The sequence below is a fragment of the Cyprinodon tularosa genome, unplaced genomic scaffold, assembly GCF_016077235.1.
Source record: "Cyprinodon tularosa strain WSP-4 unplaced genomic scaffold, ASM1607723v1 ctg486, whole genome shotgun sequence".
Classification (NCBI taxonomy): Eukaryota; Metazoa; Chordata; class Actinopteri; order Cyprinodontiformes; family Cyprinodontidae; genus Cyprinodon; species Cyprinodon tularosa.
In genome coordinates, this window is record NW_024039214.1 from 553,205 (window position 1) to 694,497 (window position 141,293).

At 41.9% G+C, this 141,293-nt stretch overlaps 7 protein-coding genes across 16 annotated transcripts in view; 4 read left to right on the forward strand and 3 right to left on the reverse strand.

Moving 5' to 3' along the window:
* Window positions 1-3,018: 3,018 nt before the first annotated feature.
* Window positions 3,019-15,053, reverse strand: rpgrb (retinitis pigmentosa GTPase regulator b). Its single transcript, XM_038302316.1, has 14 exons — window positions 14,926-15,053; window positions 14,011-14,136; window positions 12,435-12,527; window positions 12,293-12,355; window positions 12,056-12,214; window positions 10,739-10,888; window positions 9,996-10,154; window positions 8,732-8,887; window positions 8,536-8,660; window positions 8,280-8,468; window positions 8,049-8,199; window positions 5,642-5,736; window positions 5,505-5,564; window positions 3,019-5,288 (listed from the first exon to the last, which is right to left on the reverse strand). The coding sequence occupies exons 1-14, from the start codon at window positions 15,038-15,040 to the stop codon at window positions 3,105-3,107; spliced, it is 3,825 nt and encodes a 1,274-aa protein (XP_038158244.1). The 5' UTR covers window positions 15,041-15,053; the 3' UTR covers window positions 3,019-3,104.
* Window positions 15,054-22,901: 7,848 nt separating this feature from the next.
* Window positions 22,902-27,976, reverse strand: LOC119794674 (tyrosyl-DNA phosphodiesterase 2-like). The gene is made up of 6 exons (XM_038302322.1): window positions 27,710-27,976; window positions 25,530-25,649; window positions 25,365-25,459; window positions 24,692-24,810; window positions 23,344-23,514; window positions 22,902-23,275 (listed from the first exon to the last, which is right to left on the reverse strand). Exons 1-6 carry the CDS (start codon window positions 27,763-27,765, stop codon window positions 22,979-22,981), a joined length of 858 nt encoding a protein of 285 aa, XP_038158250.1. The 5' UTR covers window positions 27,766-27,976; the 3' UTR covers window positions 22,902-22,978.
* Window positions 27,977-28,690: 714 nt separating this feature from the next.
* Window positions 28,691-71,236, forward strand: nhej1 (nonhomologous end-joining factor 1). Of its 3 annotated transcripts, none has more exons than XM_038302319.1 (8): window positions 28,691-28,855; window positions 29,561-29,749; window positions 29,822-30,040; window positions 30,121-30,259; window positions 31,009-31,067; window positions 68,649-68,826; window positions 70,509-70,624; window positions 70,978-71,236. In XM_038302319.1, the coding sequence occupies exons 2-8, from the start codon at window positions 29,561-29,563 to the stop codon at window positions 71,053-71,055; spliced, it is 978 nt and encodes a 325-aa protein (XP_038158247.1). In that variant the 5' UTR covers window positions 28,691-28,855; the 3' UTR covers window positions 71,056-71,236. The 3 variants fall into 3 exon arrangements, with proteins under 3 accessions (XP_038158247.1, XP_038158248.1, XP_038158249.1); XM_038302320.1 differs by having other exon boundaries at window positions 70,512-70,624; XM_038302321.1 differs by lacking the exon at window positions 70,978-71,236 and having other exon boundaries at window positions 68,649-68,855; window positions 70,512-70,624.
* Window positions 71,237-73,581: 2,345 nt separating this feature from the next.
* LOC119794672 (indian hedgehog B protein-like) lies at window positions 73,582-94,153 on the forward strand. The gene is made up of 3 exons (XM_038302318.1): window positions 73,582-74,266; window positions 87,871-88,132; window positions 93,213-94,153. Exons 1-3 carry the CDS (start codon window positions 73,967-73,969, stop codon window positions 93,881-93,883), a joined length of 1,233 nt encoding a protein of 410 aa, XP_038158246.1. The 5' UTR covers window positions 73,582-73,966; the 3' UTR covers window positions 93,884-94,153.
* Window positions 94,154-97,805: 3,652 nt separating this feature from the next.
* Window positions 97,806-125,042, forward strand: bin1b (bridging integrator 1b). Of its 6 annotated transcripts, XM_038302301.1 has the most exons (16): window positions 97,900-98,241; window positions 110,385-110,465; window positions 110,548-110,602; window positions 110,704-110,798; window positions 113,373-113,468; window positions 115,218-115,325; window positions 115,646-115,738; window positions 118,631-118,716; window positions 118,794-118,869; window positions 118,954-119,009; window positions 119,092-119,136; window positions 119,509-119,551; window positions 119,739-119,876; window positions 122,814-122,867; window positions 122,968-123,069; window positions 124,694-125,042. In XM_038302301.1, exons 1-16 carry the CDS (start codon window positions 98,161-98,163, stop codon window positions 124,793-124,795), a joined length of 1,311 nt encoding a protein of 436 aa, XP_038158229.1. In that variant the 5' UTR covers window positions 97,900-98,160; the 3' UTR covers window positions 124,796-125,042. The 6 variants fall into 6 exon arrangements, with proteins under 6 accessions (XP_038158230.1, XP_038158228.1, XP_038158231.1 ...); XM_038302300.1 differs by lacking the exons at window positions 122,814-122,867; window positions 122,968-123,069; window positions 124,694-125,042 and adding exons at window positions 122,121-122,144; window positions 122,377-122,667 and having other exon boundaries at window positions 97,813-98,241; XM_038302305.1 differs by lacking the exon at window positions 119,739-119,876 and having other exon boundaries at window positions 97,903-98,241.
* Window positions 125,043-135,324: 10,282 nt separating this feature from the next.
* On the forward strand, window positions 135,325-138,571 carry LOC119794642 (tubulin alpha chain-like). The gene is made up of 4 exons (XM_038302274.1): window positions 135,325-135,467; window positions 136,781-137,003; window positions 137,102-137,250; window positions 137,524-138,571. The coding sequence occupies exons 1-4, from the start codon at window positions 135,465-135,467 to the stop codon at window positions 138,496-138,498; spliced, it is 1,350 nt and encodes a 449-aa protein (XP_038158202.1). The 5' UTR covers window positions 135,325-135,464; the 3' UTR covers window positions 138,499-138,571.
* Window positions 138,572-138,702: 131 nt separating this feature from the next.
* The window catches only part of LOC119794641 (receptor-type tyrosine-protein phosphatase-like N), a 24,270-nt gene continuing 21,679 nt past the window's right edge, over window positions 138,703-141,293 (reverse strand). For 2 of the 3 annotated variants that reach the window (XM_038302271.1, XM_038302272.1), the window contains one exon: window positions 138,939-139,010. In XM_038302271.1, coding sequence (XP_038158199.1) covers window positions 138,939-139,010 — 72 coding nt within the window. Of the gene's footprint in view, window positions 139,011-141,293 lie in introns of all 3 variants that reach the window. The other variant, XM_038302270.1, reaches the window with a different exon arrangement.

A 141,293-nucleotide genomic window follows, 5' to 3' on the forward strand; every position in this document is an offset into this window, starting at 1 on the left:
ACCACAATTAGACCTTTAGACCACAATTAGATCTTTAGAACACGATTGGGCCTTTAGAACACGATTAGGCCTTTAGAACACGATTAGGCTTTTAGAACACGATTAGACCTTTAGAACACGATTAGGCCTTTAGAACACGGTTAGACCTTTAGAACACCTTTGGACATTTAAAACATGATCAGAAAAAGGCTGAACTACCTGTGTTTCCACAAAAGAATTATCAATCAGCTCATCTAGTACAAAATTCATATTAAAATAACTTTAAATAGGAAAAATATAGTTTCTTGAAAACTTATCTAAATGATGAAATCCATAAACACCACATTTAGATGTAAACAACCAAGACTTTGCTAAGGAAGGAAGGAAGGAAGGAAGGAAGGAAGGAAGGAAGGAAGGAAGGAAGGAAGGAAGGAAGGAAGGAAGGAAGGAAGGAAGGAAGGAAGGAAGGAAGGAAGGAAGGAAGGAAGGAAGGAAGGAAGGAAGGAAGGGTTCGGTGATGGTTGCTTGGATGATGGTTGCTTGAGTGACGGTTGGTTGGGTGTCAATCATTGGATGGATCAGATCAGAGTTTGTTCGATGACGGTCGGATGGATGACGGTTGGATGGATGGTGGTCGGATGGATGAGGGTTGGATGGATGGTGGTCGGGTGGATGATGGTTGGATGGATGGTGGTCGGATGGATGAGGGTTGGATGGATGGTGGTCGGATGGATGATGGTTGGATGGATGGTGGTCGGATGGATGACGGTTGGATGGATGACGGTCGGATGGATGACGGTTGGATGGATGGTGGTCGGATGGATGAGGGTTGGATGGATGGTGGTCGGATGGGTGATGGTTGGATGGATGGTGGTCGGATGGATGAGGGTTGGATGGATGGTGGTCGGGTGGATGATGGTTGCTTGAGTGACGGTTGGTTGGGTGTCAATCATTGGATGGATCAGATCAGAGTTTGTTCGATGACGGTCGGATGGATGACGGTTGGATGGATGGTGGTTGGGTGGATGACGGTTTGATGGATGACGGTTGGATGGATGACGGTTGGGTGGATGACGGTTGGATGGATGGTGGTTGGGTGGATGACGGTTGGATGGATGGTGGTTGGGTGGATGACGGTCGGATGGATGACGGTTGGATGGATGGTGGTTGGGTGGATGACGGTTGGATGGATGACGGTTGGATGGATGACGGTTGGGTGGATGACGGTTGGATGGATGGTGGTTGGGTGGATGACGGTTGGGTGGATGACGGTTGGGTGGATGACGGTTGGATGGATGGTGGTTGGGTGGATGACGGTCGGATGGATGACGGTTGGATGGATGGTGGTTGGGTGGATGACGGTTTGATGGATGACGGTTGGATGGATGACGGTTGGGTGGATGACGGTTGGATGGATGGTGGTTGGGTGGATGACGGTTGGATGGATGGTGGTTGGGTGGATGACGGTTGGATGGATGGTGGTTGGGTGGATGACGGTCGGATGGATGACGGTTGGATGGATGACGGTTGGGTGGATGACGGTTGGATGGATGACGGTTGGGTGGATGACGGTTGGATGGATGGTGGTTGGGTGGATGACGGTTGGATGGATGACGGTTGGATGGATGGTGGTTGGGTGGATGACGGTTGGATGGATGACGGTTGGGTGGATGACGGTTGGATGGATGACGGTTGGATGGATGACGGTTGGGTGGATGACGGTTGGATGGATGACGGTTGGATGGATGACGGTTGGGTGGATGACGGTTGGGTGGATGACGGTTGGATGGATGACGGTTGGGTGGATGATGGTTGGATGGATGACGGTTGGATGGATGACAGTTGGATGGATGACGGTTGGGTGGATGAAGGTTGGGTGGATGACGGTTGGGTGGATGACGGTTGCTTGAGTGACGGTTGGTTGGGTGTCAATCATTGGATGGATCAGATCAGAGTTTGTTCGATGACGGTCGGATGGATGACGGTTGGATGGATGCTGGTTGGGTGGATGACGGTTTGATGGATGACGGTTGGATGGATGACGGTTGGATGGATGGTGGTTGGGTGGATGACGGTTTGATGGATGACGGTTGGGTGGATGACGGTTTGATGGATGACGGTTGGATGGATGACGGTTGGGTGGATGACGGTTGGATGGATGGTGGTTGGGTGGATGACGGTTGGATGGATGGTGGTTGGGTGGATGACGGTTGGATGGATGGTGGTTGGGTGGATGACGGTCGGATGGATGACGGTTGGATGGATGGTGGTTGGGTGGATGACGGTTGGATGGATGACGGTTGGATGGATGACGGTTGGGTGGATGACGGTTGGATGGATGGTGGTTGGGTGGATGACGGTTGGGTGGATGACGGTTGGGTGGATGACGGTTTGATGGATGACGGTTGGGTGGATGACGGTTTGATGGATGACGGTTGGATGGATGGTGGTTGGGTGGATGACGGTTTGATGGATGACGGTTGGATGGATGACGGTTGGGTGGATGACGGTTGGGTGGATGGTGGTTGGGTGGATGACGGTTGGATGGATGGTGGTTGGGTGGATGACGGTCGGATGGATGACGGTTGGATGGATGACGGTTGGGTGGATGACGGTTGGATGGATGGTGGTTGGGTGGATGACGGTTGGATGGATGACGGTTGGATGGATGGTGGTTGGGTGGATGACGGTTGGATGGATGACGGTTGGGTGGATGACGGTTGGATGGATGACGGTTGGATGGATGACGGTTGGGTGGATGACGGTTGGATGGATGACGGTTGGATGGATGACGGTTGGGTGGATGACGGTTGGGTGGATGACGGTTGGATGGATGACGGTTGGGTGGATGATGGTTGGATGGATGACGGTTGGATGGATGACAGTTGGATGGATGAAGGTTGGGTGGATGACGGTTGGGTGGATGACGGTTGGGTGACAGTTGCTTGGGTGCTGGTTGCCTGGGTGTCGGTTCATTGGATGGACCAGATCAGAGTTTGTTGGATGATGGTTTGTTCGATGACGGTTGGATGGATGATGGTTGGATGGATGAAGGTTGGATGGATGATGGTTGGATGGATGACGGTTGGATGGATGACGGTCGGATGGATGACGGTCGGATGGCGTTATCTAAGGCTCAGGTATTCAGGAAGGACGTCCTCCCAGAACTCCTCTTCCTCACCAGCTGATGGTCCTCCTCTTCCTCGTCTCTGCTTTGCTTCAGCTGCTGGTTTGCTGCTTTGATGTTTCCCCACTGAAGGTTTCTTCATCTTCACAACCTCCTCTTCCTCCTCATCTTCATCTTCACTCTCATTCTCGTCTTCATCACCATCTTCAGTATCACTATTCCCCTCCTCCTCACTCTCCTCTTCCTCCTCCTCTTCTTCCTCCTCTTCTTCACTTCCTTCCTCCTCTTCTTCACCTTCTTCCTCCTCTTCTTCACTTCCTTCCTCCTCTTCTTCACCTTCTTCCTCCTCTTCTTCACTTCCTTCCTCCTCTTCACTTCCTTCCTCCTCTTCACTTTCTTCCTTCTCTTCATCTTTTTCTTCCTCCTCACCCTCGTTTTCTTCACCTTCTTCCTCCTCCCCCTTACTTTCACTCTCTTCTTCACCTTCCTCCTCCTCTTCCTCTTTTTCTTCCTCCTCTTGGCTTTCAGCCTCTTCCTCCTCCTCTTCCTCCCGCTCTTGGCTTTCAGTCTCTTCCTCCTCTTCCTCTTCCTCCTCTTCCTGTTCTGTTTCATCCTCCTCCTCCATTTTGTCACTCTGCTTTTCTCCACTGCTCTCTGCCTCCTCCTCTTCCTCTCCTTCTAGATCCCTCTTCCTTTCTTCCTCCTCTTCCTCACTCCCTTCCGTTTCCTCTGATGACTTCAGAGTGTCGCTTTCATCTTCCTCTTCCTCACTTTTTGAACTTCCTTCCTCCTCTTCATCACTCTCTGCTCCTTTACTCTGCGTCTCCTGACTTGATCCTTCCTCCTCCTCATCTTCCTCCATATCTCCTCCTTTGCTTCCTTTCTCTTCAGTCTCGTTTCCGCTCTCTGTTGTCCTTTCCTCTTCCTCATCTTCTTCCTCCTCCTCTTCCTCCTCCAGATCTTCTGGTTGAAGAGTGTCGCTGTCTCTCTCCTCCTCTGTTTTCTCCTCACTAACCGTCCTCTCCTCCTTCTGGCTCCCATCAGGGCTGCTTCTCCATCCTTCCTCCTCCTGCTCCTCCTCCTGCTCCTCCTCCTCCTGTCCAGCTGCAGCAGATCCGACCTCCTCCTCCGTTTCCTCCTGACTCTGTCTTGGACTCTCAGAAGCAGGAATGACGTTGATGCTGACGGCTGACTGGTGGCTGACATCCTCAGCAGAGCGGGATTCTGATTCCTCCGGTTCGGTTCTGCTCCGCTCTGACCCGGACCGGGTTCTGGTCGGGCTCCTCTCTGACCCAGACGGGGTTCTGGTCGGGCTCCGCTCTGACCCAGACGGGGTTCTGGTCGGGCTCCTCTCTGACCCAGACCGGGTTCTGGTCGGGCTCCTCTCTGACCCAGACGGGGTTCTGGTCGGGCTCCGCTCTGACCCAGACGGGGTTCTGGTCGGGCTCCTCTCTGACCCAGACGGGGTTCTGGTCGGGCTCCTCTCTGACCCAGACGGGGTTCTGGTCGGGCTCCTCTCTGACCCAGACGGGGTTCTGGTCGGGCTGTCGGAGGCCATCTGTTGGACTAACACGGCGCCCCCTGCTGTCAGGGCGGCGGCTCCGGCGATCAGACCCAGACCCGACGCCTCCTTCCTTCCTGGTTCCTTCTTGCTCGCTGCTTCTTTCCTGTTCCTCTCGTTTTTGGACCTTTTGGCAGAATCCGGGTCGGGTCTGGTTCTGGGTCCCTTGTTCTGTGCAGCGATTGGCTGAGAGCTCTCTGTGGTCAGACTGAGGTCCGTCAAAGAACCAGCCGACGGTTTCCCTTTAACTCTAATGGATCTGGACTCTTTTCCCGCTCTAACGGGTCCGGAACCTTTCTTCCCGGTTTCTGGACGTCGTTTCCAGTCCGCCGCTGGTTTCTGGCGTTTGGACGTCGCTTTAGCGGCTTCACGCCCCCTCTGAGCATCCCTGTTATCGGTTCTCCTGCTCTGCTCCACACCCAGCAGGAGATTCTCTTTGTTCGGACCCGTTTTCTCCTTCCGGCCGGACGAGGAGCGAGCGTCTCCGCCCTCAGGGAGCCCGGCGGGTCCTTCCCGGCGAGCCGACCCGGCGCCTCTCTGATGAGACGGAGGCTTGGCGGAGGAGCCCCTCCCCTCAGAGAGCTTTTTCCGACTCTGCTCTCTGATTGGCCGAGGCTTCCTCTGTCCGGCACAGAAGGCAGCAGAGGACGGAAAAAAAGGAGGAGTTAGAGGAGAGAAGAAGAGGCAGGAAAGAAGAAAAGAGGCTGCAGGTTGTTTCTGGTCCTTTCAAAATAAAATACACTTTTTATAAAGACAGGAGGAAACCAGAAACAAGCTCAGCCTGATGAAGGACAGAAAGGTTCCCAGAACAGCCGTAGGATCCTGAGGCGGACCTACCTTCTCCAGAGGAGACAGAGTGAGGCTTTGATCAGCAGGATCCATCTTCATCACATGCGTCTGTCAAACAAAGCGAGAGTCTGATGAGCGGGAAGCTTCGGCCGCTCTTCAGCAGGAGCAGCTCACACGCTTCTCACCATGTTCAGGAAGTCGCAGGTTTCTCCCAAACCTCTAACGCTGTCTGTGTCCGTCAGGCTCTCCGCCACGCTGCCGGCCCGGCACGCCGTCTGCTCTGAGGAACACCGCACAACTCACCAAAACGCACCGCAACCGTCATCATTTAGCTTTAATCGCTTATTAGCTGCGAGACAGAAAAACTGATCCAAATAGACTCAGATTTATTTGTTAAAATTAGCTATACTTCTAATAAAAAATAACTAAAATATAAATTAATCACTGAATAATGGTGAAAATATAAATAACTTTGAATCTAAAATATTTCAGAGGTACCCGATTTAACATTTTATGGAAAGATTAAAATTTAGTAAATAACAAAACAGTTGTTTTATATTCATCCAAATACAAAAAAAATAAATAAAACCAAAATATGTGTATGAATAAAAAAAAAACTAAAGAAGTGTATTTCATTCACCAAAGATAAGATCTCTTAATTACAAGATCGTATCTTGAAATTACGAGATCTTTGCTCAAAAACTTTGAGCAAAGATCTCGTAATTTCAAGATATGATCTCTTAATTATGAGACTTTTTATTTTAATTATGAGATCTTTTCTCGTAATTAAGAGATAATTATCTCTTAATTACGAGATAAGCTGTATGATGTTTTTTCTTTGGTGAATGCAACATGCTTCTATAAAAAACAGTGGGCTGAATAAAAAGTTGACCAATTCCTTAAATTATTACATTACCATTTATATTATTCATATTTTTAAAAATAAATGTTTATATTAATATGATGCCATTTAAATGAATGTGAAAACAAAAAAATGTATTATATTAATTTAAAAAATTAATGTGTGGTTCTGTAAGTACAGAAGCATGTTGCATTGACCAAAGAAAAATAATCAGACAGTTTATCTCATAACTAGGAGATCGGTATCTAGCATTTATAGTATCTTTCATCTTTAGGAGACCAGGAAGGACAATCGTTGCTGAGCTATGCAACATGAGAAGTGAACAATGAGTGGGTTGTCGGATTTTATCTGCTTTTATTTGCTTTTAGTTATGTGACCAAGGAGGGATTTACCATAAGGAAAAACTAGGCACTAACCGTAGCCTCGTGAGACCATCCTGATCTCGCGAACTTTCAAGGTTTCCCTCGCAGATCAGTCTGGAGACTCTCCGTTGAAGAAAATTTGGAGCCGTTCACCAAACGAACGTCCAATCAGCGTTGGCTTTGAGGCGGGTTGAGGTGTGACGCAACGAGAAGCGCGACAGTTCAGTCTAAAGAACATGGCGGCTTCAGACGATGAAACTAGCGTTAGCGTGGCTATCGAGCAAGTTTTATCGGAATTACAGAATATTTCTTCACTGACAGAAGAGCAAAACACTGCTCTGGAGGCTTTTCTCAGAGGAAAAGATGTTTTTGCTCTTCTCCCGACTGGTTTCGGCAAGAGTTTGATCTATTAATTGGCTCCTCTTCGTCGTCGCTCTGTTAGTACGTCATATGCTTCGTTGATCTGATTGGTTTATTTGGCCCGTCTATCACCAACATAGGCCAATCAGCTAACCAGTATTTTCGCCCCTTCCCAAAATTACTTCAACGGAAGGTTTCCAGATGGATATGCGGAGCAAATCCATCTGGCGGAGTCAGGTTACAATAACCTAGGGTCCCAAGTTGCTGGGGACCCCAATTATGTTTTTAACTAAAATGCCATCAGAACACTGATAATATTAAGTTCAGTGTCCACCATATTGGATCAGTCCATTTGCTGCACATGTTCAGAAAGGTCCAAACAGACAGCAGCAAACCATTTGAAAACAAACCATGCAAAGAGCAGTGTTGCCAACTTAGCGCTTTAGTCGCTATATTTAGCCACTTTTCAGACCCCTCTAGCACTTTGATTTCTAAAAAGCTCCTAGCGCCAAATCTAGAGACTTTTTTCTGCTACTGGAGACTTTGGAGACAACATCTAAAAGCAGCGAACTCTGCTCTCCAGAGCGAGTAGATTGGTAACCCCGCCTCCTGCTCTAATTATGAGATAAGCTGTCTGATTTATTATTTTTTTTCCTTTGGTAAATGCAACACGCTTCAGTATATAAGCAAAAAATACTAATATAAAATAAAATACAGCTAGAAATATAATCCTATTCTTCATTAATATTTCAGCTATATTTGTATTTTAATTTTGTATAAAAAAAGCATTTTTAATATCAAAAATCCTAACTGAAAAACCAAAAGTTCAGAACTAATAAATAATCTATTTTTAATCTACTTTTAGATCAGGAGGATAAAACTAGATAAAATCTGTAGAACAGATTTAATCTCTAATCTGATCTTTAGTTTCTTTCTAATCCAGATGAGGCGGGTCGATAGTGACCCATTGGTTCTAACGCAGCAGGAGGTGTGGGAGGGGCTAGGTACCCTGAGGGGCGGAGCCTGAGCTGGGCTGTCGGTTGGACCCTTTCAGAACCTTCCTGTGGCTCAGCTCGGGTGGAGGCAGCCTGGGCGGGACGGGCAGGAAGCCGGCAGGCAGCGTGCCAATCGTGGTTCCAAACTGGTCCGGAGATCGTTCCTGAAGGCCAGAAAAACAGATTCCATCAGCCGGTTCTGGTTCTGGTTCTGACCCGATCAGCTTCAGGCCTCAGAACCCACCCTCTCTCTGCGGCGAACCCGGGCCGACAGGCTCCGCTGCAGAGACGGGACGGCGGCGTCCCCCAGCAGCTCCACGTAGGGCCTCTCCAGGACGTCCTCCGTGACATCATCGTCCTCCAGAAGGACGTCGGGGGCAGACGGGTCTCTGGGCCGGGCCAGAACCACCATGTGGCAGCCTCCGCACACCGCCTGGACAGGAACACGGGTCAGCGGCGCCGCCTCGGCGAAGAACAGCCGCACCGGAAGCAGAACTCACCGCCTGGACGTGGTACTTCAGGAAGCGAGGACACAGAGTGGGTTTGAACTGGTTGGTGAAGTTCTCCTCCCCCAGGCCCAGTTTGCCATGACGACCGTCTCCGAAGGTGTACAGCAGCCCCCCCTCTGAGGAAAGAGTCGGGTTTAAGAGCTGGGACACCGACCGCTCGGTTCTGATCGGGTGGGGCGGCGCTCACCTGTCACCACGGCCGTGTGGTTCTCGCCGCAGGACACCCGGAGCGCCCGGCCCTTCTGGAAGTGCTCCACGGGGCGGGGCAGCCGCGACTCGAAGATGAACGTCCCATGACCCAGCTGCCCGAACTGGCCCAGTCCGAACGAGTAGACGTCGTCCTCTGAAAGGCGGGAGAGCATCGGCTAACGGGTCATCAAATAAAAAACACCACTTCCTGTTTCTGCTCGAAAAACATTTCAGTCATGGTTCAGCAAATATCTGGAATTATTAAAGAACTTAGTGGGAAAGGAAATAAATCTAAAATTAACTTATTAATGTTTCATTTAGGTAAAAATTTATGAATTAAAAGGAGGAGAGGAGAAAAGAGAGGAATAGAGAGACAGCGACACTCCTCTACCAGGAGATCTGGAGGAGGAGGAAAGAACAAAAGTAAGGGGAAAGGAAGCAAAGGAGGAGATAGGGAGGAAGAAGAGGAGGAAGGATCAAGTCAGGAGACGCAGAGTAAAGGAGCAAAGAGTGATGAAGAAGGAGGGAGGTCAAAAAATGAGGAAGAAGAAGATGAAAGCAACACTCTGAAGTCATCAGAGGAAACGGAAGGGAGTGAGGAAGAGGAGGAAGAAAGGAAGAGAAATGTGGGAGAGGAAGAGGAGAGAGAGAGAGGAGTGGAGAGAAGCAGAGTGATAACAAGGAGGAGGAAACAGAAAAGGAGGAGAAGGAGTAGGAAGAGGAGGAGGCTGAAAGCCAAGAGGAGGACAAAAAAGAGGAAGAGGAGGAAAAGGGTAAAGAAGAGAGTGAAAGTAAGGAGGAGGGGGGCGAAGGTGAAGAAAACGAAGATATGGAGGAAGAAAAAGATGAAGAGCAGGAAGAAAGTAAGGAGGAGGGGGGCGAAGGTGAAGAAAACGAAGATATGGAGGAAGAAAAAGATGAAGAGCAGGAAGAAAGTAAGGAGGAGGGGGGCGAAGGTGAAGAAAACGAAGATATGGAGGAAGAAAAAGATGAAGAGCAGGAAGAAAGTAAGGAGGAGGAGAGGAGTGAGACTGAAGATGGTGATGAAGACCAGAATGAGAGAAGATGAAGAAGAGGAGGAGGCCCAGAGCAGTAGAGAAAAGCAGAGTAACAAAATGGAGGAGAACTAATCTTATTTAGTTAAAATGAATAAATTAATGCGTAATCAATTTAATCTAAATGTAAAGAAATCTAAACTAAACGAGGAAAAGATGAAACCAGGGAACCAAACATGTAGTTCCTCTCTAAGGTCCGGTCCGTACCGGTCAGAGCCACAGTGTGTCCCCCGCCGCACGCCACCTGCTTCACCGCCTCCTTGATGCTCTTCACCCTCTGAGGAACTCTGTGTCCGGGCAGCTGCTCCGTCCCCAGGCCCAGCTTGCCGCTGTCCCGCTCCCCGAACGTGTACAGAGCTCCGTCGGCTGCAGAGAGAAGGACCACGAGTCAAAGCTCTGCTGCGTTTCCATCCATCAGCGGGATCTAAGCTTCAAGGCCGCCGTTAAAACGAGAGATAGAAATATACTGATTAGAGATGCTCCGCGTATGAACGACTGGTTTTATTACGGGGGGGTTCAATTCTATTCAGTTTATTTCTATAGAACCAATTCACATCATGTCATCTCAGGTCACTTTCCAGTTCAACCAGATCATCCAGTCAGATTGATTCAAAGTTTTCTATCTAAGGAAAACCAGCTGATTGCATCGACTCATTGACTCTTCAGCAATCCCTCACACTAAGCATGCTTGTAGCGACAGTGGAGAGGAAAAACTCCCTTTGAGGAGGCTGAGATCATGGGGTTAAGCCTGTAACAAAAGTAAAAAGGTATTTTCTTGTCCTCCAAATCATTCTTAGCTTAAAAATTAGATTTTCAAAGTATTTCAATGAGAGCCCTATAAAGGGTTAATTGATAAACACCATAAAAAAAAAACAGTTTTTGGTTCTAATCAGCATTATTTATCCATAGGTTCATAACAAGAGTCAGAAGTTGTGTTGTTCTGGTCTCACCCGTCACCAGAGCAGAGTGGTAGTATCCACAGGACACCCAGCTGATTGGACGACCCACGCTGACTTCCTGCGGCGTGGACGCCTGGCTGGCCTTCCCCAGACCGATCTGACCCTCCGTGTTCTCGCCCCACATGAACAGCTTCCCGCTCGCTGCAAACATCAAACCCACTCAAATGTTTCTGAGGAGACTCCTGCAGCAGAGCGGACCATGTTTTTCTTCTTCTATGGTGTTGGTTGTTTCAAACAGCTTTGATCTATTAACCGACCAATCAGAGCACCAGCTTTATGCTACACTCTGAGTCCAACAGAGTGTAGCATAAAAAATCAGAAGCAAAAAAATGAACTGCAAGGAATCACTTGCAAAAAAAAAAAATCAGCAACAAAAAAAAATCCCCTGCAAAAAATTTACCTGCAAAAAAAAATCAGCTACAAAAAAAAAATCACCTGCAAAAAAAATCAGCTACAAAAAAAAAAAACACCTGCAAAAAATTTACCTGCAAAAAATCAGCTACAAAAAAATTCACCTGCAAAAAATTAATTTGAAAAAAAAAATAGCTACAAAAAAAAAATCAGCTACAAAAAAAATTCACCTGCAAAAAATTAATTTGAAAAAAAAATTAGCTACAAAAAAAAATCAGCTACAAAAAACATCACCTTCAAAAAATTTACCTGCAAAAAAAAAAAAATCTGGTACGAAAAAAAAAAACCCCTGCAAAAAAATCAGGTACAAAAAAAAAAGAAAAATCCCTGCAAAGAAAATCACATGCAAAAAAATTCAAGAGCAAAAAAAATATCTGCAAAAAATTCACATGTAAAGACTTCAGCTGAAATTTGATGCACTTGAATTTTTTGCAGGGAATTTTATTTTTTTGTAGCTGAATTTTCACCAGATAAAAATTCCATAAATAAATGTACTTCCATAAACCTTCTTTTTCTGAAAAACAAACTAAAAATTGGTGCCTTTTTATCCTCTTCACAGTAATTTACAATATTTAAAACTAAAATATTGTTAAAAGTTACTTTTGGGGAAAAAAAATTAATGGGAATATATCAAATTGCTTTCCTGAATAAAACAAGACATTCTTTCAGTTTAAGGCTGAGTCAGAACCTAAGGGGAACAAAAATACTTTAAAAAGAATTTATTAAAAATTTTCCTAAATAAAGATAAGCTGCTTTTTGAAAAGTTTCAGTTGATGTTTCTAGTTGGTAAAATAAAAAAAGGTTTAAATGTTTCATCTTTTTCTCTGATTAAAAGGTATCAGGAATAAGTAAATAAATTCAAAGCGGCGTAGCTCTGAGCAAACGGCCGCCTCTCACCTGTGAGAGCGGCCGAGGTGTTTGAACCCGCAGCGAGCATCCTGATTGGTCCCAGAGAGTCGAAGAACTTCACCCTCTGGAAGGTGGTCCGCTCCTCGCAGTCGCCCAGCCCCAGCTGCCCCTCGCCGTTCCCCCCGCAGGCGTACACGTGGCCCCGCTCTGCTGACAGACACCCAGCATGAAGGAGTGGAAATTCAAATCAAGGACAAACCGTGGTTCTGGAAACAGGAAACAGACCGGTGCTGATCAGAGTGTGGTTCCGTCCGCACGCCACCTGCTGGACTTTTTCAGACTTTAAGGCTGAAAAACAAAACAACATCAGCATCGTCACCGTTCTACGTATAACTGCCTCCATCCTCAGTCTGACGGCTCAGGCTACCTTTGACACAGGTGGGTTTATGCACCGTCTGCTTGGAGCCCAGACCCAGCTGGCCCCAGTTGTTACTGCCAAACATGAACAGCTTCTTGTTTTCTGAGGAAACAAACAGAGAAACTCAGTAAAACTCTGCTTCTTCTTCAGGAGAATTCCCCAAAAAAGGAAAAAAAAAACAATCCACTGATCTTTGTTTCCAAGTTTGAAGACGTTTCTCTTCCATCCAGGAAGATTTTTCAATCAAAATGTCAGAAATAGCGTTTAGTTCCAGGTTTTATCCAGCAGCCCAACAAAGCCTGGTTTTAGTTTAGAAAACAAGCAAATAGAAACGGATGAACGGGTCCCCCCCTTTGGAATGGGGGTCGTTTGGCTTCTTTGTTAGCCTGCAATGCCCCATACCTGTCTATATCCCTGAAAGGGGGGGGGGGGGGGGGGGGGGGGGGGGGGGGGGGTTGTTAGAGGGAATAGTTGGCCTGGCTGAATAGGTGAGGTCTTCTGTTCTCCTCTGTTTAAGTTACCCTTTCTGATCCCTTGCATACTCCTTACAATTGAGCCCCCCCCCAGTGAGGTCTAGAGGCACAAGATCTATGTTATATATCTGGCCATTCAGCAAAGATCCTGTTACATGGCATCGTACATCTTATATTTTTGCATTTAACCAAATAGCTGAGCCATTGAATGATAGATTATGATATATAAATTAAGTTGGGGGGGGCAAAAAAAGGTTAAAAAACTAATTAAAAAGTTAAAATGTCAAGTTCAAAAGGTAAAAAGTTTATTAAATGTTAAAAATTCAAGAGAAAAAATGAAAAAATTGACAAAATTCAACACTATAGGCTTGAAATTTTGATTTTTAAAGGATTTCACTTAGCGCCTTTTGAAAGGTTAAGATTGTTTTTTCTTTCCTAACATAGATGGCTTCTTCTTTGTCCAAAATGTGAACATTCTGGTCCTCCAAAGAATGTCCTTTGTCCATCAGGTGTAGATGTACTGCTTGTCCAGAGCAGGGCGCTCTTCTGTGTTGGGCCATGCGTCTGTGGAGAGGTTGTTTGGTTTCTCCAATAGAAAGATCAGAGCATTGACCTGCAGACACTCTGCTCAGATTAGGTCTGGGGGTTTTATCTTTAAGATGAACTAGTCTCTGTTTAAGGATCTTGTTTGGTTTGAAATATTCTGGGATTTTGTGTTTGGAGAAAATCCTCTTGAGTTTTTCAGAGACTCCAGCAACATGATGGGATGGAGATGTTTTTTTGTTTAATCTTCTCAATTTTCTTTGCTGGTTTGACAAACACCCAGTTTGTGTCTCCACAGGTTTAAAAAGCATCTTTGATGTGTTTCTGTTCTTTGTTCTTCCCTTCTGTTTTAGTTCGGCTACTCTATAAAACCTGGAACTCAACGATATTTCTGACATTTTGAATTGAAAAAGCTTCCTGGATGGAAGAGAAACGTCTTCAAACTTGGAAACAAAGTCCACTGGATTGTTTTTTAACTTTTTTTGGAATGACTCTGACCTGGATGACTGAGAATCTACACCAGCGGACTTCATGAGGAGTTTAAATTTAAATAAAAACACAGTTTTTACCTGTGATTAAGGCGGTGTGTTCATCTCCACAGGCGATCCTGTAAGGTACGTCGTTCTTCAGCCAGAACTTACTGGGGATGTTATCTGCAAACTTGCTCTTTCCAAATGTGAAAACTGCTCCTGATTCTGCAGGAAGATGAGCGTAAAAAAACAAAAACAAACTATTTACCATTAGGCAATACCGGGTAGGTGCCTAGGGCCCCAAGTTCCTGGGGGCCCCCATCAAACTCTGTTTACATGCATGGTTGATACAGCAATTCCTTATTTTTGCACATTAATTATGTTTTTAACTAAAATTCCATCAGAACGATGATAATATTAAGTGTGTCTCAGCCCAATCAAAGACAGCATGAAAAGTCAGCTGAGTACAAAACATAGAGAGAAAAACAAGAAGAAAAGGGACAAGAAGAGAGGGACACAACCTAGAACAGATAATGGATGTCTATTCTATTAACATTTATCTATCTGTAGAATGGGGCTGTTCTATGTGTTGTCTTCTCCATTCAGAGGGTCCCCTGCCTGTCTTTGCTAGGGCCCCAGATTTCCCTAAATCCGCCCCTGATCATCCTTAAACATCTTTAAATTAAAACAGTCAGATAAAAAAACAGGTTTTCTCTTTAGAACCTTTTAAATCTATTTTAAACTGAAGCTAAATGTGATCTGGAGGTGAAAATCATCTGAGGTGTAAATTTAATGAACCCTTAAAAACAACAAACGGAGCACATAAAGTTAATGTTTAAGAAAATATGAACTAATATGTTCTTTATTCGTTAGCCTGTGGGCTAATGCAGGAGCTAACGTGAGGGTCTAAGGTAGCTAATTACCCGGACGTTGCTAGGTTACGCACTTTCTACGTTAATATCACAAAATTCTCCTTTAAAGCTCCGACATTGATCTAAATCATCTTTATTTCACCTGGTATCTCGTCTTCGTTCTCCTCTGCCATCTCTAACGGGACTTTAATCCGCTTTGCTCGCTGTTTTGGGCGTGTTGTCGCTCTAGCTAGCGGCAACCCGGAAGTAAACAACATGTCTCCTAGGAAACCAAGCGCTGGCTTTGACCTCTTAAAGGAACAGCACAGATTTAGGAAAACTGCTGTCCTACTTTGGTAAAACTCACAGAATTATTCATTAGGATTTAATTTATTTATTTAAATGAACACAAACCCAGCAGTAGGAGTTGAACATATGTGTTGGAGCTATTTATTCCTTATATACACTTTGAATTGTGTAAATAAATATAAATAAATAATAAAATTATTTACAGAGTTTATTGTAGGTTAATAATTGTTGATTCTATTTATCTTGTATATCTTTTCTTGTATTGTTCTGAAGTGAGACAGAAAATGATGTGGATTAGTCCACTTTCTATAAGTTTAGGGGCCAGGAGGCATTTTGGGTTTGGGGCCCATGGTTTTTAGCAGAACAGGAGAGGTAGTAGAAAGAATAAATGAAAGTTTGAACTCTGTAATCTCTGGCTGAAATAGGAAAATATATCATCGAGAACCATCATGAAGTTTGGACGTTGAACATTCTTTTGCCCAATTATAGAAACCTGACCCCAGTGCCTTAATGACGGTTTAATGGAACCTTTTTTTAAAGGATGTTTGGCTTGGCAAACAATCGCCACAATACGGAAGAGGATTAGGGACACTGAAAAAAAAAAAGTTAACTGATTTTTACATTTTATTTCAGTTTAATAATGGATAAAGGTCAGAATTCTGAGAAAAAAGTCAGAATTTTGAAAAAAAAAAAAAAACAGTCAGAATCCTGAGATTACAGTCAGAATTCTGAAACAAAAGTCAGAATTCTGAGAAAAAAGTCAGAATTCTAAAAAAAAAAGTCAGAATTCTGAGATTAAAGGCATTTTATACATCTCCAGTCTGCCACATCACCACATCATTACATCACACACGTTAGCAGATGAGGAGACATGAGTAGACACAATATTACACTTTGTTCTTAGCTGAAGGACGCCGCTCTCATTTCATTCCCCAATATTTGCCACATACAGAATGAAGATTATTAGGATTATAACTGTAAATCTGGACATAGGAACTGTCTTAATTACATAAACTATTAGGGAAAACATCAGTTCAGACACACAACAGGCAGCTAATACCAAGGTGTAATAAACTGACACATAATCAATGATAATTATCTCAAAAAAATAAAAGAACTCTGCACAGGTATAGAAATTATACATAGTTTTAAACTGAACTTCTTTCATCTTTGGTAATACAGAAAATAATTGAAAATCTGGTTCTGATCTCAATAACTTCCATTTCAGAAAACATGTTTAACCCTTTATAGAGCAAGTTAACATTTTTGATCACTTATACCCCTTAAAAATGGAGCCCCCCCGTCCCTCAGTGAGGTCTAGAAGCACAAGATCTATATCCAGCCATTCAGCAAAGATGCTGCTACATGTCTATACATCTTATTTTGGAATTTGACCAATTAGATGAGCCCTTAAATGATAGATTATCTACTGGAAATTAAGTTAGGAAAAAAAGTTAACAAGTCAAGAAAAAAAAGGTAAAATGCTTATTGAAAAGTTAATAAGTTAATAAGCCTAGTTAACAATTATATTTAGGTTTATAAACTAAAAAATGTAAATTTGTTTCTTTCACTCTCAGAGTGCTTTTTACGAATTTCTTAAAGAACAACTTTTGTTATTTTTATTTATATATTCGGGAAAGTTGGTGTTTTTTTAACATTGACATTAATTTTTGCCATCAAAATATCCATATCTTCTGAATGTTACAAAGGTAATACGGTCTTGTTCTGGATTCCAATAGCACTATTGATATTTTAACTATATTGGTATTTCACTAGGTGGCCTATAAAGGGTTAAAGATAAATTCCTCTTCATTGGGAGAGGGAAAAAGTCCTTATTTATATTTACACTTATCATTTTGTTGTTGAATCTGAGATGCGTAAAATCGTATCTTTCTATAAGAAGAGTGGGAAAGATAGGAATTATCTCTGCAGGCAATCTAAGTTATATTTTCTTTTAAATTCTGTGTAATATAGAATATCACCTTTTGTGTGATGAACAATGGCCCAAATACCTTTTTCCTTCCAGTCCTTGTAGTACAGAATTTTTTTCTCTCATATGCTAATTGCAATAATTTAGAGAACAAAACAAAAAAAACACAATTCCTTTAAAATGTTTTTGTTCCCATTAAGTTCTGACTCAGCTTTATTACTTCTCCACCCGTTTTCCTATGATTTTTATTTTCCAGTCACATTCAGTTACAAAAATCTGAATGCACCAGTGACTCAAACAACAGAATGCACCTCCTACTCACAAGATGCCTGCATAGGGCGTTTCTGTCCCATTGTAACTTCTTCTGTGGTGAAAGCAGGCATGAATCAGGTAAAGGATTCCTAAGTAAAACCTTGATCCAATGTTTTTCTATCAACCGACTCACCAAATGTAATTATTGCCCAGCCCTCCAAACCGACTTCTTTTGGAACCTGTTCTATTCAGAAATGGCAGCACTTCTAGGAATTCTACCCACTGCTGAGTAATGAGGCCACTCATTCATTCCCTCCCAACTTGTGTTAAAGGCATGCAACACTCCTAATGCACATACAACACTCCCAATGTGTATGCAGCTCTCCAAATGCGCATGCAACACTCCCAGTGTTCATGCAGCATTCCAAATGTGTATGCAGCTCTCCTAATGCGCATGCAGAACTCCTAATGCGCATGCAACACTCCTAATGCGCATGCAGAACTCCTAATGCGCATGCAACACTCCTAATGCGCATGCAGAACTCCAAATGCGCATGCAACACTCCCAATGCGCATGCAGCACTCCCAGTGTTCATGCAGCTCTTCAAATGTGTATGCAGCTCTCCTAATGCACATGCAGCACTCCCAGTGTTCATGCAACACTCCCAATGCGCATGCAGCTCTCCTAATGCGCATGCAGCACTCCCAGTGTTCATGCAACACTCCCAATGCGCATGCAGCTCTCCTAATGCACATGCAGCACTCCCAGTGTTCATGCAACACTCCCAATGCGCATGCAGCTCTCCTAATGCACATGCACCACTCCCAGTGTTCATGCAACACTCTCAATGCGCATGCAGCACTCCTAATGCACATGCAGCACTCCCAGTGTTCATGCAGCTCTCCAAATGTGTATGCAGCTCTCCTAATGCGCATGCAGAACTCCTAATGCACATGCAGCTCTCCAAATGTGTATGCAGCTCTCCTAATGAGCATGCAGCTCTCCAAATGCGCATGCAACACTCCCAATGCGCATGCAGCACTCCTAATGCGCATGCAGCACTCCCAGTGTGTATGCAGCTCTCCAAATGTGTATGCAGCTCTCCTAATGCGCATGCAGAACTCCTAATGCGCATGCAACACTCCTAATGCGCATGCAGAACTCCTAATGCACATGCAACACTCCCAATGCGCATGCAGCACTCCTAATGCGCATGCAGAACTCCTAATGCACATGGATCACTCCTAATGCGCATGCAGAACTCCTAATGCGCATGCAGAACTCCTAATGCACATGCAACACTCCTAATGCGCATGCAGAACTCCTAATGCGCATGCAGAACTCCTAATGCGCATGCAGCACTCCCAATGCGCATGCAACACTCCCAATGCGCATGCAGCACTCCCAATGTGCATGCAACACTCCCAATGCGCATGCAGCAATCCTAATGCGCTTGCAGCACTCCTAATGCGCATGCAGCACTCCCAATGCGCATGCAGCACTCCTAATGCGCATACAGCACTCCTAATGCGCATGCAGCACTCCCAATGCGCATGCAGCACTCCCAATGTGCATGCAACACTCCCAATGCGCATGCAGCAATCCTAATGCGCTTGCAGCACTCCTAATGCGCATGCAGCAATCCTAATGCGCTTGCAGCACTCCTAATGCGCATGCAGCAATCCTAATGCGCTTGCAGCACTCCCAATGCGCATGCAGCAATCCTAATGCGCTTGCAGCACTCCTAATGCGCATGCAGCACTCCCAATGCGCATGCTACACCCCTAATGCGCATGCAGCAATCCTAATGCGCTTGCAGCACTCCCAATGCGCATGCAGCAATCCTAATGCGCTTGCAGCACTCCTAATGCGCTTGCAGCACTCCTAATGCGCATGCAGCAATCCTAATGCGCTTGCAGCACTCCCAATGCGCATGCAGCACTCCTAATGCGCTTGCAGCACTCCTAATGCGCATGCAGCACTCCCAATGCGCATGCAGCACACCTAATGCGCTTGCAACACTCCCAATGCACATGCTACACCCCTAATGCACATGCAGCAAACCCAATGCGCGTTTCCTTGCGGGTGAAAATAAATACTCCTTGACAGGGCCACTGGAAGTATTTTTGATTTTAGGGTCCTCTGAATTTTATTTTTTTCTAAGCCTATAGGTCTATTTAAAATACAAGTAAAAAGAAAATCAATAAATAGAAATATATTACTTTATTGTCATATACACTTACTGTATACACGTAGGTTTGATCAGCCGGCAGGAGCCTGAGTCACTGTGTTTATGTCACACAGGATTCTATTAATTCCAAAATTCTTTTACAAAAAAAACACAAGTAAATTATAATATTATACTATCTAAACGTAATTGAACAGTTCTCAACGTCCATTACACAAAGAACACAAGATCAAAGTAACACTCTAACATACCATGGTTACGTCAAACTGCACAAATAGATTTGAAAGTGTGCAGCAGCAACATGCTCTTACTTTGAGCTACAGACGGGTTGCCATGGTTACAGGTGTTCAAATGTTGAAGTGCGCTCTGAGGTCGTGGAGATAAAAGTCCCTCATGAGCGGATGAATCTGGAATGTGTCTTTAAGCCATATTTCCTCCTCGTTTCTGATATTAGACTATTTAAATTTACTAGTCTGATTCAGTGATTATATGAGCTTGTGTTGATTAGGCCATCAAAATAATTTAAATTCCAAGTACACGTAATAGTAAACATTTTAAAAAAGTCAAAATAATTTCCCAAAATGTTCATAAGAAACGTATAAATTGTGCAAAGTATTTTTAATACATTTTTTTTAAGCACCCCCACTTACTGTGGCCATGCTTGTAAATACAGTTGACAGACTCTGCCATTGTAAACCACAAGAAGAAAAATAACAGTTGGCCTCGAGACTGGTTCTGCTGGAGGTTTCTTCCTGTTCAAAGGGAGTTTTTCCTCTCCACTGTCGCTACAAGCATGCTTAGTGTGAGGGATTGCTGAAGAGTCAATGAGTCGATGCAATCAGCTGGTTTTCCTTGGATAGAAAACTTTGAATGAATCTGACTGGATGATCTGGTGAACTGGAAAGTGACCTGAGATCACATCATGTGAATTGGTGCTATAGAAACAAAATGAATAGAATTGAACACACAAGATGTTGTAAGCTAGTGATATTAGACTATCAGTTATGAGCTTAAATCCAAGAACAGAAAATTATTAGCTGAAACCCGTCTGGAAAATCGACGAACAAGGAGTGAATGGATGAAAATAAATCCAGATTTTCCAAAAAATATATTCTCTAAAAACAGCAACACTTCAATAAATTGATCAAATCATTTTGTCACCCAGCCCTATTATGGAAACTCAGGCGGAGGAGCCAACTAACATTAAAAAAAAGAAACTAAACAAAATGATTAATGATTTAAAAAGATAGATAAATTATAAAAGAGAAGATAAAGAATCCTAACCATTAACCCAAACACCTAAAAAACAGAACTATAGCAGCCAGCATTGAGCTGGAAATCCAAGATGGCTGCCTTGTCTATGTAGAGCAGCTTTGTCTTTTTTTTTTCCTTTTTCCCTTTCTTTCCATTTTTTTGATAACTGAAAAACAAATATTTCAGCAAACACTGATGGAGCCATTTCCCCGTAAAATTTCACTGAAACTACATGAGCACCCGCATTTGATTTAGAAAGGACTTTAAATAAATATTCAGCTCCAAACTGAATATTTAGTTTGCCAATTAAATATTTAGTTTGTTAAATAAATATTTACCTACAAACTAAAACACCAAGCTAGCTAAATTTTTAGCCAATATGCAAACTCCCTTGCCAAAAAGCCGAAGTGAACTACCAAAGTAAAACCTGGGAATCTCAATACTATTTATATTAAATATTTAGTTTGTTAATTACATATTTAATTTGGAGCTAAATATTTATCTAAAAAAAATGAAATATTTAATTTGGAGCTAAATTTTTATCTAAAAAATATATATATTTTAATTTGCAAACTAAATATTTAGTTTGGAGCTAAATATTTATTTAACCAAAATAAACATTACCGCCGCCATAAATCTGACGCTCATTTCAAGGTTTTCCATCAATTCAGGACGTAATTCTTCTGCTTTCTATTCTCCTACAGCAACAAAAGCCAAACAAGTATAAAATTTGGAATTTAAAATGTAAATGTAGAAAAGATATTTCTTTTATTATTTGTTCCTGAAGCTGAATCGTACGACGGCGTATTAGGGCCAGGCTAGAGATTTTTTCTTCTTCTTCTATTTCGAGAATAAAGTCGTAAAATTACGAGAATAAAGTTGTAATATTACGAGAATAAAGTCGTAAAATTACAAGAATAAAGTCGTAAAATTACGAGAATAAAGTTGTACCATTACTAGAATAAAGTCGTAAAATTACGAGAATAAAGTTGTAATATTACGAGAATAAAGTCGTAAAATTACGAGAATAAAGTCGTAAAATTACGAGAATAAAGTTGTACCATTACTAGAATAAAGTCGTAAAATTACGAGAATAAAGTTGTACCATTACTAGAATAAAGTCGTAAAATTACGAGAATAAAGTTGTAATATTAAGAGAATAAAGTCGTAAAATTACGAGAATAAAGTCGTAAAATTACGAGAATAAAGTTGTACCATTACTAGAATAAAGTCGTAAAATTACGAGAATAAAGTTGTACCATTACTAGAATAAAGTCGTAAAATTACGAGAATAAAGTTGTAATATTAAGAGAATAAAGTCGTAAAATTACAAGAATAAAGTCGTAAAATTACGAGAATAAAGTTGTAGCATTACTAGAATAAAGTCGTAAAATTACAAGAATAAAGTCGTAAAATTACAAGAACAAAGTCGTAAAATTATGAGAATAAAGTCAGAACATTACGAGAATAAAGTCGTAAAATTACGAGAATAAAGTCAGAACATTACGAGAATAAAGTCGTAAAATTACGAGAATAAAGTCATAACATTACGAGAATAAAGTCGTAAAATTACGAGAATAAAGTCATAACATTATGAGAATAAAGTCGTAAAATTACGAGAATAAAGTCATAACATTACGAGAATAAAGTTGTAACATTACGAGAATAGTCGTAAAATTACGAGAATAAAGTCGTAACATTACGAGAATAAAGTTGTAACATTACGAGAATAAAGTCGTAAAATTATGAGAATAAAGTCAAAACATTACGAGAATAAAGTCAAAACATTACAAGAATAATATGGTAAAATTACGAGAATGAAGTCGTAACATTACGAGAATAAAGTGGTAAAATTACGAGAATAAAGTCCTAACATTAAGAGAATAAAACCGTAAAATTACAAGAACAAAGTCCTAATGTTAAGAAAATAAAGTCCTAGAATTACGAGAAACAAGTTATGACAACTCTTCCACTTTCTTCCCTAAAGTGAGGAATGTGGAGCATCATGTGAAGTTCTACTTTAGCATCGGTTTGACCAATCAGGAAATCTTTTAGCAGCAGCATCAAACTGGGCAGGATGTCAAAGTGGACTCTGGTTGCTGATTGGTGGAGCTGATCGTCCGTCATCTGCTGGGCGGAGCTCCAAGCTTTCTTTCTGAAATGGTTGATGTTTGATGACTTCATTCTTGTAATTTAACATCTTTATTCTCGCAATGGAAGAAAAAAAAATGTCCAGCCTCGCCCTAATAGTCGGTCATAGAAATTTTTCCTTTGGAGAGAAGTCAGTCGGTTTCTTTCGGCTTGATGGAGAAGGTGCTGTAGATTCCCCAGTGGTCGCTGGTGAACATGCCACACCTGAGCTTCTCCAGCCCGATCAGAGCCATGCTGTGGGGGTCCATCTGGGGGACTCCGTCCTGGGCGGCCCTTCGCAGGTACACCCGGTCGAAGCGGAAGCGGCACTTGAATTCAATCTCCTTGTTGGTGTTTGCCCCCGTGTCCCACGTGTAGCGGCACTTCTCCGGCTCTCCCAGCTGCTCCCACAGGTCACAGACATTAGGGAGAAGCCCCACAGCAGCCACCTGGGTGAGAACATCAGGATCAGAGCTGAAGACAGAGCAGTAAGAGGAGACCTGGGGAAGAATGGAACCTCATAGTCTCTCAGGTTGGTGTCTCCTCCAAACAGAACCGTCACGTCATCTGGAGCCTGGCTCATCTTCCTCATCACCAGCCTCAGCTGCCTCATCCTCTCCTCGCTGTTGGCCTTACAGCTCTCAAAGTGGGACGTCATCAGCTGCAGCTTCTGGCCTCTGAACACCACCTGCATCACAGAATTTTCAAAATAAAAGCCCCTCTCAGGAATTGATTAATTAATTGGTTTTATTGATCTCAGAGTGGAGAAATTTACTCGTTACATCAGCTCAAATAGTTAAAGGAGAAGAAGAAGAAGGTGCCAGAGGAATAAAAAGCTGCATGGGATAGATGTACATATATACATGCTGTGTTTGAATTCATGGGCTGCGTCCTCCGAAGGCCAGATTCGAAGGACGATCACGTCATAGCGCAGCCTACAAATGCGTCCTCCTTTTTGTCCGATTTGAAGGACGGGTCCGGTTTATCCTCTCTATCCTTGGATATCCCAGGATTCATTGCGAGACCAAGCAAGCCGGCTGCTCCGTGATCAGAGGAAAAAGGTAACTGGCGCCAAACAGTGGTGAATATTGGAAGTGCAGTTTAACATAATACAAGTATTTAAATAGTTGCGTCTGAAATGAATTACAGAAATTGTTTAAATGGTTATTGAGTCAGATATGTGGCGGTAATGTTTGGTTTATCTAAAGGTTTTTATCTGTTACTGTATAAATGGGTTTGGCTGTAATTTAAGGACAGATTCTAATATATCTGCAGTGTGGGGACTATAAATCTGATCTGCAGGGTGATGCTCTTGCTTTCAGAGGCGTAAGTAACCTTCCTCGATTTAAAAGACCATCAAGTTCCTCTGCTGTAGCATCAGACTGATCTAAAATTCTTCCGAGAACGGACCCCTGGTGAGACGGACCCCGCAGAGTCGAGGCCGAATTTTCATTGCTATTTTACGACGAGTATTAGGGCCAGGCTAGAGAGGCTATTTGAAAATAGCAGCAACATCAGAGATGTGCAAAATGACAGCAGCGGGTTATTTAACTGACTAAGGTTTCTATCATTACACATTTTGGTTGGAACCTTTATTCCACTCTGGATTCTCATGAGTTTAGTCTTTGTTTACTTTACAATTAAAAAAGAAAAAATGAAAACAAAACGGTTTTGAAAATTTCAGTATTCATTCTTTCCATGCTTTGCGTGTCAACCGTCATGGTTGCCAAGCAACAGAGCGTACGGCGGTAGAAGACCTTCTAAGGATCCAGTGTAAGTAGAGGGCGTCCTTGGAGGAAGCAGCCCATGGATTGGAACGCAGCCATGGAAAGGTTTTTCTAAAGGACATTTAAAGGTGCAGGAACCTGAGCAACCAGCAGGTTTCTCATCATGCGGGACTTTGGAAAGCGGAGAACCTGACTGTCCAGCAGTGTGAGGCGTGACTTCTTCAGCAGAATCATGGTGAAATAACCCTCCTTTGCACCTGCAGGAGACACAGCGTTCAATTCTATTCAGTTTATTTCTATAGCTCCAATTCACATCATGTCATCTCAGGTCACTTTCCAGTTCAACCAGATCATCCAGTCAGATTGATTCAAAGTTTTCTATCTAAGGAAAACCAGCTGATTGCATCGACTCATTGACTCTTCAGCAATCCCTCACACTACACTAGAAAAAAATCTAAATCTAGAGAAGTCATTTTTTTTCTTAAAATAAGTGCATTTATTCTTGGGTTGAGGAGGTAAAGGAGACATTTTGCCAATGGAACAAGATAATTTAGATGTAGATCTAATTATCTTATGTTAAGAGTAAAATACTCATTCCATTGGGAAACTATCTAATTTAACTGCTCAGATTAAGAGTAAATCTACTTGATTTAAGACATTTTTACTTATTTCTGGATTGTTTTTCCAGTGTAAGCATGTTTGTAGCGACAGTGGGGAGGAAAAACTCTATTTTAACAGGAAGAAACCTCCAGCAGACCCTCATCCCAGATGGCTAAAATCAATCACAGAAAGCCTTTATGGGCCAGAGGACCTTCTATGAAGATGTAGGTGTCCGCCAGACGTTTGTACATGAAGCGCATGTAGGCCTGGACCATTTCCTGAAGAAGCACCACGTCAGCAGAGTATCTGTGGAGAGAGATCAGTTCAAACGGGTCCGGAATCAGCAAAAAAATCAAACCGAGGAGGTTCATCTTACGACAGGAGGTATGAGCAGAGGCTTCTGGCTCTTTCCGGCTGCTCCTCTTCATCCAGCCCATCGATGTTCCAGGTGATCAGGGACAGTTTCTCATCCTCTCGGCTCCTGGTTGGCTCCTCGCTGCAGAGAGCATCTTTCTCAGTCAGATCAGAGTTTAGACGTTATGAAATGTTCAGCAGCTATTGGACGCAGCAATCTCCCAGCAAAGGACGGATATCACGCATTTAAAAAGAACATTTAGGCCAAAGGTCACAGAATCCCAATCTGATTTAAAACATTTATAAATTGAATTAAAATGATATTATATTAATTATAAAAACAGCAGTGACTAATTTCACTTGCTCCTCCTCTCCTGTTAATACGGTAAAGCCCTGTGGCGCGTCCGGCTCCAGGCTGCACGTGATCCAAATGAGCTAACGTGAGTATGCTAGCACAATATCTGGCGGGCCAATCAAATTGTCAGGGCGGGCTTTATACGATGATGGACAGGTGATCAACAGTAACGTAATCAACCACGTGACCAATGCGCGCTTGGGTGACAACAACAATGGCTGCCGCAGGAGAGTTGAGGTGAGTAGATTCTGCTATTAGGTCTGTTCTAGAAGATATCGACAGCAAATTAATTTTAAAAGAGGAACAGAGAAACGCGATCAAGGCTCATCTTCTTATTCTAGGCGTGCAACTGCACGCTTTGATTTTTGTGGACAACAACTATGTGTCGCTTAAAGGAATAGTACAGTTCTTGCTGTCTGCTGACATTCAAATAATGGAGGTCTATGGCGCCCGAGGCAGAAAGGTCCATAAAAGTCCACAAAAAAAGTGTCAATATTCCTCCATACTGCTCGTCCAATGTATTTCAAGTGTCCTGAGTGGGTAGCGTCCATAATTTACTCGAAACGAAGTCATTTAGAATGTTTTTAGAGCATAAACAGTAGTGTATAGGATTTCCTGAAAGCGCGTTCACGAGTCTACGGAAACCGCGGCAGACCAAACCAGACGAAAGTGCGCATTCAGCTCGGCAAAGAACTCATGCTCTTCCTCAACACTGAAGTCCTCAGACATTTTTCTTTCGTTGTTTCTTTCTTTGCACAGGTAAACAGCACATTTCTTCTTCTACGCTTGCATTATTGGCAGAGCAGACGCTGAATGCGCACTTTCATCTGATTTGGTCTGCCGGCTTCCGTAGCGTCCAGAACGCGCTTTTAGGAAATCCTATACACTACTGTTTATGCTCTAAAAACATTCTAAATGACTTCGTTTCGAGTAAATTATGGACGCTACCCACTCAGGACACTTGGAATACATTGGACGAGCAGTATGGAGGAATATTGACACGTTTTTTGTGGACTTTTATGGACCTTTCTGCCTCGGGCGCCATAGACCTCCATTATTTGAATGTCAGCAGACAGCAAGAAGCCTCCCAGATCTCCAGATGCATTTGAGATATCAAAAAAGTACTCCAGAGTGTTGTTCAGCATGGGGGTGAGTAGAAAATGAAGGCTAATCATGTTTTGGGTGTACTATTCCTTTAACATACGTCACGCACTCCGTTGCTCTTATTGGTTGTAGGTCTATCCAATTGAGTGCAGAGGCTTTTTTTTTCCTGGTCCGTTCAAAACACGCCCCATAATCACAGCTCTATAGAGCTAGAGCAGCATCAGACTCATTCTGACTAGAATTGAGTCGGACTACGTCAGGCTACCATCTGGCCCCCCATGAAACATTTCTGGAGGAGCCACTGTTACCAGTTATAAACGCTTAATTAACCAACCTAACGACAACAACGATGTCTCTGGTGCATTTTTTTTTAAAGTCTCTAAATGTAGGCTACCTGCCGCATCAGAGACCTAAAGATGACCTCAGAGGGAACGCTTTGGAGCCAAATGATTCATAATGGAGATCTTTGCACAGAAATTGACACAGATTGAAATAATTGTTACCGCATCAATAGTCACAGCAGATATTGATAAACATTAAAACTCGAGTAATTATTTACAGCAATACCCATCTAAACACCCATCGTGTTTGTAACTTTGGAGCCTTTAAAGCTCCTTAGATGCCTGAGAAAAAATGTCAATCCCTACTGAGAATAACCCTAGGAGGACATTAAAGTTTAAACATGTTAATTTTTAAATCAGTACAGGAGCAGCAGAGCTTCAGGCAATGAGTGCGTGAATTACCTGCTTTCTGGTCTACCTGCTGCACAGCCAGCAGCTGTTCTCTGTTCTCCTTCCATCACAGCCTGCAGACTGAATGAAGCAGCTGCCTACCTGCGAGTCAACAGGGAGCAGCCTGAGTTTCTGTTTCTCCAGAATACGTCACATGACTTTTAGCACGCGCCCATAACGTTTATAGTCCCCAATCAAAGCCTGGGACTACGGAAACCGAGAGCGATCGTGTCCATAAAGTTTATATAAAAGTCGTGGAGCAGGAATTATGGGCGCCATCTTGGGGAGGTCGTCCCGCTCATAGATATCCATAGTAAAGGCCTCTATTATGGATATCTATGGTCCCGCTCCCCTAAGCAGGTTGATGCTTCAGCACTGCAGAGTGTTTCTGTTTAAATCAACAGACTGATGACGTCAGAGCTGGAGGGAGAACTTCTGAGCTTTGGAAGATAAACAACAGATATACACCACATAGAATAGAAAAAAAAATAGAATAAGTGAAAGAGTTAAAAACAAAAAATATCCAATCCAATTTTATTTGTCAAGCAAAAAATAAATAAGTAAAACATTTGTCTGTGTAAATAAGAAAAACAGCTCAAATATGGGTAAAAATAACATTTACATAATATATATATATATATATATATATATATATATATATATATATATATATATATATATATATATATATATATATATATATATATATATATATATATATATATATATATATAAATATTAAAATAAATAAATAAATAAATAAAATACTGTACTGTACAGTGTGTACATGTAAATACTGTGCATCTGAAAAATAGATAAGCCTATACAGCGGGGGATGTTTTTACAGTATCTAACGATATATATATATATATATAAATATGGAGACAGAGATGGATGGATGTTACAGATATTTTTTTGCAATCCACATTTCAAACCAGCAGGTGGCGGTAAAGCCTCAATGTTATTAAAAGCGGAACCATTATTTCGGGTTTTTGTGTTTCATACCGGTGAAGGAAATTGTCCGGGACAACCTGCTACAGAGTTGAGGCTGTTTTAGAAACTTTTGTCATTTATTTTTATATTTTATAGCCTTGTTTTAACGAGTTTATTAATCTACATTAAGACGTAATTAACTGTTTTAGCAGATGATCTTTTAAGGTACGTTTGGTTACTTTTTCAAGCAAATAACAGCTAACATTAGCTTCCGGTCAATTTAAAAAGGCAGGTCATTTTTTGGTGTTTTGAACCTGAAATGTGGATCGTTTTTCCATAAAAGGCATTAATAATGATAGGGAAACTGATGCCGATTTATAGATATGCATTCATTTAATTTAATTTTATTCAGTAAAAATTCTACGTAAATTATATTTGCAGATAAAAGAGTAAATATTAAAATTCTGAGATTTTTAAATGAAGCATGGTTGGTGATTCGTTTTTCCAGGACTTTTCCCATTCCCTTAGGTTTCTCTTTTTATAAAGGAAAAAAAAAACAGTCTATTTTTATTTTCTAAATGATGAATAAATCCTTTATAACACAACCTGTGTTTATAACGAGAAATATTTAATTTGCTTGTTTGAAATCCGGAGGATCTAAAGCAAACTTCCAGGATTGGCTTGAGATCTCCAGGATTTCCAGGATCAAAGTTAAACTGGCTTTAAACAGGAAGATTTCACCCTTTTTAACTCTAATATAACAATATTTTTAATGAAAATTACAATTTTATGAGTAACATGTCATGTACTAAAATAATCACACTATAATAACATTTGGATGTTTTCCCCAGCAAGTTTCCACAATAGATGAGCATCTGTAGCATCTGGATTTGTTCCCATGGTGATGGTAACTAGTCTTCCTCCTCTCAGATGAATCCCCAAGCTGATCCTGCTGAGGACGCACTCCTCCAACATCCCTGGCTTCCTGTCACCATCGACGGCGTCCAGCTCCTGTCTAAGCCCTGGTTCGGAGAGACGGCGTACCGTATCCTGCTGACCGACATGCAGAGCGTCTGGGAGGAGAAGATCGAAGCGGCGGCCGTGGAGAAACGAGCGCAGGTACGTCGACCCCTACGTAGATGATGGAGCCTCATCTGAACCGGCCCAGTTAATCCGGTTCCTCTGTTCCAGGAGCTGAACCGGCGTCTGCGAGCGTCCGCCGCGGCATTCTTCTCCCACCTGTGTGAGGTGGCGCAGCCCTGCCTGTCAGGAGGTCAACAAACCGGTGGTGAGGTCCAGATGTCTGTGAACCGCCAGCAGGATGGAGACCTGACCCTGAGGCTGAAGAGCGAGCTGGCGGGGCTTCCTTTCTACTGGGAGTTCCGCTGCAGCCCTGCTCCTGTTGCTCTGGTACGCGTCGCCTCATCGGGACCCCCATCCGGACCCCGGCTGCTGCTCTTCTAACATCTAAGCATGTCTCTGCCTCTCAGGTGTGCGCCCACCTGGTGCGCCCCCTGTTGGCCATGAGCCGCCTGCTGCAGAGCCACGTGGAGCAGCTGGAGGATCTGCTGTTTAGGAAGGACGAAGAGATTCAGGACTACCAGGAGAACGGAGCCACGCTCAGCAGAGGTACAGAATACGACGACAGGAAGTAGAAGAAGAACCCTCTGGTTCTGGTCCAACTGTAAGTTATAGTAAGGAGAACTTCAGGGTGACGATTCCTCCGGGTTCCTCCCTCAGAGCTTCAAAGCCTCAGCTGCCTTTCTGTCTTTGAGAAACTCAGATGTTTCCTGCAGCAGATGGAGGATTTCAAAGCAGCGTAGAGCTCAGTTGACGCGTTTGGAAGGAATCTGTTCAATTTCAAGCACATTCAAGTCAATTCAACTCGGTTTATTTATATAGCGCCATCTATATGTCATCTAAAGTCACTTTACAGTTCACCAGATCACCCAGTCTGCATGACCACACATGGACCATGGCAGCTACGACTTTATTCTCATAATTTTACGACTTTATTCTTGAAATAGAAAAATCTCTAGCCTGGCCCTAATACTCCGTCGTACAGATATATCTGATCCCGCATGCTTGAGTGGAACTGCTTCTGGTTGATCGTAAAGCCGTATGTCCGGCAAAGAAGCTCGAGGCGGAGAGAAAGGTCCATCAACCCCCACCCTTAGGGTGCCCCCACCCTTAGAGGCCCCCCCCCCACCACCAGCTTTCATTACAAAGCTACACCCTTGATCGTAGCAAACTGTATAAATGTTGTTTTTGGGGTTTTTACATTATGTGTGAAGCTCATGGATCTCAGCTGTTCTGATAAGTAATCTGATTATTTTCTAATAGTTTGTTGGTGAATCAGATGTTTTTCTTTACCACAGAGCGCCTGCAGACTGAAGTATTTGACAAGCAAACCTACAGCGAGGATTTCATTCAGAAGGTAAGAACTCAGAGACGCACACAGCTGGTAAAGGAGCGAGACCCGAATCAGCCAATCAGGATGAATCCCACAGGGTGGGGGGGTTCTAACTCCACTCAGGTGTGGAATCTCTCAGCTCTCCGTTCTCATCCTCACCTCTGATATTTCTGTTGGATGAGTCCAGATTCAATGATATGTCATGTGACTGAATCACTGGGAAAGATTTTCACAGAGAAAAACCCTGAGAGCCATTTTGTTATTTAGAAAGCTGCTCAATTTGCTCCCTCTGAACTGTTTAAAATGATTATTTTTTTAATCTGTGGAGATTTTACAAACATGAATTTATTAAAATGACAGAATTCGTAAAAATGTTTGTAGAAATCTTGTTTCAAGGCTCTGAAACGTTACAATAAGTCAATAATTGCTCAAATATTCCAGAATGTTCTGAAACGTGGTCCTGGAGTGAATCTGTGAAGCTTTTTCTGAATCTATTAAACCATAATTACTCTTTAGAGAATAAATCATTTTAATCAAATGTCTGCATGAGGCAACTTTACAGGATTCCTTCTCCGCAGAAAAATGTTACAACTTTTAAACTAATCTTAATCATTTCCTGGTTATTAAGCTAAATAATAAAAATTTCATTAATTAATGTCAGATTCCAAAGGAAAGTATCATTTTTTAAAATCTTGTTGTTTATGTATTTCTGCTCCTTACATGTTTAATTAGATTTATTTACAAAGAACTGTAGATAATTATTAGGAATAAAAATCCTTTTAGTATTAGGGGCAGGATAGAGATTCATTTTCTTCTATTATGAGAATAAAGTCTTAAAATTCGTAATCGTAAAAAATGATGCAGTCGAAGCGATCTCATCTGCAGTGGCGGTTCTAGACCATTTGTACCAGGGGGGCCAGGGAGGGGGGCAGCGTGTTTTAATGGAGGAAAAACAGGCCAAGGGATTCAAATATATTAAGAGATCTGCATGAAGTAAAATCCTCATTCAGTTAGCCTTAATTAAAATTATATGTATTCCAAATGACTATATAAATTTTTCGCTTTAAAATGTTCATTTGGATTCTCATTCAAATCAGAGTAAAAATCCCGTTGCTATATAAATATCTAAAAGATCAAATAAAGCTATGTTTTTGAGTATTAGGTCAATAAACATTCATAATTTAGGAATTTTACATATTTTTTTATGTAATTTAAGTGAAAGCAGGGACCCTATCTCAATACAACTGATGCTATCACCTTATTGTTTTTAAAGTTGTAGGGAAATCATATTTAAATGTTAAATCATTCTGGCTTTAACATGTATATAAATGTTGTCTTTATCAGATATTGTCCCAAAAGTTAGAAAGTTTCTATTTAAAAAAAGAAATCCTGTGTTTTTTCCCCGTTATCTTCTGCAGGCCAGTTAGTTCTACGTCAGCCTGAACACCTAAATTCGGCCAATCATATATCAGCGGTCATCTGTCAATCAGATGTTTTCGGTCATAGCATCTTGATTCATGTGTCGCAGCTAATATACGCAACGGTTGAAACCAGAATCCTTTCCTTTCCCATTGAGTTGCGTCCCAGTGTCCACGGGGATGGACGTCTGTGTCTTCGGCAGGCGTAGAGCTAACAGAACTGGCAGCGTTGCGAGGCAAGGGCTCAAACATGTACGGCTGGAAGCCTTCTACACCAAACCAAGCTTCTGCCGCCCTGGCGTCCTCTTCCACAACATCTTCGTCCCCGCTTTCCTCCTCTAAATAAAAAATGGATGACGGAGCAGACTCATCCACGACCTCCGACACTAAACTCTCCTCCTCTTGCATGTTTCCGCTGTCCATAGCGTTCCTTGACAGCGTCGTTTCTAAGTCACCAATTTAGTGCTACTTGGTCCCAGTGGAATTTCCCATTGGGAACCTGCTAGCACTAAGATGCTAACTGGTTAGCAAGATGCTTCCGACAAACCGGCCACAACCAAACTTGCTTGCCCATGCTAATTTGCAACATGTGGTTGCAATAGTTAGAAAAAAAATCACTTTTTATTAAATATTTTCTATCTAAAGAGAATGACTTGTTACTGGAAGGATCCATCCAGAGTCTCAGTGGCTCCTCTGTGCCGTATATCAAAGGCCCCCCCCCCCCCCCCCCCCCCCCCCCCCCCCCGTGCCAAATTCCTCCGTATTGCGCTGAAGCCGCCCACGAACCAAAGCCCAGGCCCAAATAAAACGTGTGTGGGGAGAAATGTTGCCGGGACGCGTCAAACGTAGGATCAGACGTTGGATGGAGCTGAGTGTGTGAGAATCAGAGTTTAGCGTGTGTTTGCAGTATTTATCCGTCTGACTGCCGCTTGTGTCTCCGTCTGCCTCCGTTTCCATGGAAACAATCTGAACGTCTTTTTATTTAGCGTCCATATGCTAATGTTTCCCTTAAGGGATTAACATTCATCTCTATTTGCGCTACTTTATCCTGGATATATGCTTGTTTTCAGCTCTATGATTTTCTTTTTAAAGAGAAGGAAATCCCAATGTTTCAAGATTAAAAATATTTTTTTTATTATCTTTAATTTATGATAAAAATATGGAATATTTTATTTTTGCAAATACATTTTTATTTACTATATATATTTTACATTCTAAAAACAGTAAAGCATGACTGAGTGTTAGGGTCAGGGAGAGATCTTTATTTTCTCTTCTATTTCAAGAATAAAGTCTTAAAATTAGAATAAAGTCACAACGAGAATAGTCATGAAATTATGCGAATAAAGTCGTAAAATTACGCAAATAAAGTTGTAAAATAACGCGAATAAAGTCATAAAATTAATTGAATAAAGTCTTAAAATTAGAATAAAGTCACAACGAGAATAGTCATGAAATTATGAGAATAAAGTCATAAAATTACGAGAAACAAGTTGTAATTCATCCCAACTCTTCCCAGAATCCCGTTCTTCCCTAAAGTGAGGAATGTGGAGCATCATGTGAAGTTCTACTTTAGCGTCGGTTTGACAAATCAGGAAATCTTTTAGCAGCAGCATCAAAGGGCAGGATGGCAAAGTGGACTCTGGTTGCTGATTGGTGGAGCTGGTCGGCCGTCATCTGCTGGGCGGAGCTCCAAGCTTTCTTTCTAAAACAGGTTGATGTTTGATGACTTTATTCTCGCAATAGAAGAAAAAAAAAAAAGTCCAGCCTGGCACTAATACTCCGTCGTAGAAAAGTGATTAAAAAAAGCTAAATTTTCTATCTTTGTAAACCGTTCTGTTGGTCTTAACTAATGATGCGGTGAAAACTCCTCCTCTGAGCCTCCTTGCAGACAAAGATAAAGCCTGTTTAAATGTTAGGCTGCTGTTTAACATCAAACGGCGTCTAAATGATCCGAGCTCCAGGTACGTCACGGCCTTAATGTCTGTCCTGTTCCTGTAAAACACCCAGCTTCAGTTTCAGCTTCAGTATTTTTCCCTCCTTCGACATTTTATGGTTATTTATGCGCCAACAAGGAGCAAATATCGTCTCCAGAAATCTTGGGCCTCATCAACCCCTCTTTTACCAGGAGTGTTTGTTCCCTCTGTGGCTTTCATTTCCCACAGCAGAGGGGGAGTGAAGGGCAGACGGGTCGGCCATGATGACAGGAGCTGCTGCTTTTATTTTCTACTGCAGCTTTCCCTGCAGAGCCCCTCCCCACCGGGTCACCACACAAACACCCCGCCCAGCTCAGGTCAACATTTACATGGGTGGAAATAGTCTGAGCTTCCCACCGACACACACACACACTTATTTACACACACTTGGGTTGAAGTTGGCTAAAGACGGCTGTGGAGCCGAAGGCTAACAAGAAAAATCAAATCCTGTCAGGATCACATCAGTTTAAATGGGCAGAAATCTAAGAGTCCTATCATTGTGAGGACCCTGTAAGAAATAAAGGAAAATTCCGCTCATATTCTAAATTCAAACTTCTGAAAGTTGTTTAAATCTGAAATTATTCCATCCTGTTCAATAAATGAGTGTTTTTAATTCAGAGTAATTTGCACTAGGCTTACCGCACCGTGATGTCACTGCTGGAAGATGGCAGGAGGGAGGGGTTACTATATTTGGGCAAAAATGGATGCTCGTGAAAAATATACTTTTAATTTTTTTACAGATAAACACTAAATTCATTAAATCACAGCGAATGTATTAGTTTTAATTAAGTTCAATTCAGTTTATTTCTATAGCTCCAATTCACATCATGTCATCTCAGGTCACTTTCCAGTTCACCAGATCATCCAGTCAGATTGATTCCAAATTTTCTATTTAAGGAAAACCAGCTGATTGCATCGACTCATTGACTCTTCAGCAATCCCTCACACTAAGCATGCTTGTAGCGACAGTGGAGAGGAAAAACTCCCTTTGAACAGGAAGAAACCTCCAGCAGAACCAGGCTCAGTGTGAGCGGCCATCTGCTGAGGCCCACTGGGGTTCAAGGAGACAGAAGCAGACATAGAAAAAGAAGCATAGATACAAAAGGCAACTGTCAACCAGCTCCACAGGCGGCCCCGTCCAGGAAACACACAGCCAGGCAGACGAGCTCCGAGCCAGCTCCCATGTCAGAGGATGAAGAGAGCACATCCAGTTAGTCACAGTCAGAGAAACAGGACTACACTGGAAAACAGGCCAAGCTCCAACATCTAGAAACAAAGGTGTTGATGGCAGCAGCACAGCTGATATTTCTCTCCAGGATGGAGTCACAGCCAAACAGGAACAAACCAGATGAAGCTACTATGAGAAAAAGCAGAGAGAGCAGAACGTTAGAGATTGAACTAACAGATTCTGCAGAATAGGAGAACAGAGATAGAATGAAGCAGAATGATGAAAAAGGGGTCCCTATGTCCTCCAGCAGTCTAAGCCTATAGCAGCAGAACTATAGAGATAGATCAGGATAACCTGAGCCACTCTAACTAGAAGCTTTATCAAAAAGGAAAGTTTTAAGCCTAGCCTTAAAAGTAGACAGGGTGTCTGCCTCACGGACTAAAACTGGTAGTTGGTTCCACAGGAGAGGAGCCTTAATTAACAGTATTTAATCATTTCATATTTAAAGTACTCTCAGTAGTTTGAATCCTGAATATGAACGTACTTTTCCTTTAAGTCCTTTTAAGTATTTTTTCTTGGGCTAGCATTATTTCCACAAACCAAATATAATCAGAGATTAAGCATCTTTTTGTTTTACTTGACCTGGAAACAGCAGGTATTTCCACAAACTCATCTTTCTGAGTTTAGTTTGGAAAATATTGGAATGTGCAGCAACAAGACAACAGTTTTTTTTTTTCTTAAACTATGTTTGCATAAACTTCTTTTATTTTACTGTTAAAGGTCCAGAAATATGACAAAAAAGTTTGTTTAATTGCATGTAAACTGAAGGCTAAAATTATTGTCAAAATGTGATCCGGATAATCACCAAATTTTATTATCGATACAAAAAGTGCTTTACTTCCTATTTATAATCCGAAAATGACCAGACAAACAGTCAGGGATAGAAAATGTTGTTTTTAAGGGATAATTTGACCAACTGCATCAATAAGAGGAACAAATCCACCTTATAAAGACAGTCCTTTCTCATTTATTGCTTTTAGGTCCGCTCACTTGAAAAACATTCAGCTGTAGAAGAAGAAAAGCAGCAGATCTGGAGTCAGGAATGCCACATTTGGAAGCCGCGGTATTTTTGCCCAATTACGTGATTCATGTAAACCTCAAGTGAGGTGTTTTGGTCAAGAGGAGGCCACAAATTGTCAGATGCTGTTATACTGCCGAGCGGTTGCCATGGAGCCGCAAAGCCGCCGTCCAAAGAAACAGGAAGTGGGTGACGTTCCCAAGCTGTGACAGTTCAGAGCTGCGAGCGCATGGCACGCGTCAACGCGGCTCGCAGACGTCGATGGATGTAAACAAAGGGGTGAAAGCTGTGTGAATGCACACAGAGACGCTTCCATTAAAAAATCCATAAATCCACACGACTAGACGGTGACTAAATACTCAGAGGACTGGTTTAACAGGTTCTTAATGGACAGAGTGATCAAAATAACTCCTGTCTGAGGATTTAGCCAACATGAAGAAAAACCCTTCTCAACTCTTCAAATTAAAGGTGAGGCTTTTTAACCTGCAACCACCTGTCAAGCACGGAGGCGGTAGCATGATGATTGGGGACTGGGTTCAGTGAAAATATGATTTTATTATTACCTTCAAACAAACTCCTTAAACGGTGAAACAAGATCATTAAGCTGTCCTTTAAAAATTAGACCTTATGTCTAAATTCGCTCTCAGTCTGCAGGTTTACAAGTGGTTCCTAGAATTTCTAGAAGTAGAATGGGAGGCAGATCTTTTAGTTCTCAGGCTCCTCTCCTGTGGAACCAACTACCAGTTTTAGTCCGTGAGGCAGACACCCTGTCTACTTTTAAGACTAGGCTTAAAACTTTCCTTTTTGATAAAGCTTCTAGTTAGAGTGGCTCAGGTTATCCTGAGCTATCTCTATAGTTCTGCTGCTATAGGCTTAGACTGCTGGAGGACATAGGGACCCCTTTTTCATCATTCTGCTTCATTCTATCTCTATTCTCCCACTCTGCAGAATCTGTTAATTCAATCTCTAACATGGTGGTGAAGGTTTTGCCATCCAGGTCAAAGTCATTTCAAAGAAAGAGAATTAAAAACAATCCACTGGGCTTAGTTTCCAAGTTTGAAGACATTTCTCTTCCCATCCAGGAAGCTTTTTCAATTCAAAATGTCAGAAATAGCGCCGAGTTCGAGGCTTTATACAGCGGCCCACCAAAGCCTTGACTTAGTTTTCGTTTTGCATGTTTTCAAAACAAAAACAAGGCTTTCGTATTGATTTAGCTTGTAAAGCGGGGAGAATGGCGCTAGGCTTACCGCACCGTGACGTCACTGCTGGAAGATGGGAGGAGGGAGGGGCTACTATATTTGGGCAAAAATGGCCGCTCCCAGACTCAGTGATCGCAACGAAGATTCTTTTCCTTTTCTTTTTTACCAATCAACACTAAATTCATTAAATCATTGCGAACTTATTAGTTTTAGGTATAGATAATGATCCACTGGTTATTCCTACCGCACTTTTCCTTTAAAGGACTTCCAGAGTTTTTTTTTTTAAACATCTGCCTGTTTAATTAAAAAGCATCCCACAAGAATTGATTCCTTTTTTATTTCCCAACAGGAGTTTTAGAGTAGGGAATACGACAAATTATCTTATTGTTTAGGAAACCGTTGAATACACTGCAAAAACGATCTAGAAATAAGTAAAAATGTCTTAAATTAAGTGCATTTACCCTTAATTTGAGTAGGTAAATACGATGATTTGCCAATGGGACGAATACTTTTGCTCTTAAAATAAGATAATTAGAGAAAATGCACTTGAAATAAGACAATGCAATTGTTTTTTTCTTATTTTAAATGTAAATTGTCTTGCTCCATTGGCAAAGTGTCTCACTTTCGTCCTCAATTGGAGAAAAAATGACTTGCTTAGATTTCCATTTTTTGCAGTGTAGGCTCACAAACAGCAGCTACTGACGGATTATCTCACCCGTGCGAGAAATTCATGGCTGAGGTGGGAAGTGGGTGAAGCTGGAAGGGGCTCGGCTTTCCTAAGAACTGAGAGCGCACACATTGGTGTGAAAACCATGGAAATATTTAGTTTGAAAGCTTGAATGAGGAGCCGTCGGATTATTTGGAAATGTAAATACAGGTTCTGAGTCGTCATTGTTGGTTCTTCTATGGAATTAAGTTCTGTAAAGTCCGTTTCTTTGGATAAAATTGATACTGAATCATAAACCTTTGACTTTTTGGGCTGAGCTCAACAATCCAGGACTTTGAGGACCCTCTTTAGTTTGACAGGTTTGCTTTGATTTATCTGGGGGTGGGGGGGCTAATCCTCATCAATCCGCCTGTCATTGAAACTGGATCAAAGACCAGAATGTCCCTCAGCAGTTAATGTGACAGCTGCTTGACTCCCTGTAAACCAACAAGGTGCTGAAATACAGGATTTTCTCCTGTTCTAGAGGGCCGAGTTACAGAACGCATCCAAACAGCAGGTCCGTTTATGTTATGGGAGATGATCAGACTACTTTAATAGGTTCTAAAGTTAAGCAATTTCAAAGAAAAGAAAGGAAATAATCGATTTAAAGAAAGACCACCAGCATCAGTATTACCACCTGAAAGCTAACCTGACGCCGCCAGATGGATTAGCTCCGCATATCCATCTGGAAACCTTCCGTTGAAGTAATTTTGGGAAGAGGCGAAAATACTGGTTAGCTGATTGGCCTATGTTGGTGATAGACGGGCCAAATAAACCAATCAGATCAACGAAGCATATGACGTACTAACAGAGCGACGACGAAGAGGAGCCAATTGATAGATCAAACTCTTGCCGAAACCAGTCGGGAGAAGAGCAAAAACGTCTTTTCCTCTGAGAAAAGCCTCCAGAGCAGTGTTTTGCTCTTCTTTCAGTGAAGAAATACTCTGTAATTCCGATAAAACTTGCTCGATAGCCACGCTAACGCTAGTTTCATCGGCTGAAGCCGCCATGTTCTTTAGACTGAACTGTCGCGCTTCTCGTTGCGTCACACCTCAACCCGCCTCAAAGCCAACGCTGATTGGACGTTCGTTTGGTGAACGGCTCCAAATTTTCTGTAACGGAGAGTCTCCAGACTGATCTGCGAGTGAAACCTTGAAAGCTTGCGAGATCAGGATGGTCTCACGAGGCTAGCTGAAAGCAGCTCTAAGGTACGAATCCCGGTTCAAGGAGACAGAACAGAAGCCTTCACTAGAACAACGATCTAGAAACAAATAAAACATTTCTCAAATTAATTGTATTTACCCTTAATTTGAGTAGTTAAATGAGATAGTTTGCCAACTGGATTAATATTTCTACTCTTAAAATAAGATATTTTGATAAAATGCACTTGAAATAAGACCTTGGAACTGTGTTTTCTTATTTAAAATGTAAATTGTCTTGTTCCGTTGGCAAAATGTCTCTTTTATCTTCTGAGTTCAAGAACAAATGCACTTATTTTAAGAAAAAATGACTTATCTAGACTGTACTTTCTATCTTTACTGTATTTTTTCGCAGCTGCTGCCATCTTGATTTTATTTTTAAGCTGTGTTTAAAATGTTTACGTACCTTCGTCTGACTTTAAAATGATTTTCGTCTGGATAACTTTGAATCAGAGAGACTCTAGAGAATTCGCAGGTTTAATTTCTGAAAATGTTCATCAATATCTAAAAGTAAAAGTTTTTTTTCTTTTGTTTACTATAAACTCTAGCTTTTAGGCAGATATTCAATCTAAAATAAAAATTATTTTCTACATGAATGCAGATATTTGCTCACAGGAAGCAGAACTGATTGTTCTGATGGAAATGCTTTTGTGATTTTTTTTAATCACCGATGCTGCTGATAATTATGACCATTATTGTCTTTTGAAATGGCATCAATCTGCTGCATCTGATTCTCTGTTTCTCCTCAAAGCAGAGTTGAGCTCAGGATAAAAGGTTTAATGCAGTAAAGAAAAATAGAGCTGATCAGTATAAATGTTTGTTATGAATAAAATGGACCGACATTCTGCTGTCTGAGGTGAAATAAATCCTCCGCATCCTGCAAACAGTGACAGATCCTCCTTTTTTCCTGAAGCTTGTGTCAGCTGCACAGTTCCTGGTTCTGGGCCTGTAATTAGGGCCCTCTGTGGCCGCGGCCGCTCCCCGCCTCCTGGGCCCGGGCCCAGTTCCAGACGGGCCGAGAGCGCCGGCTCGGGAAGTCTCGGCTCCATGTAGACCCGACGACAGGGCGAAGCAGGTGAAAGCCAAATCAAGTCAAGATGTGGGCTATTCTGGAGATTAACGTAAAGCCGCCGTACACACAGGCACCTCTGCTCTTTGATTGATGACATTTCAGGCATTTGGTTGCTTACATCATGACTCTGGTGTCTGCTCAGCTATAACCACTGTCATCATCTCGTTTAGAGATCCGTCTTCTTCTAATAAAGGCATCTTTCACTTTCTATTTAAAAGAGGGATTAAAACAGTTAATACCGTTAGAATCCCACCACCATACAGCTGAATATTGACATTTTTACAAGATGTATTAGCAAGTCTTTGATCTCTTGTTTAAAAAAAGGCCCAATTCTGGTATTCATGGAGTTCTAGAAGCATTTGGATCAATCCTTAACGGCAAAAACAGAACAGACCCACACCAAGGTTATTGGTTGTATCAATAGTGACGATGCTTTGCCATCTTTTCTTGTGTGGAAGTGGATGTAGCTGTACATAGAGGTAATATCCAGCCTCACCTTTATGGCTTAAAGGAAAAGTCCAGTCAGCAAGGAATACTAAATGGATCTTTATCTATACCTAAAACTAATATGTTTGCGTTGATTTATTGAATTAGCCTTAATCAGTAAAAATAAATCAGTGACGTCACGGTGCGGTAAGCCTAGCGCCATTCTCCCGTCTTTACAAGCTAAATCAATGGGAACTACTAGACACATCTGCAATCAACAACAATTATTGAAGATTTCCAGAGGACTTCACCAGTGAAATTCACCAGAGCTATAGTGAAACTGACAATGCCCACGTGCATGGCAGCTGGATGCTGGAATACATTGGGTAAAAGTGAAAAACGGGTTGGTCGTTGGATCGCCAACTTGAAGAGGGAGGATTTGCCATCGAACTTCTGGCCAGAGAAAAAACCCGTAATATGTAGCCAACATTTGGAAGAAGAATGTTTTCAAGATGACTTGGATAATAGCGCGTTGTGACAAACACCAGATACAGCACTGGGACTTGATCAACAGCCGATACCGCACCGTGACGTCACAAACCAGTAGGTGGCAGTAGTTTTCTTTGACAAACATGGATGCCTCCAGTAAAGCACATTCACATGAAAATTACTCTGAATTAAAAACACTGATCATTTATTGAACAGGATGGAATAATTTCAGATTACATACTGGGACACACAATATAGGTACAACCAGTGTAAAAATACTTCACTACTGTACTTAAAGCTACAGTGTGTAATAATTACAGGGATATACAGTCAGAAATGTAATATATTATACATAACTATGTTATTTATCATCATCTACGAGCTCAGCCTCTTAACCTTAATATTTGCGTTGCCTTAGAATTCGTTATTTATAATTACATAGGAGCGGGTCTCGCAGCCATGGAGGCAGACATCTTTGCGCTACGGCAGCGCAGAGCCAACAAACTAGCGATTGCGAGATCGCCAAAATGCCACAACGATGTAGAAAAAATAACGGGTATATTTATTATCTTAAGTCTACATGAAATCTATACCCTACACAGACTAATGAAATACTATCTGTAAAATTATCTATGTAAACAAACCACATCACGTGAGAAGGACGTCCGACGTCCTTCTCACGTGCGGACGTCGTGGAAGACATTTTGTCCCGTAACGCTCGCCGTACTGTTTGGGGGGAGAAGCGGTGGGGGGGAGATGTTCATGTTGCTGCAGTCTGACCGCTAGATGTCGCTAAAAGTTACACACTGTAGCTTTAAGTATATTTTGGAGTACTTTATACTTTCCAAGAGTATACATTTTCTTGAGAACTTTCACTTTTACTTCACTACATTTACAAACTTAACTTACTTACTTTTACTCCGATACATTTTCAATGTTTGGTTTAGTTACTAAGTAAAAATGAAAAAGAAAAAACGAGCGAGAGAAACATAAGTGTTTTGACCCCACCTACTGACTACAAAGTCGGGTCTTGCCTGGGCTTGTTCATCAACACCAATAGGATACGCCTTTTTTCGCAAACCTAGTCTAAATTTATCCTACACTTGGTTGTTTATATTATTTTAAGTGAATTTAACCTTTAAAGTTTACAAAAATGTACTTTTCACTAAATTACTTGAGTACATCTATTTTTACAGTAATTCTTATACTTAAGCACAAGCCATTTCAGATACTTTAAGACTTTTACTCAAGTAACATTTCAGTCGGTGACTTGGACTTTTACCAAAGTCATATTTTGGAGAGTTAATTATACTTTTACTGGACTCTGAGATTTCAGTACTTTATACAACACTGGGTCCAACTCAAGCCTACCACTCACCACCACCTGCTCCTTCATCCTGTCATAACTAGATCCAGGCCCTTTTGGGGGAACGCGATGTGAAATGAAAGGAAAAGTTCCGATTTCTAAACTCTCTTTGCTCCATCTGCAAACACCAGCGACCATAAATTCGCTACTGATCGCCCCTTTACATAAGGGTAGCATTTGTTGTTCACGTTTGGTGTGAATACAACATAAAGCCTTGCCTCTTGATGGAGGACCATGATAACAAAGATCTCTGTATGAGTCTAAAGAGAAAGTAGGATCATAGTAACTATTGAAAAATGGCCAAAAATCGCACTTTGACCCAAAATGGCCGACTTCCTGTGGGTTTTAGGGCATACCTCCAAGAGACTTTTTTTTCATGATTTGAGGAGATCTATCTGTGTGCCAAATTTAAAATCTCTGTGACTTACAGTTTCCCCCAACTCACGTTAGGGGGCGCTGTGGCGTAATTTGGCGGCGGCCATTTTGGATTCCATTATAGACTAGCTATTTCACGCGGGGGACAATTTACTGCCACGTTTTTGTGAGTTTTCGGATATGCGAAGTCCCTGTAAAATGCGTTCAAAGTACTACAAGAATAATAATAAGAAGAAACTTTCGAAATACAATAGGCCTTCGCAGCGCTTTGCTGCTCGGGCCTAACAAGGTTAATATGCTCCCGACTGAAACATCTCAAGTTTCCCAGGGAACGTGGGTTTCTGAGACTGACCAAAATTTGAGTAACTGGCAATTTAAATCCAATGGCGCCATTGAAATAGTCAAGCACAGCGATGGAAGCATTATGCTTTGGATTTGTTTTTCATGCAGAGATTACAGGAATAGTTTAGCATAATAATGAACAGGACCACGGACAGTTACAATGTTGGACCAGAACCACCTTCCTTCAGGTAGAACATATTTATAGATTCACTTTTTTTTTTTCTGCACAGCCCTTTGGTAAACTGTGGTTGCTTTTAAGTGCTTAACATATAAAAATGGATTGGAACATTGAAGATTGATCATTGATTGGTGTGATAAAACACGTCAATCAGGCAGTAATGAAGTTAATAAAGCATCAGATTCATTTCCAGCAGCGTCCAAGCTGAGTGGTAGATTTCTGATGGAAATAAAGTCTTTGCAGAAACAACAGATGCTTCAGTTTCTCTAAAGAAATTTTCCCAATCACTTATGTCATGTATGCTGGTGAAGATTCTCAGTCATCCAGCTCATAGTCATTCCAGAAAAGTAAAAAAAGTCCACTGGACTTTGTTTCCAAGTTTGAAGACTTTTTCCTTCCCATCCAGGAAGCTTTTTCAATTCAAAATCTCAGAAATAGCTTTGAGTTTGAGGCTTTAAACTGTAGCCCATCAAAACTTTATTTTTGTTTAGAAAACATGCAAATACAAACGGACGAAAAGGTCCACCCCTTTGGAATGGGGGTCGTTTGGCTTCTTTGTTAGCCTGCAATGCACCATACCTGTCTATGTCTCTAAAAGGGGTGTCATTGCGAACCTTGCAACCCCAGCCCCCTTTACAGGGAAAAAAGACCTCGCTTATTCAACCAGGCCAACAATTTCACTTTAACGACCCCCATCTCAGAGACATAGACGGGTATGGGGCATTGCAGGCTAACAAAGAAGCCAAACGACCCCCATTTTAAAGGGGTGGATTCGTTCGTCTGTTTCAATTTGCATGTTTTCTAAACTAAAACCAGGCTTTGTTGGGATACTCTATAAAACCTGGAACTCAACGCTATTTCAGACATTTTGAATCGAAAAAGCTTCCTGGATGGAAGAGAAACGTCTTCAGACTTTGAAACAAAGTCCAGTGGATTGTTTTTTTTTTTTTTACTTTTTTGGAATACTTAAGTCAAGTCTAATATTCTTATAGAATAAGTTAGAGGTTTTGTCAGATTGTTGTGTCGTATTATTAAACCAACCCTGCATCAAAGCGTTTGCTGAGTAATCTCCAATGGCATTGGACACATGGGTCAGAACAGGAAGCTGAGGTCACAATAAGCAAAATCGATGTTGAAAGGAATGAGGGAGAGTAAATATGAGGCCAGAAGTGAGGATGAGGAGGGGGAGACTTTCTGGCACCAGAGGGCCCCCCCGCTGAAAAAACAACAGCAGCTCATCTAAAACCAGACCTGTTTACCTGCTAATAATAGAGAAACACCAACAGCCTGCCAACTCGTCCACATCCTCTCATCACCTTCCCCACACATGATGCTTTACTGTGGGCTCAGGGGCCCGCTTTAGAGGAGGAGCCACCAGGTGAGCTCCTCCTCTCCCCCCTGGACTTTGTTCTGTTTTAGAAGCACGGGGGGGGGACATTTCCAGTAGGTTACTCAGCTCCACAGAATGAGCGCGGGTTTATTGACCTGCTGTAATCACCTTTTTATTCCCTCATCTGGTGTTTCCTTTCTGGTCAGCTGAGGCTATGAATCCTAGTCACCGTGTTCACTCCCCGGGGCCCCATTTCCAAAAATACAGCGAGGTATGGAAGCACCGTTCTGCCAGTGGAGGAGAAGAATCTTCTCTTCCACCGTGGTGATAATATCCTTAGATTACTCCTGATTTTACAGGTTTACAGAGCTTCACGTTGAGTTTAAGGTCGTAAAGATATTTATAATTTATATGGCACAACATTTAAAGGAAAAGTCCTGTCAGCAAGGAATAACCAATGGATCGTTATTTATACATTAAACCAATACGTTTGCAGTGATTTAATGAATTTAGCACTAATCAGTAAAAATAAATCAAAATAATTTTCGTCACAATCACGGAGTCTAGGAGCGGCCATTTTTGCCCAAATATAGTAGCCCCTCCCTCCTGCCATCTTCCAGCAGTGACGTCACGGTGCGGTAAGCCTAGCGCCATTCTCCCCGCTTTACAAGCTAAATCAATGGGAACTACTAGACACATCTGCAATCAACAACAATTATTGAAAATTTCCAGAGGACTTCACCATTGAAATTCACCAGAGCTATAGTGAAACTGACAATGCCCACGTGCATGGCAGCTGGATGCTGGAATACATCGGGTAAAAGTAAAACAAAAAGAGTTCTTCCACCTTTCTGATCCTGATCCTCCACGGACGGGTTGGTCGTTGGATCGCCAACTTGAAGAGGGAGGATTTGCCATCGAACTTCTGGCCAGAGAAAAAACCCGTAATATGTAGCCAACATTTGGAAGAAGAATGTTTTCAAGATGACTTGGATAATAGCGCGTTGTGACAAACACCAGATACAGCACTGGGACTTGATCAACAGCCGATACCGCACCGTGACGTCACTAACCAGTAGGTGGCAGTAGTGTTCTTTGACAAACATGGATGCCTCCAGTAAAGCACATTCACATGGAAATTACTCTGAATTAAAAACACTGATCATGTATTGAACAGGATGGAATCATTTCAGCTTTAAAGGACTTTCAGAAAACTTTCCTTTAGAATAAAGCTGATATACCAGTTATTTAGTGTTTGATAAAGACAATATTTCCTCTTTGTGTCCAAAGGGAACAATGGCATAGATCTGCTTATTTCAATCTCAAGAGGTAAATGACCTGAGCAATTTATGTCTAGAAACTCTTAGAGGAAAACCTTTTCAGGCCCACAGAGCATATCCTAAAGCGTAATACCAGGGAGACTTTAGAAGAACCACATTCAGGTCATGGAGAGACCAGGCCAGTCGTCCCATCCTTCATCCTGTACAATTCTGGAGGAAGCTGAAGCTCTGAGTTAACCGGCAACAATTGAGCAACATTTATAAAAGCACCTGACCACAGAATTGTGCAGATATTTGCTAACTCTGAGAGTCTGTCTTGGTGTCTGTGAGCCCAACTAGGATCCAAGGCTTTACCTCTTGGTGCTTGAAAACACCCAGGCTTGGCGTCAGGATATCACCAAACTCTCCAGTAGTAGATAAATGTCTCTAGATTTGGCGCTAGGCGCTCTTTTACATAAATGCGCCAGAGGGCTCTGAAATTGCACTAGATTTAGCAATAAAGTTTCTCAACACTGCTGTTTGCATGGTTTGTTTTCAAATGGTTTGCTGCTGTCTGTTTGGACCTTTCTGAACATGTACAGCAAATGGACTGATCCAGTATGGTGGACACTGAAGGGGGGGTGGGGGAGGGGGGGGGGGTAGCTCCGAGACATGCTATAAGCTTTCTGATGGCCTGTTAGCGAAAAGATTTGTTAAAAACATAATGGCAGTAGAGTTTGGGGTCCCCAGGAACTTGGGGCCTTAGGCAACTGCCTAGTTTTGCCCAATGGTAAATCACCCCTGGCTACACATAGCCACCGCTGCCCTTGGGCACGCTGACCGATGTTAAGCTGCCATAAATGGTAAATGGCATGTACTTATACAGCGCCTTTATTCAAGTCAGGAGACTTGACCAAAGCGCTTTACACTACATTCATTCAACCATTCACGCACACACTGATGGTGGCAAGCTACATTGTAGCCACAGCTGACTGGGGCTCACTGACAGAAGCGGGGCTGCCGTACACTGGCACCACCGGCCCTCTGACCACTGTTAAAATGAGGAAGTTCTGTCCCCTAAAAAAGCCGTTGCGCCTCGGGGGCTTCCTCACGGTTCTTTTCCTGGGAGCAAGTTATTTACTATTAACTCAAACTGGGTAAAACCATACAAAAAGGACTATAGAACAGGAGTAAAAAATAACTGAGTTTATTCCAGATCAGGTCGTTACAAGACAGAGAAAATGCTTAGAGCTATGCACAGCTGTGGGCTCAAAAATCACGTCCGCGAGCGTCCGGCAAAGATTGAGCCCCGAACAAGATCATCTCCTGCTTCTTATAGGTCATGAGTCTATGTGTTGCATCATGTGGATGTTGAGCTGGCCGTATCTGAAACTGACACACCATCAATGCCCTGACCCATATGTAGCTTGCTTCTATGTCTCAGAGTTACAGATAGCTCTCCTCTATCAGTCCGGCTCCAAGATGTGCCCATATCCTGTGTATTTTTAAAGACATGAAGGCTGTCCTGATTAGATGACCTCCGTACACACAGTGACATCCACAATGTGAAGGAAGGCCTTCTACTCTGTCTAATCTGGCTAACAGAACAGCAATGCACATGATGTATAAATAATAAACCTAACATCACCATCAGTAGACAATGCAGGTGAAGTGTCTTGCCCAAGGACACAACGACACTGAAAGTCGGAGTCGGGGCTTGAACCGTCGATCCTTCGATTTCGGGGCAAACTCCTACATCCAACGCCCCTTTTGCCCACATTATGGTGCCATACACAGGCGCCATTGGGCCCTCTGACTACTGTAGTTGGAATAACGGAGGTTTAGTGCCTTGCCTTGCTTAAAGAGGCAACCCAGCATTTGTGGAACAAAACCCCCTCCTTCCAGGACACAGTCGCCAGATTTTAGTCCAATGTCTGAACCCACATAAAGCACAAAGTATTTTGTTAGAAACGGGCAATTAGCTGAATTGTATTTATTACTCTTATCAACAGAAGTAATGCATTATTATATGGTAGTCAGAGAGTCAGACGCATTAAACCTGGATGGATGATTTCATTAGACAGCTGCAGCCCTTAATGCGTTTGCAGCTCTGAAAGGAAAAAAAAAGAAAATGGTGAGATCATTCATAACCTTCTCTTTAGTAAAGCTAGCTAAGAGATGTTTATGCTCCCATCAGAGATGTTTGAAAATGGCTGCTATAAATAGAAGCTGTCAGGTAATACGTCCCGTCAGTGATCCTAATTGGCTTCCGTACGGAGGTCAGGATGGGTTTCAAACCATCCAATGCAGTGTGGATTTCACTGCTCCAGGGCAGCCGGATCCAACAAATTGAGCTTTAGCGTTTGGCATTAAACGATCTGAAGTGAGCCGCTGTTTATCCAGAGACCGAGTGACTCGGAAACGGTGAACAGAGAGAGAATAAGGTGGGCTTTCTTCTGCTTTCTCTGCCCCCCCCAGCACATTGGTTTCTCTGTCCTCAGCCTCGCCAGAGCGGACATTTATTTTTACGATATTTAAACAAACATAACAAAAATAAATCAATGCGAAACCTCGAAACCTGACCAAAGTGTGTTTAGGAGCCCCTCTGCCCTGTCAGCGAGGGGGGGGGGGAGACCACCAATTTCTCCCGGTCAATATTTGAGGAGCTAATTTGGAGAGTTTGTTCTCTCCTTTGCAGGGAAAAAAGAGGGGATTTAGTGAACAGCGAGTGTTTTTCTATCAGTCGTGCTTTTGCATAATGTGGCAGGAGCTGAGCCGCCGCCTTATCTGTCGCCTCGCCACCTGGGGTCGGCTCTGCCAATAATACTGCTTTGATTAGAGGCTTATCGCAGCGCCGGGACGGACATGTGACCCCTGCTGCAGAACCATAAATCTGACTCCACTCAAAGGGCCCCGACAGCTGGAGTCACGACCCCGATTCAAACACCAGGCAGCAAATAAAAAGATCTAAATGGACAAAAGAATAAAGTAAAATTCAGGAAAAATAATCCTCACGCTCCATGCCCCGATGGAAAATTAAATAAACAACAAATTAAAGCAAAACAAGAAAGAAAATTTTCCACCTCAGAAAATAACATCAAAGATTTTCTTTCCTTAAATAAAAACCAACCAATTCAAACAAAGAGAAAATGTATCAAAACTTTTCGTCATAATAAAAAAAAAAAAAAAGTTAATTTAAAATGCTCATTTGTAATCAAATAAAATCAAAATTGAATGAGAATTTTAAATACATTTTAAAAACAGGCTTTTAGTTTATTCACCTTCAAATTATTTTTGAAATGATCGATCCATATTATTAAAAATGAAAACATGTAAACATTCCTTCTCCTATAGAGACAAAAGCCTAATTTTTAAGCAACATTTCTTCTGTTTTTGTTTCGAATATCAACTTTATTTTACTCAGATTATTTAAAACAACTTAAAATGTTTTTAATTTGTTGATAAAATTAAACATGTTCAGCGTTCCGTGTTCAGCGTTCCGTGTTCAGCGTTCCATGTTAAGCGTTCCGTGTTCAGTGTTCCGTGTTTAGCGCTCCATGTTCAGCGTTCCGTGTTCAGCGTTCCCGTGTTCAGTGTTCCGTGTTTAGCGTTCCGTGTTCAGCGTTCCGTGTTCAGCGTTCCCATGTTCAGCGTTCCCGTGTTCAGCGTTCCGTGTTCAGCGTTCCCGTGTTCAGCGTTCCCTGTTCAGCGTTCCCTGTTCAGCGTTCCCGTGTTCAGCGTTCCGTGTTCAGCGTTCCGTGTTCAGCATTCCCGTGTTCAGCATTCCCGTGTTCAGCGTTCCGTCTTCAGCGTTCTGTCTTCAGCGTTCCCATGTTCAGCTTTCCAACTTTATTTTACTCAGATTATTTAAAACAACTTAAAATGTTTTTAATTTGTTGATAAAATTAAACATGTTCAGCGTTCCGTGTTCAGCGTTCCGTGTTCAGCGTTCCATGTTAAGCGTTCCGTGTTCAGTGTTCCGTGTTTAGCGCTCCATGTTCAGCGTTCCGTGTTCAGCGTTCCCGTGTTCAGTGTTCCGTGTTTAGCGTTCCGTGTTCAGCGTTCCGTGTTCAGCGTTCCCATGTTCAGCGTTCCCGTGTTCAGCGTTCCCGTGTTCAGCGTTCCCGTGTTCAGCGTTCCCTGTTCAGCGTTCCCTGTTCAGCGTACCCGTGTTCAGCGTTCCGTGTTCAGCGTTCCCGTGTTCAGCGTTCCGTGTTCAGCGTTCCGTGTTCAGCATTCCCGTGTTCAGCATTCCCGTGTTCAGCGTTCCGTCTTCAGCGTTCTGTCTTCAGCGTTCCCATGTTCAGCTTTCCATGTTTAGCGTTCCCGTGTTCAGCGTTCCGTGTTCAGGGTCCCGTGTTCAGCGTTCCGTGTTCAGCGTACCGTGTTCAGCTTTCCATGTTTAGCGTTCCCGTGTTCAGCGTCCCGTGTTCAGCTGTCCGTGTTTAGCGTTCCGTGTTTAGCATTCCCGTGTTCAGTGTTCCGTGTTTAGTGTACCCGTGTTCAGCGTTCCCGTGTTCAGCATTCCGTGTTCAGCGTTCCCGTGTTCAGCGTTCCCTGTTCAGCGTCCCGTCTTCAGCGTTCCGTCTTCAGCGTTCCGTGTTCAGCGTTCCCATGTTCAGCGTTCCCGTGTTCAGCGTTCCCTGTTCAGCGTTCCCGTGTTCAGCGTACCGTGTTCAGCTTTCCATGTTTAGCGTTCCCGTGTTCAGCGTCCCGTGTTCAGCTGTCCGTGTTTAGCGTTCCGTGTTTAGCATTCCCGTGTTCAGTGTTCCGTGTTTAGTGTACCCGTGTTCAGCGTTCCCGTGTTCAGCATTCCGTGTTCAGCGTTCCCGTGTTCAGCATTCCCGTGTTCAGCGTCCCGTCTTCAGCGTTCCGTCTTCAGCGTTCCGTGTTCAGCGTTCCCATGTTCAGCGTTCCCGTGTTCAGCGTTCCCTGTTCAGCGTTCCCGTGTTCAGCGTTCCGTGTTCAGCGTTCCGTGTTCAGCGTTCCGTGTTCAGCGTTCCGTGTTCAGCATTCCCGTGTTCAGCATTCCCGTGTTCAGCGTTCCGTCTTCAGCGTTCCCGTGTTCAGCTTTCCATGTTTAGCGTTCCCGTGTTCAGCGTTCCGTGTTCAGCGTCCCGTGTTCAGCGTTCCGTGTTCAGCTTTCCGTGTTCAGCATTCCCGTGTTCAGCATTCCCGTGTTCAGCATTCCGTCTTCAGCGTTCCGTCTTCAGCGTTCCCGTGTTCAGCTTTCCATGTTTAGCGTTCCTGTGTTCAGCGTTCCGTGTTCAGCGTCCCGTGTTCAGCTGTCCGTGTTTAGCATTCCGTGTTTAGCATTCCCGTGTTCAGTGTTTAGTGTTCCCGTGTTCAGCGTTCCCGTGTTCAGCATTCCGTGTTCAGCGTTCCGGTGTTCAGCCTTCCCTGTTCAACGTTCCCTGTTCAGCGTTCCGTGTTCAGCGTTCCGTGTTCAGCGTTCCGTGTTCAGCATTCCCGTGTTCAGCATTCCCGTGTTCAGCGTTCCGTCTTCAGCGTTCCCGTGTTCAGCTTTCCATGTTTAGCGTTCCCGTGTTCAGCGTTCCGTGTTCAGCGTCCCGTGTTCAGCGTTCCGTGTTCAGCTTTCCGTGTTCAGCATTCCCGTGTTCAGCATTCCCGTGTTCAGCGTTCCGTCTTCAGCGTTCCGTCTTCAGCGTTCCCGTGTTCAGCTTTCCATGTTTAGCGTTCCTGTGTTCAGCGTTCCGTGTTCAGCGTCCCGTGTTCAGCTGTCCGTGTTTAGCATTCCGTGTTTAGCATTCCCGTGTTCAGTGTTTAGTGTTCCCGTGTTCAGCGTTCCCGTGTTCAGCATTCCGTGTTCAGCGTTCCCGTGTTCAGCGTTCCCTGTTCAACGTTCCCTGTTCAGCGTTCCGTGTTCAGCGTTCCGTGTTCAGCATTCCCGTGTTCAGCGTCCCGTCTTCAGCGTTCCGTCTTCAGCGTTCCCGTGTTCAGCTTTCCATGTTTAGCGTTCCCGTGTTCAGCGTTCCGTGTTCAGCGTCCCGTGTTCAGCGTTCCCGTGTTCAGCGTTCCCGTGTTCAGCGTTCCCGTGTTCAGCGTTCCGTGTTTAGCGTTCCCGTGTTCAGCGTACCCCTGTTCAGTGTTCCCGTGTTTAGCGTTCTGTGTTCAGCGTTCCGTGTTCAGTGTTCCGTGTTCAGCGTTCCGTGTTCAGTGTTCCGTGTTCAGCATTCCCGTGTTCAGCGTTCCGTGTTTAGCGTTCCCGTGTTCAGCGTTCCATGTTCAGCGTTCCCTGTTCAGTGTTCCATGTTCAGCGTTCCATGTTTAGCGTTCTGGTGTTCAGCGTTCCGTGTTTAGCGTTCCCGTGTTCAGCGTCCCGTGTTCAGCGTTCCGTGTTTAGCGTTCCGTCTTCAGCGTCCCGTGTTCAGCGTTCCGTGTTTAGCGTTCCGTGGTCAGCGTTCCCGTGTTCAGCATTCAGCGTTCCCGTGTTCAGTGTTCCGTGTTCAGCGTTCCGTGTTCAGCATTCCTGTGTTCAGCGTTCCGTGTTTAGCGTTCCCGTATTCAGCGTACCCCTGTTCAGTGTTCCGTGTTTAGCGTTCTGTGTTCAGCGTTCCGTGTTCAGCGTTCCGTCTTCAGCGTTCCCGTGTTCAGCTTTCCATGTTTAGCATTCCTGTGTTCAGCGTCCCGTGTTCAGCGTCCCGTGTTCAGTGTTCCGTGTTTAGCGTTCTGTGTTTAGCGTTCCGTGTTCAGCGTTCCTGTGTTCAGCGTTCCTGTGTTCAGCATCCCGTGTTCAGCGTTCCGTGTTCAGCGTTCCCGTGTTCAGCGTTCCCGTGTTCAGCGTTCCGTGTTCAGTGTTCCGTGTTCAGCATTCCCGTGTTCAGCGTTTCGTGTTTAGCGTTCCCGTGTTCAGCGTTCCTTGTTTAGCGTTCCCGTATTCAGCGTACCCCTGTTCAGTGTTCCATGTTTAGCGTTCTGTGTTCAGCGTTCCGTGTTCAGCGTTCCGTCTTCAGCGTTCCCGTGTTCAGCTTTCCATGTTTAGCGTTCCTGTGTTCAGCGTCCCGTGTTCAGCGTCCCGTGTTCAGTGTTCCGTGTTCAGTGTTCCGTGTTTAGCGTTCCGTGTTTAGCGTTCCGTGTTCAGCGTTCCTGTGTTCAGCGTTCCTGTGTTCAGCGTCCCGTGTTCAGCGTCCCGTGTTCAGCGTTCCGTGTTCAGCGTTCCCGTGTTCAGCGTTCCCGTGTTCAGCGTTCCGTGTTCAGTGTTCCGTGTTCAGCATTCCCGTGTTCAGCGTTTCGTCTTTAGCGTTCCCGTGTTCAGCGTTCCTTGTTTAGCGTTCCCTGTTCAGCGTTCCGTGTTTAGCGTTCCGTGTTTAGCATTCTGTGTTCAGCGTTCCCGTGTTCAGCGTTCCGTCTTCAGCGTTCCGTCTTCAGCGTTCTGTCTTCAGCGTTCCGTCTTCAGCGTTCCGTCTTCAGCGTTCCCGTGTTCAGCGTTCCATGTTTAGCGTTCCCGTGTTCAGCGTTCCATGTTTAGCGTTCCGGTGTTCAGCTTTCCATGTTTAGCGTTCTGTGTTCAGCGTTCCCGTGTTCAGCGTTCCGTGTTTAGCGTTCCCGTATTCAGCGTACCCCTGTTCAGTGTTCCATGTTTAGCGTTCTGTTTTCAGCGTTCCGTGTTCAGCGTTCCGTCTTCAGCGTTCCCGTGTTCAGCTTTCCATGTTTAGCGTTCCTGTGTTCAGCGTCCCGTGTTCAGCGTTCCGTGTTCAGCGTTCTGTCTTCAGCGTTTCGTCTTGAGCGTTCCGTCTTCAGCGTTCCCCGTGTTCAGCGTTCCATGTTAAGCGTTCCCGTGTTCAGCGTTCCATGTTTAGCGTTCCGGTGTTCAGCGTTCCATGTTTAGCGTTCCGGTGTTCAGCGTTCCGTGTTCAGCGTCCCGTGTTCAGCGTTCCGTGTTCAGCGTTCCGTGTTCAGCGTCCCGTGTTCAGCATCCCGTGTTCAGCGTTCCGTGTTTAGCGTTCCGTGTTCAGCGTTCCCGTGTTCAGCGTTCCATGTTCAGCGTTCCCTTTTCAGCGTTCCGTGTTTAGCATTCCGTGTTCAGCGTTCCGTCTTCAGCATTCCGTCTTCAGCGTTCCCATGTTCAGCGTTCCACGTTTAGCGTTCCCGTGTTCAGCGTTCCATGTTTAGCGTTCCGGTCATCAGAGTTCCGTGTTTAGCGTTCCCGTGTTTAGCGTTCCCGTGTTCAGCGTACCCGTGTTCAGTGTTCCATGTTTAGCGTTCCCGTGTTCAGCGTTCCATGTTTAGCGTTCCCGTGTTCAGCATTCCGTGTTCAGCGTTCCCGTGTTCAGCGTTCCCGTGTTCAGTGTTCCATGTTTAGCGTTCCCGTGTTCAGCGTTCCATGTTTAGCGTTCCGGTCATCAGAGTTCCGTGTTTAGCGTTCCCGTGTTTAGCGTTCCCGTGTTTAGCGTTCCCGTGTTCAGCGTACCCGTGTTCAGTGTTCCATGTTTAGCGTTCCCTTGTTCAGCGTTCCATGTTTAGCGTTCCCGTGTTCAGCATTCCGTGTTCAGCGTTCCCGTGTTCAGCGTTCCGTCTTCAGCTTTCCCGTGTTCAGCGTTCCCGTGTTCAGCGTTCCGTGTTCAGCGTCCCGTGTTCAGCGTTCCGTGTTTAGCATTCCGTGTTCAGCGTTCCCGTGTTCAGCGTTCCATGTTCAGCGTTCCCTTTTCAGTGTTCCGTGTTCAGCGTTCCGTGTTTATCGTTCCCGTGTTCAGCGTTCCCGTGTTCAGCATTCCGTGTTTAGCGTTCCGTGTTTAGCATTCCGTGTTCAGCGTTCCCGTGTTCAGCGTTCCATGTTCAGCGTTCCCTTTTCAGTGTTCCGTGTTCAGCGTTCCGTGTTTAGCGTTCCCGTGTTCAGCGTTCCCGTGTTCAGCATTCCGTGTTCAGTGTTCCGTGTTCAGCGTTCAGCGTTCCCAACGTTCCCGTGTTCAGCGTACCCGTGTTCAGTGTTCCATGTTTAGCGTTCTGTGTTCAGCGTTCCCGTGTTCAGCGTTCCCGTGTTCAGCGTACCCCTGTTCAGTGTTCCATGTTCAGCGTTCCATGTTCAGCGTTTCGTGTTCAGCGTTCCGTGTTCAGCGTTCCGTGTTTAGCGTACCCGTGTTCAGTGTTCCATGTTTAGCGTTCTGTGTTCAGCGTTCCCGTGTTCAGCGTTCCCGTGTTCAGCGTACCCCTGTTCAGTGTTCCATGTTTAGCGTTCTGTGTTCAGCGTTCCGTGTTCAGCGTTCCCTTTTCAGTGTTCCGTGTTCAGCGTTCCGTGTTCAGCGTACCCGTGTTCAGTGTTCCATGTTTAGCGTTCTGTGTTCAGCGTTCCCGTGTTCAGCGTTCCCGTGTTCAGCGTACCCCTGTTCAGTGTTCCATGTTTAGCGTTCTGTGTTCAGCGTTCCGTGTTTAGCGTTCCCGTGTTCAGCGTTCCCCTGTTCAGCGTTCCATGTTTAGCGTTCCCGTGTTCAGCGTTCCGTGTTTAGCGTTGCGGTGTTCAGCGTTCCGTGTTTAACGTTCCCGTGTTCAGCGTACCCGTGTTCAGTGTTCCATGTTTAGCGTTCTGTGTTCAGCGTTCCCGTGTTCAGCGTTCCCGTGTTCAGCGTACCCCTGTTCAGTGTTCCATGTTTAGCGTTCTGTGTTCAGGGTTCCGTGTTTAGCGTTCCCGTGTTCAGCGTTCCATGTTCAGCGTTCCCTTTTCAGTGTTCCGTGTTCAGCGTTCCGTGTTTAGCGTTCCCGTGTTCAGCGTACCCGTGTTCAGTGTTCCATGTTTAGCGTTCAGTGTTCAGCGTTCCCGTGTTCAGCGTTCCCGTGTTCAGCGTTCCCGTGTTCAGCATTCCCGTGTTCAGCGTTCCGTCTTCAGCGTTCTGTCTTCAGCGTTCCCATGTTCAGCTTTCCATGTTTAGCGTTCCCGTGTTCAGCGTTCCGTGTTCAGCGTCCCGTGTTCAGCGTTCCGTGTTCAGCGTACCGTGTTCAGCTTTCCATGTTTAGCGTTCCCGTGTTCAGCGTCCCGTGTTCAGCTGTCCGTGTTTAGCGTTCCGTGTTTAGCATTCCCGTGTTCAGTGTTCCGTGTTTAGTGTACCCGTGTTCAGCGTTCCCGTGTTCAGCATTCCGTGTTCAGCGTTCCCGTGTTCAGCGTTCCCTGTTCAGCGTCCCGTCTTCAGCGTTCCGTCTTCAGCGTTCCGTGTTCAGCGTTCCGTGTTCAGCGTCCCGTGTTCAGCATCCCGTGTTCAGCGTTCCGTGTTTAGCGTTCCGTGTTCAGCGTTCCCGTGTTCAGCGTTCCATGTTCAGCGTTCCCTTTTCAGCGTTCCGTGTTTAGCATTCCGTGTTCAGCGTTCCGTCTTCAGCATTCCGTCTTCAGCGTTCCCATGTTCAGCGTTCCACGTTTAGCGTTCCCGTGTTCAGCGTTCCATGTTTAGCGTTCCGGTCATCAGAGTTCCGTGTTTAGCGTTCCCGTGTTTAGCGTTCCCGTGTTCAGCGTACCCGTGTTCAGTGTTCCATGTTTAGCGTTCCCGTGTTCAGCGTTCCATGTTTAGCGTTACCCGTGATACAGCATTTCCAGAACCTTTGTGGTTTTTCGCAGCGTCTTTCCGTGTTCTTTGCTGATGTCCTTTTATGTTGTTCAGTGTTTTGCATGTTTGTATGCTTGTTGTCCTTGTTGTGTCAGGTTGTGTTCGTGTGTGAGTCGTGTTTTCGGTCATGCGCAGTGAGTTCGTTGTTTAGCGTGTGTGTCCTCTGATTGGTGTTTTTTGTGTGCGTTTGTCGTGTTTAGTGTCGTTCCCTTTGTTGTTTCGCGTGTTTCTGTAGACCTTGTGTGTGTGCATGTTGTTCCTTGTTTTTGTGCGTTCTCCTTGGTTTCAGCTGTTTCCATGTTTAGGCGTTCCGTAGGTTCTGTGCATTTGCCGTTTGTGTGTTCGCACTCGCACGTTTCCCGGTTGTTCGTTCGTTGTGGTGTGTCTTGTCGAGCTTTCCCGGGTTTCATGCTTGTTTCTTTCAGTGTTCAGAGCGTTCCTTGTTTGTTTCAAGTGCTGTTCCCGTGTTCGCGCTGCGTGTCGTGTTTTTAGTTGTTCAGTTCGTCTGTGTTGTTTTTCGCCTCGTGTTCCCTGTGTTGTTCAGACGTCCATGTTCATGCTGTTTGTTTCCCTTTTCAGTTGTCCGTGTCAGCGTTGTCTTGTTTGTTTATCGTGTTGCCCGTTGTTCGTTCGAGTTGTGTGTCCTGTGTTGTTTGTGCAGCGGTTCCGTGTTTAGGTTCCGTTTGTTTTAGCAGTTCCGCTGTGTTTTTCGGGCGTGTCCCAGTTTTTGTTTTGTCATGCTGTTCTCCATGTTCTAGGGCGGTGCGCTCGCCTGTTTTCGTGTGTTCCTGTTGTCTTCAGCTTGTTTCGTGTGTGTTAGATCGTTCCTGTGTTTCAGCTTGTCCCGTTGTACGCTAGAATTGTCCGTGTGTGTCGTTTTGAACAGTGTTTGTTGTTTGTGTCGGCATGCGTGTTCAGTCTTTGTTGTGCCCAGTTAAGTTCTCATCGTTGTCGTCCCGTGATTAGCGTACCCGTGTTCAGTGTTCCATGTTTAGCTTTCTGTGTTCAGCCAGTTACCAGTGTTCATCGTTCCCGTGTTCACGCGTTGTAATACCCTGTTCTGTGTTTACAATGTTTCAGCGGATTCCATGTTCAGCGTTTCGTGTTCAGCGTTTCCGTGTTCAAGCGTTCCGTGTTTAGCGTAACCCGTGTTAGTGTTCCTGGATGTTTAGCGTTCTGTGTTCAGCGTTCCGATGTTCAGCGTTCCCGTGATTCAGCAGTACCCCTGTTAACAGTGTTCCATGTTAGCGTTTCTGTGTTCAGCCGTTCGTGTGTGTTGCAGCGTTTTCGCTCTTTTTCTCAGTGTTTTCCTTGTTGTTCAGCTGTTTCTCTGATTGTTTCAGCTGGTTCCTGTGTGTTGTGCTGTGTGTTGTTCCTTTGTGGAGTTTTAGCGTTCTGTGTGTTTCATCGTTGTTCCGCTCTGTTTTGTTCTAGGCGTGTTGCCCTGTGTTTGTTCAGCGTTTACCCCTGTGTCGTGTGTGTCCATGTTTGCGTTCGTTGTGTGTTCGCTGGTCTGTTTTCTCCTGTGTGTTGTGATCGTCGTTGCTCGGTTCAGCTGTTTCCTATGTGGTAGCGTGTTTTATGTTTAGTTTTTGTGTCGCGCTGTGTTGTTGTTCAGTCGTTTCTGTTATGGTTTGAGGTCGTTGCGGTTGTTCAGGGTTGTGTGTTGGTGTTAACTTTTCGCCTTGTGTTCAGTCTGTACTCCTTGTGTTCTGTTGTTCCTATTGTGTTGTGTATGTTTGTTCTGTATGTTGTAGGCGTTTTGTTGTCGCCGTGTTGTCAGGCTTGTTCTCTCCTGTGTGTTCAGTGTATCCCTGTGTTCTTTAGTGTTTTCCATGTTTAGTCGTTCTGTGTGTTTGTCAGGGTTCCGGTGGTATAGCTGTTTGTTTTTTTTGTGTTTTCGCACGTGTGCCCATGTGTCAGTCGTTCTCCGTTTCTATGTGTGTGCACTGTGTTCAGTCGTTTCCGTTGTTAAGCGTTGTGTCCATCGTGTTTGTCATGTTTGACCCGTGGTTGTTTCGCTAAGTGTTCCATGCTTTGTGTTAGTTGCGTTTCAGTGTTGTTGCTGCGTTCTCCTTGGTGTTTTTCAGTGTTCCCTTTGTTGTTTTTATTAGTTCAGTTCGTGTTCCCTGTTGTATTATTTCTCATGTCAGTTCCGAGTTGAAGGTGTTGTGCTGTCTGTATGCGCGTGTTCTGTGGTCTTCGCTGCGTGTGTTGTCCTATTGTTGCAGCTGTTGCGCCTGTTAGTTTAGGCGTTTTCCTGTTGTTTTCAGTCGTTCCGTGTGTTCTGTGTTGGTCCCTGTGTTTGTGTGTCGCATTGTTCCGTGTTCAGCGTGTACGCCGAGTTTGCTGCTGTTGTTCTTCAGATTTTTTTTTAGGTCTTTTGTTTCGCCCTTGTTGTGTTTCAGGTCCCGTGTTCAGTCGTTTATTGTGTCGCTCGTTGTTTTAGAGTTCTTGTGTTCCGTGGGTCTGAGATTGTTGAATTCGTGGTTGTTCTAGTGTTCTCGTTGTTAGGTTACCTTGTGGTTTGCAGTCTTTGTTTCCTCGTGTTCAGTCATCGCTTGTGTTGTTTTTGTGTTTTCGCTCATCGTTGTGTACGTGTTTCAGCTTGTGTCTTGTGTTCGCATGTGCGTTTCCCGTGTCTCTGTCGCAGTTTGTTTCTGTTCTGTCGAGAGTTCCGTTGTTGCAGTCGTTTCCTCATGTTTTCCTATGCGTTGTCCGTGTTTCAGCGTTCCTTCTGTTTGCATGTGTTTGCCCGTGTTTCTTGAGCGATTGTACTTGTTGTTTAGCGCTTGGCTCTCTGTTGTTAGCGTTCCCCAGTGTGTTCGCTCGTCTCCGTTGTGTCAGTCTGTCGCGTTGTGTTGTGTATGCGTGCTGTTGTTTTTAGCGTGGTGTTCCGTTGTTCGCAGTTGTTCCGTGTTTTTAGTGTTAACCGTTTGTTTCAGCGTTTGTTGCCTCGGTGTTGTCGCATTGCTGGTTCTCGTTCAGCGTTCTTCGCTGTTGTTTCAGTCGTTTTGTTTGCTTCAGTGTTGCAGTTCGCGTTGCATTGTTTTGTGTTCTGGTTCCTGTGGTTCAGTGCGTTCTGTTGTTCAAGCCATGTGCACCGTGTTGTCATGCTTGAGTCTGTGTTTCGCAGTGGTGTTGCCTGTGTCTGTCATGCTTGTTTCCCCTTGTTGTTCAGCGCTTTGTGCGTGCATGTTTTTGTAGGTTGTCTCGCGTGTTGTGAGCGTTCTCGTGTTCGCATGCGTTCTTGCTTTGTGTTCAGCGTTCGCCGTTTTTTTTTTCGTGTGGTGTCAGCTTTCGCGCTGTGTTTTCGTGTTATTTTCCGTGTTGCCAGCGTATTCCCGTTTTTTTTTTAGTTTGTCAGTAGCGTTCAGCGTGGTTCTGTGTGTCATTCGTTGTCGCGCGGTCTTACGCGTGTTCTCTGTTCTCGTTGTTCATCTTTCCATGTTTTTGTATGCGTTCCGTTTTGTTCTTGTTGGTGCAGTCGTTCCCTGTTTGTTAGTTTTTCGCATGCTCGAGTCCTCTGTGTTTCAGTGGTTCTCTGTTTGTAGTTTATGTCGCATTTCCGTGTTTTATTGTGTAGCATTGCCCTGTTACGTGTGTCAGTGTTTTAGTGTGTTTCTCTGTGTTGTGTTTCAGCGTTTTCCTGTCGTTGTTCAGTGCTATGTGTCTTGTGTTTGCAGCGTGTTTTCCCTTTTTGTGTTTCAGCTTGTTCGTTCTGTTGTTGTGTGTTCCCTGTTTCGCTAGGTTCTTGTTGTTGTGTATTGCGTTCTCGTTGTTTTTGTTGAAGTCATTCCCTTAGTGTCAGTAGTGTGTGCCTGTTGTTCTGCGTTCCGTCTTGTGGCTGTTGCGCCGTGTTTCTGTGCGCTGTTTGTCGCCATGTCTTAGCTTTTCTTCCTGGTGTTTCATGTGTTCCTTGTTGGTTCGCGCAGCGTCTGCTTTTTTGTGTTGTCTGAGTCCTGTTTTCGCCGTTTGTGTCGATGCTGTCTAAGGTGTGTCAGCGTTGTTTTGTGGTGTCGTTCGTTCCGGTGTTATCTGTTTTCGGTGTCAGCGTCCCCTGTTCAGTGTGGTCCGCCGTGTGTTTTGTTAGCGTTTGCTGAGTGTCAGCGTTCTGTGTTTCTCAGAGTTCCGTGTTTTCTTTGTGTTGTTCCGTGTGTGTCAGTTGTTTCCGTGTTGTCAGTATTGCTCCTTATGGTGATCTGAGTGCGTTCCGTTGTTGTCCGTGTGTTTAGCGTTGCCGTGTTTTCGCATGCGTTCTTATGGTGTGTCATGCGTTGTGCCCGCTTTTCATGTTTGTTCGTATTGTGCGCAGCGCGTGTTCCGCATGTTTGTTGCGTTCGGGTGTGTTCATGTCGTTTCTGTTGTTGTTTTGTAGGCGTTCTTCCTTGTTTTTTTCATGCTGTTCCTTGTGGTCAGCGTTCTCTGTGTTTTTGTGTGTTGTGTGTCGCTTGTGGTCGTGTGCCCTTGTGTGTTCTGTGTCTGTGTGTGTGTGTGTTATGTCTGTTTGTTGTCTTTGTTGTTTTGTCGTGTGTCTTGTGTGTGTCCGTTTGTTGTTGTGAGTGTATTTTTTGTCTCTAGCGTGTGTCCTTTTGTGTTGCGCTAGGTGTGTCTTGTGTGTGTTTGCTAGCGTGCGTATGTGTTTCTTGTGTTTTCTGTGGTTCGCAGCGTTCTTCTGTTGATTAGCGTTCCTCGCGTTATTTCAGCGGTGTACCCTTGTTCAGTGGTTCCTGTTGTTGTATGTGTTTCTTGTGTGTGTCTTGTGCGTGTTCGTGTTGTTCTAGCGTTCCGTCTGTCGGTGTTTGTTCTGCTGTTGTTCAGCTTTTGCCGTTTGTTTTTTGAGTCATTCCTGTGTCAGCGTTCCGTGATTCTCAGTCTTGTCCTGTGAGTTGTCAGTGTTCGTCGTGTGTTAGACTGTTCTTGTGTTTTAGCTGTTCGTGTTGTCGGCGTATTTCCTGGTTGTGTGTTCAGTTGTGTCCTGTTGTGGTTCAGTCTGTGTCCTTTTGTGGTTTCGCAGCGTGTTCTCTGTGTTCATGCGTTCCCTTTGTTCGTAGTTGCGTGTCCCGTCTTGTTTGCAGCGGAGACGCGTGTTGTCTGTGTGTTTCTGTTCGCGTTTCTCAATGGCATTCCGTGTGTGCTAGCGTTTCGTTGTTTTAGCTGTTCTGTTGTTCAGTTGTTCCTTGTGTTTTAGGGTTCCCTGTGAGTCTGCTGTGTTTGTATGCTTGCTGTTCGAGTTTGTGGTATGTTTGTTATGCGCTTGTTCTGTGTTTTCGCACGCGCGACAGTTTTGTTCAGCAGTTCCGTTTCGTTCAGCGTTCCTGAGTTGTTCAGCTGTCGAATGTTTGGTGCGTTGTCCTTATGAGAGAGAGTGAGAAGAGAAGATGCAGTGTGTCCCTTGTGTTTCTATGCGTCCATGTGTTGCTGTGTGTGTCTCGTGTTCTAGTGTTGCCGGGTGTGAGTGATGTTTAGTGTTTTTTTTGTTTTGTTTTTGTGTTTGTATTGTTGTTTGCCGTTTTTGCGGTCGTTCAGCGTTCACTCGTGATTCAGTCCGTTCCTCGTGGTTCAGCGTCCCGTGTTCAGCGTCCCGTGTTCAGCGTTCCGTGTTCAGCGTTCCCGTGTTCAGCGTTCCCGTGTTCAGCGTTCCGTGTTCAGTGTTCCGTGTTCAGCATTCCCGTGTTCAGCGTTTCGTCTTTAGCGTTCCCGTGTTCAGCGTTCCTTGTTTAGCGTTCCCTGTTCAGCGTTCCGTGTTTAGCGTTCCGTGTTTAGCATTCTGTGTTCAGCGTTCCCGTGTTCAGCGTTCCGTCTTCAGCGTTCCGTCTTCAGCGTTCTGTCTTCAGCGTTCCGTCTTCAGCGTTCCGTCTTCAGCGTTCCCGTGTTCAGCGTTCCATGTTTAGCGTTCCCGTGTTCAGCGTTCCATGTTTAGCGTTCCGGTGTTCAGCTTTCCATGTTTAGCGTTCTGTGTTCAGCGTTCCCGTGTTCAGCGTTCCGTGTTTAGCGTTCCCGTATTCAGCGTACCCCTGTTCAGTGTTCCATGTTTAGCGTTCTGTTTTCAGCGTTCCGTGTTCAGCGTTCCGTCTTCAGCGTTCCCGTGTTCAGCTTTCCATGTTTAGCGTTCCTGTGTTCAGCGTCCCGTGTTCAGCGTTCCGTGTTCAGCGTTCTGTCTTCAGCGTTCCGTCTTGAGCGTTCCGTCTTCAGCGTTCCCGTGTTCAGCGTTCCATGTTAAGCGTTCCCGTGTTCAGCGTTCCATGTTTAGCGTTCCGGTGTTCAGCGTTCCATGTTTAGCGTTCCGGTGTTCAGCGTTCCGTGTTCAGCGTCCCGTGTTCAGCGTTCCGTGTTCAGCGTTCCGTGTTCAGCGTCCCGTGTTCAGCATCCCGTGTTCAGCGTTCCGTGTTTAGCGTTCCGTGTTCAGCGTTCCCGTGTTCAGCGTTCCATGTTCAGCGTTCCCTTTTCAGCGTTCCGTGTTTAGCATTCCGTGTTCAGCGTTCCGTCTTCAGCATTCCGTCTTCAGCGTTCCCATGTTCAGCGTTCCACGTTTAGCGTTCCCGTGTTCAGCGTTCCATGTTTAGCGTTCCGGTGTTCAGCGTTCCGTGTTCAGCGTCCCGTGTTCAGCGTTCCGTGTTCAGCGTTCCGTGTTCAGCGTCCCGTGTTCAGCATCCCGTGTTCAGCGTTCCGTGTTTAGCGTTCCGTGTTCAGCGTTCCCGTGTTCAGCGTTCCATGTTCAGCGTTCCCTTTTCAGCGTTCCGTGTTTAGCATTCCGTGTTCAGCGTTCCGTCTTCAGCATTCCGTCTTCAGCGTTCCCATGTTCAGCGTTCCACGTTTAGCGTTCCCGTGTTCAGCGTTCCATGTTTAGCGTTCCGGTCATCAGAGTTCCGTGTTTAGCGTTCCCGTGTTTAGCGTTCCCGTGTTCAGCGTACCCGTGTTCAGTGTTCCATGTTTAGCGTTCCCGTGTTCAGCGTTCCATGTTTAGCGTTCCCGTGTTCAGCATTCCGTGTTCAGCGTTCCCGTGTTCAGCGTACCCGTGTTCAGTGTTCCATGTTTAGCGTTCCCGTGTTCAGCGTTCCATGTTTAGCGTTCCCGTGTTCAGCATTCCGTGTTCAGCGTTCCCGTGTTCAGCGTTCCCGTGTTCAGTGTTCCATGTTTAGCGTTCCCGTGTTCAGCGTTCCATGTTTAGCGTTCCGGTCATCAGAGTTCCGTGTTTAGCGTTCCCGTGTTTAGCGTTCCCGTGTTCAGCGTACCCGTGTTCAGTGTTCCATGTTTAGCGTTCCCTTGTTCAGCGTTCCATGTTTAGCGTTCCCGTGTTCAGCATTCCGTGTTCAGCGTTCCCGTGTTCAGCGTTCCGTCTTCAGCTTTCCCGTGTTCAGCGTTCCCGTGTTCAGCGTTCCGTGTTCAGCGTCCCGTGTTCAGCGTTCCGTGTTTAGCATTCCGTGTTCAGCGTTCCCGTGTTCAGCGTTCCATGTTCAGCGTTCCCTTTTCAGTGTTCCGTGTTCAGCGTTCCGTGTTTATCGTTCCCGTGTTCAGCGTTCCCGTGTTCAGCATTCCGTGTTTAGCGTTCCGTGTTTAGCATTCCGTGTTCAGCGTTCCCGTGTTCAGCGTTCCATGTTCAGCGTTCCCTTTTCAGTGTTCCGTGTTCAGCGTTCCGTGTTTAGCGTTCCCGTGTTCAGCGTTCCCGTGTTCAGCATTCCGTGTTCAGTGTTCCGTGTTCAGCGTTCAGCGTTCCCAACGTTCCCGTGTTCAGCGTACCCGTGTTCAGTGTTCCATGTTTAGCGTTCTGTGTTCAGCGTTCCCGTGTTCAGCGTTCCCGTGTTCAGCGTACCCCTGTTCAGTGTTCCATGTTCAGCGTTCCATGTTCAGCGTTTCGTGTTCAGCGTTCCGTGTTCAGCGTTCCGTGTTTAGCGTACCCGTGTTCAGTGTTCCATGTTTAGCGTTCTGTGTTCAGCGTTCCCGTGTTCAGCGTTCCCGTGTTCAGCGTACCCCTGTTCAGTGTTCCATGTTTAGCGTTCTGTGTTCAGCGTTCCGTGTTCAGCGTTCCCTTTTCAGTGTTCCGTGTTCAGCGTTCCGTGTTCAGCGTACCCGTGTTCAGTGTTCCATGTTTAGCGTTCTGTGTTCAGCGTTCCCGTGTTCAGCGTTCCCGTGTTCAGCGTACCCCTGTTCAGTGTTCCATGTTTAGCGTTCTGTGTTCAGCGTTCCGTGTTTAGCGTTCCCGTGTTCAGCGTTCCCCTGTTCAGCGTTCCATGTTTAGCGTTCCCGTGTTCAGCGTTCCGTGTTTAGCGTTCCGGTGTTCAGCGTTCCGTGTTTAACGTTCCCGTGTTCAGCGTACCCGTGTTCAGTGTTCCATGTTTAGCGTTCTGTGTTCAGCGTTCCCGTGTTCAGCGTTCCCGTGTTCAGCGTACCCCTGTTCAGTGTTCCATGTTTAGCGTTCTGTGTTCAGGGTTCCGTGTTTAGCGTTCCCGTGTTCAGCGTTCCATGTTCAGCGTTCCCTTTTCAGTGTTCCGTGTTCAGCGTTCCGTGTTTAGCGTTCCCGTGTTCAGCGTACCCGTGTTCAGTGTTCCATGTTTAGCGTTCAGTGTTCAGCGTTCCCGTGTTCAGCGTTCCCGTGTTCAGCGTTCCCGTGTTCAGCGTTCCCGTGTTCAGCGTTCCGTGTTTAGCGTTCCCGTATTCAGCGTACCCCTGTTCAGTGTTCCATGTTTAGCGTTCTGTGTTCAGCGTTCCGTGTTCAGCGTTCCGTGTTCAGCGTTCCGTCTTCAGCGTTCCCGTGTTCAGCGTTCCTGTGTTCAGTGTTCCGTGTTCAGCGTCCCGTGTTCAGCGTCCCGTGTTCAGCGTCCCGTGTTCAGCGTTCCGTGTTTAGCGTTCCGTGTTTAGCGTTCCGTGTTCAGCGTTCCGTGTTCAGCGTCCCGTGTTCAGCGTTCCGTGTTCAGTGTTCCGTGTTCAGCGTTCCGTGTTCAGCATTCCCGTGTTCAGCGTTCCGTGTTTAGCGTTCCCGTGTTTAGCGTTCCCTGTTCAGTGTTCAGTGTTTAGCGTTCCGTGTTTAGCATTCCGTGTTCAGCGTTCCCGTGTTCAGCGTTCCGTCTTCAGCGTTCCATCTTCAGCGTTCCCGTGTTCAGCGTTCCCGTGTTTAGCGTTCCCGTGTTCAGCTTTCCATGTTTAGCGTTCCGGTGTTCAGCGTTACCGTTTTCAGCGTTCCCGTGTTCAGCGTTCCCGTGTTTAGCGTTCCCGTGTTCAGCGTTCCATGTTTAGCGTTCCGGTGTTCAGCGTTCCCGTTTTCAGCGTTCCCGTGTTCAGCGTTCCGTGTTTAGCGTTCCCGTGTTCAGCGTACCCCTGTTCACTGTTCCATGTTTAGCGTTCCGTCTTCAGCGTTCCGTCTTCAGCGTTCCCGTGTTTAGCGTTCTGTGTTTAGCGTCCCGTGTTCAGCGTTCCGTGTTTAGCGTCCCGTGTTCAGCGTTCCGTGTTTAGCGTTCCATGTTTAGCGTTCCGTGTTTAGCGTTCCCGTGTTCAGCGTACCCCTGTTCACTGTTCCATGTTTAGCGTTCCGTCTTCGGCGTTCCGTCTTCAGCGTTCCGTGTTCAGCGTTCCGTGTTCAGCATTCCCGTGTTCAGCGTTCCGTGTTTAGCGTTCCCGTGTTCAGCGTTCCATGTTCAGCGTTCCCTGTTCAGTGTTCCGTGTTCAGCGTTCCGTGTTCAGCATTCCCGAGTTCAGCGTTCCGTGTTTAGCGTTCCCGTGTTCAGCGTTCCATGTTCAGCGTTCCCTGTTCAGTGTTCCGTGTTCAGCGTTCCGTGTTTAGCGTTCCCGTGTTCAGCGGTCCATGTTCAGCGTTCCCTGTTCAGTGTTCCATGTTTAGCGTTCTGTGTTTAGCGTTCTGTGTTCAGCGTTCCCGTGTTCAGCGTTCCGGTGTTCAGCGTTCCCGTGTTCAGCGTCCCGTGTTCAGCGTTCCGTGTTCAGCGTTCCATGTTCAGCGTTCCCTGTTCAGTGTTCCGTGTTCAGCGTTCCGTGTTTAGCGTTCCCGTGTTCAGCGGTCCATGTTCAGCATTCCCGAGTTCAGCGTTCCGTGTTTAGCGTTCTGTGTTTAGCGTTCTGTGTTCAGCGTTCCCGTGTTCAGCGTTCCCGTGTTCAGCGTTCCCGTGTTCAGCGTCCCGTGTTCAGCGTTCCGTGTTCAGCGTTCCGTGTTCAGCGTTCCGTGTTCAGTGTTCCGTGTTCAGCGTTCCGTGTTCAGCATTCCCGTGTTCAGCGTTCCGTGTTTAGCGTTCCCGTGTTCAGCGTTCCATGTTCAGCGTTCCCTGTTCAGTGTTCCGTGTTCAGCGTTCCGTGTTTAGCGTTCCCGTGTTCAGCGGTCCATGTTCAGCGTTCCCTGTTCAGTGTTCCGTGTTTAGTGTTCCGTGTTTAGCATTCCGTGTTCAGCGTTCCGTCTTCAGCGTTCCGTCTTCAGCGTTCCGTCTTCAGCGTTCCCGTGTTCAGCGTTCCATGTTTAGCGTTCCGGTGTTCAGCGTTCCGTGTTTAGCGTTCCCGTGTTCAGCGTACCCTTGTTCAGTGTTCTGTGTTTAGCGTTCTGTGTTCAGCGTTCCCGTGTTCAGCGTTCCCGTGTTCAGCGTTCCCGTGTTCAGCGTTCTGTGTTCAGCGTTCCCGTGTTCAGCGTTCCCGTGTTCAGCGTTCCCGTGTTCAGCGTTCCCGTGTTCAGTGTTCCATGTTTAGCGTTCTGTGTTCAGCGTTCCCGTGTTCAGCGTTCCGTCTTCAGCGTTCCGTCTTCAGCGTTCCCGTGTTCAGCGTTCCATGTTTAGCGTTCCCGTGTTCAGCGTTCCATGTTTAGCGTTCCCGTGTTCAGCGCTCCGTGTTCAGCGTTCCCATGTTCAGCGTTCTGTGTGCAGGTTTATTTTAGAGAATTATAAATTTGGGTTCTGAGCAGCTAAAAACTTTTATTTTCTTCAGTTTTCCTGAAAATAAGATTTTAAAAAATGATTTTTTTTTCATGAATTTTTTTTAGGAAGTTAATTTTAAATTAGTTTGTGGATTGTTTTATCCATGTTTTATGTATGTCTGCATATATATATATATATATATATATATATATATGCATCTGTATATAAAAACAGTTGATTCATATATTTTAATTCATTTTAATTGGATGTTTTATCTTATAGAAACTGAGCAATTCTGGCTGCATATTTACCAATAAAAGGTTTTTCCATCTTAAATGGAAAAGCTTCACATATTTTGAACAGTTCGTTCAGCTAATTGCATCTTTAAGTGTATTTTTACTCTAATTCATGGTTTAAACAATCATTTCAATAATCCATCATCAGAATAATCCTTTCAGTCCTACTCATGTTCAGATTATTTTGCCTTTGGATTCTGTAAAACGTTATAACCAAACTTTTCCTTCACCCATCAAAGGCTGAACGTTTGGTGCTTCCTTTTATTTAGAGTTCTTGTATTTTTTTTTTTTTTTGAAGATTGACCTGAAATCTCAGCTTCTTGTTCCTCTTTAGTCTCTTCCTCTGCTGTGCTCTCAACCGTCGGACGCATTTGGCTTCAGCGCCGACCTCCAGCGGCTGTACGGCGCCATCGTCGCTCACAGAGGCGCACGAAAACGCAAATGGCCTGAAGAGACCGGCGCCGAACAGAACCAGCCTTCAACAGAAGCAGCCGCCCAAACGTTAACTCCAGGTTAGCATCGCGTCAGACAGGAAGTCAGGGTACGGAGAAAAACCGTCTCATTGGAATCTGCCTTTATTTTGTACAACGTCTTTTAAAAACTTTATTTTTTTACGCATTGAATTCCTTACACTGAATTTATATCTGGTTAAAGTTTGCCTGCAAAAAATCAAGCTCCAAAAAATTCAGCAGCAAGAAGCTTTGACAAAAATGTGAACATTTTGGACAAAGAAGACAGGTGGTTTGAGAGGGGTGTGAAGGAAGCAAAACCAAGAATAAGAAAAAAACAACCTTAAACAGAGGGGGGGGGGGGGGAACTCAGATTTCAGCTTTCAAAAACCTATAATGCAGCGATAGAGTTGATCCCTTCCCGCCATCATTTCAAGCCCTTTACAGCGGAACAGAAGAACTCGCCTCTTCAGCCAGGCCAACAATTCCCTCTAACCAGGGTTCCCGCGGGTCCTTCTTCAAAATAAAACTAAGGCCTTAATTGGTATTAAAATGTCTTAAATCAGTCTTTCGTAGGTCTTACGTCATAAATAGGAATATTTTTATTACGATTTGTTTTTGTAATCTAAATAAAACATTAAAATTGACCTTTTTTTTATTTTTAAAAAATAACAGCTCGCCATTATTGGTTCCGTCCCGATAGCGGAACCAATAAAAGCGTTGTTGCGGCCGGGACATTTGGGAGATGCACCATTAACTTTTTGTCTGGAAAATATGAGCAAGTGTAAATGTAATGAAAATTGTCTCCAGCCAAGAGTTTTCTCCATGGCTAAAACCAGGGAACATACATGAGGCTCAGTGGATTTTAAGCTAGGAACGATGGGAATTAAGGCAGTGGAGTCACACATGCGAAGCACTAAACACAAAGCGTTAAAATGGAGTTACTGAGAAACAGCCGGTATTTCTCAGTTTAGTTCCACCCTTGTCTCTGCAACGCCTCCACTTATCACCAAATCAAACATACTAAGAAAACCATACAAAGAAAAATAGCTGCAAAAAAGACTTAGCACTGGTTATGTTGGGGCTTTAAAACTGATTTGTTTTGTTCCCTGCTAAAACAAAGTTTGTGAATTCAGTTAAATAATTGTTCAAATATATCTGTCATCTGTGTGTTTTTAGCTTTCTTCCTGTATGGGAAGCTTTTCACAATTTGAAACATCAGTGCAGTGGTTTATGTTAAAATAAACCTTTGGGTTAAGTTGTTGCAAGCAGGTTTTTCTTGTGTTTCTTGTGAATTTGGTCTTAAATTTTTATTTCAAGTGGCATTAAAAAGTCTTAAAAAGTCTTGAATTTAGCTTGCCTTATGCTGTAGGAACCCTGTTTAACAAAGATTTATACCTTAAAATCCCAACACACACACAACTCCCCCCAGGGGAACCAACCCACCCCCAACATAAAGAACTTTCTCACACTTGAACATTTGGAGGAAAAACAACTTCAGTTCATCAAGGCCGTTCCCTGTTAGGTTAATATATCTCTCACTGGTTAGATGGATCTCCTAATTTATGCCATGGAGGAAACTGCGTAACTCATTCTTATCTCTCATGACTTTCGTTTGGAGTTTTTTTAAACTTTTTGGAAAGAAGGCGAGTCTTTTTTAAAAATCCTCCACAATTTAAACTCCGATATAGCTACAATAAGACTATAACACCCCGTTTCATTTGTTCTGTGCTGTCTGCAACCAGCAGATATTCGATCCGTGGAAGACGAGCAAAAGATGGGCGACGCGAATCAAACCTCCAGGGAGGAGGATGAACCAAACGACAGGAGGAACAGCAGCAGCAGAGCGGCACAGACCAAGGTACCCCTGTGCTCCAACCCATCCAGATTACAGCATGTAGAGGAAAATCTGGCCTTTATGGAAGAGCCTGTTGGCTGCAGAAAACCTGCATCCTTTAATTTAGTTCTTACTTTCTATTAAATGTGAAGGAAACACTTTTTTAGATCATTTCCTGGATGAAAAAAATGTGAAAAACATCAATTATCATGCGCTGCTTTTTTGGTTTTTACTGATTAAATCCCACAAAAAAACACTGATGTTTGTAGTTGAGGCAAAATAATTTGTTTTAGTTACATGACGTGGTAGAATTTAGTTCATGATGTCAAAGGACAAAGTTAGACGAAGGCTTTAAACGTCTCCTCTTCCTCCGGCAGTCTGCGCTCGTCACGGCCCGCCCTGCGGAGCGACAGGCCTCCAAACCAAAGAAGAAGAAGGTGGGGCTCTTCAGATGACCCAAACATCAGAGCGGCTTCCTGTTTTAAAGCTTTAACTGCGGCGGACTGTTTTAGACTCTGAGTTTTAATGTTTTAGATTCAATTGTTGAAGTTTTAAATCTAAACCCATTCAGACTGTTTTAAACCTTCAGCTCTATCATAGAATTTCTGTTAAATAAACTTGGTTTTAAACTTTTAATTGATGTTTTGTCACTGTTTTTTCGCATAATGTGCTGGCTCAGTTTTTAAGGGAACAAATTCCGCCCGAAAATTCCATATGTGAATTAAACAATTCCAGCTCCCAAACTATAAATTGGAAATAAAATTGTTTGTATTTATGGGACGGAAAGGCATTGAGGAATATTTTGCAGGTGAAACCACTATTTGAAATGTCACCATGTCTGATTTATAGGTGAATAAACAAAGAAAATAGGAAAATGTTTAGCCTCATCAAATTTTTTTTTCAAAAATAAACACCATCACTGCAAAAACAATCCAGAAATAAGTAAAAAATGGCTTAAATTAAGTATATTTAGCCTTAATTTGAGCAGGTAAATAAGATGATTTGCCAATGGAATGAGTATTTTCACTCTTAAAATAAGATAGTTAGATAATATTTACTTGAAATAAGACGATAAAATAGTTTTTTCTTATTTTAAAAGGAAATTGTCTTGTTCCATTGGCAAAGTGTCTTACTTATCTCCTCAAATCAAGGAAAAACACACTTATTTTAAGAAAAAATAACTTATTGAGATTTATATTTTTTGCAGTGATGAAACCCCATTAAAAACTGTGGATGAACCCTCTGACTTTATAGATCCACATCTTGACTTTAAGTCAAGCAAATTGGGAGTGGGAAAATAGAGATAGAATGAAGCAGAATGATGAAATAGGGGTCCCTATGTCCTCCAGCAGTGTAAGCCTATAGCAGCATAACTATAGAGATAGCTCAGTAGCGACTTCAATCCACCAACAGAGCTGCTGCTGGCTGAGAAGTTTTGTGCGCTGTGACACGTCTCCAAGAAGCCATCCTGAGCCCCACTTGCGTTTTCTTTCTTATTTATATTTAAAAAAGTTACAAATGACGACAATGAAGGTCAAAAGAAAAGTTTGACAAAAACCTACTCACCCAACTTACTGGGTTCATCTAAAATAACAAGGGACCACACCCCCTAAGCAACCCCCCCAGCTGTGTCACCAAATAATAAACAAAATATAAACCGTTAACTTTGGCTCTAACACTCAGGATTACCGGAGCCAATCTTACTATAAGCTTTATCAAATTGATCCATATCTTGACTGTATGTCAAGCTAATTTGGACTGAATAAGTTAAAGCATGTTTGTTCCACAAAGTTGTTAGTGGGCAGTGTGCTAGGATGAAATGGGATTTCGGCCAAAAGTGCAAAATGCATTTTTCGACTCATTAAAGGGAATCATTTAGTCTTTTCTTTGAAATTTGCCAATAATTTCACGAAACTGAGTAGAAAATAAGAATGACAGAGCAAGTTCATATAACGCATGCCGGTTACATCGCCTGAAATGGTGGAATAATGACCTCTGACCCCTCCTTGGAAAGGTCTGAGCCTCTAGTTTCCAATGATAGTGGCCATTAGGGGGCGGGGCTAAAAGTAGCTGCTTTTGCATTATTCCTGCAGTCACACATGTCAGGTGGAATTTTAATATCATTTTAGTGGTTAGCTTTCTACAGAAGAGGATTAGGGCCACTGAAAAAAAAAAAAAAAGTTAACTGACTTATTTTTTTTTTCAGTATAGTATGGGAAAAAAGTCAGAACTCTGACCTTAATCTCAGAATTCTGACTTTTTTCTCAGAATTCTGACTTTTTTATTGTCAGAATTCAGTCAGAATTCTAAGATCAAAGTCAGTTTGTTCCCATGTTAAACTGAAATAAAATTTAAAAATCAGTTAACTTTTTTTTTTCAGTGGCCCTAATCCTCTTTCGTAGCTATAAAACTAAATGTACTTGTGAAAAAATAACTAGAAGTAGAGATTTGAAAGGCGTGTGGATGAAACACCATGTGACTGTGTTTTGGCCATTTCTATAAATAGATAAACATCAGCAGGTTTCAGTTGGGCTTGGTACCGAGTCCTTAAAGGGTTTTTTAAACATTGACTGGATGTTTTTTTCCAGACTCAGACACAATGAGCCGCTCTCATCTTTCTCGGACCTCATGGAGATGTTGACTCAAGGTGTTGCAGCATCCCTGGAATGTCATTGAAGTCTTCTGTTTGCCTCATCGGCTCCTTTTCAGATTTCTCCAGAGAAAACCTTCAGTTTCCTGAAACTCCCACATCTTCAGCGGGAAAACCTCAATAAACAGGAATTCTTTGCCTCCAGTGAAGCACATTGAGATAAAAAATTACTCTTAATTTAAAAGAATGATAAAATATTGAACAGTTTGTAATAATTGAATGTTTAAAGTAATTTGAGAAGTTTAATCCTTAACATGAGCTCTGATTCTGGGTGAAAAACACCTGACTGTGCGCGCGCCTGTCCTGACGTCGCTCCATCGCCAGGCTGAGCGCGCGCCCGTGCCATCAGGATGGGAGGAGAGGACCGGGCAGAGGGCAGGTCCAGCAGGGCGCGGTCCTCCTCCTCATCTGTCCCGCTGTGGGATCTCTTCCATTCCCACTCAGCTGCCAGGCTGCGGCGCACTGAGAGTCCTGCCAGGCCCACGCAGCTGCCGCGCCTCAGAGTGGCAGCTTTCAACCTGCCTGCCAAAATAAACTCACCTCACCTATTTATGCCCCCTGCCTCCTGCGCAGCTCCTCTGGACGCCTTGACGCCGTTGGGATGGTCACCGGTGGGGACTCTGCGATGAGTCCTGCTCCACCCTCACCTGTCTAATCCCACAGTCTGACAGAAAGTGGGGGGACACTTCCACGCTTCTTCGGCCACACCGCGGGGAATGCAGCTCCCCACGCTGGTGACGTGCCTGGCCGGGTGCGCCTTCCTCCTGTGGCCGCTCAGCGAGGGCTGCGGGCCGGGGAAGGGCCACGGCAGGAGGCGGGCCCCGCGGAAGCTGGTGCCGCTCATCCTGAAGCAGTTCAGCCCCAACGTGGCCGAGCAGACCCTGGGGGCCAGCGGGAAGTTTGAGGGGAAAATCACGCGGAACTCTGAGCGCTTCAAGGAGCTCATCCCCAACTACAACCCGGACATCATCTTCAAGGATGAGGAGAACACAGGCGCAGACCGCATGATGACCCAGGTAACACCTTTCTAACTCTTTATTTTATGTCATGTTTGTTCAGATTTAAGCTGATTTTTTTCTCCATCTTTGGTTTATGAAAGCTGCCTGTTTGCGCTGCCATTCTCAGAGCTGCCTGCGGCTTGTTGACACAGTGGAGCCTGACTGAGGTGACCAGCCTGGGTCCAAGCTGGAGCCTCAGAGCTTCACTGTGGGCAGCTCGTGCGTAAAAGAGGGCAACCCTTTCTAAAAATGGCCCCGCAGCGGCCGCTCTTAATTAAAACACTCTGTCCTCTGTTTCACAGCAGCTTCTTTTGCTGGAAAAAAAAAAGGGAAAACTTCGCATTTGGTTAGAGGATTTACCATCAGGCAATACTAGGCAATTCCCCAGGGGCCCTAGTTCATGGGGGCCCCATAAAACTTTACATTAATTATGTTTATGATAAAAATAATTTCCTTAAAATGCCATCAGAAGGCGGATAATATTAAATCAGTGTCCACCAATTTGGAGAGAAAACACAATTAGAAGAAGTTTATTGATAAAATTACTTTAGTCTTTGGCGCTCAGACCACGGCAGGAAACTTTGCACTGAATTTTGATTGAAATGCATGACAATAAAAACACTTTGGTTAATTCTGCACATCAATATACTAACATTAAAGATGATAAGTAGAGAATTCCTGCTCTTTACAGAAATATATTTTGTGTTTTATTGGGTAAAGAGAAAATGATGAGTCTCTGTCTTCAGTGAAATCATACAGAAATATTTTAATAAAAAATGTTTAAATTATCAGTTTATGTAGAAATTAGTGTTTGTAAATATCACTTTTATGCAGAATTACTGATAAAAGGTAAGTAATGACAATTGAAGAGATGTTCGCCCAAAAGTCAAACCTGAAAGAATTTTATCCACTATACCTTTTATGTAGAAAGCACGGGTGTTTGAATATATTCCTCTATTTGTTAGCAAAGGCTGTGGAAAAGTTTGTCTTTATTTAGAAAATATGAATGTTTTTCTAATTATTTTCCTTTTGGAACAGATTGACCGTGAGGTTTTGGTGCCTATCTACTTTCAGCCACCCCTCAGTGTACATTTTTACTGCCATATTTTTAGTTTACATGTTTTATTTTGTATTATTCAAATTTTTTGTTATTATGACTCTTATTTTGAAAGGTTTCTTTAGGAAGTGGAATCTAGCATGTTCGTTGAAAAACTAGAAGAAAAAGATGCACACAGCATGAAGGCATGACATTTGCAAAAAGTTTTACAAAGAAATTTAAGTTTAAAAGGTCCTTTATTTCTCATTTCTACCTCAAAAGGAAGGGTCAGCCAGCGAGGTTTGTTTATATGTATTTATATTATTTATTATGTCATTTCCTACTCATGACACCATCTTATTTAAGTTTATGTTGTATTTTAGTTCGACTGTGGTTTTGATGTCAATGGCAAAGAAATTATAAGATTTTCAATAAAACTGACTTCACACCAGCAGTAACGAACTCTTTATTGCCGTCAAGAAGAGGTGGAAGTGATATATATTGGTTACTGGACACCCTTATAAAAATTTTCTGGCTACGCCTCTGGAGACGGCAGTTACTTACGGGCCCACAATCTCTTAGGGGCCCCATCACTGTTACCTGGGTGGACCCCTACACAACTGTAGACTAGAACGACTCTTTGCTGATATAATGGTGGGAAAAATTCTTCTTAAACCCACCTGACATTGAAGTGACTGACTGGACCGTATTTATACCGCAACACATTGCAGATTTCAACAAAATGGTGAGACGTTTAAACACGACACCAATAGCAAAGCAGACAGAGGTACTTTTGATAATAATATCATACACTCATATAATATGTTTCAAACCGCAATAAAGATCTTAAAAGAACAACGTATTTAAGTATTTTATTTTTTACACCACCACTTGGAATTATGGGTAATCCAGATTAAAACAATAACTGTTACGTACAATGTGTTAGCGACGACGGATAGCAAAAAGAGGTACTTAAGAGGATTCCAGAAAAGAAAAATTAAAAGAAGAGCTGCTGGAAGAACGGAAAAAAATGTCCCAAAATAAACACGTTCTTTCAAAGAACTGAAGAGGCAGAGGTGGAGGTTTCTGCTACAGAGAGTAAAGATGTAGACCAGGAGATGAATGGAGAGAGCGACGGTGAGGAGGGGAGCTGAAGGTAGCCTGATTGCTTGTGGTGGCGCGCTGTCACCAATGGTACCATTCACGGTGCGCAGTCACTATTTTTCCATGTGTGATCATATACTACTGAGATCATGTGTTGTACTTCATATGGGGCCCACCAAGAGAATGTTGCTTACGGGCCTGTTGTTGTGTCGTTACTCCATTGTTGAAACTGGTGGTGGAGTGGAGATAGATGAAGTTGGTCAGTCTGTAGACTGCTGGTTAGAGAGACGGTCTGCTGAGCTTCATGGGAAGATCCAGTGGACTGCATGAGCTGATACTAGAGCTTCACTCAGGGACCTGGAAGATGGAAGTCCAGCTGGATAACACTGGTTGGAGAGAACCTGTCCATGATGAGCAAGCATGAAGCAACAGTGGAGAGGAACAACTCCCAGTTTGGAAGAAAGCTCTGAAGTCACATGACGCAACCACCCCCTGCGCACAGGAGCAGACAAGATGCGGATCGGAGGCCTTTTAAGATGAACTTTGGATGCTAATTGGCTTTCATGGAGGCGTGGTTCAAAGCTGATTGGCTGAGTCGTAGGAGGATGGAGGCGAGTTATAATTTATATAGTTGAACTTTACTTAGGCTCTATTTGCTGCACATGTTCAGAAAGGTCCAAACAGACAGCAACAAACCATTTGAAAACAAACGATGCAAAGAGCAGTGTTGCCAACTTAGCGCTTTAGTCGCTATATTTAGCCACTTTTCAGACCCCTCTAGCACTTTGATTTTTTTTTTAAACGCCTAGTGCCAAATCTAGCGACTTTTTTCTGCTACTGGAGAGGTTTTTACTTGAGGTTTCTTCCTGTTAAAAGGGAGTTTTCCTCTCCACTGTCACTGCCAGCATGCTTAGTGTGAGGGATTGCTGAAGAGTCAATGAGTCGATGCAATCAGCTGGTTTTCCTTAGATAGAAAACTTTGAATCAATCTGACTGGATGATCTGGTGAACTGGAAAGTGACCTGAGATGACATGATATGAATTGGCGCTATAGAAATAAACTGAATAGATTCAATAACTCTAACTCTAACAATAACTTTAAATAATTTAAAATAAAGTTTCTAAAAAAAATTTTTTTTTTCCTATTTTAGGGAAAACTGAAGGAGAAAAAAAACGTTTTTAGCTGCCCAGAACCCAAATATATAATTACCTAAAATAAACCTGCATTTATAAACTAATTGGTTCTTGTTTCCTGGTATAAATAATACACTATAGTTAAATAAGAAAATAAAATCAGGTAATTATTGCATTAAAAACTGTGACACCACTAGAGAAACATACTAATGACATCAAAACCTAATGTGAATGTTCCTGTGTCTACATCTACGGCTGCATGGATGGAAACATAAACACGGAACGCTGAAGACGGAACGCTGAAGATGGAACGCTGAACACGGAACACTGAACACGGAACGCTGAACACGGAACAGTGAACACGGAATGCTGAACATGGAACAGTGAACACGGAATGTTGAATACGGAACACTTAACACGGAACCCTGAACACGGAACGCTGAACACGGAAAGCTGAACACGGAACCCTGAACACGGAACGCTGAACACAGAACGCTGAACACAGAACGCTGAACACAGAACGCTGAACACTGAACACTTAACACGGAACGCTTAACACAGAACGCTGAACACGGAACGCTGAACACGGAACGCTGAACACGGAACACTTAACACGGAACGCTGAACACAGAACGCTGAACACGGAACGCTGAACACGGAACGCTGAACACGGAACACTTAACACGGAACGCTGAACATGGAACCCTGAACACGGAACGCTGAACACGGAACGCTGAACACGGGACCCTGAACACGGAACGCTGAACACGGAACGCTGAACACGGAACGCTGAACACGGAACGCTGAACACGGAACGCTGAACACAGAACGCTGAACACGGAACGCTGAACACGGAACGCTTAACACGGAACGCTTAACACAGAACGCTTAACACGGAACGCTGAACACGGAACGCTGAACACTGAACCCTGAACACGGAACCCTGAACACGGAACGCTGAACACGGAACCCTGAACACAGAACGCTGGGAACGGAACGCTGAACACAGAACGCTGAACACATAACGCTGAACACGGAATGCTGAACACGGAACGCTGAACACTTAACACGGAACGCTGAACACGGAACCCTGAACACGGAACCCTGAACACGGAACCCTGAACACGGAACGCTGAACACAGAACGCTGAACACAGAACGCTGAACACAGAACGCTGAACACGGAATGCTGAACACGGAACGCTGAACACTTAACACGGAACCCTGAACACGGAACCCTGAACACGGAACCCTGAACACAGAACGCTGAACACGGAACGCTGAACACGGAATGCTGAACACAGAACGCTTAACACGGAACGCTTAACACAGAACGCTTAACACGGAACGCTGAACACGGAACGCTGAACACTGAACCCTGAACACGGAACGCTGAACACGGAACCCTGAACACGGAACGCTGAACACGGAACCCTGAACACAGAACGCTGGGAACGGAACGCTGAACACAGAACGCTGAACACAGAATGCTGAACACGGAATGCTGAACATGGAACGCTGAACACTTAACACGGAACGCTGAACATGGAACCCTGAACACGGAACGCTGAACACGGAACCCTGAACACAGAACGCTGAACACAGAACGCTGAACACAGAACGCTGAACACGGAATGCTGAACACGGAACGCTGAACACTTAACACGGAACCCTGAACACGGAACCCTGAACACGGAACCCTGAACACAGAACGCTGAACACGGAACGCTGAACACGGAACGCTGAACATGGAACGCTGAACACGGAACGCTGAACACGGAACGCTGAACACGGAACGCTGAACACGGAACGCTGAACACGGAACGCTGAACACAGAACGGTGAACACGGAACGCTGAACTCGGAACCCTGAACACGGAACGCTGAACACAGAACGCTGAACACGGAACGCTGAACACGGAACCCTGAACACGTTTCATTCTGGGACCTGGTTTCCAAAACCAACATTTCTGATCAGAGGTTGCAGCTCTTCTTAGTCCGCGCCTAAAATCAGATTATTGATGGTGGCAGTGATGGATTAGGCCTCTGATTGGCTGAGCAGTCATTCCTGATGACTCATCCCCCCAAAACCTCGATTCTTCAAACATTAAAGGGGTGATAGAATGATTCTATAGGGTATCTGGTCCTTCAGGTCTCTAATAGGGTGATAGAATGATTCTATAGGGTATCTGGTCCTTCAGGTCTCTAATAGGGTGATAGAATGATTCTATAGGGTATCTGGTCCTTCGGGTCTCTAATAGGGTGATAGAATGATTCTATAGGGTATCTGGTCCTTCGGGTCTCTAATAGGGTGATAGAATGATTCTATAGGGTATCTAGTCCTTCGGGTCTCTAATAGGGTGATAGAATGATTCTATAGGGTATCTGGTTCTTCGGGTCTCTAATAGGGTGATAGAATGATTCTATAGGGTATCTGGTCCTTCAGGTCTCTAATAGGGTGATAGAATGATTCTATAGGGTACCTGGTCCTTCAGGTCTCTAATAGGGTGATAGAATGATTCTATAGGGTATCTGGTCCTTCAGGTCTCTAATAGGGTGATAGAATGATTCTATAGAGTATCTGGTCCTTCAGGTCTCTAATAGGGTGATAGAATGATTCTATAGGGTATCTGGTCCTTCAGGTCTCTAATAGGGTGATAGAATGATTCTATAGGGTATCTGGTCCTTCAGGTCTCTAATAGGGTGATAGAATGATTCTATAGGGTATCTGGTCCTTCAGGTCTCTAATAGGGTGATAGAATGATTCTATAGGGTATCTGGTCCTTCAGGTCTCTAATAGGGTGATAGAATGATTCTATAGGGTATCTGGTCCTTCAGGTCTCTAATAGGGTGATAGAATGATTCTATAGGGTATCTGGTCCTTCAGGTCTCTAATAGGGTGATAGAATGATTCTATAGGGTATCAGGTCCTTCAGGTCTCTAATAGGGTGATAGAATGAGTCTATAGGGTATCTGGTCCTTCAGGTCTCTAATATGGTGATAGAATGATTCTATAGGGTATCTGGTCCTTCAGGTCTCTAATAGGGTGATAGAATGATTCTATAGGGTATCTGGTCCTTCAGGTCTCTAATAGGGTGATAGAATGGTTCTATAGGGTATCTGGTCCTTCAGGTCTCTAATAGGGTGATAGAATGATTCTATAGGGTATCTGGTCCTTCAGGTCTCTAATAGGGTGATAGAATGATTCTATAGGGTATCTGGTCCTTCAGGTCTCTAATAGGGTGATAGAATGATTCTATAGGGTATCTGGTCCTTCAGGTCTCTAATAGGGTGATAGAATGATTCTATAGGGTATCTGGTCCTTCAGGTCTCTAATAGTGTGATAGAATGATTCTATAGGGTATCTGGTCCTTCAGGTCTCTAATAGGGTGATAGAATAATTCTATAGGGTATCTGGTCCTTCAGGTCTCTAATAGGGTGATAGAATGATTCTATAGGGTATCTGGTCCTTCAGGTCTTTAATAGGGTGATAGAATGATTCTATAGGGTATCTGGTCCTTCAGGTCTCTAATAGGGTGATAGAATGATTCTATAGAGTATCTGGTCCTTCAGGTCTCTAATAGGGTGATAGAATGATTCTATAGGGTATCTGGTCCTTCAGGTCTCGAATAGGGTGATAGAATGATTCTATAGGGTATCTGGTCCTTCAGGTCTCTAATAGGGTGATAGAATGATTCTATATGGTATCTGGTCCTTCAGGTCTCTAATAGGGTGATAGAATGATTCTATAGGGTATCTGGTCCTTCAGGTCTCTAATAGGGTGATAGAATGATTCTATAGGGTATCTGGTCCTTCAGGTCTCTAATATGGTGATAGAATGATTCTATAGGGTATCTGGTCCTTCATGTCTCTAATAGGGTGATAGAATGATTCTATAGGGTATCTGGTCCTTCAGGTCTCTAATAGGGTGATAGAATGATTCTATAGAGTATCTGGTCCTTCAGGTCTCTAATAGGGTGATAGAATGATTCTATAGGGTATCTGGTCCTTCAGGTCTCTAATAGGGTGATAGAATGATTCTATAGGGTATCTGGTCCTTCAGGTCTCTAATATGGTGATAGAATGATTCTATAGGGTATCTGGTCCTTCATGTCTCTAATAGGGTGATAGAATGATTCTATAGGGTATCTGGTCCTTCAGGTCTCTAATAGGGTGATAGAATGATTCTATAGGGTATCTGGTCCTTCAGGTCTCTAATAGGGTGTGTAACATTGGTTGGGCTGAAAATGTCATATTAGCTGTTCTATGAGCCCTAATGCAGCCTGGTTAAAAGCCCTAGAATGAAACCACAGGTTTACTTCCTTTTATGGTTTGATCATGAATATTTAGATGAGCTGTGCTCTGATTGGTTGGTTTACAACGAGCCAAGCTGCTGGGCAAAAACACATCATAGAAACAAGCACTCACTCACTGAAACATCAGATTGTTGATATGGTAGGGTGACCAGACGTCCTCTTTTTCCAGGACATGTCCTACTTTTTATACCTAAAGAAATGTCCGGGGGGAATTTCAACATCGTCCGGGATTTTGGTCGACTACAGTGCATTACATAAATAAACTGAATTGAATTTGAGACATGAAAAGTCAGCAAAACATAGAGAGGAAAACAAGAAAATGGATCAAACCTTGAATAAATAATGGATGTCTATTCTATTAACATTTCTCTATCTCTATAATGGGTCTGTTTAATGTGTTGTCTTCTCCATTCAGAGGGCCCCCTGCATGTCTTTGCCTAGGGCCCCAGGTTCCCTAAATCCCCCCCTGCCCCCCCACCCACTGCCCAGAGTTACCAGTCGCCTTTCGGACTGTCAGAAACTTTTATGATGTCTGCATTGAAGTGGCCCCGCGTGGAATTTATTGGGCTCCAGATTTCCCTGGAATAAAAGTATTTATATCTGCTTTCTGTGACCGCGGGCTTCCTCCCCGGGGCGGCCGCGTGGATGTCCACAAACCCACGTGGATAACTGCAGGCACGCTCCCATTCAGAGCTTTCAGACTGGAGAATAATTCACCTGAAAGCAGAATTTTATTCGTGGGGATTTCACGCGAAGCTGATGCGCCTTTCTCTTGTTTTTCAGTCGGGTCTGTGTTTCATTGATGCGTGGAAAGCATTTACACGCGCGCGCGCGCGCAGGGCGCAGACCTGCTCACAATTTATGGGCTCCAAGCCAGGAGACAGCCTCCTGTTTGTCTTTTACTATTCCCTGTGACTTTTCGGTTTGTTTTCGCAGCACTCATGTGTGAAAATAGCTCTTTACTTGTGCCGAAGCCTTAATTATGCGGATTTTTTTTTTTTTTTAAAGCCACCATATTTTAGTTTTTTTATCCGCTTTTCCTGGGCGCTCCTGTGCTGCACACAGACGCGCCTGTTCTCTTAAAAAAAAAAAAAACTTGATCTAAATAAGGAATTTTTTATTTAAATAAGTGCATATTTTTCTTTAAATAAGTAATTTTTCCTTCAAATAAGTGCGTCTTTTCTTTAAATAAGTGCATTTTTTCTTGAACTGAGGACTTGAGTGAGACACTTTGCAAATTGAACAAGAAAATCTCCATTTAAAATATGAAAAAAACAATTTATTTTCTTATTTTAAGTGCATGATATCCAATTATACTATTTTAAGAGTAAAAAGCCCTCATTAATTGGCAGATCATCTTATTCACCTGCTCAAATTAAGGGAAAATACATTGAAACAATAATACAAACGCTTTTGCATTTACTTAGTTACAAATGTTCACTGGAAAAACGATCTAGAAATAATAAAAAAACTTTTTTTTTTTTTTGTATATTTACCTTTAAGTAGTGAGCAGTAAATAAGATTATCTGCCAATGGAATGAGTATTTTTACACTTAAAATAAGAATATTAGATAAAATGCACTTAAAAAAAAGACAATGCAGTTGTCTTTTCTTATTTCAAATGTAAACTGTCTTTTTCCATTGGCAAAATATCTCTTATCTCCTCAATCCAAGAACAAATGCACATATTTTAGGAAAAAATACTTATCTAGATTTCGATTTTTTTCCTAATATGAAACAGTTGTTTTAAAGTAACTAAATATGATTAAGTAAATGCCAAAAATGGTTGCATACATTTTTTAAACTTATTTCTAGATCGTTTTTGCTGTGTGTAAAAACAGGAAGCTTTCATGCACTGCAAAAACAATCAAGAAATAAGTAAAAACTCCCAGAATCAAGTGTATTAACCCTGAATTTGATAAATAAGATGATCTTCCAATGGGATAAGCATGTTTATTTTTGAAATAAGATCATTAGAAAATGTAATTACTTTTATTTAAAATGTAAACTTTCCTCCTCAATTCAAGACAAAATCATTTAAGAAAAAAGATGACGTCAGAATTCTGATTTTTTTCCCCCTCTAATAAACTGAAATAATCTTTAATGATCAGTTAACTGTTTTTTTTATTTTTCAGGTACCCCAATCATCTTCCGTATATATTTATATTAATTCTATATTTAAAACCGGGTCATCTGAGCGCAAAGAGCCGCTCAGATGGGCTCTTTTGCAGCGCAAAGGTTGCGCACAGGCGCACGTTGTCAGCCAGGCGCGCAGTGTTTGTGCAGCCAGCGGTTTGGGTGCCGCGACCGCTCGCGACAGAAGCCCCCCCCCCCTGTCGTTGTACCTTGAAAGGAAAACCAACAACATGCATCGTCTGATTTATGAAGTCCAGCTCGTCGCGCCGACCGCAGAAAATCCACACTGAACTCCGTGAAAAGGCATCTGTGGCTCACCGAGCCCAGAGCTATTCTTATCACAGGCAACATGGAAAAAAAAGACATTTATAGGGTTTAATCCCAGCCTGCAGGCCTGATGGAGGGGGTTCATTCTCAGAGACCAGCTCTGATTTATTCCCACTGCACAACAGAGCTTCAAGGTTTCAACACTTAATTCTATTCAGTTTATTTCTATAGCCCCAATTCCCATCATGTCATCTCAGGTCACTTTCCAGTTCACCAGATCATCCAGTCAGATTGATTCAAAGTTTTCTATCTAAGGAAAACCAGCTGATTGCATCGACTCATTGACTCTTCAGCAATCCCTCACACTAAGCATGCTTGTAGCGACAGTGGAGAGGAAAAACTCCCTTTGAACAGGAAGAAACCTCCAGCAGAACCAGGCTCAGTGTGAGCGGCTGGAAAAAGTATAACTTGCTCAAATAAAAAAAAATTGATGTCCAGATATCACATCTAAAATGTTTAACTTCACTGAATCTGAATTTAATCACTTTTTATGACCTGATTATTTAATTTTGATGTAAACAATAATGCTGCACTTGACCCAACTTTAAATCTTTGCCCTGTTCCAAACGATTTTCTGAACATTTCAGTCGATGAACCAAACTAATGTACTTTCTTTTAACTAAATTAACGTTTGTATTGACACCAGTTAATCTAAATATAACCCAATTATAAACTCCATTAAAACAAACATCTGGACAACAGATTATTTTAAATGTTTTTATTATTAATATAGCCTTAAATGGTGTAAATCCAGGTGGTGTAAATTGACGTTAACTAACCTCGGCAAGCGGTAGCAGTTAGCATCAGTCGCTAACATGCTCACCACAACAGCCCTAATGCTCGTTATAACACTGGAGGCTCCCGCTGCCATGACGACCGGGTATCCAGTGTTTAACTGGAATAAAACTCCACAATGAACCTTCAAGCTCTGGATGTAGCCAGGTTGAACGAGCGAGGGCTTCTGGCTAGCTAACGTTAAATTTTTTTATTATATTATATTTTCATTGTATTTCATTACATTGTGTTTATGTATTTTAGCTTTTATGTTTTATTATTTTCTTATTTCCTGCAACTGTAATATCTGTACAGCCCTTTGGTCAACCCGGTTGTTTTAAATGTGCTTTATAAATATAGTTTGAGTTGAATTGAGTTGAGGCCAACTGGGGTTCAAGGTGACTGAAACAGAGATACAAAAGGCAGCTGTAAAAGGCGGGAAACACACAGCCAGGCAGACGAGCTCCGAGCCAGCTCCCATGTCAGAGGACGAAGAGAGCACATCCAGTTAGTCACAGTCAGAGAAACAGGACTACACTGGAAAACATGCTGATCTTGAACATCTATAAATAAAGGTGTTGGTGGCAGCAGCACAGCTAATATTTCAGAGAAAAAGCAGAGAGAGCAGAACATTAGAGATTGAACTAACAGATTCTGCAGAGTGGGAGAATAGAGATAGAATGATGAAAAGGGGTCCCTATTTCCTCCAGCAGTCTAAGCCTATAGCAGCAGAACTATAGAGATAGCTCAGGATAACCTGAGCCACTTTAACTAGAAGCTTTATCAAAAAGGAAAGTTTTAAGCCTAGCCTTAAAAGTAGACAGGGTGTCTGCCTCACGGACTAAAACTTAGCAACTGGATGTTCATTTAAATTTCCTGCACCAGAGGGAAAACCTGGAGACATCAGGATAAGTCACACTGTTAAAGCGATGAGTTAAAGTCAACAGGTAGAAGATGCTTCAGGCAGCATCACCAACGCTGGAGCAATATAAAGCTCTGTGGTTTGTTTTGTTTCATGGGAATCAATCCTTCATCAGGGCTGTTTATTTATTATTTATATCTTAAAATGCGTATCAAGTGGAAAATCGATTGGTCAGTTTTAACCAACTGATGCTATTCTGGGAATTCCAGTTTTCCTTGTTATGGAAGTCCGATCAGACGCCGCCAAGAGGTCACATAAGGTTGTAAAGGTACATTTCTTGACCAAGAGGTAAAGAGTTGAATGAGTTCCTCAACAGGCCGTCTGTTTGTTCCAGAACATCAGGACCAACCCAACCTCATAGTCCAGCCTTATCCCCCCCCCAAACCTTAACAGCTTCCCTGCTCCCCTCACCACAGAGAGTAAACACCACGCTGACCTGGGACTGCTGGGGTGCATTGTGGGATGGCTGGAGCCACCGGTTAGGTGGGGGTAGTGGGGCGTCTATCGCTGCAGGTTCAATGGGTCTTTGTGAAGCTCTTTTTTTTTCTGAATGGTTCTCAAGTTGTGCAACAGAAGATGAGGCGATCAGTACCTGAAACTAGGAAATGTGAGGATTTATATGAACAGAAGAAGACTGCTTTAAAGGGACATTAAGGTATTTCAGCTACTTAATTATAAAATGAGAATAACTGTTTTTTCATTAATATGATCAAGAAAATATCTACTTATTTGGTCGCTTTTTAGAAAAATAAAAACTGTTGATCTTGGTGTTTTTTTAAAGAAAATCCAATGTTACCGTAAAGCAGATCGTCATCTGCATAAGGTGTTCAACCCATATTGCTTGTGTTGCTTTATATTAAAGAAAAACATATTGCAACCTCTTTTAACTCCTCATGATGCACCAACTGGACCAACTAACCCATCCTGGCTGCATGCTGATCGGCTGTAATCGCCTCAAATTCAAGGTGAAGGTCATGGCTTGAAGATGCAAATAGAACCAAAGCTTATTCCCTGAGCATCAAAAGTCAGATGCTTCCCTCGCTCTGACTTTGACAATTCAGTTTATTTCTATAATCGCCAGTTCACAACACATCTCAAGGCACTTTACAGTTCACCAGATCATCCAGATTGGTTCAAAGTTTTCAGTCAAAGGAAAGCAATCCCTCACAAGCTTCTAGCGACAGTGGAGAGGAAAAACTCCCTTTGAACAGGAAGAAACCTCCAGCAGAACCAGGCTCAGTGTGAGCGGCCATCTGCTGAGGCCCACTGGGGTTCAAGGAGACAGAAGCAGACATAGAAAAAGGAGCATAGATACAAAAGGCAACTGTCAACCAGCTCCACAGGCGGCCCCGTCCAGGAAACACACAGCCAGGCAGACGAGCTCCGAGCCAGCTCCCATGTCAGAGGATGAAGAGAGCACATCCAGTTTGTCACAGTCAGAGAAACAGGACTACACTGGAAAACAGGCCAAGCTCCAACATCTAGAAACAAAGGTGTTGATGGCAGCAGAGAAAGCAGAATGTTAGAGATTGAACTAACAGATTCTGCAGAGTGGGAGAATAGAGATAGAATGAAGCAGAATGATGAAAAAGGGGTCCCTATGTCCTCCAGCAGTCTAAGCCTATAGCAGCATATTCCTATAGCTCAACCTGCACTTGGATCAGAAGGTTGTGGACTTGTCTTTTGTTTTAGTGATACAGATACTGGATGGATCAGTGAGGTGAACCTGGTATTCATCTCAGAATAACCAGTAGACTGGCCAGATCCATAATAGCCCTGTGGATCATACAATAGGACTCCCATCATGTTTTGGTGTATTGTTCTAGTACCCAGAACGTTGGTCTAACCTACACCTGTCCTGTTTTTGTTGTGCAGCGCTGCAAAGACAAGCTGAACTCCCTGGCTATCTCGGTGATGAACCACTGGCCCGGGGTCCGCCTGCGGGTCACAGAGGGTTGGGACGAAGATGGCCACCACTCCACCAACTCCCTGCACTACGAGGGCCGGGCGGTGGACATTACCACCTCGGACCGGGACAGGGAAAAGTACGCCATGCTAGCGCGGCTGGCGGTGGAGGCGGGGTTCGACTGGGTCCACTACGAGTCCAGGGCCCACATCCACTGCAGCGTCAAGTCAGGTGGGGGACGACTCAGAGTTTGTTTTATTGTAGCTACTAAATTCCTTTGTTCATGATGTTTGTGTCGTTTTTATGCATTTCTTAATTTGAGGAAATTTAAACAGATTGCCGATCATGGTCTTAGCTGTATGTTAGGCAGACAAAGTAGACCTTATAGGCAGTGGTGGCTCCAGACCAAATGTACCAGGGGGCCGGGAGGGGGCCAGAGAGTTTGCATGGGGGAACAGAAAAACATGAAACAAAAAAGAAAACAGGGCAAAGGATTAAAATATAGTAATATAGCTGCATGATGTGAAATTTCCACTCAATTAAGCTTAATTAAAATGATGTCTTCCAACTAAAAATATTTATTTTTAGCTTGAAAATTATTGTTAAAATAAAAATATCAAGTAAAATTGTAGCTATATAAATATCTCAAATATCAAATAAAGCTATTATTTGGAATATTATAAATTAGTAATTTAGTAATTTTACATATTTTTAAACTTAATTTAAGTTAAGATTACAGTTTTCTATCAAATCAGAATTAGAGCACAAGAAAAAAAGTTACATTCAGCTGTGAAATTCAGATTTTTTTTAATTCATTTTCAAAAAAAACAGTTAGCAAATCAAAACTGGGATCCTCTCTCAGTAGCACTGAAGCTATCAGCTTATTTTTTTTTAATAATTAGTAAAACAGGGGCCATAACAGGGGCCAGGACCTGATCTGCAAGGGCACTGGCCCCCGTTGGCCCACCGTCTAGAACCGCCCATGCTTATAAGTCACCGTCTGGCTCTTGGTTGGAAAATCAGGCCAATGTGGCGCTGACATTTTTTCCCATTCAAGAAAAAAAAATGAGGAAAAAGAAATAGTTTAATATTTCTACTCTGATGGAAACTTTTCTACCAAAAGTAAAAACAAACTTCCACCGATGCACCAAGCAAACAAGATGTCTGACCAGTTTTTTGGAACAACGCTCTTTACTTTTAGGCATTAAAAACTTTTATAAGTTTATCCTGGTGAACAGGCTGCAGGTATCCAGCAAATTAACACTTTAGCAGATCCAGTCATTCCTCGATCCATGAAACAATTGTCAGGGTTTGGTTGAGGTTTTGAGGAACCGAATGCAGAGGAGAGGAGGCAGAGGGGAGTTTGTTTAGTTTTAATGGAGTATTCACAGGAATCCAAAAATCCAAAAAAAAATAAGTAAAAAAAAACCATAAGCTTGGAGACATCAGGGAAAAACATGCCTGAAGAGCCAGGAAAAGACGAGCAACAAGCACTGAGGAACTGCTCAGGGAGAGTATAAATGGGAGACTGAACGAAGACTGGACTAATGAGCTGATTGGGAGCAGGTGTGAACAGAGGCTCCTAGAAGGGAGCGAGGGAAAAGGAGACCAACACAAGAGGGCAGCAGAGGGCAACCAAGAGAATTCAATCAATAGAACTAGAAAACAAAGAAAAACATGAAGCAAAGTGAAACTGAAAACTCAAAACTTAACAGAATCAAGACTGTGACAAAAATATTTGGGTTTATTAAAGATGGCTTTTCTTTACTACATATTGGACCATGATGGTCACCTGGAAAAGATCAAGGCCGTACAGATCAGAGATTCATTGCTCAGTTCCCCTTTTCCTCTCTAAAAACTCAGTTTTATTCTTCCTGCCTGCATCTAAACCGGCAAATCTCTACATCTTAACCGTTGGCTCAAAGTTTATCCACCAACTCCAGCAATGCTTGTAGAAAAAAACTAAATATTGATCCGCTGAGTTTGAAACGTCTTTAATAACCGATGCGACCGCTCAACATATGCCATTAAGGAGGAAAAAAACACACTCTCTGTCTAAACAAGGAATAAAACTCATGGGAAGTCAGAGGTACTTGGACTGGCCCATCACTTCACCTTCCTTCTCCTGTAGATCAGCTGCTATTTTAGGGATCATTGTTCTGCTGATTGGCCCATTTAGGACCAAGCTTAGGCTTTCATAAATCTGTTTGCTCTACAGAGGGATTAATGTTCCAGTCAGTGTCTCTCTCAGGTCATTGGTCGTGTCTCCAATGTCTCTGGTATGTTGTTCCAGAACATTTGGGGTCCTGTTATAATAAAAAGGCTCAATCTTTTACACATGAAGTTCGATTTTCTGTCATTTTGGAACCAGATGAAGACGAGGTCACTTTTGCTCTGCCACTGTACATAAAACCGTTTAACCAGGGTTCGTACTTTCTGCTCGCCTCGTCCTTAGAGAACACAGACTATGGATAATGCAAATATTTACAGAAACTTTCATTGGTTCCTCTTAAACCTAAAATTTTAAAGACAAGCTAAAAAAACAGCTAAATGACTTATATGAAGTCAGTTAAACCATATTTTATTATGCCAGCAGTTTAATCAACAATTATTCATTCATTCAACATGAAACAAGTCAATTTTAAGGAAAGATGGTGTTTTCATTAAGAGCAGTCCATTAGAACGAGCTCCTGGTTGGTCTATCTTAAGGATCTTGGTTCCTCCATCATTGTGCCGCATGGCTGCATGATGAGAATCTTCAGCCTCCATAAGAAAATAAAACATCCAAAGAAAAAAAAATAATTCTGTTAAACTGAAACAGAATCAAAAGGCCCATTAAAAAAACAATAAATTCACCCGTGAGATTTTAATGTCCGCTGGTTAGTAACTGAGATTTCCCGTTTCTTTCTCCCCTCTCCTGCTGCCTGTCTCTTTCCCCCTTCCTCTTCCTGTCTTCTTTCCCCCCCCAGATCGGGTGGCGAGGGCCCAGTCCTTGACTTGATCAGAAGGGAAACCAATCAAGTTGGTATTTTTCATTTTTCTTTTCTGATTTTTTCTTCTTTTTTTTTCTCTTTTAAAACTAAAATAATTCAGTTCTTTTAAAGCAACTAAATAGACTTTTCTACTATAGGTTTAGAACTAAAATGACCACCAGAGGGCGACAAAGCAACTATACTGATTTAAATCCGAATGAAGCACATATCTAAACAAAGAAAATAACATATTAGACTGTAGTAACTACAATATATTTTGTTTTCATTTACATAATTAAGATAAATGCTTTAATCGATGTTTTAATCTTTAATTCAATAAATTAATTTAATTTAAGCTGCAGTTTATTTTAAACCTGAAGGAATATTCCTGATCCTTAGGATTTAAAGCCTCTTAATTATGCCTACCAATAAATATTTATTTGAACCAATGGATGTTTGACGTCTCTATAGATGCTTTTTGTTTTAAATTCTGTTTAAATAAAAACACAGACCACTGCATTGAAACACTGAAGAGGAGAAGGCATCACATTCACTGTATTAGAGAAGCAGGACTGGCCCCATTAGCCTCCTGTCATCGCTAACTGTGCTCAGGCTGCCTCTATACTGTTTGCAGCAAAAAATAAAAAATAAAAATGTTACAGATAAAAAAAATATGCCTTCAGGGTAATGGGCACTATGCCATTTCCAGGTCCATGAAATGAAAGCACACACCTCCAAATTGTACCTAGGCTTGGTTTTGCTGGTTGCTGATAGACCCCATGAAGCTTTGAAGAGTTAAAGATGACAAGCCCACATTTTATTGCTCAATCTCAAATAGATCAATAAAAATATTGTAAAAAAAATTGTAAAACGCGATTTATTTGTCACTCAATTCAGAAGCAAAACTGTACGGATTAATTGCACAGAGGCAAAGATTTCAAGCTTTTTCTTTTTTTTTTTTTTGCTTTGTTCTATGCTTAAATTTTATGTTGTCTGCAAAAAAACAAAAATCATTTTGGTTATAAATACCCTCCTTATTTACACATTTAAAATCTTCTTCCTTTTCCGTGATCCTTCTGGTCCCAGAGCAAACTGGAAACCAGTCCAACCCCCTCATTGGCTAGACTGCCACACTTTAACAAAAGGACCAATGAGAGAGCTTTTTACATCTGAGGAGAGAATGTGATTGGTTAAACTGGTTTCCAGTTCGCTCAGGGTGCAGAAGGGTCAGGGAATTGGTCATCTGAGGGGAAAGCAAAAAGAAAAGCAATAAGGATTTTAAAAGAAAATGGAATAAGGAATTATCTTTTTTTATGTGTGATTAAGAGGTAAGGATTTACTGAGGCGCTTTGAGAGAGTCAGCCACTGCCAGCAGCCTGATCAATGCTCAGATTGCCGCCGACATCCTCTGTAATTGTAGATGCATCAGGTATATCCTCCAAATCCAGACAAGAGAAATCAGAGTGTCGTAAATATGAAAATCCATCGTCTTCCACTGACAGCATTGTAAAACACACCATCCTCCAAGCCTTCCAGGACTCCATGGTGTAATCCACCAAGTATGTCCCGCCAGGACAGGAAGGGTCTCCCTTTCCCCTGTTTCCAGTTCAGAAAAGAGACCAGCTGACCAGATCCATTGAGTTCAGATGAGATGAAGAGAGATCTCAGAAAAGACGAGACATAGCAAAGCAGGGACAGGCAGGGAGGACCAGGAGCAGCAGGGAAATGGGAGCGCCTCCTTCAGGAATAAAGGTTTATGTGTAACGAATCCATTTGATGAAATGAATTACAAAAGAAACTCATTTAAAATACAATTTTTATGGAGGTACCAGCAGTTTATCTCACTCTTGGGTCATCATGCAGGGATGAAAAAGTTGCAGAAAATTTCTCTAGCTGCAGTCTGCTGATAGAAACACTGATGGCGTTTCTTCCTCCTCAGTTGGACTGAAACCGATGGTAGAGAAAAGGCAGAAAATGCAGAAATATATGAATCAATTCTACCAAAAGTTCAATTAGCTCCGTAATCTCAAATGAGAAATACTTCTGGTAGTGAAAATCTGAATTATATAAATCTATAAACGGATAAAAGGTGAATATAAAATAAGAAACCTCTGGATTTTAGTGGTTTAATTTGCCAAAACCGTTTTTTTAAAGATAGCTCAGAGATAATTAAGAAACTTAAAGGTTCAATGTTTCTAATTTTTATTATAAAACGTTTCAAAATCAAGGAGCGCCACTGAGATCCGATAAAAGTTTAATCTTTAACATTTTCTAATTTCTGTTGGTAGGACGCCATATTTCCTCCTTTTCACTCCGTCTCCGTCTTTCTCCATCCTCAGACCACTCGGTGGCGGCCAAGTCCGGCGGCTGTTTCCCCGGCAACGCCTCGGTGATGTTGGAGAGCGGTGCTCTGAAGCCCATCGGCGACGTGCGTCCCGGCGAGCGGCTCCTGGCCGCCGCAGGCAGCGACGGGGATTTGATCTTCAGTGAAGTCCTGACCTTCTTGGACCGGGACCCGACCCCCCTCAGACTCTTCATCGCCCTGCAGACGGAAGCCGGGGCCCAGATCTCCCTCACCGCCGCCCACCTCATCTTCGTGTCCGAGAACTGCTCAGAGGGGACGGCTCCGGCCCCTGGCGCCCTGAGGACGGAGTACGCCAGCGCTGTCCAGCCGGGACAGTGTGTCCTGGTGTCGGACGGGGGACCGGGGCGTCTGTCCCGGATCGGTCGGGTCAGCGTGAGGGTGAGCAGGGGGGCGTTTGCCCCTCTGACCCGGCATGGGACCATCGTGGTGGACGGGGTGATGGCGTCCTGTTACGCTGTAGTGGACCATCACTGGCTGGCCCACCGGGCCTTCGCCCCCCTCAGGCTGATCCACAGCTGGACTGGAAGCACTGGGGGCCACAGCGACGGGGTGCACTGGTACTCACGGGTTTTACACTGGCTGGGCCGGACGCTGCTGGGGCCAGGGCGCCTTCACCCGCTGGGCGTGGCTCAGGACCACACGTGAGGGCAGAAAAAAAACAACTTTGAACCCCATTTGGGACCATCATGGACTTCCTGCTGAACTGGCAGAAAACCAGTAACAGACTGGAAACCAGGAGAAAGGTTCTGGATTCAGAGACGTTAAAAGAAAAACACCAGGAAACTAAAATCCCTTCAAAATAACTTGTTTTTATCCTCGTTACGAACAAAGTTTCCTCCAGTTTTAAAGGAAAAGTCCGATCAGAACAAAATAATCAATGAATAATTATTTATACCTAAAATTAATACGTTTGCGGTGATTTAATTAATTTAACGGTAATTAGTGAAGAAAATAAAAATAATTTTCATCGCGATCATTGAGTCTGGGAGCGGCCATTTTTTCCCAAATCTAGTAGCCCCTCCCTCCTGCCATCTTCCAGCAGTGACGTCACGGTGCGGTAAGCCTAGCGCCATTCTCCCCGCTTTCCAAGCTAAATCAATGGGAACTACTAGACACATCTGCAATCAACAACAATTATTGAAGATTTCCAGAGGACTTCACCATTGAAATTCACCAGAGCTATAGTGAAACTGACAAAGCCCATGTGCATGGCAGCTGGATGCTGGAATACATCAGGTAAAAGTGGAAAAAAGAGTTATTCCACCTTTCTGATTCCTGATCCTCCATGGACGGGTTCCCTTAAATTTAAATGATCTTGTTCTATTAGCAAAGTGTTTCACTTACCTCCTAAATTCAAGAAAAAATGCACAAATTTTAAGGAAAAAAAATGACATTGATACTTACTTTTTCTGCAGTGTGACCAACATTTTGTGCTTTTTATCGAAATCCAGATAAGTCTCTTTTATTTCTTTTTTTTTAATTAGTGCATTTTTTCTGGGATTAAGGAGGTAAAAGACAGATTTTGCCAATGGAACAAGAAAATTTACACTTAAAATAAGAAAACACTATTGTAATGTATTGTCTTATTTTAAGTGCATTTTATCTAATTATCTTATTTTAAGATTAAAAATACTAATTTCATTGGCAAACTATCTCACTTGCCTACTCAAATTAAGGGTAAATATACTTAAATTAAGAAATTATTACTTTTTTCTAGATCATTTTTCCAGTGTAGCAGGAATGTTGTTGGGTCTGCCAAACTGGAAAAGCAATCTAGAAATTATTAAATATTTTTTAAATTAAGTTTATTTACCCTTAATTTGAGAAGATAAATAAGAGTTTGCCAATGGAATGAGTATTTTTACTCTTAAAATAAGATTATTAGATAAAATGCACTTAAAATAAGACAATGCAATTGTTTTTTTCTTATTTTAAAAGTAAATTGTCTTGTTCCATTGGCAAAATGTATCTTTTACCTCCTCAATCCAAGAAAAAATGCACTTATTTTAAGAAAAAATTTACTAATCTAGATTTTGATTTATTTTCCAGTGCAGAGGGAGGATCTGTTGGTTACAGAATTACGCCGCAAAAACAATCTAGATATAAGCAAAAAAGGTTCAAATTAAGTGTAATTTCCCTTATAAAGGGAGGATTTGCCATCGAACTTCTGGCCAGAGAAAAAACCCGTAATATGTAGCCAACATTTGGAAGAAGAATGTTTTCAAGATGACTTGGATAATAGCGCGTTGTGACAAACACCAGATACAGCACTGGGACTTGATCAACAGCCGATACCGCACCGTGACGTCACTAACCAGTAGGTGGCAGTAGTGTTCTTTGACAAACATGGATGCCTCCAGTAAAGCACATTCACATGAAAATGACTCTGAATTAAAAACACTGATCATTTATTGAACAGGATGGAATCATTTCAGATTTAAAGAACTTTCTGAAGTTTGAATTCTGAATATGACGGAACTTTTCCTTTAACTTCCAGTCACTATGAAGACAGAAGGTTAAAACGTCACAGAGTCACTCTGAGCAAAAAGGTTTTATTTGTCTCCTTTAACCTAATAAAAACAGAGCGATGGATCATATTTTATAGCTTTGAAATAAATAAAACACTTTAAAAAAATCCATAAATATTTCAGAAAACTGTTCAAACCTCACAGATAATATTATTTAAATGGAAAATTGTAAAGATTCACTTAAATTAAAACATGTTTTCTTATTTATTTTATTTATATCAGGATATAAATCAGGATATAAATGAGCCAATAATTGGGGCAAAGCTAATATATTAAGATTTTTTTTTCATAAGTAAGAAGTTTTGTTCATTTTATATTAAAACTCCTTTAAAATCCAGTTTAATAAACAAACTGCAGGAGATTGAAGGGATTTAGTTTCATGGTGAGATGGGAGGTTTGTAAATATTTATCAGATTTCAGGATAAAGCTTAGATTATATTTAAAAACCCCACAATGTATTAATTAATAATATTATTGGTGAAAATTCAAAGATTTATTTTTTGAAATTAAAGGTTGTAAAACTGAGCTGATGTCTCTGTGTGTGATGTCTCAGATCTTCATGTTGTTCCAAAGATAAAAGCGAGACAGTAGAAGCTAAAACGGTGCATTAGGGACGTTTTTCGGAGATGCGGCGCCGTCGTAGCGTCCCGTACGGAAAGGCGACGGTCGTCAGGGAAACCAGTCCTGTACTGATGAGCTGATAAGATGCCGAGGAGGTTCTGGGTTGGAAATACAGGCAGGTGGTGCAGGAGGGACTGAAGCAAATCAGGCAACACCTCAATAAATAAAAACCATTTAACTCACAGCATACCAACCATTCTATTCAGTTTATTTCTATAGCTCCGATTCACATCATGTCATCTCAGGTCACTTTATCACCAGATCATCCAGTCAGATTGATTCAAAGTTTTCTATCTAAGGAAAACCAGCTGATTGCATCGACTCATTGACTCTTCAGCAATCCCTCACACTAAGCATGCTTGTAGCGACAGTGGAGAGGAAAAACTCCCTTTGAACAGGAAGAAACCTCCAGCAGAACCAGGCTCAGTGTGAGCGGCCATCTGCTGAGGCCCACTGGGGTTCAAGGAGACAGAAGCAGACATAGAAAAAGGAAAAAGGGGTCCCTATGTCCTCCAGCAGTCTAAGCCTATAGCAGCAGAACTATAGAGATAGCTCAGGATAACCTGAGCCACTCTAACTAGAAGCTTTATCAGAAAGGAAAGTTTTAAGCCTAGCCTTAAAAGTAGACAGGGTGTCTGCCTCACGGACTAAAACTGGTAGTTGGTTCCACAGGAGAGGAGCCTGAGAACTAAAAGATCTGCCTCCCATTCTACTTTTAGAAATTCTAGGAACCACTAGTAAACCTGCAGATTGAGAGCGAAGTGCTCTGTTAGGAACATAAGGAACAATCAGATCTCTGATATCAGATGGAGCTTGGCCATTTAAGGCTTTATATGTGAGAAGGAGGATTTTAAATTCTATTCTGGATTTAACTGAGTTAAGGTGGATCAAAGCAAAGCCACCTTAAAAAAACGCTCCAGCTCTACAGTTTCTCTCAGGAGGAACGGGCCAGTCCCCAAGTTTTAAAGTAAAGGTTAATAATCCAATAAGATGATGAAATTTTTAAAGTTAATTAAGCTACAGAAATAACTTTTCTTCATAAATCTGTTTAGTCAGATTTAAATAGGACTGCGAGGGCGGAGAAGGTTGAGTCTTTTTAGGGAAATTATGCTTTTACCTCTTGCACCATAATTTGGATTCCTAGTTAATTTATACTTGTTTTATACCAAGTTTATTTCTTTATATCTTTTATTTTTTTAAATCAGAAGCTCAGGAAGCTGTCTGAGGGCCTTTTTGCCCCTCCAGCCCCCATTAGTGACGCCATTGCTCCGGTTACCTTACTATCAGCGCCCCCTGCTGTTACCTGGAGGTAGCGGAGGAGGGAATGTGCGTCTCCGCGGCTCTCTGGACCGATTTAGCCTCACATTTGACACGGAGCGGCTTAAATAGGAGCAGCAGCGCATGTGTGCAACAGTTGGTCTGCTAATAATAACAGGCCGCTGCGCCTTTAAGAGGCTGAATGCATATCTGCTCAGTTTGAGGTAATTAAGGAGGAGAAGGGTTCAGAGCTGCTGCTGATCACCGAACCGAACCGAACCGAACCTCCTGCTGCTGCTGTTCTTTTCTCACAGACAGACAGACAGACAGACAGACAGGTACAGGTCGGATTAAATTACGCATTGCGCCTTTAAGAAGCTGTCAACAGGATTAGAGTTACGCACGGCTGGCCGAGGTCGCGCGCACCGGAGCGCTTTTTACGCACAGAGGAGCGACATTTGTCCCTCTGGTTTCTTCCTCTCCGTGGGCCCGGACACAGCTTCCACGCAGCGCGACATGGCAGAGATCGGGAAAGGGGTGACAGCCGGGAAACTGGCCCTGAACGTCCAGAAGAGGCTGAGCAGGGCGCAGGAGAAGGTAGGCAGGCAGCAGGACGCGGTGTCAGGGTGTGAAACTGGATCCCTGGGCTCAGAAAGCAGCAGTTTGATGCTGGTCCGGGGCTCCCTGGAGCTCTGGAAGCCTTTAGCTCATTTTAAAGTTTAAAGATTAGAGATAGAAATGTCTAATTAACGCAATTAAATGCTTTATAACAGGGTATTAAACTCATACATTAAAAACATACTAGAAATGTTTAAAAAGTAGGTCTACATTAAGATATTAACTGACAATTTTACAAAATACATTTAAATAAACCAAGAAATGTTCATTTTGAATGTTAAAAGCACTAAATGAAATATATAAAGCAAACATGGAGAAGAAGCTGCTTTGATCACATGAGGCTGAACTGGACTTTTTGCTCCATTTGTTAAATGTGTATAAATTTACTCTTTGTCAGACAATATTGTCCCAAAAGTTAGAAAATTTCTTTTCAAAAAATAAAATCCCATCTTAAAATCTGAGTTTTCTTTCGTTATCTTCTGCAGGCCAGTTAGTTCTACGTCAGCCTGAACACCTAAATTCGGCCAATCATGTATCAACGGTCAATCAAATGTTTTCGGTCATAGCATCTTGATTCATATGTCGCAGCTAATATACGCAACGGTTGAAATCAGAATCCTTCCCTTTCCCATTGAGTTGCGTCCCAGTGTTCACGGGGATGGACGTCTGTGTCTTCGGCAGGCGTAGAGCTAACAGAACTGGCAGCGTTGCGAGGCAAGGGCTCAAACATGTACGGCTGGAAGCCTTCTACACCAAACCAAGCTTCTGGCGCCCTGGCGTCCTCTTCCACAACATCTTCGTCCCCGCTTTCCTCCTCTAAATAAAAAATGGATGACGGAGGAGACTCATCCACGACCTCCGACACTAAACTCTCCTCCTCTTGCATGTTTCCGCTGTCCATAGCGTTCCTTGACAGCGTCGTTTCTAAGTCACCAATTTAGTGCTACTTGGTCCCAATGGAATTTCCCATTGGGAACCTGCTAGCACTAAGATGCTAACTGGTTAGCAAGATGCTTCCGACAAACCGGCCACAACCAAACTTGCTTGCAAACCTTCCGCCACAACAATCCCGCCCCCTTGATAATCGACCAATCACATTCACTTTATTCACTCGGGTAAAGTTGGGCACCATTCAGGAGCATTTGGGAATGCAACGACTTTAAGATCAAGTCAGAGTCACATGTCAGAGCGGCCTAGTCAAAGCCCAGACCTAAAATCAAATGAGAATCTGTGAGAAGACTTGAAGGGCTCAAAGTTTTCTGCAAAGAATGGGCTGAAATTTCAGCCTGCAGATGTTAACCCCCCACCCAAGATCTGCAGCTGGACCTAAAACCAAAGATGGCTCCACTAAGTCCTGACTCAGGGCCGCTAAATGCAAACATTTTTGTGTGCATAATCGTCCCTCCCCTTCACTAAAATCCCAACAACCATCAAATGATGCGATTTAAACTCAATTACACTGCAAAAATGACCTGAAAATAAGTACAAATTTCTTAAATTAGGTGTATTTACCCTTAACTTGAGCAGATAAATCAGATAGTTTGCCAATGGAATGAGTATTTTTACTCTTAAAATAAGATAATTAGATAATAGTGCACAATGCAATAGTTTTTTTCTTATGTTCCATTGGCAAAATGTCTCACTTCCACAATTCAAGAAAAAAATAAACTTATTTTAATAAATAATTACTTTTTTGCAGTGTAAGTGAGGAAAAAATAAAAAGTTTCCATATTTACATTAAGAATTAATAAGCTGTGTGGTGCAGCAGGACTCCTATGTATCAGAAACATTTAACATTTATATAAACATAAGAAAAGAGTTCCTAAGGTTTCTGGTAAAGGAAGAACTAAATTCCCAATAGATCCTAAAAGTGTTTTATTATTTAATACTTAACATGATGATTAGAAAACCCTTTTTAACACAGTTTCTTCTGACTGGATGTTTGGAGTCGTTTTATTTTAGACGAGACCAGAGTAGAGATATTAGAGTTTAAAGCCAAGCGCTACCAAACACCCGAACCCTGCCATTAAGCACAGCGATGGCTGTGTGATGCTTTGGGCTTCGTTTGCTGCTATAAACCCAGAACACCTGCAGGTATGGACTGGACCATGAACTCCTCTGTAGCTTGGTCCAAACTCCCAAAAAGACGAGCTGGCAGCCGATCTATAGCAGAATGTATGAACGAGGAAACGGCCTAGTCAAAGTCAGGATCTCATCCTGGCTGATACAGTTTGGGCCTTAATGAAGCTGTGCAGCAATCTCAGTAAATTCCTCTGCAGTGAGGTGAGACGGATGATCTCAGAGGGAAAGGATGGCTTAACCTCAGAAGCTTCTGGATCACAGGGTTTAGATTCACCTTTTTTACAATCGTTCTGGTTTCGTACAAGAATCAAAGCTCTCCCACATTTAGCTTCTAAACAACAACTTTAGATCCAGAAAACTTTCAAACGACGGACCAAAGTGTCTGAATAAGACCTGAGCGACAGTCTGTGTGGAGCAGAGTTCTTATTGTCGGCTCTAATCACTCTTGTTGCTTAAGCTGCTGAGGTTTTGCCCTTTAATCACCTCGGAGCCACACCAGGAGCGCCATCGCTCGTTAGCTCAGAGAGCCTGGACAGACCCGGTCCTCCTCGGCTCTATGGATGCTTTGAATCACAGCAGAGTTCAAACATGTTCCAGGCTGCAGCTGCTGGTCAGACGTCGGTCAAAGACGCTGGGTTCAGCCGCGGTACAAAACAGGAAGACTTTAACGGAGCTCTGGGAGGGACTGGAGGCTGGCTGGGGAGCGCTCCTTGGTTGGGTTCTGGATTTGGTTGGGGACTCAGTTGGTGTTCGGTTGGAGAATACCTCAGTTTGTGTGGGAAGCATGGCTTCAACACATACATGACTGTTCCATTAACGTCCAACTCTGTTTGATACAATTTAAAATTCTACATAGGCTGCATTACTCCAAGGTTAATGTGCATAAAACATTCCCAGACATATCGGCCTTGTGTGAGAAACGTGAACGTGCGACCTTATCACACAGCTATGCCCTTTGCCATAAAGTGCAAATATGCTGGGGTGACATATTTTTCTTTATTCCTTTATTGTTAATCTCCCATTGAGAATAACAATCTCTTTTTCAAGGGAGTCCTGGCCAAGATCACATTACAGTTTACAATTACATCTATCTATAATTAGGAATTCCTAAAACAGTTACAAACCATAGATCTTATTTCCAAACCTTTGAGCAATCGTTTAAAATGTCCGATTGGAATCAAATCCTGAAGATTGTTCCATGCTGTGGGGGCAGAGTACTGAAAAGCCGTCTTTCCAGCTTCAGTGCGGACACTAGCTACAGACAGAAGCAAAGACTCTTGGGAAGGTTTCATTTCCTGTCTGGGATTCTGGAAGTCCAGATAATCCCAGATCCTGTTCTGATCTTTCTGGGAATATCTGATAAGCTCTTAAAGCTTACTGAAGGACAGCGGCGCCTCCTGTCTTTTGGTGTTATAACTGCCAAGAAACCGATCCTTTTGCATTGGAAGGAAAAAGAAGTACGGTCATCTAAGCGCTGACCTGAACGACACCTTTCACCTGGAGAGAATCAGATGCATTCTAAAAGAAAAACTGAGAGAGTCTGAAAAAACTTGGCAGGCGTTAAATAACTGACTATAGCCAAAGCGTAGCACTCCTGGGGGAGGGTGGGGGGGGGGGGTCTCTTGTATTTGATACTTAATTTCTTTACAGCGCGATTCTGTTTGTTGTTTTTTATTTTCAGTACCATCATTATTGTAGTAACTTTACTAGGGATGCACGATATAATCGGCGCCCTATCGGTATCGGCCTTAAAACTGAATATCGGACGTCGGCCACCCCACCGATATTTAACCCGATATTTGATCAGCTTCTGAGTTTCTAACGTCTAAAAAAATAAAAAGTAAAAATACTACTTCTTCTTCTTCCTCAAAAACTTCTTTTTTTACAGACTTAAAAACTTCTAAAGACGAGGGAAAAAATATTGATCCATTAAAATATCCCAATATCTTCATATGCTGATATATTGCCATTTAAAAACACCATATCAATCTCTTTTACTAATGAAATATTGCTATATGTCATCGTTATGCTACGAAATCCCCCCAAAGTTCACCAAATGTTGCCATATTTTTATATGTTGATATATTGACGCGGTATCGATCTATTTTACTAACAAAATCTCACAAGAATTTGCAAAATATCACCAGAGTTTGTAACAGAACGATGAAATTTCACCAGATTTTGAAAGTAAAATAGATCGATACCGCGTTTTTAAAAATCAATTTGATATCAGCGTATGAAAATATATTTGAGTATATTATTTTTCAAAGTGTCAGAAATGGATAACAAAAGTGCTATTTTCAATGACTACTTATTTTTGTCCAGCTTTAACATCGGTATCGATATCGGTTATCGGCTACATGAGTTTTAAAATATCGGCATATCGGATAGGCCAAAATCCCAATATCGTGCATCCCTAGATTTTACTGTTTACACTGGAAAAATGATCTAGAAATGAGTAAAAAATGATTAAAATAGGTGTATTTACTCTTAATTTGAGAAGGTAAATAAGATAGTTTGCCAATGTAATTAGTTTTTTTACTCTTAAAATAAGATAATTAGATAAAATGCACTTGAAATAAGACAATGTAATTGTGTTTTCTTATTTTAAGGGTAAATTTTCTGGTTCCATTGGCAAAATTTTTCTTTTATCTCCTTAATCCAAGAACAAATGCACTTATTTTTAGAAAAAAATTACTTGTCTAGATTTCGATTTTTTCCAGTGTATTATGTTTTTATTATCTTTATTTTTATTATAGATATTGTCACTTTGCCTGTTTGTTGTTTATGCATCAGGCTTTTTCTTAAAAGGAAACATGTAAATGTCAGATCAAGTGTCTTGATAAAAGAAATGTTTCACTATGAAATATATCTGAAACAGATCTGGTTTGGGAGCAGCCCTGGTTTCAGTTGGGATTGAGTCGGGACTGATTGGAGAGCGGTCCTTGGTTTGGTTCTAGATTTGTTCAGAGTTTCATTTCGGGTTTTTAGTCGGGGTACTTTTGGTTATAGTCTGGTTAAAGATCAACCTGAGGTTGTTTATTGATCAACTATTGGTTAATTAAGGGTTGACACGCTGATGTCAGAATGAGGTCATTTTTGTCTAAAAGTAAAAATCTTATATTTTTGTGGGCAAATCTAAAATGTCTAAATGCTTTGTGGAATTTTCCATCACCTTTTAAATGAACATTTTGTTCTGCAATAAATATTTCCATTATATAAATGGGTCATTTTAGTGGATTTAACCTTTCTGGGTCACTTTGCTCTACGTTTAATTGCATTTTACTGGCCATTTAATTGCATTTAATGGGCAGTCGTGGGTGAGCGGTTAGGGTGTCAGACTTGGATCCCAAAGGTTACCGGTTCGACTCCTGACCCGCCAGGTTGGTGGGGGGAGTAATTAACCAGCGCTCTCCCCCATCCTCCTCCATGACTGAGGTACCCTGAGCATGGTACCGTCCCGCCACACTGCTCCCTTGGGGCGCCATTGAGGGCTGCCCCCCTGCACGGGTGAGGCATAAATGCAATTTCATGGTGTGCAGTGTTCACTTGTGTGTGCTGTGTCACAATGACAATGGGAGTTGGAGGAGTTTCCCAAAGGGCTTTCACTTTCACTTTCATTTTGCAGAATCTGACCCGTTCTCATGAGAAATTCTTCTTTACATCATTTCTCTTCTAATCTAATCATAGCGCTCCATCTCATTTGGCAATTTTTATTCCATTCATTTCTATTGAGAAACATTTTTTTTTAAAATCACTCATGGCTTCTTAGTCCGTGCAGCTAATTTCTAATACAAATCTACAACTTTCCTTTTTTTTGGTTTAAACTTAGATAAAACACAGTCCTGATTTCTGATCCTCCATTAGGCTTAGAGACTTAGATTTATTTTGTCATTTTGTTTACACTCGTGTAAACAAAAAGAATTTTCATTTAAAACAGCTGTAGACAATTTATTATTATTTATTATGGGTCCAGGTTCCATATAAGGCAAGCCAACATGTCATGTAATGTCTGTTCCTTTATTTATATGTAGTCCATCTTAACGAGTTGAAATTGAATCCAAAATGAATTTATTTTGATCATTCAGTTTAAATTAGACAGATTTATGCCTCTAAGAGACCCAAAAATAATGCAACAAACTGGGAAAAAAAAAAAAAAAAAACACATTCACTTCATTACTTCACTGGATATTTACAAAATTATTTTCATTTTTAATACATTTGATTAAATTAACTTGAATTATGTCTATTATAACAAACTTTATTTGACGGGGCACTAAACGTACATTTTTAATACAATTTAAGTTTTTAAATATTATATGAATTCATTTAATAGTAAATTTGGTGCCTCACAGCCCCCTCTTTGAGCACCCCTGCACTAACCCATTTCTGCTCTTATATCTTTTAAAAAAAATAAAGTTTTATAATTAAAACAGACTTTAAAGAGATTTAAACCACCCAGAAGATGCAGCTGCTTATCGATAACAACAGACTTTAATCATTATAAGTTATTTTAGATATGACTAATAAAGGGATATTCTACAAAGGTTGATCAATTCAACTAAGATGTTTAATGAGGTCTATACATTTTATTCACTTCAATGCAGTTTAAATATAAAATGAAACTATTAAGCTTCTGGTCAGTTTGCCTTTTTCTAAAATATCTTCCTCTCAACATTCCTGCAAAGTAATTTCTCTGATAAAGTAAATTATTATTGATTGATGGAGCCTTTCTGCTGACGTTCGGCGTAGATCTGGGAATGTCAGAAGCTCCTGAATGAACCGGGAAGAGCAGCTGCTGCCTTCGTGACTCCGCTGACAGAAACAGCCTCCGCATTCCCGTCACGTCTGGTGAGGGATCTTATTTAGGAGCATTCCAGCAGAGGAAGCTTCCCTGCATTCATCAGAGGAAGTGGATGGAGACCAGATCACCTCTGCAGACACCGAGTGGAGTGACCGGGTCCAACCCGTCCCGTTACCCTATTATCCCTTTTCAGGGGTTGTTCTTCTCTAAAGCTGCATCTCATTTCATTAGATTAACTAGAAGGTTATTAACCCAATAAACTCAGATTAAATGAAACGCAGAGGACACACAGGAGGGCGTTTCAGAAGAAGCTAGCCGTCCGCAGAGGGCTGCTTCTAAGCATATCTGTAGAAAGTTGAGTGGAAGGAAAAACTGTAGTGGGAAAAAGGAAAAGCAAAGAGATAAATGCAGCCTATCAAGCTAAGCCCATTACAGAGAGTCACAGACCGTTCTAGAACATTCCAGATCCACTTCAAGGGGGTCAATTAAAGGAAACGGTCTAGTCAAAGTTCAGAACTTAATTTGTCAGAGGATTTTTTTAAGGAAAAGTTCGATCATATTCAGAATTCAAACTTTAAATCTGAAATGATTCCATCCTGTTCAATAAATGATCAGTGTTTTTAATTCAGAGTAATTTTCCTGTGAATGTGCTTTACTGGAGGCATCCATGTTTGTCAAAGAACACTACTGCCACCTACTGGTTAGTGACGTCACGGTGCGGTATCGGCTGTTGATCAAGTCCCAGTGCTGTATCTGGTGTTTGTCACAACGCGCTATTATCCAAGTCATCTTGAAAACATTCTTCTTCCAAATGTTGGCTACATATTACGGGTTTTTTCTCTGGCCAGAAGTTCGATGGCAAATCCTAATTTTTTAAGGGGATTTACACTTAATTCAAACCTTTTTTGCTTATTTCTAGACTGTTTTTGCAGTGTAATTCTGTAACCAACAGATCCTCCCTCTGCACTGGAAAATAAATCAAAATACAGATGAGTACATTTTTTCTTAAAATTAGTGCATTTGTTCTTGGATTGAGGAGGTAAAAGAGACATTTTGCCAACGGAACAAGAAAATTTACATTAAAAATAAGACAACACAATTGTATCGTCTTATTTTTAAGTGCTTGTTATCCAATTATCTTATTTTAGGAGTAAAAATACTCATTTAATTGGCAAACTATCTAATTTACCTCCTCAAATTAAGAGTAAATACACTTAATAAAAAAAAAATTACTAATTTGACAGTCCAAAAAACATTCCTGCTACACTGGAAAAAAAGGATCTAGAAAAAAGTAATAATTTCCTAAATTAAGTGTATTTACCCTTAATTTGAGTAGGCAAATGGGATAGTTTGCCAGTGAAATGAGGACTTTTACCACTAAAATAAGATATTTAGATGAAATGCACTTGAAATAATGCAATTGAGTTTTCTTATTTTAAATATAAATTGTTTTGTCCCATTGGCAAAATGTATTTTATCTCCTCAATCCAAAAAAATGCACTAATTTCAAGAAAAAAAGGACTTATTTAGATTTCAATAAAAAGCAAAAGACGTTGGTCACACTGCAAAAAAATTAAGTATCAATAAGTCTTTTTTTTTCTTAGAATGTGTGCATTTTTTTTGAATTAAGGAGGTAAGTGAAACACTTTGCTAATAGAACAGGATCATTTTAATTTAAGGGAACCCGTCCGTGGTGGATCAGGAATCAGAAAGGTGGAATAACTCTTTTTTTCACTTTTACCCGATGTATTCCAGCATCCAGCTGCCATGCACGTGGGCATTGTCAGTTTCACTATAGCTCTGGTGAATTTCAATGGTGAAGTCCTCTGGAAATCTTCAATAATTGTTGTTGATTGCAGATGTGTCTAGTAGTTCCCATTGATTTAGCTTGGAAAGCGGGGAGAATGGCGCTAGGCTTACCGCACCGTGACGTCACTGCTGGAAGATGGCAGGAGGGAGGGGCTACTAGATTTGGGCAAAAATGGCCGCTTTTGGACTCGGTGATTAACTCTAAATTCATTAAATCACAGCGAGCATATTAGTTTTAGGTATAGATGGTCTTCTCCTTTAAAATCTGAGAAGGAACTAGAGTTTTATTTTGAGGCGGTCCTCCATCATCCCGTCAAATCGTCGTCCCTCCTTCAGATCAGCTTTTTGCGATCAACTTCTCATTAACGGTGCTTAAAGTTTGCTAAAGATTCACAGCAGTCCGTTTTATTACAGCCTCTGATGTTTCTGGTTCTGATCAGACGGATAATCTAAAATTAGTTTTTATGATAATATAAAACACACTGGAAAAATACATAAATCTAGATAAGTATTTTTTTAGTAAAATAAGTGCATTTGTTCTTGGGCGGAGGAGGTAAAAGAGACATTTTGCAAATGGAACAAGAGCATTTACAATTGAATTGTCTTATTTCCAGTGTATTTTATTTAATTATGTTATTTTAGGAGTAAAATATTCATCCTATTGGTAAACTATCTCAAATTAAGGGTAAATACTTAAGACGTTTTACTTATTTCTAGATGGTTTTCACAGTGCAGTCTCTCTCATCTAAAGCGAACTCCTCACCCATGGAGGTTGTCCTGCTTGGCTTCAGCACCTGTCCTCCTCGGCTGTGGGCGGGGCAGCTATATTTACCCCTCAGACCTTCTCCTCATAGCTGTTAATACCCCTCAGCCTGCCTGTAAATATGCTGGAGGCTATTTCTGGGCTGAAACCCAACACTGACGGCTGCAGGGCTGATACTCATTTGTTCTTGTCTTTGTGAAATCATTCATTTTTATTATAGTAAACTGAAGCTAAATTTCACAGAAATGCTACAGATCCTCCTGCAGACAGACCCTGCTGAGCTGCGATCCTCACCTTCTGAGGCTCTGAGGCCTGATCTTCAGACTCAGAGACGATGGCTGATTTATTCTGAACCCACAGATTAGTCGCCCCCAGCAGAGCGTCACCCTGACTCACCCGCTTTCCCTCAGCCCGAGGTGTTGGCGTCCTCTCCGGCAGCGGAGGGGAAGTCCCCTCCGTCGCCTCGTCACCGGATTACAGCAGCAGGTGGTGGAGGCCGGTCCATGTGCTTCGCAGTAGGTCATCTGATCAGATTAGCCGCTGACCCGCTGCGCCTGACCGCAGAGAAACATGGATGTGATTCCAGCTCAGACCAAAACCCAGAGGAGAGAAACCCGATAAAACTAATGCAGAACAATTATTCAGATAAAGTTTATTTACTATTTGTTTACAAAATGAGATCAAATTATCATAGAAACTATTATTTCTATAGCGCCAATTCACATCATGTCATCTTAAAGGAAAATCAATTGATTGCATCATTTTGACGCCAAGGCAATCCCTCACACTAAGCATGCTTGTAGCGACAGTGGAGAGGAAAAACTCCCTTTGAACAGGAAGGAACCTCCAGCAGAACCAGGCTCAGTGTGAGCGGCCATCTGCTGAGGCCCACTGGGGTTCAAGGAGACAGAAGCAGACATAGAAAAAGAAGCATAGATACAGAAATAACTTTTATATCTAGATTATTATAAACTACATCAGAAAATGTGTGATTAATAAAGCAGTCAGAGAACAAACTCTGAAAAAGAGTGTTTAAATTAAAACTAATTTTTTAAAAGAATTAAAAACTATACTATAAAGATCAAAGGAGGTCGAAGTTATGAAGAATTAAAACTAATTTGGTGAAAAAAGTGTTTTAATTCCTAGCATTGAATTTGTCTTCAAAAAATTATTTTATTTTTAATTTTTTTTATTCAAATAGAGTCAATTAACAACACATGTCATCTCAAGGCACTTTACAGTTTACCAGATTATTATTATTATCACCATTATTTCATAATTACATTTTAAAAGCTAGTTATATAATATGTTTACGGAAGAGGATTAGGGCCAGTGGGAAAATTTTTTTTTAACTGATTTTAAAATTTTATTTCAGTTCAGTACGGGAAAAAAGTCAGAATTCTGACTTTTTTTATTGTCAGAATTCGGAGATTAAAGTCAGAATTCTGAGATTAAAGTCAGAATTCTGACTTTTTTCCCATACTAAACTGAAATAAAAAAAAATAGTTATTTATTTATTTATTTTTCCAGTGGCCCTAATCCTCTTCCGTATATGCTTTTACATGCACAAGTCATTTTTCTTTTACAAATGGAATTCAATTCAGAAAAAACAAAAAAAATAAATCCCAAAAAGCAAAAGTGAAGTTAGGATTTTCTGTATTTATTTCAAGAAGGCTTAAATTACTAAAAACAGACATGAAATTACTTTTTAAGGCAAACATTTAATAAAAAAATAACATGTTTTTTTAAATGTCTAATTTATGCCCTACGGTTAATAACCTTTAGCAGTTTTCTTTGTTGCGTTTCTCACCTGCTGCTGCTGAAAACCTCCTGAGGTCTGAAACGTACCTGAGCAGAATCAGAGTAACTCAACTCACCTGTGAGGCGATGCTGAGCTCTGATTGGTCAGAGATTCAGGGCTGATCTTTCCTAAACAATCATTAATGAAACTCAAACACTTGCTCTATAAACTCACTTTCCTTCATCTGATTGGCCTCATTCAGCTTTTCTCTCTATTAAACTCCATTTTTTAAATTTTCTGAAAATAGTTGGATTTTAGGAGCAGAAAACAGAACGTGAACTCTGGAAACCTCAGTTTCATCATAACTAAACACTTCAAGCTAAAAGTGGGGCCCAGAAGCCCTGACCTTTGACCTCACATACCATCATGTCCTAATAATATCTGGTCCGACTCTTCTTTGTGACATAATTTACTACAAACTGAGTTAATTGGTTGCTTTTAAGCCCATTTTTAATAGTTTTCCAATTCAGTGCCATTTCTGATTGATTAATTTGTTTTAATCAAATAAATAATCAGTGTTTAGTTTGTATTTTTGTGGTAATTATAAGTCTGGGGCTTTTATAGCTAAAGTTTTGTCTCCATTCTAGATGTTTCTGTCTCTTTCTTTACCTCCAACATCAAATGTCTGCATTTAGTCCAGAAATAACAATATGAAGATGGATGGATGGATGGATGGATGGATGGATGGATGGATGGATGGATGGATGGATGGATGGATGGATGGATGGATGGATGGATGGATGGATGGATGGATGGATGGATGGATGGATGGATGGATGGATGGATGGATGGATGGATGGATGGATGGATGGATGGATGGATGGATGGATGGATGGATGACTCGTGTCCGGTCGCCCCTGCAGGTCCTCCAGAAGCTGGGTAAAGCTGATGAGACTCGGGACGCTGCCTTTGAGGAGCTGGTTGCTAACTTCACCAAGCAGATGGTGAGCTGCTCTTCATCTCGCTCCGCTGCTCCACCTTCATCCCGCCGCTCCTCTTCCTCACTGTCTGTGTTTGCTGTTTCAGAATGAAGGCAGCAAACTGCAGAAAGACCTGAAGAGCTACATGGCAGCGGTCAAAGGTCAGTCTGCTGCAGACAGGAAGCGGTCTGGAGATTCCTCAGCAGATCCAGCAGCCAGTCACAGGTTGCTTTGAATAACGGCGACTCTGTGTTCGTTCCAGCCATGCACGACGCGTCACGGCGGCTGCAGGACTGTCTGGCTGACATGTACGAACCTGACTGGTTTGGAAAGGAGGAGCTGGACGCACTGGTGGAGGTGAGACACCTTTAAAGGAGGTTAGAAAAACTTCCCGCCCAGAGAGGAGCATGGAAGGCGATCTGGAGAAAACGTGTCTGACTTCCCTGCATGTTGATGTTTTCCCTTCTTGGCCGTCTGTGATTGTGAGCTGAGCCTCCGGTTTCTTCCTGCTGATGCTCTCTCTCCTCTAACTGCATGCCTTTCTGTCGCTTCGCTCTGAAGGAGATGATAGAGAAGGAGCTGGACAATAACCTGGAGGTAAAAACCGCTGTAATCTGTTCTGATCGGAATTATGCCGTTGATGGGTCGCCGTTCGTAAAGTTAAGAGGTCAAAAATTAGGAACAACATTTATGGTTATTTAGTGAGAAAAATAAGGGGGCTATTTTTTTTCCTAGTCATTTTTTTATGTCATTCATTTATTTATAAAAATCTTACTATGTTAAATAAATATTTACTTTGGAGCTAAATATTGAGTTTGCAAATTGAATATTTAGTTTGTTAAATAGATATTTAGCTCCAAACTAAATATTTAGTTTAAAAACTAAATATTTAGTTTATTAAATAGATATTTAGGTCCAAGCTAAATATTTAGTTTAAAAACTAAATATTTAGTTTATTAAATAAATATTCACTTTGGAGCTAAATATTGAGTTTTCAAATTAAATATTTAGTTTGTTAAATAGATATTTAGCTCCAAACTAAATATTTAGTTTAAAAACCAAATATTTAGTTTATTAAATAAATATTTAGTTTGTTAAATAGATATTTAGCTCCAAACTAAATATTTAGTTTAAAAACTAAATATTTAGTTTGTTAAATAGATATTTAGCTCCAAACTAAATATTTAGTTTAAAAACCAAATATTTAGTTTATTAAATAAATATTTAGTTTGTTAAATAGATATTTAGCTCCAAACTAAATATTTAGTTTAAAAACTAAATATTTAGTTTATTAAATAGATATTTAGCTCCAAGCTAAATATTTAGTTTAAAAACTAAATATTTAGTTTATTAAATAAATATTCACTTTGGAGCTAAATATTGAGTTTTCAAATTAAATATTTAGTTTGTTAAATAGATATTTAGCTCCAAACTAAATATTTAGTTTAAAAACTAAATATTTAGTTTGTTAAATAGATATTTAGCTCCAAACTAAATATTTAGTTTAAAAACTAAATATTTAGTTTATTAAATAGATATTTAGCTCCAAACTAAAGCATCAGCTAGCTAAATATTTAGCGACTATGCAAATTCCCTTGCCAAAAAGCAGAAGTGAACTACCAAAGTAAAAGCCTGGGAATCTCTATGCTATTTATACTAAATATTTAGCTTGGTTCTAGCTAAATATTTAGTTTGTTAAATAGATATTTAGCTCCAAACTAAATATTTAGTTTAAAAACTAAATATTTAGTTTATTAAATAGATATTTAGCTCCAAGCTAAATATTTAGTTTAAAAACTAAATATTTAGTTTATTAAATAAATATTCACTTTGGAGCTAAATATTGAGTTTTCAAATTAAATATTTAGTTTGTTAAATAGATATTTAGCTCCAAACTAAATATTTAGTTTAAAAACCAAATATTTAGTTTATTAAATAAATATTTAGTTTGTTAAATAGATATTTAGCTCCAAACTAAATATTTAGTTTAAAAACTAAATATTTAGTTTATTAAATAGATATTTAGCTCCAAGCTAAATATTTAGTTTAAAAACTAAATATTTAGTTTATTAAATAAATATTCACTTTGGAGCTAAATATTGAGTTTTCAAATTAAATATTTAGTTTGTTAAATAGATATTTAGCTCCAAACTAAATATTTAGTTTAAAAACCAAATATTTAGTTTAAAAACTAAATATTAAACTAAATATTTAGTTTAAAAACTAAATATTAAACTAAATATTTAGTTTAAAAACTAAATATTTAGTTTGTTAAATAGATATTTAGCTCCAAACTAAATATTTAGTTTAAAAACTAAATATTTAGTTTATTAAATAGATATTTAGCTCCAAACTAAAGCATCAGCTAGCTAAATATTTAGCGACTATGCAAATTCCCTTGCCAAAAAGCAGAAGTGAACTACCAAAGTAAAAGCCTGGGAATCTCTATGCTATTTATACTAAATATTTAGCTTGGTTCTAGCTAAATATTTAGTTTGTTAAATAAATATATAACTTTTAGGTAAATATTTATGTAACAAACTAAATATTTAATTTGCAAACTAAATATTTAACTCCAAACTAAATATTTAACAAAGTAAGACTTTGTTAAATAAAAAAACAAAAACCTTATTTTTCCCTTAAAACACGCTAAACCAATAAGTTTTGCCTACTTTACAAACGGCGGCCCGTATAGAATAAGATGAAGTGACCACATAGACTGTGTCATTATCCCAGAGTTTTCACAGTGTCCGGCATGAGACAATAGTGCCTCAAACAGAAAACTAGTGCAAGGTTACAGCACAACACAGGAAACGACCTTCTACAGGCCCTGAATCAGAGTCCACACCTTTAGGAATAGAGGATCAGTGCAGAAACAGCCTGGCAGAGTGAAAACAGGTTTACCATGAACAAAATGTTTGCCTTTTTCAGGACACGGACACGCTGTGGTTGAGCTTCCATCAGAACCTGACAGACAAATCTCTGCTGTGCATGGACACGTACCTGGCTCAGTTCCCGGAAATCAAGGTGAGTTCCAGAATCAGGTCTGGAAAAGGGACAATGACCACAAAGAGATGCAAAATAATGAAATGTAGACATTTAATGACTTAAAAGAGACACAAGAGGGCAGCAAAGAGGCGTATTATTAACTCCGACAGTAGTAACCATTGAAAATTTCCCTAATTTCCTTTATGGGTCCTTGACCGGACCTTGATGGGTCCTTGGCCGGTCCTTGATTGATCAGTGATTTGTTCTTAGCTAGTCCTTGGCTGGTCCTTGATTGGTCAATGATTTTTCCTTGGCTGGTCCTTAATTGATCCTAGATTGATCATTGATTTGTCCTTGATTGGTCCTTGATTGATCAGTGATTTGTTCTTAGCTAGTCCTTGGCTGGTCCTTGATTGCTCCTTGGCTGGTCCTTGATTGATCAGTGATTGGTCCTTGGCTGGTCCTTGATTGGTCCTTGGCTGGTCCTTGATTGATCAGTGATTTGTCCTTAGCTAGTCCTTGGCTGGTCCTTGATTGGTCCTTGGCTGGTCCTTGATTGATCAGTGATTTGTCCTTAGCTGGTCCTTGCTTGGTCAATGATTTTTTCTTGGCCAGTCCTTGATTGGTCCTTGGCTGGTCCTTGGCAGGTCCTTGATTGCTCCTCTGCTGGTCCTTGCTTGGTCAATGACTTTTCCTTGGCCAGTCCTTGATTGGTCCTTGGCTGGTCCTTGGCAGGTCCTTGATTGCTCCTCTGCTGGTCCTTGCTTGGTCAATGACTTTTCCTTGGCCGGTCCTTAATTGGTCCTTAATTGATCCTAGATTGATCATTGATTTGTCCTTGGCTGGTCCTTGATTGCTCCTTGGCTGGTCCTTGATTGCTCCTTGGCAGGTCCTTGATTGATCAGTGATTTGTCCTTAGCTGGTCCTTGCTTGGTCAATGACTTTTCCTTGGCCGGTCCTTAATTGGTCCTTAATTGATCCTAGATTGATCATTGATTTGTCCTTGGCTGGTCCTTGATTGCTCCTTGGCTTGTCCTTGATTGGTCAATGATTTTTCCTTGGCTGGTCCTTAATTGATCCTAGATTGATCATTGATTTGTCCTTGATTGGTCCTTGATTGATCAGTGATTGGTCCTTGGCTGGTCCTTGATTGGTCCTTAATTGATCCTAGATTGATCATTGATTTGTCCTTAATTGATCATTGATTAATCATTGATTTGTCCTTAATTGATCCTTGATTAATCATTGATTTGTCCTTGGCTGGTCCTTGATGGGTCCTTGGCTGGTCCTTGATTGCTCCTCTGCTGGTCCTTGCTTGGTCAATGATTTTTCCTTGGCCGGTCCTTAATTGGTCCTTAATTGATCCTAGATTGATCATGGATTTGTCCTTGATTAGTCATTGATTTGTCCTTGGCTGGTCCCCTATAATTCCTTTTCAAACATCAATCTTCGTACTAAAATATTCTCTCAGTCATGATTTGTGGACATTAAGATCTCAAGAGAAGCGCCATCTCCTGGTCAGACCCAGTAAATCAGTGAAAGGGTGGAGTCAGAGTAGAAAAATATATAAGAGGGGGTCACTCCAGTGGCTGGAAGTTGGAGGGGATTTTGCTGGGAGTTGCAGGAATGTGAACTGCCATTCTGCTGGCGTCTGACTGGGAACGGCCATTTTAAATGGCTGCTACTGTAGGAGACAGATTCCAGGACATCACAGCAGCAGATAATGACCTTTAGTTTTCTTAAAGACTCACTGCTGGTTTGGTTTTCTGTCCATCTGATGTCAACCAGTCCCGTATAGCCAAGCGAGAGAGGAAGCTGGTGGACTTCGACAGCGCCCGCCACCACTTTGCCTCTTTACAGAAAGGAAAGAAGAAGGATGAAGCCAAGATCGCCAAGGTAAGCAGCAGGAGCAGCGGCTGGTTCCTTTCAGCAGGTCGGGTTTGGATCTGAATGCAAACCAACTGGAAACGTCTGAATTTAAGGCGGGATGGAATTATTGTCAGCTCATGAACAACTGAGGCTGCATTAGTTCAGTCCCACCTTAAATCAGTTGGTTTCAAACGTATCTGATTAAATGTGTGAAAGCAATAAAGCAAAGGTTAACTTACTAATGTACATGTTTGCATTTGTCTTGAATTGTTCTTGTTTGACTCCTGTCCTGCTCCTTGTTTTCTTCGCTCCCGTCTCTTACCGTCCTGCATGGTGTGCCGTGTTAGCCAGCAGCCTTGTTGGAGATGGCCGCTCCCAGCTGGGCTCAGGGTTTGATTTCTGCCCACCAGGTGGCTCAGACTAACCTCTCCTACAACCAGGTGAAGCTCGGGCTCGTCTCTTCATCCTCACTTAGAAAAAGGAAAAAAGGAAACATGGTCTAAAGATCCTGATACTAAGTATTGAAATAATTTGGAGATCCAGTTAAATGATCAATATTGGTTTTGTTTTCATACATTTATTTTCAGATTTCTTTCAATAAATACAAACCTTTACATCTTAGTGCTTAGGACCAGAATTTGGACAAAGAAGACAGGTGGTTTGAAGGGGGCGTGAAGGAAGCCATTTATGTTAAGAAAGAAAAAACAACCTTAAAAGGGGGGGGAGAGAGACTCAGATTTCACCTTTCAAATACCTACAATACAGGAATAGAGTTATCATTGCAACCCCCCCCCCCCCCCCCCCCCCCATACAGGGGACCAGAACATCTGTAACAAATCAACTAAATGACTAAGTGATTAATTCAACTATCACACTTTATCAGACACCGAGTCCAATAAACTGACTAAGAAACAAAGAAACATATCATCTGAGAAACCAAACTAATCATTTAACTGACCGACTGAGCGATCAACTAACTAATCATCCAACCAGCCGACCAACCAGCTAAGCAACTAGCCAGCTAACTAACTAAAACAAAGAAACATTATCTGAGAAACAAACTAATCATTTAACCGACTGACTGAGCGATCAACTAACTAATCATCCAACCAGCCGACCAACCAGCTAAGCAACTAGCGAACTAACTAACTAAAACAAAGAAACATTATCTGAGAAACAAACTAATCATTTAACCGACCGACCGGTCTATCGACTGACCGACTAACTAATTAATTGAGAAACTAGCCAACCAACTATCTAACCAAATAACTAACCAACCAGCTAATAAATTAGCCAACTAACTAACTAAGCAACTAGCTAACTATCTAACTGACTAACTAAAGCCTGATTTATGCTCAGACACCAGGTCGTCTGCGTGTGTGTCACATTTAACGTAGATAAGCCCCGCCCCTTCTGCAGATACTCTCCCAAACTGTAGGTGACCTCAGACAGTGCCGCAGACAGGAGGCCTCTGATTGGTCAAATCTATATCCGCTCTACACTATCCGTATTTCCTGTTTGGTTCCTTACCGGCTTGTTTTGTTTGTATGACCACCATTGGTGAAACGACTGGTGAAGATGGACCAGCTAGAGGAGTGGGGTGCGCGAGAACGCTGGGACCCTTTTTCCACCTGGATCCCGCTCTGTTTGGCCCCCTAATGTCCCTTGGCCGTATCTAGACCCACAGCTAGTTCCTGATTGGCCCTCTGGCGTTGCTGCGTGGAATAACAGCGCAGACCACGCTTCAACATTGAGCATAAATCAAAAATATCTGCAACAAGTTCACTGCGACACGCTGCTGCAGGAGGATAACCAACCCTTAACTAAGCAACTAGACAGCTAACTAACCACCTAACCAGCCAACAGACTTACTAACTAACTAACTAACTAACTTATTGTCTGGATAATTAAAAACCACAAATATAAATGTATGACTTTACTGACTTAACTAAAAGAAAAGCAACTAACCAACTAACTTAAAAGTTTACCTATCAAATACTCTGATAAAACAAACAAAAAACTAAAATATACCAACAAATTGGTGTTAACTGATAAGGAAGCAACTCCCAAACTAACTAACATGTTGACATCAAATTAACTAGCTAACTAACAGATTAACTAACACAAAAATATACATAACAATCTGTTTGCCTGAGTAATAAAGTGACACGATAATAAACATTTGGGTTCTCTGACAGGTTAGCAGCTAACCAGCTAACATAAGCCTTTATAGGGCAAGTTAAAGTTTTTGATGACTTCCATCTCCCAATGGAAGAAGCCTTTTTTATCCTTAAAATAAGATTATTTGATATTATGCACTTCAAATAGGAGACTACTATTTTTTTCCTTATTTTAAATGTAAACTTTCATTTTCCTTTTGCAAAGTGTCTCATTTACCTGCTCAAAATGCACTTATTTTAAGACAAAATTACTTAATTTAGATATTTAAAGTCTTTCACTAAGTGCCATATAATACAGAAGAGGATTAGGGCCACTGCTCAAAAAAAAGGGTTAATGGATTTTTTTTATTTTATATCAGTTTAGTATGGGAAAAAAGTCAGAATTCTGACTTTAATCTCAGAATTATGACTTTTTTCTCAGAATTCTGACTTTTTTCTCAGAATTCTGACTTTTTTTATGAATTCTGACTTTTCTCAGAATTCTGACTTTTTTTCCCTCAGAATTTTGACTTTTTTATGAATTCTGACCTTTTTTTTATAATTCTGACTTTTTTCTCAGAATTCTGACTTTTTTTAATAATTCTGCCTTTTTTCTCAGAATTCTGACTTTTTTTATTAATTCTGACTTTTCTCAGAATTCTGACTTTTTTTCATTAATTCTGACTTTATTTTCAGAATTCTGACTGAATTCTGAGAATAAAAAAAAGTCAGAATTCTGAGATTAAAGTCAGAATTCTGAGAAAAAAAGTCAGAATTTTTAATTTTTTTTCCCCATACTAAACTAAAATAAAATGTAAAAATCAGTTAACTTTTTTTTTTTCCAGTGGCCCTAATCCTCTTCCGTACTATAAAGGGTTAAAGATGAACTAATCTAACTAACTAACCTACAGAAAAAACTAAATAACAATGAGGGGACAAGCTGAACACTTAATCTAATTAACTGAATAACGTGTGAGTTTAGGACTAGTTAATGGACTAACTAAACCACGTTAATGAATAATTGATTTCTGTGTTTCTGGGACTCAGTAGAAGCTGATCTTTTGGTTTCCCCCTGATCTTCTCGTCTCTGCCGTTTAAACCTGCTTTGAGCTGCGTGTCTCTCCTCAGACGGTTCTTTGGGCGTCTGCCTTTATTCACTGTCTGTCTGCGCAGGCGGAGGAGGACCTGGGTCGGGCTCAGAAGATCTTCGAGGAGCTGAATGTGGAGTTACAGGACGAGCTTCCAACTCTTTGGGACAGGTGAGAAACGGACCGGTCCAGATGTTCCCTGCAGCTGTGGGATCCAACCGTAAACAAGGTGTTTGTTTGTGTTTCAGTCGTGTTGGCGTCTATGTTAGCACATTCCAGAGCCTGGCAGGTCATCAGGAGAGCTTCCACAAAGAAATGAGCAAAGTGAGTAAATAAAAAACCCCTGTTCAGTCTGTCGAACTAAAGATGATTTCCTCGGCCGGTAACAGCTGGGTCTCCTCTGAGCAGCTCAGCCAGAACCTGAACGACATCATGACCAAACTGGAGGAACAACGGCAGATCAAGTAAGTTCAGCCTGAAGCTTTAAAGATTCCAGAAAACCTCTGAAAATGAAAGTAATTAACGTCAGATCGCCATCTGGTGCAGAAAAGATGCTACTGCAGCAACAGGGAACGGAGACGGTGCAAAGAGGTAAACTGTGCTGCATGCATGGCTCTCCCTGCTGCATGTCTTTCTGTGCACCATAACAGTCCAGCCTGCAGATCCTCAATCTGATGGATTTTAGTTCATAAATAAACCGAATGATCAAGGTTTCCAGTTTGTTCCTGGATAAATTACTAATAAAGCTCAAGGTGACCTTGGCTGGCTCTCAAGTTGCCCTATGACTGATTTTCAAACAATTAACTTGAAGAGCATGAAGAAAGGTTAGATTTTTAAGCATAGTGGCGCCCTCTTGTGGATGAACACTGATGGTTTTTACCCTTGAATCCTCCTTATCTGAGAGTTTCCTCCTCATCCTTAATGATTAGTTTTTTTTAATGGTATCTTTTTCTCTCTTCCCAGTGAGGAAGCCAACCACAGTGAATCGACTAGCCCTGCACCAAAGGTAAACAGAATAAAAGCAATAAAACACAGAATTTATGATGGAAAACTTTACTGGTTTGAAGTCTCCGAGGTTTTAGACGACAGTCGATTGTTTTTAATTTTATTGTCTAACCAACATGCGTGTTCATTACTGCGTTTGCATGTGTGCACGTTGGATCGCTGCATACCTAACCCGCCTCATGGTGCAGAAGCTCGGACCTCCGCCCAACCGGCCTCCACCCAGACTTACCCCATCTCCAGACCCCAAACAGCAAATCGCTGGCATGTTTGAGGAAGAGGCTTTAGAACCAGATGCTAACACAAACTCCTCCAGCACGACACAAGAGGTCAGGCAGACGCTAAGCTATCCTACCTTAGAACAGATATAGTTTCCTTTTCACTGTTTAGTTAAACCCTGATACCTGCTCTGATGTTCCTAATTTGTCTGTCATTGATCTCATATTTGTAATAGTGGCCAAAGATTTTAAACTTTTTTAATATTTGACTTTTTTTGAGAACACAGTTGTTAAACAGAAGAGACCCAAGGGTTCAACCCAGAGGAACCCCTTTAGTTTAATCTCTAATTAAAAAGTGTTTAAAAGTTTAATTCAATGCAGTTCAGTTCGTTTCTATAGCTCCAATTCACATCATGTCATCTCAGGTCACTTTCCAGTTCACCAGATCATCCAGTCAGATTGATTCAAAGTTTTCTAAGGAAAACCAGCTGATTGCATCGACTCATTGACTCTTCAGCAATCCCTCACACTAAGCATGCTTGTAGCGACAGTGGAGAGGAAAAACTCCCTTTGAACAGGAAGAAACCTCCAGCAGAACCAGGCTCAGTGTGAGCGGCCATCTGCTGAGGCCCACTGGGGTTCAAGGAGACAGAAGCAGACATAGAAAAAGAAGCATAGATACAAAAGGCAACTGTCAACCAGCTCCACAGGCGGCCCCGTCCAGGAAACACACAGCCAGGCAGACGAGCTCCGAGCCAGCTCCCATGTCAGAGGATGAAGAGAGCACATCCAGTTAGTCACAGTCAGAGAAACAGGACTACACTGGAAAACAGGCCAAGCTCCAACATCTAGAAACAAAGGTGTTGATGGCAGCAGCACAGCTGATATTTCTCTCCAGGATGGAGTCACGGCCAAACAGGAACAGACCAGATGAAGCTACTATGAGAAAAAGCAGAGAGAGCAGAACGTTAGAGATTGAACTAACAGATTCTGCAGAGTGGGAGAATAGAGATAGAATGAAGCAGAATGATGAAATGGGGGTCTCTATGTCCTCCAGCAGTCTAAGCCTATAGCAGCAGAACTATAGAGATATCTCAGGATAACTAAAAGATCTGCCTCCCATTCTGCTTTTAGAAATTCTAGGAACCACTAGTAAACCTGCAGATTGAGAGCGAAGTGCTCTGTTAGGAACATAAGGAACAATCAGATCTCTGATATCAGATGGATAATAGCATGTATAGGAGGTAAATGCTAACAAAGATGGCTCTAATGAGCCGTTTGATTTTATTCTATTTATTTATGCTAACAATACGGAGCTGTGTGTGTGTGTGTGTGTGTGTGTGTGTGTAGCAGTGTGAGCCCTGGGCGGGGGTGAACCTGCTGGACTGGGATGTTGAGGTTTTACTTCCTGTTACAATTCCAGTTCCCAAGGTGGGTTTGTGTGACGCTGAGGCCAGTTTAAAAAAAGGAATGTCTTTACATGCATTCTACTCTCTACATAAATTTAAAAAGCCTTTGTTATTTTTAAGTTCTCACATATTTTTAGTTTAAACTTTAATGGTTGATCACCTTTAGATTGCATGTAAACACGACCGGTGTGGTTTTCCGTTTCTCATATCTGAGTTTATTTCACCTCAGTTTGCATGAATAATCTTTGGCTTTTTTAATTTTATTTCTTTCTAGTTATAAAACAGCAGGCTTTGCATGAGATCTTACAAAAATAATACATATACAAATATCTGATGCTTGTGCAAATATCTGATGCTTGTGACCCGGCAATTTAACCACTGTTAAATTGTGAAAAACAAAAACTGCTTTTTGTGACAGAAAATTTAAGAATTTAAGAAAGTCCTTTAATAAAAAAAAACGAACTTGTAATTATTCAAAGAACATTTCCTGGTTCTTGATGATGCAGTAACCAGACAGCCTACAGGACGTTTTTATTGACCACTAAAGCACATAAACAGAGACACACTTATTATAAGTGTTCTGACTGTATTTTAACAAAAGGATTTTTATCAAAAACATAATTAATGTGCACAAATAAGGATTAGTTGTGTTAAAAATACATGTAAACAGACTTTTATGGGCCCCCCCCAGGAACTTGGGGCCCCAGGCAACTGCCTAGTATTGCCTAATGGTAAATCCCGCCCTGGTCCCGGGTCCCTTCCAGTTCCCACAATCACAACTGATGATAATTTAGAAAAAAAAAAAATAATAATTTCAAAAACAAAAAGGTTGAGAGAAACATCTTTAGGTGAATAAATGAACAGACGTGCCGTGAAAAGTCATCCGAAATGGTGTTTGTGTGAATAAATTTGGTCTTTCGTCTTATTCCTCATTGCTTCACGATAGACGCCATCATGGGACGCATCGTGGGTAAGTTTATAAATACTCCTCAGACAACTACACTCTATATCTACCGCTACAAAGAGTTAAATTAACTATCAACTCTATATTTACTCCCTTTGGCTTTTTAAATCCCTCCCTTGTGGTTTTATGCCAACATTAAACTCAAACGCTCCTCTGGTATTTCCTTTCATTCCTCTCCTTGATCTTCCTTATGATCCCAAACACACCTTGCTTTGCTACACAACCCTTGATTTTATAGCAAGATCAGAGCGGCACAGAGCAGCTTTCCCAGCAGGAGGACGATCAGTACCAAGGACAGCCCCAAACGGGCTGGGATTATAGCGACAGCAACTATCAGAGCCGCACTCCGCCCAGCTGGGACAATACGGAGAAGGCTGAGGGTCAGGACACCTGGACTGAAGACCCAGCATACGCAGCTCAGTCGTACTCTGAGCCAAACTGGGATGATGATGGTGATGATGCCTGTGTTGAACAGGGAGATTGGGGCCAGGAGGAGGAGGAGGTAGAGTTATAAAAGTAGAGAAAGTAGAAGACGCCTTTAAAAGAGCCTCAGATTTCCTGTATGACGACCTTAATTCCTTAGACCTTTATTTTTTCTCCACTCTAAAGACTTTTCCATTCCATCGTTTAGCAGAAATGTGTTTGTTTAAAGCATCTGGCTTTTTCTTTCTGCAGAGCTCTGTAACCAATGGCTCCGATGCTGAACTTCCTCCAGGGTTCCTCTACAAGGTAAATCCACCTCATGTTTATCTCCACCAAAGCGAACGGTTATGTCAGATAAGTAATTTCATTGGTTTCTATCCTCCTGACACCCTGCTTTGTAATCCAGGTGAAAGCAGTACATGAATACACAGCCACTGACAACGATGAGCTGGAGCTGAAGGTCGGAGATTCTGTGCTGGTTTTGGCTTTTGACAACCCAGACGAACAGGTTGGTGTCATCTGCATTGAACTTTAGCACCTAGAAAACAGGACCAAAGCCATGTGGTGATGCCAGAAACTCTGCCAGAACTAACCACCAAAGGTTTAGCTTCCTGAATGACTGATTATCAATTAATGACCAACTCTTTACCACAATAGCATGTTAATAAAGTTTTTTTAGTCCCCAAATGTTGTAATAGTTAACAAAGCAACTAAATGACTAAGTAATTAATTCAACTATTACACTAAATGACTCTGTGTCCGATAAACTGTAAAACTGGAATTATTGGCGCTTTAGTGATTGATTATTATATTATATATTTTTTATTTTTCTCTTTTTTTATTATTTTTCTTTTTTGTCTGTTCGTGGACATTAATTGTGTCTAAATAAAGAGATTGATTGATTGATTGAAACGGACTTCAAATTAAGAAACTTATTGTCTGAGAAATCCGATGAATCATTTAACCAATCAACCAGCTAAGCAACTAGCCAATTAACTAACCAACTAACCAGCCAACTGACTGGCTTACTAAATAACTAACTTACTACCTGAATATATAAATACCACAAATATAAATATATGGCTGAACTAACAGCAAAGCAACTAACCAAGTAATTTACAGGGTGACCTATCAAACTAACTAACTAGCCATAACCAAAATGAACCAAAAGAGTTAGTGTTTACCAACAGGGAAGCAACTCTGACATTAACCAACTAACCAACCAACCAACCAAAATGTACAAAAACAGTTGGTGTTTACCAACAGGGAAGCAACTCAGACACTAACTAACCAACCTACCAACCAACTAACTAACTGTAATCGAGATGTACCAAAAAAGTTAGTATTTACCGACAGGGAAGCAACTCTGACATAAACCAACTAACCAACCAACCAACATGTACCAAAACAGTTAGTGTTTACCAACAGGGAAGCAACTCAGACACTAACTAACCAACCTACTAACCAACTAACTAACTGTAACCAAGATGTACCAAAAACAGTTAGTGTTTACCAACAGGGAAGCAACTCAGACACTAACTAACCAATCTACCAACCAACCAACTAACTATAACCAAGATGTACCAAAGAAGTTAGTGTTTACAGACGGGGAATCAACCTGGACACTAATGAACAAAATTAACTAATAAACCAACCAACCAACCAAAACGTACCAAAACAGTTAGTATTTACCGACAGGAGCGGCACTAACATGTTTACATCAAATTAACTAGCTAACTAAGGACCTAACTAATTAATTGGCACAGAACATATACCTAACATGCTGCTTTGCTGAGTAATCAAGTAACACAATAATAAACCTGTGGTTACTGACTAACTAACTAGCTGGTTATAGCTGACAGGCGAGCAGCTATAACCAGCTAACTATGGGGCTTAGAAATGATACAAAAATGTAGCAAACAAAGGAAACTCTGTAGCAGCTCGTATTTTTAAATGTTGGTTCCTGAAGCTGAAATTTAACTGAAGGAAAAAAAAGAAAAAGAAGAAGTTGTATTTAGTCCAAAATTGCCAGTCGATGCTGTGAAACCAGTCAGTCTGATGCTGATTTCCTTTAAATCCTCTGGTTTCCTGTAAATCAAGCCTTTGATGCGATCTGTTGTGTCTGTCTGCAGGATGACGGCTGGCTTCTAGGCGTCAAGGAGTCTCACTGGTTCCAGAAGAAAGATATTTCAGCCAAAGGTGTTTTCCCCGAGAACTTCACTCAGAAGGTTTGATGTGACTGCTGCGCACCGATCCTCGTCCGACTCTCTGATATCGTTTTCATGCAGACCCTGACACCATGATAATGATTAGATCCTGAAATGTGCACTGAAACAGAGCATCCTGTCTGATGAACACAGTGATGGATAACAGTGCCTGTCTGTGCAGTTATGCAATGTTACCAGATGATAAACAACTTGCTTTCCACTGACTTTTTTGGTAATCGTGCAAGCAAAAATAAAAAGGAATGTAAACAAAAAAGCTTGTTGTTTTCGATGTTGTTCTGATGAAGAAAAAAAAGGTAAAAGTTTTCAAATGATTGTTTTAAATGATGCAGTTTCACAGTTAGTGGATTAAACATTAAAAATAAAAAATACGGAAAAGGGCAAAAGGAAATAAAAACCAAAATGAGCCTCTGTGTCACTACGTAGAGAAAGTTTCCAGTTATCTAAAATGTGTTTCATGACACTGAACACTAGAGGGCGACATTCAAACATGGATCCCTTCATAGCCTTTGGGGAAAAGGGAAGCACCTTTCTTTGATTTTTATTAATTTACACATCTTGGTCATGAGAACAGAGCTCAATCCAGATGTCATGTGACCTTTATGGCATGAACACCTCAAACTTCCATTGGTTCAGACTTTCTTCTCGTTTTCAAGAACCATCAATGTTAGCTGGAACGTACAGAAAAGTTTGTTTGCCTCAAATATCTTACCTGTTAAATAGATCTGCATGAAACATTTTCTGGTAACTAATCATAGAGGTATCAATACATAATTTTTTTTATATATATATATATATATATATATATATATATATATAAAAAAACATTAAACACCAAGAATCAGGGGTAAACTAGTTTTAATTGCTTTCTTCATGTTAAATTTGATATTACCCTTCAATATAATATTTAGGAAACTGTCACGGTACATTTCAGTGAATTTCATCATAGAGGAAAACAGCCACTAAAGATATAAAACGAGGCGTGGGATGTAGAAAAAGCCAGGTGTCCTAGAATAAAGCCTTGGAGAACACCATATTTAATAACACTGCTCTAGAAGCGCCTTAGTTTTAACTATGCGATCAAGTAAAAAAGGAGGAGATTGATGGTAATCAACCCAATCTGCACTTTATCGTTATTGGCAAATCCAGGGGCGGATTTAGGAAATTTGGGGCCCTAGGCAAAGACTATTTAATTTAAGTCTCCTTTTACTCCACATAAAAAAAAAATAAAAAAAAAACTTAGTTGAAATTCAGCTCAAGATAATTTTATATAGAAAAAAACATCCTAAAATGGACGAACATCTGCTAGTTGAAATCAATGCAAATAAAGAGAAATGAAGCATGTTATGGGTCCTTATCTTTTACATAAACTGATGACTGAGGTCACAGCAGTCCAACATCAGGGAGTAAACTACTCTTACTGTTTGGTTTTCAGACGCACTGTTTCCATGGAGGCTGAGCTCCATCCTGCAGCACCTGCATAACCTTCAGTGTTTGAATCATAAACTAATCACTGACCATGTGCAAAACACACAGAACCAAGCAGAACACACAAAAGAGACCATCAAGAAATAATTCAACATTTCTTAAATTAAGTGTATTTAGCCTTGATTTCAGTAGGTAAATAAGATTATTTCCCAATGAAATGAAAACTTTTACTCTTAAAATAAGCTAATTAGATAATATGCACCTGGAATAAGAAAATGCAATATTTTTTTCTTATTTTAAGCGTACATTGATTGTCCTGTTCCATTGGCAAAATGTCTTTTTTTTTTTATCTAACCAATCCAAGAACAAATGCACTTATTTTTAAAATAAATCAACTACTTGATTTTTTTGCGGTGCCGTGAGTGGAAAAATATTGTAAATGAGATTTAACTTATGGAAAGGATCCCCTTCTTCCTCCTACTTAAAAAAAAAACATATTCACTAAGAGGTGGGCTAAGTGGGTGAAATGTACAGAATGGGAATTTATTTTGTATTATTTGAATGTTTTGTAGGGTCTTAGGACTAATATATTAATGTATCTCTGATACTTTATTTTTAAAACTGCCTGATGGATGGTTTATTTTTTGCTTTTTCCATGTAGACCCATTTTTCCCAGTTTTTTTCAAAGATGTTAGATTTTATTTAGTTAACATTGTACATTTGCCACGGTGAGGTGGAGGTTTGACAGGATCCAATTTGAAGCTGAGCTGGTTGCAAGTAGGGATGGGTCCAGCACCACCAATGCATTTCGTTTCCAGAAAGTCATGTGACCGATACAGAGGTTGTTTCTAACTGACGGACTCACTAAACTATTTTTAAAAATGTATCTGTCAACATGATGCATCTGCTAAAAAAGAAAAGTTTAATCTTTTGCAGTTTATCATAAAATTTTCAGGAATTTTGGAGCCTAAAAGAAATAGGAACATGTCATCCTTTTCCTCTCAGTTATCTCTCAACTTATCTGAATTAAAGTCAATTTCAAATTGACTCTTAGTTTATTTACTGTTTTTATTGAACTTATTGATTTAAAATAATTATTTAAAATCCAAATCTACAACCACCCTCATTCACATTTTCTCCTACATTTTCCAGTTATGACATATTTTTGTATTATTTATTGGTTGCATCTAAAAATATCAAAGATAGTTCCAATAGATGTGAAATAAAACAATATAACTTCCAATAACTTAAATGATCTCATTGTACTAGGTCATCAAATCAATTCAGTTTAGTCTGTCCAATAAGCTGCCTGTAGTGTCTATAAATGTCCAGCAGGTGTCAGTATTCTGTCAGGCAGAATCAATCCAGTTTGGCTTCAGGATGCCTCATTAACCATCACTACTTGCAAGATTTCATGAACAAAAATGAGTAACAGAAGCAAAAATCTAAAAACAAATCCACAAATACTGAGAACCAGGAATACTCACAAGGGGCCAAAGAAATGACGACGACAAACCAGCAACAGTGACTGAAAAGGAGGAGAATATATGGTGGAGAGAGAGAGACAAAGACCAGGCTAATTAGCAGATTGGGAGCAGGTGTGAACAGAGGAGTCTAGAAGAGAGCTAAGTAAAAGGAGAACACAAGAGGGCAACAGAGGGCAAATTAGAAATACTTAAGAATTCAAATACATCCAGAAAACAGCACAAAATAGGAATAAAACCAATAAACATAGAAAACAAAGGAAAACAGGGATCAAAGGGAAACTGAAAACTCAAAGAGAAAACTTAAACGGAGGCAAAACCGTGACAATATTATGTCTTTAATTTTATACACACAACAAATAATTGTGAGTGGCAGTAACTTTGTAAGTTCCCTATTGTAATGGTCTCACAAAATGGAAAATAAAAAATAATTGTAAAAGATCTCTATGGAGACTGTTGACCCCCGGGGTTTCTTCATATGCGTCTCACAAACACAAATATCCGTCTGTGTGCTCCGTTGCCTGGACATAAATGAGTCTGACTGGCGTGTTCTATGGATTCAGGGTTAATCATTATCTCTGTACAGAATGAAGGCTTATTTATGTGTGGAGGAGCAGGTCTGCACATGTTCTGCTCAGCTCCAGTCTCCTTTAACTACAGTGCACTGAGAGAACTAAGTACCAGAAGCACTGAGAGCAGAACCAGAGCCTCAACATTTGCTCAGTGTTACACCAGCAGTCAAACAATAAATAAGCTTCAAAATTCCATAAACATGATAAAAACAGTTAACAATCAGTGTACCAGCTGGAGTATTTACATTCTCTTAAGTACTCGCCAATTCAATTCAATGATTCAATGTTTACATATAAAGCGCCATGACACGCTACACGTCATCTCAAAGCACTTTATAGAGACAGTTCAACCAGATCTTCCAGTCAGATTGAAGTTTTCTATCTAAGGAAAACCTTCTGATTGCATCGACTGATTGACTCTTCTGCAATCCCTCACACCAAGAATGCTTGTAGTGACAGTGGAGAGGAAAGCAGCGTGAACTAGCAAATTCTGCAGAGTGGGAGAATAGAGATAGAAGGAAGCAGAATGATGAAAAGGGGGACCCTGTGTCCTCCAACAGTCTAAGCCTATAGCAGTATCTCTATAGAGATAGAATGAAGCAGAATGATGAAATAGGGGACCCTATGTCCTCCAGCAGTCTAAGTCTAGAGCAGCATAACTATAGAGATAGAATGAAGCAGAATGATGAAATAGGGGTCCCTATGTCCTCCAGCAGTCTAAGCCTATAGCAGCATAACTATAGAGATAGAATGAAGCAGAATGATGAAATAGGGGTCCCTATGTCCTCCAGCAGTCTAAGCCTATAGCAGCATAACTATAGAGATAGAATGAAGCAGAATGATGAAATAGGGGACCCTATGTCCTCCAGCAGTCTAAGCCTATAGCAGTATCTCTATAGAGATAGAATGAAGTAGAATGATGAAAAAGGGGACCCTATGTCCTCCAGCAGTCTTAGCCTATAGCAGCATAACTATAGAGATAGAATGAAGCAGAATGATGAAAAAGGGGTCCCTATGTCCTCCAGCAGTCTAAGCCTATAGCAGCATCTCTATAGAGATAGAATGAAGTAGAATGATGAAAAAGGGGACCCTATGTCCTCCAGCAGTCTTAGCCTATAGCAGCATAACTATAGAGATAGAATGAAGCAGAATGATGAAAAAGGGGTCCCTATGTCCTCCAGCAGTCTAAGCCTATAGCAGCATCTCTATAGAGATAGCTCAGGATAACCAACAAATATTTTTTACAGAGATCTGCTGAAAATAAAACTACATGATGTACTACCATTTTTTATTTTGCTTTCATCACTTTGATTAAAAATAAAAGAACTTCTGCTCAAAATGTTTCGCTCCTAATGAAAACCTTCCACATTCATTGGTGTTAAACTCTTTGCTGATTTCCAGGAGGAAACATAATCCTTTAATCTCCATGTAAGGTGAGAGCCAAAGAAACTCCTCCTCCGCCATCCGTCCTCCTTATTCAGCCACTAAAGGGCTGGAAGATAAATACTGATTTGAATTTTCAAACGTTTCCAAAGGGAGCAGGTTCTAGTCCTCAGTTTGCAATGCAAATGAATCTTATCAGCAAAGCAGTGATGCAATGAGGCATTCTTCTCAAAGCCAGTTTAGCTCAGATGGATGGAGGAGGCGCCTGATTCTTCTCTCTGTGAGGTTGAAGACACTCAGCTGCAGATATACTGTTTCCCAAAAACTAGCTAAAAGCTAAAGGAATGATATAAACCGGAGACTGATGAGGCAGGTGGGGTGAATGATAGTTTCCAATGACTAGTCTCATTGCGTTTTTTTACTCACTTCCATGGAAACATGGCACATAGGATCCTTCACTATGATGAATAAAACAAGTTGTTTCCTGCAACAAAGCTGCTTTCAGGACTGAATCAACAACCCAGTTATGCAATTTAGGCCATAAGGGAAATTAACTCTTTGCTTTCAAGGAAAAAGTCTGCTCACATTCAAAATTCATACTTCTGAAAGTTCTTTAAAGCTGAAATTATTCCATCCTGTTCAATAAATGATCAGTGTTTTTAATTCAGAGTAATTTCCATGTGAATGTGCTTTACTGGAGGCATCCATGTTTGTCAAAGAACACTACTGCCACCTACTGGTTTGTGACGTCACGGTGCGGTATCGGCTGTTGATCAAGTCCCAGTGCTGTATCTGGTGTTTGTCACAACGCGCTATTATCCAAGTCATCTTGAAAACATTCTTCTTCCAAATGTTGGCTACATATTACGGGTTTTTTCTCTGGCCAGAAGTTCGATGGCAAATCCTCCCTCTTCAAGTTGGCGATCCAACGACCAACCCGTCCGTGGAGGATCAGGAATCAGAAAGGTGGAATAACTCTTTTTTTCCACTTTTACCCGATGTATTCCAGCATCCAGCTGCCATGCACGTGGGCATTGTCAGTTTCACTATAGCTCTGGTGAATTTCAATGGTGAAGTCCTCTGGAAATCTTCAATAATTGTTGTTGATTGCAGATGTGTCTAGTAGTTCCCATTGATTTAGCTTGTAAAGCGGGGAGAATGGCGCTAGGCTAACCGCACCGTGACGTCACTGCTGGAAGATGGCAGGAGGGAGGGGCTACTATATTTGGGCAAAAATGGCCGCTCCCAGACTCAGTGATCGTGACGAACAATTTTGTTTTTATTTTTTTACTGATTAACGCGAAAAAGTAAATTGCAAACTTGTTAATTTTAGGTATAAATAATGATCCATTTATTATTCTTTGCTGACCGGACTTTTCCTATGTTGTAACTATCTTCAAAATGATAAATTGTATGATACTAGACAGAGGTTCTAACAGTAAAGGATCAGATCCATGTTTGATGGAGACAGTGTGTCTGTAGAGCATTTTGATCTTTATTTCTCAGTAAAATTTGCTCTATAAGTTTGTTCTCCTCTGCTTTAGGTCACTAAGAGACCTATGAGTGACTCCTAGATACCCTGAAACATCCTACTGTGTACTCTTGAGTACAACACATCCTTTCTGTTAGTCCAAGTCTCCTCCCCAGAAAGCTTCCAAAGAAAAGTGTCTAGGAGACATCTTGACAAGATACCTTCAAGACCTCTCCTGACTCCTTTAAAGAGAGCAGCTCTACTTTATACTCCCCATGAAGACTGACTGACCAGCCAGCAGATAGAGGAATCTCATTATAGCTATTTATATCCAGGATCTTATATTTTTGTCACAATCTCATCTCATGACCACAGGAGCAGGTAGAACGTAGACTGACGAAGGAAATGAAAGCTTGGCTTTTTGATTTAGAGCTCCATTCCATGTAGACCAACACATTGGTCCCCTCTATAAGGCCTGGAACTCAACGCTATTTCTGGCATTTTGAATTGAAAAAGCTTCCTGGATGGGAAGCCAAACGTCTTCAAACTTGCAGACAAAGTCCACTGGATTGTTTTTTTTTACTTTTTTGGAACATCTACCAAAGGGATGGGATCGCCTCCTCCCGGATCCTTAAGCCGGGCATACATTGTATAATTTTATAAATCGTCACACGCAGCTACAGTTCACGCTGTTTGACGAAACTGCAGGGTTTAAAATTTCACAGCTCACAGTGTAATCTAAAAGCAGCGAACTCTGCTGCTTTTAGATGTTGTCTCCAAAGTCTCCAGTAGCAGAAAAAAGTCTCTAGATTTGGCGCTAGGAGCTTTTTAGAAATCAAAGTGCTAGAGGGGTCTGAAAAGTGGCTAAATATAGCGACTAAAGCGCTAAGTTGGCAACACTGCTCTTTGCATGGTTTGTTTTCAAATGGTTTGCTGCTGTCTGTTTGGACCTTTCTGAACATGTGCAGCAAATGGACTGATCCAATATGGTGGACACTGAAGGGGGGGGCTGAGACACACTTAATATTATCAGCGTTCTGATGGCATCTTAGCCAAAGGATTTTTAGCAAAAACATAATTAATGTGCACAAATAAGGAATAGCTGTATTAACCATACATGTAAAAGGAGTTTTATGGGGCCCCCAGGGACTTGGGGTCCTAGGCAACTGCCTAGTTTTGCTAAATCCGTCCCTGTGACCAGCAACAACTGAGGGACAGAAAGTGGATTGACACCATTGCTTTAGTTCAGGCAAGCTCTCAGCCTGTTCCACGGTGGGCTGGGTAGATACTGCGTTACCTTTGTCCACGAACAATAAGCTGAGTCATGTTTCTCTGAGCTACACAAGCTCAGGTTTCATGAAATCACTCTTTCCTCCCAAATAACCTGTAAGATTTAAGTCTTACGTAACAGAATTATTTCAAGATTAGACTTGTGCTGTTTGGTACGGGTGCCATTTTTCATAAATTGATGTTTAAAGTTCTTTGGATGTTTGAAAGCACAAAAATTATTGTTTCAAGTTTAAAAGATTCTGATATTTTTATTAAGGTTCATTTTGTGAAAGAATGAATGGTTATTCTGGAATAATTTTACAACTTTATCCTCGTCATTTTATGACTTTATTCTCATAATGTTACGACTTTATTCTCTTAATTTTATGGCTATTCTCGTTGCCAGTTTAATCTGGTAGTTTTATGAATTTATTCTCATAATTTTACAACTTTAATCTCTTAATTTTGTGGCTATTCTCGTTGCGACTTTAATCTGGTAGTTTGATTACTTTATTCTCATAATTTTATGACATTATTCTCATAATCTTACAACTTTAATCTCTTAATTTTGTGGCTATTCTTGTTGCCACTTTAATCTGGTAGTTTTATGACTTTATTCTCATAATTTTACAACTTTATTCTTGTAATTTTATGACTTTATTCTCTTAATTTTATGGCTATTCTCGTTGCCACTTTAATCTGGTAGTTTTATGACTTTATTCTCATAATTTATTGACTTTATTCTCATAATTTTACGACTTTATTCTCATAATTTTATGGCTATTCTTGCTGCCACTTTAATCTGGTAGTTTTATGACTTTATTCTCATAATTTTACGACTTTATTCTCATACTTTTATGTCTATTCTTGTTGCCACTTTAATCTGGTAGTTTTATGAATTTATTCTCATAATTTTACGACTTTATTCTCATAATTTTATGTCTATTCTTGTTGCCACTTTAATCTGGTAGTTTTATGAATTTATTCTCATAATTTTACGACTTTATTCTCATAATTTTATGTCTATTCTTGTTGCCACTTTAATCTGGTAGTTTTATGAATTTATTCTCATAATTTTACGACTTTATTCTCATAATTCTATGTCTATTCTTGTTGCCACTTTAATCTGGTAGTTTTATGAATTTATTCTCATAATTTTACGACTTTATTCTCATAATTTTATGTCTATTCTTGTTGCCACTTTAATCTGGTAGTTTTATGAATTTATTCTCATAATTTTACGACTTTATTCTCATAATTTTATGTCTATTCTTGCTGCCACTTTAATCTGGTAGTTTTATGACTTTATTCTCATAATTTTATGACTTTATTCTCATAATTTTATGTCTATTCTTGCTGCCACTTTAATCTGGTAGTTTTATGACTTTATTCTCATAATTTTATGACTTTATTCTCATAATTTTATGGCTATTCTTGCTGCCACTTTAATCTGGTAGTTTTTTGACTTTATTCTCATAATTGTACGACTTTATTCTTGTTATTTTACTTAATATTAATTAAAAAAAAATCTCCAGCCTGGCCCCTGACACTCCGTCATGCCATACTATAGGATTCATCTGCATATATATGGATTTTCTTGGTTAGTTTATCCACTGACTGTAACATTTCCTGTGGAACGTCTTCCTGCAGCCAGAAAACAGCTTGTTTTTGCATTAAAGTGTTGCACATGTAGCATTTTCACTGCATGTCTCCGTGGGAGTGGGGAGTACCAACATGGCGGATAACGGCTTCACTTTTTTTGGGCAATCGGCAACCTTGTGAATAAATCGAGGGGAATAAAACTAATGACTACAAAATAAAGAATAACCAAGTGTAACACTAGAGGATAAGAGAAGGAACTGGAGATAACTGAAGCCATGGAAAACATCACTTCAAGATAAAAGAAAGAATAACTATCACTAAAACTAGACCAAAGAATGGGAAACACCAACGTAAGTAAAAGTAAAATAACATAATTTAGTTTTAAATCTCCTCATAGTTCTTTATTTTTTCAATTTACACATAAAAAAAACAATATAGAACAAGTCCTCTCAGGTGTAGTTTTTGTCAAAAGGTCCTAAAAACCTTTTAACAGAAATCTATGATATTTCCAGGATATAGGAAAAGATCAAAACCTTTCAGCTTTTGTTTTATTAAATCTGAGTGAATGAAAGCCTTTCTCCAGTGTCCTGCATCTTTGTTTCCACACCGGAATGTAATGGCTGAATCCCCTCCTCAGCTTGGAGCCATGCTCTCTAGAGCCCTACTAATAACCTGGTTATTTCCCTCAGCTGTGTTCAAGCAGATACGCTGTAAAAAGTGCCGGATGGTGCAGGAGCTGAAAGGAGGAACCCTGATATAGATGTTGCTTCATGGTGACTGTGTGGCCCTGGGCTTACAGTGGGCTTCCTGCTTTACACCCACTAATAAGACGTAAAATAACTCTTGTGCATACCTGTTTAAATATCTTTTTGTACATTTTAATAACAAATTATAAAAATGCATGAGTGGCTGTGCTTTGCAACAGATATACATCCTATCACAATATTGTTTTACTCTTAATCACACTGAGAATATTTAAATAAAATGAACCATTTGTTTGTTCTCAGCAAAAAAAAAAAAAAACTGTAAAAAATTTGTTCAATATTCAGAGAGTTAAAGTTGATTAAATTGACTCTGTGCCTGTCCAACAAATGTCACTGAGAGGAGCTGTGGACCGCCCCAAGATGGCGCAACCAAATCACGTCAGCGCCCATAGGGGAACGCGATTGATGCGGGGTCTTCTGTCATCTATGCATTCAAACAAAAGAGAAATCTCTGATGTCTATTACACTCTTTCTTCTCTGGCATACATCTCCTGCGGTGCATTGTGGGAGCTGGAGGCGCGCCTCTACGTTGAGCCACGCCTCGATCTGCGGTCTGCAGTCAGGAGGAGAGCGGATTCAAACAGCTGCAAGCCCCGCCTTCTTCTCCGGCAAACATATAAATAGGACCGAGCGCTCCCGCTGCTTCATTCTGCTTCCTACAGCCCATCCTTGCACGTCGGCACAAAGGAGACAGACAGCCTAAAAATGGTGAGTTAAGCACGGAAGGACGGATCATTAGCAGCTAGTAATAAAGAGAACATTTAAATAACGTTATAGTTAATTTATATAGGTGGGTAGGGACATTTTTTATGTTTCCGGTTAATAGAGTCGAACAAGGCCCAAATGGCGCAGTTTAAAACTAAGAAAAAAATGCGTTTTACCGCTCGGCATTTCAGATTTTTACTTATAAATTAACCGGTTTTGACTATGTTTTTTCCTAGGTAAAAAAAAAAAAAAAAGGTTTCATTTGTTTTAAGGGGAAATTAAAGCGGTAACTGTTTTAGGCGGCTAGATAACGCCCCACAGGTCCGTGAACGTTACATAGCGGGAGGGGGGAGCAGGGAGGAGCTGATTTTCTTGCTGCGCACACTGGGGTTTTGGCGGTAGGAGGAGGGGGGGTTAACTCATGTGACCCAGTTAGAGCGTGATTTAACAGGTTTCTACAACGAGGCACCTAAGGGGGAAGTGACGACACGGCGGCTCAAATGGTGCGTTCAAATAACAGCGCGGATATCGGAAACTAGGAATTTGAAACCACATTTATGCTAATCAGTAACGGTATCCTTCGGTTAACTGGAAACTCATCGAACCATGAAGGATGGACGGAACCCCGCAGCTTTTATTTATTTATCAGATCTTTTGTTTTCATTGGCGCCGTTTGTAAAGTGAAGCAGTCAAACTTTAGGAGCAACATTTATGGTTATTTGGCGCCTTTTAAGAGAATAAGGGTTAAACCCCCCCCCCCCCCCCCCCCGGTCATTTTTTTCGCTATGACATTCATTTATTAAAATCTTAATTTGTTAAATATAAATAATAAATATTTAGCTTCAAACTAAATATTTAGTTTGTTAAATAATTATTTAGTACCAAACTACGTATGTAAATTCCCTTTCCAAAAAGCGGAAGTGAACTACCAAAGTAAAAGCCTGGGAATCTATACTATTTATGCTAAATATTTAGCTTGCTAAATGTTTTCATTTGGAGCTAAATATTTAATAAAGTGATGATTTATAAGTGAATGGATGGTGAAAAATTTACTGGGGGAAAAATTTCTTAAAACCCTATAAATGACTATAAATATTGCTCATAATTGTTTTTTCTAAATTTCCTGTTAACCCATGTTCTATCAGTGCTTTACAGTTTTCTGTTACAATCTTAAAACCTGAAGCAGTTTATTTGACAGGATTAGAAAGTCTCATAAAGAGATGTCGTCTTCTAAAGCAGTTCAATCATCAGTTTCATATTTTCTGGTTGATGTAGAGGATTTAAAAAGTGCCTCATCACCTTCCTCTCCTCCACAGCGTGAGTGTATTTCAATGCATGTCGGCCAGGCCGGAGCCCAGATGGGCAATGCATGCTGGGAGCTCTACTGCCTGGAGCACGGCATCCAGCCTGACGGTCAGATGCCCAGCAACAAAACCATTGGAGGTGGAGACGACTCTTATAACACCTTCTTCAGCGAGACCGGATCCGGAAAGCACGTCCCCAGAGCCATCTTTGTGGATCTGGAGCCCACTGTGATCGGTAAATTCTGCCTGCATGATTTCTCACATCCAATCTGAAATTAATCCAAACCAGGGGGGGGAGGAAAAAAAACCTCAAGTGTCTCTATTGTTCCACAGATGAGGTTCGTACCGGAACCTACCGGCAGCTCTTCCACCCGGAACAGCTGATCACCGGCAAAGAGGACGCCGCAAACAACTACGCCCGCGGTCACTACACAGTCGGCAAGGAGATCATCGACCTGGTTCTGGACAGAACTCGCAAACTGGTGGGTTTGAGTTCCTGTTTCTCTGAATGAACTCTGCTGGGATTTTATAAAAATCTTAGCTTGTAAAATATTTATTTAGCTAGCTAATATGCATATTCCCATGTTATAAAGCAGAAGTGAATTACCAAAGTAAAAGCTTAAGTTCTGACTTTTTTTTTTTTTTTCTCATATTGAAATAAAATAAAAAAATGGGTTGACATTTTAAATTTTTCTTGAGCCTAATCCTCTTCCGTAGAGCTCTGACACCCTGAATGCTCTTTGTTCCCCATTTAGGCCGACCAGTGCACTGGTCTCCAGGGTTTCCTCATCTTCCACTCCTTCGGCGGAGGAACCGGCTCCGGCTTCACCTCCCTCCTGATGGAACGCCTCTCTGTCGACTACGGAAAGAAGTCCAAGCTTGAATTCGCGGTGTACCCGGCCCCTCAGGTGTCCACGGCCGTGGTGGAGCCCTATAACTCCATCCTGACCACGCACACCACCCTGGAGCACTCGGACTGCGCCTTCATGGTGGACAACGAGGCCATCTACGACATCTGCCGCAGGAACCTGGACATCGAGCGCCCCACCTACACCAACCTGAACAGGCTGATCGGGCAGATCGTCTCCTCCATCACCGCCTCCCTGCGCTTCGACGGCGCCCTGAACGTGGACCTCACTGAGTTCCAGACCAACCTGGTGCCGTATCCCCGCATCCACTTCCCCCTGGCCACCTACGCCCCGGTCATCTCCGCCGAGAAGGCATACCACGAGCAGCTGACTGTGGCCGACATCACGAACGCCTGCTTCGAGCCGGCCAACCAGATGGTGAAGTGCGACCCCCGCCACGGTAAATACATGGCCTGCTGCCTGCTGTACAGGGGCGACGTCGTTCCCAAAGACGTCAACTCCGCCATCGCCACCATCAAGACCAAACGCAGCATCCAGTTCGTGGACTGGTGCCCCACCGGCTTCAAGGTGGGCATCAACTACCAGCCGCCCACCGTGGTACCCGGCGGCGACCTGGCCAAGGTGCAGCGGGCGGTCTGCATGCTGAGCAACACCACGGCCATCGCAGAGGCCTGGGCCCGGCTCGATCACAAGTTCGACCTCATGTATGCCAAGCGGGCCTTCGTCCACTGGTACGTCGGCGAGGGGATGGAGGAGGGCGAGTTCTCAGAGGCCCGGGAGGACATGGCCGCCCTGGAGAAGGATTACGAGGAGGTGGGAACCGACAGCGTTGCAGAGGAAGACGAGGGAGAAGAGTACTGAAGTGTCCCCGCTGAGCTTCCGTCACAATCGGTCATTTTAGGTTGTGCCTTCAATAAATGAAACGAAATAAAAACCTGCCTGCTTTATTCTTCTTTCACATCCAGTCATTCAGACGCAGGAAGTCTAACATTTGTTGCAACACTGAAACAAAACTTTATTTTTAAAGTATCACCATACAAAATAGCATATTTTTTTTTTTTTTTAATATATACTTTTATCTTGCTTTGAGGTAAACGACTAAATACTCAGACAGGATGAGTCGATGGCACAGAGGGTCAAAGTTTACAGGAGGAAATCTGTTTAATCCAAAATAAAACCACAAGACTTTAAACCAGGCTGACTAGAAGCTCATGGTGCGTTCAGATCCGATGGGTTCACCTTTATCTTCTGGAGGTCCCTGAACACATCGGGGGGGGGGGGGGGGGGGGGGCAGTGGACGGTCACTGGGGCAGAGCTTTGAGGATGGCGTTCACCTCCTCCGCCACCGCAGTCAGAGCGAACTCAAACTGGTCCTGAGGAGGAAAACGGGTTAAACCGGAGCCTGGATCTGAGCCCTCTGCTGGTTGCCATGGTTACCACAGGTTATTAATGTCATTAAATTAAGACCTTAATTGGCATTACAAATCATTAAATGTGATTATCAGGGCATTTAAAAGCCTTTATGGCAAACAAAATACAGTTAACCCCTTAAAGGGCAAATCAAAAGCCAATAGTTACTGGAATCCAGGACAAAACCTTATTACCTTTGTAAATTTTGATGGTCAATATAATGACTTTATGGCAACTTTGCAAATATTTTAAAAATGACAAGTGCTTTATTAGAAATTCATGAAAAACACTCCAGTGAAAACAGTGGAAAAACTTATTTTGGTTCATAACCTTTGAGGCATTAAAGGTGATACTGGCACTTTTTTTTTTAGTTTATAAACCTAAATATAATTAACGAGGCTTTAATTTTATTTTCTGAACTTAAACTTATTTTTTAATGTAAATTAACAGTCATGTTTTGGACCGTGGGAGGGAAGCTGGGGTACCTGGAGAGAACCCACACTGGCACAGGGAGAACATGCAAAAAGACCCTAGGCTGGAAGGTTGAGATATTTTTTATTTTATAAAAAGATCCAAAGCTGATTTATTTGTCATCTCTGAGAGAAATTAATCTTCTTGCTGCAGGTTTTTGAAATAAAAACATATTTGATGCTAATTGCAGCATCGCTGATTGTATATTTAATGTTTTTTTCAGCAGATAACCTAATAACAGACAGGACGGTATTAAACGTGACACAGCAACACTGTGAGCAGAGGGCCTGTGATGCTACAGTGCCACCTACTGGTAGGATGAAGTCGGCCACATTTCTAACCCTCTATAGGGCCCTCAGTGAGAATCTAAACTTCAAGCTAATCGTTACTGGAATCCAGGAAAAGACCTTAATACCTTTGTTAATTGAAAATACTACGGAGATTTTGATGGCAAAAAAAAAAAACGCTAACTTGCCCGAATATATTAAAAACAACAAAAGTGCTTCTAGAAGAAAGAGTGAAAGAAACACATTTTATTTGGGTGCAACATAACCTTAGAGGCATTAATGCTGATTCTGGCACTTGCATTTTTTAGTTTATAAACCTAAATAGAATTGTTAGCTGGATTTATTAACTTTTTAACTTTTCAATTAGCTTTTTACCTTTTTTTCTTGACTTTTTTTCTCCAACTTCATTTCCCGTAGGTAATATATCATTTAAGAGCTCATCTACTTAGTCAAATGCCATAAAAAGATGCACAGCCGTGTAGCAATAGTGAAGGATTTTGTCATGTTTTTTTAAATATAAAAGAGGCATGGGTACTTTTTGATGGCTGTTGGAGCTATTTATTTTTTATTTTTTTATCCATTTTCCTAAATTTATATTTTTTGTATTATTTAGAAAGCTTATTTACAGGTTAATAATTGATTCTATTTATCTTTGTTTTATTATTTTTCCTCATCTATGAATTATTCTGAGGTATTACAGGAGGTAATGTGGGTCAGACCACTTTCTATAAATGTAGGGTCCTGGGAAAAGACCAGCAGGCATTTTGGGTTTGGGGTCTTTGGTTTTTACCAGAGCAATAGAGGTAGAATAAAAGAAAAGTTTGTTTTCTTTAACTGTTGGCAAAAATAGAAATCCAGAACCATCATTTTTTTGCCTGCGTATAGAAACTTCACCTTAGTGGCTTAAAGGAACTTTATTTGGATGTTTGGCTTGGCAACAATCACCACTACAATGGCATAAAAATTATTTTTAACAGCATTAAATTAGTCATTCCTGTATAAACCTGGTTGGACAGCGGGGGGCAGTGTTTCTTCTTTATTGAACAGTTTAATCATGTTTTGGGGCTTTTTATATACAACATTTTCAGGGATGATATTAAAGGTCTTTTTCTTGCCTTTCATGAATCTATTGATAAATATTTTAAAATTGGAGACCAATTAGTTTATTAAATGTAGATTATACATCCTTATTAAATGAAGCATGTCCACAATTATTAGTGAATCACAATCAGGCTTTCTTAAAAGTATGATCAACTGATAATATCAGACTGAAAACAGGTTTATCTTATTTCTGGACTTTATTCTTTTTAAAGCTTTTGACACTGAGCATTTTTAGGTACTTTTGGTAATAAGTTTCGTGACCTAATTAAGGTCATCTATAGTGATACTAACAGCTCTGTTTTACTTTCCTCTGAGACTAGTGAACAATTTGGATTCGTCCCACATCTCACTATTTATCCTGGTTGCTGCAGTGCCTGTAATTATGAT

Coding starts and splice junctions, on each gene's coding strand:
- rpgrb (XM_038302316.1), bottom strand. CDS start 15,040: ATGTTGTTTACTTCCGGGTTGCCGCTAGCTAGAGCGACAACACGCCCA. Junction 12,356..12,434: donor TAAACCCACCTGTGTCAAAG/GTAGCCTGAGCC, acceptor TTTGTTTTTCAG/CCTTAAAGTCTGAAAAAGTC. Junction 12,215..12,292: donor CCACACTCTGATCAGCACCG/GTCTGTTTCCTG, acceptor GTCTGTCAGCAG/AGCGGGGCCACGTGTACGCC.
- LOC119794674 (XM_038302322.1), bottom strand. CDS start 27,765: ATGGAAGGAGAACAGAGAACAGCTGCTGGCTGTGCAGCAGGTAGACCA. Junction 25,650..27,709: donor GCAGGTAGACCAGAAAGCAG/GTAATTCACGCA, acceptor TGCTCTCTGCAG/CGAGGAGCCAACCAGGAGCC. Junction 23,515..24,691: donor GAAACCTGCTGGTTGCTCAG/GTTCCTGCACCT, acceptor TCTGTGATGCAG/GTGGTGTTCAGAGGCCAGAA.
- nhej1 (XM_038302319.1), top strand. CDS start 29,561: ATGAATCCCCAAGCTGATCCTGCTGAGGACGCACTCCTCCAACATCCC. Junction 30,260..31,008: donor CGGAGCCACGCTCAGCAGAG/GTACAGAATACG, acceptor TCTTTACCACAG/AGCGCCTGCAGACTGAAGTA. Junction 68,827..70,508: donor CGCCCAAACGTTAACTCCAG/GTTAGCATCGCG, acceptor GTCTGCAACCAG/CAGATATTCGATCCGTGGAA.
- LOC119794672 (XM_038302318.1), top strand. CDS start 73,967: ATGCAGCTCCCCACGCTGGTGACGTGCCTGGCCGGGTGCGCCTTCCTC. Junction 74,267..87,870: donor CAGACCGCATGATGACCCAG/GTAACACCTTTC, acceptor TTTGTTGTGCAG/CGCTGCAAAGACAAGCTGAA. Junction 88,133..93,212: donor CCACTGCAGCGTCAAGTCAG/GTGGGGGACGAC, acceptor CTCCATCCTCAG/ACCACTCGGTGGCGGCCAAG.
- bin1b (XM_038302300.1), top strand. CDS start 98,161: ATGGCAGAGATCGGGAAAGGGGTGACAGCCGGGAAACTGGCCCTGAAC. Junction 118,717..118,793: donor CTTCCAACTCTTTGGGACAG/GTGAGAAACGGA, acceptor TTTGTGTTTCAG/TCGTGTTGGCGTCTATGTTA. Junction 119,010..119,091: donor GAGGAACAACGGCAGATCAA/GTAAGTTCAGCC, acceptor CATCTGGTGCAG/AAAAGATGCTACTGCAGCAA.
- LOC119794642 (XM_038302274.1), top strand. Junction 137,004..137,101: donor TCTGGAGCCCACTGTGATCG/GTAAATTCTGCC, acceptor ATTGTTCCACAG/ATGAGGTTCGTACCGGAACC. Junction 137,251..137,523: donor TGGACAGAACTCGCAAACTG/GTGGGTTTGAGT, acceptor TTCCCCATTTAG/GCCGACCAGTGCACTGGTCT.